Source organism: Amblyomma americanum, chromosome 1 (assembly GCF_052857255.1).
Source record: "Amblyomma americanum isolate KBUSLIRL-KWMA chromosome 1, ASM5285725v1, whole genome shotgun sequence".
Classification (NCBI taxonomy): domain Eukaryota; kingdom Metazoa; phylum Arthropoda; class Arachnida; order Ixodida; family Ixodidae; genus Amblyomma; species Amblyomma americanum.
This window is the reverse complement of record NC_135497.1, coordinates 359,093,423-359,237,601: the sequence shown is the minus strand read 5'-3', so window position 1 is coordinate 359,237,601 and position 144,179 is coordinate 359,093,423.

The following is a 144,179-nucleotide window of genomic DNA, read 5'->3' as shown; positions in this document are numbered from 1 at the left end:
AAACGAGCTCACCGTGCCCCTCCGTACTCTAAATAACAAAATACACCTTCACTTCGAAGCCTTCGCGTGCACGACGCTACCTTTTTGTAGTACTCACGAAAGTCCGGAGAAAGCTGCAAGGAGGGGTACCGTGGAAAACGAGTTTCGGCGAGCTTGGTCATCAAGCCAACCCCACCAAACCGGATGGATGGATGGATACGGCTGAACCCTTTAAATCGGGCGGTGGCTCACGCCACCTAGCCGTGTCTTGTGAAATTTTACTCCTGTCTTGCTTTTAGCCACCAATCGTATAACCTTCGCTTGGTTACTTCTAACCTCTTAAAATCCACTTTCCCTTTCCGATACCACCTGCTGGGAAGTGGGACTCGTTAAGAGCTTTTGCATGGCATGCATGCAAATTCGAGTGCCTATTGCAGCTAGTGCAGGAGGGCTAAATTACAGGTATTTTGTGCTTTAGAAGAAAGTTTTATATATAGCCTAGCATTTGTGTTTTCAAACCTGCTGTGAGCTCTATGTGCTGTTGTGATGCTTTTGGTAATATTCTGTTATGCTTTTATAAGTGTTGCATTTTTCTTTGGACAGTGTGTTTGTTACTGTGCCTTTTTTAAATAAATTGTGGTGTCATCTGGGCGCGCAAGTGCCCGAAACATTAGGCAAATGGACCACGGAGTAGGCACTCCTGGGAGTGTATGTGACCTAATTGGCTCTTGTATGGGTTCACACATGTGTAATACTAGGTGTTTGCATGAACCTGACAGTGTCGGGTGAAGTTGGCCGTTCATGCTTGTGTAAATGCTTAGTAATCGTTGGGTCGGGCTAAGTGAACCAAACTGCAAGCAGTTCGTTGCTCAGCCCCATCTCCTTGGCATTGTGTCACAAGCATTGTCAATTCATAGAGTCACATCACTAGGAAACTGTTTTGTAATGGCACTTCTGAGTCAGAGGGAGCATGCCACAGTTGTGGGTAGCACTTGGTCCTCCGTGTCCGTGGTCCTGAGTGCGCTTTATATAATTTTATAAGATGCAATACCAACTAGCTCAAATGTCGAGTCTGTTTATGTATTTTACTTTTGTAATACGCTAAGGTACAAAATTTAAGAGAGCCACCTGCCACAGCGAGATTCAGTGATAGGTGACATTTCGCTTTGCTACTACCTGCCACAGCTGGCAGGTGGCGCGTTACGCTGCTAGCCGCCCTTCGGGATCTTCCCGTAGCAGCCACCTTCTAGTTTTCCATTCATCTGCTCTTGCCGTGGCAGGTGGCGTGTTATGCCGACTACGACGTGGAATCCAGGAACAGTCGGCAAAGAGTGCCGCTCTAAAATAGATGAGAAAAGTGTAGAAATGAAAAGTGTGCACATACCTCCTGCTCCTTTCTGAAAAAAGCCGACAAAAACCATCCTAATAATACTTCAATGCTAAGCAGTATTTGGCTCACTTGTACGAAGTTACAGCACCTCACACTACCAGCATGAAAAAAAACCAGTCACAAAAGACAAGGAACAAGAGAAGGAGTGTTTATGCCACAATGACTGGTCCAGTCGTCATGGCCTGAACACCTCTTGTCCCTTGTCTTTTGTGACTGGTTTTTTTCAGGGTACAATGTACCAACTGGCCCGCATTTCAACCCTTCTGCATACCAGCATGACACAAAGGTGTTCTGTGATGCCTGAAAACTTCTAAAAGATTCTGCAAGGCACATCAGACTTGCCTACTAGACTTGCTGAGCTATTTCTGCCACAGCAGTGTCACAAAAAAGGTTACTGCACAAACATGACTACCAGTTTGTTGCTATCACTGAGAAATGCGATGGCGCTAATCACCGATCAAAACCTGCTACATTTAAGAACATGATTACTTATCGAGCAAAATGGCAAATGAGCTTGCATGCGATAAATTCAGAGCCGACATCTCATTGAAGCAGCCAATATAAAGCTAACATTACGTCCTTGTAAACAACAAACGTATCCTTAAGGTACACAAGTGAACTATATAGCAGTTGTTTCCACTAATGATGCATATGCCTATTTATGTCAGGAGTCTACTACTACAGCTTCGTTTACAGGAACCCAAGATAGGCCGGGAAAAGGCCTCAACAAGAACACCTGTACTTGATGGCGAATTTTCCTGAACTTAATCTTGGCGAGTAAGGACCGGCGTAGGTACAGTAATGCCCAGTGTTAAGCAAGACAGAACATGCAAAAGTGCCACCCACAACTGTGGCATGCTCCCTCTGTCTCAGAACTGCCATTAAAAAACAGTTTTCTAGTGATCTAATTCTATGACTTGACAATGCTTGTGTGCACATTGCCAAGACGATGGGGCTGAGCAACGAACGGCTTGCAGTTTGGTTGACTTAGCCCAACCCAAAGATTACTAAGCATTTACACAAGCATGAACGGCCAACTTCACCCGACACTGTCAGGTTCATGCAAACACCTCGTATTACACATGTGTGAACCCATACAAGAGCCAATTAGGTCCATACACTCCCAGGAGTGCCTACTCCGTGGTCCATTTGCCTAACGTTTCGGGCACTGCGCACCCAGATGACACCACAATTTATTTAAAAAAGGCACAGTAACAAACACACTGTCCAAAGAAAAATGCAACACTTATAAAAGCATAACAGAATATTAACAAAAGCATTACAGCAGCACATAGAGCTCACAACAGGTTTGAGAACACAAATTCTAGGCATTATATAACACTTTCTTCTAAAGCACGAAAATTCCAGTAAATTCGCCCTCCTGCACCCGCTGCAATAGGCTCTTGAATTTGCATGCATGCCATGCAAAACTCTTAACGAGTTCCACTGCCCAGCAGGTGGTTACGACATACCGCATCACCAGCAGCCTTCACATGCATTCGCACTTCACTGGCTTCCTTGAGAACTTCGCTCACAGCTATACTATCTGCAGACAAGTAGGGAGTTCAGAACAAAGCTTAAGGAACATCGCTCAAAATCACACAGCCCGCCACTTCAGCCACTGGTGCAAAACCAGCAGAGCACAGTGCGGCCCGTGGGGTTGATGTGCGCTTGGTGCAGTCTGGCACAGCTGTTTTCACCACGTGCAACTTACCGGAATTTACCCAGCATGCCTCCTGGCTTGCCTTACTAACGCTGAACACTAGTTAATTTCAGCACTACCTTCCCTCTTTCCCCTTTTCTCTAGTCGCAAAATTCACAGCGAAAACGGCTCCAGATTCTTTTTCCTCCTTACTCTGCTTGATTACAACTAAACCATAAGACGTGCGACCGTTTTTTGACAGTCTCCTAAATGAGGCTGCCAGGTGCGACCATGCCAGCACAACTCTATCTCACTTCCGGTCTTCCGGTTATGTTGATGTTTGCTGCATTCACCAAAAATAAAATGCGATTTACAAATTTTTCCGAGCACTCGATTCAAACTCGTGACATAAACATAGAGAAAGACTCCGTTGATTACTGCTGAAAGTGAATACCAGTGTTGTCTGGCTTTAGTGCACTGCGCTCAAAAACTTGACATAGGTTGCAGGTTGCTTGCAAAAACGGCCAGGATGATGACACTTCCATTTCACCTTTTGGCTTATTACAGCCTATAAAAGCTTCATCCTCAGCAAAAGCAGCCCCTTTTCATTAGAATGACGTAACCTATCATCGCTATGACCCAACTCTAGTGCGTCCTCCTCGGTATCCCGTGAGGTCTGACCTCACTGAGCTGCTCTGTAACACAGCAAGCATAGTGCGGGCAGAACGCAGGACGAAGATGAAACAGGACAAGCATAGCGCTTGTCCCCTCTTCTTCATCCTGCGTTCTCCCGCGCTATGCTCACTGTGTTATAATGAATTACCAACCTGCCCAAACCTATTTCATTCTGAGCTACTCTGCTTTGTCATTACCAGCTTTCTTTACATTAAGCAAAAAAGATGCAGGACACAAAGAATCACTCGCAGCTTAAGTTGTCTGACAAAATGCGAGACTTGTACACAGCATAAGAGTATGCATGGTCTCGGCACCTGGCTGTCGCCTACTTGATACAGCAGTTCTGTCCCCACTCACAAACGCCCAAACATTGGCTTCAGCCTCTTTAGCAATGAAGGCAAACACACTGGCTTACACAAACATAGAAATTACTTGCTATTACATCTTAACAAAAGTGTGCAGTGTCACATTGTTACTATGCTATATTAATTTATACATGCCACCACATCATCTTTGGCAGACGATAAAAATCTTGCTTTTCAAAAGTATGTGGGCACACTCATTGATTGCACAAATCAAATATGACTGTATACCAACAGAACGTGAACTCACAGGATTACCTTAGAATTTCTACGCCGCTGAAAGCATGCAGTGAACATGGAAACACTTTTCACTTTTTGAGGTGCGCCGCTCAGCGTGTGCACATGTGTTCAGTACACTCTGCCTGCGCTATGGCATAAAGGACGATGGGTCACTCGGCCCCAAGAGCAGAAGTACGGATTGGCAGTGCATTCCAGAATACTCAATTTCAATAGGTACTACACGAGACGTAAGCAAGGTTTTCGATTATCTAGCGTTCACACTGTGCAGCTTTATTTCTTCGCTCGGTCCCAAGCACTCGAACCGAGGCGGTTGCAGCAGTCGGGTAAGCCTTGCGATTGTTCTGCCGACAGTTGCTTCACTCTGTGATCTGGCAGATCAATGCCATCTCGCACACAAGCACCCACAACAGTCGTCGATTGGTACTATCGCCACATGGTGTCCAGATCAGTGCCTTCTCTGGTCGCTTCATTGTTTGGGGAGGGGGGGGGGTGGGGGGGGGGGGTGGTGAGGGCTCTAAACTGTTAGAAAGCGGGCTAGAAAAGACATGCTGCAACGTTCTCCAACCCTTGCTTCATGAGACAGTCAAGGCGATGACATATCACAGCCTACACACTGCATCGTGATGATTATATCAAAAGGTATATGTACAGATCTTTTCCGCAATGAGCTTGAAACACCCAGATCTGGGACGCCAGTACTGGACGGCACGGGCTTGCATCCTGCTCAATCACCTTTAGGGGCGCATGTGAGGTAAACACGCATTCCACGGGCGGTCTACTGGTCACAAACAAAAAGGGGCAAATTTAAATAACTACACAGGCCACAAAGACGCGACGCCGGCGAATACTTCACTTGCAACGAACGCCGACCACTATTCGAAGGCACGTAAACAACCGCCATGTTTTATTTTTCTTCTTAGCTCACTGACTGTAGGGGGCGCTTTAAGAGTGCTTAGACATCTTCACCGCGCTCTTCCTCAAAGAGGCGTAAATAAAAATAGCCGATATTGGAAATAAACCATAAAAAACAGAAAGAGTTAAAAATTACAGCATAAATAAGATAGCAACTTATGCAGCTGGCAATAATCAACACATTCATTGAAAGGAAACGCCAATAAAATTGATCCAGCAGTGTCATTCACGAAAAATAAACCAACACATTATAAATATGTACGCTTTCTCCTGCCTAGTTAGACTAAAGCTGAGACGTGCGACCATTTTTAGCAGATTTCTAAATCGGGTCGCCCTGTGCGACCATAAGAAAATTAAGCAAAAAAAAACTGCAATAGGAGCTGGAAACGTACGTCACCAAAGAGTCAATATTGCATGGTCAACAATATGCACGGTTTTTCTCTTGCTGCACTTCCAAAGCTTGAGCGCCTGTCTCCTTGCTGTTTCAAAGCAGCACAGCCTTCTATCATTGTAGCGGATAGAACCAAACGAAATGTAGTGTCATGAGCAAAGCGGTCACACAACTTTCACTTATACGGCTCAAAATCACATTATTTGTTATTTGAGTTTAGTTTTAACGACATGAAGCAAACACAAGTACCATTATAAAAGGTACTTTTCATCAGAGCACTTCGGATGGACTGGAAGCCTCACTCCCAACAGTGTACAATAAAACCATTCACACTAATCATGTTAATTGACAGTAATGGGTACTTACACTGCCACAGAGGCAAGTAAAAAAATTTGACCATTCAAAATCATACTGTGCTTATATATTGCTGCAATTTTGAACATAATAACGCTTGACATTACAATGAAAATGACTCATCAGCACATGCAAACATGATAATTTTTTGCTTTACACACATTTTGACACCATGCCTAGTTCACTACTTATAGGCTCCATACAGTCAAGCTCGGTCACGAGCCCTGCACCAACTATCGCAGCTTTCACGAAACTGTGGGGTGGGGGAGCGGAAGCGCCACATGCTGCAGCACGCTTTCAGATGCTTTCACGGCACTGCAACGATTGCGAGTACTAGCGCAAATGACCTAAGAAGTTTCAGGAAGCAAAATACACTTCTGCCGGTTATGCTGCGTCCAGAATTATCACAGCCGGGCAGGAAGCTTGGCATCAAAATGTGCAAGCTTTCGGGTAGGCTGCACGACCGAGATGTGGACTGTAGCAGTACGGAGAATCAGGTCAACAACCTCTGTCAAGTTCAACGTCAGTCGTACTGCATCGCATTTAAAGCTACATTTTCAAATTATGTGCAGGTTACAACGCCGGCAACATGCATTTAGAATTTTGATAGCGCTAGAGCTGCTTTCTAATTGCGGGCATCTAACCGCACTTTTGGCGTTTGTTCGGCTTCTCACCGCGCTTTAGTTTCTTTGATGTTAGCGATCATTTGAAACACGTACGTGCTGTCGGAATCAGAAGCTAATGTAATGCGAGCGAGGAGAGGGTGGAATTATTTCAGCACTGTCACGCAAGCATATCACATGAAATGTACGAATGCAGGACGGGGCGTTTTTTCCACTGGTAATACTACCTAGCGACTGAATAAGAGGTAGCGCTACAACTTTTTTTTAAATCCGAGAACTTGCATCCTGTAACCTTTGCTGCCAATAGCACGTACTGACGCCCACAAGCTTTCTGAATATCGAAATAACGAAAAAGCTCGATTTCCTCGCCTGTTGAAGGCGGGGCCAGGCATTGAGGGGTGCACTGTGCAGTTCGCACAGGAAAATGCAAAGAACATGTTCCAGTTTGTGGCTGCATGCTTAGATCGAGTGCCAAGCAATTGGGCTTTTTTTACGATCTCTATGTCCTATAAACGTTTGTGTTTGCCTGTGTTGCGCGGCTTGCACATACCGCGTCGTAGTGCAAATTAGATGTCGATTTATTTTATCTTATTTTATATTCAGAGCAATAGCTGCGAATTTATGTCGAATTAGTCAACAAGCATCTACACTAACCACCTTGTGAACGTATGTAAAAAAGTGCAATCGGAACGCATGCCAATTACTACAGTTAGCCGAGTCTATGCAACCAAGAGACCTTCAAGAGATGATAGGTATCTGACATGTTTCATACACCATAATCGTCCCTTAACAACCATGGTATGCACTACTCATTGGAGTCCTACATTCCACTGCTGCCAAAAAGTGAATTTCCGCAATAAAATAAAGCGCAACTGAATTAAGCCCTTCAGAGCGGTGGGAACAATGCATTGCTGAAAGTCTTTAATGGGCATAAAACCAGAAAAGGCCACTTGCGACACTGGAAAGCACTGCGCACGATGCAGCAAGAACACGGCCGATAGTTATGTACAAAACGCAGCATGGACTTCAGAGCAAGCAGTGCGGCCAGCGTGTTCGCCTTCCAATATCGTCATACCTGCCACGGCAGTGCTGAAAGCAGTGCTGCTCTGAAGCGTTCTATGGCCACTGTATAGGGCCTGTGCTACTTACATTTATTTACATGACAGGCAAGAATGCACACATGCATTCCAATCTTAGCATAGGTGGCATGCATACATAATTGTCAATATGCACCTCATCAACACCACATATTGTGCATTGTGCAATGTTATTTAATGTAGCAGTGCCGAAGCCACTTAGCTACCCTTCCACTAAAGTTATCCGTGGTTATAAGAGGGCAAATTTCCCTCTCATAAACGCCGAACTGGACAACTTCTTTCACACTTTCCAACAGCTTGCTTCTTCAAGAACTGTCAACCAAAATTGGTTATTATTCAAACAGAAACTTTTGACATTAATTGAAACTCATGTCCCAGTCATTTCCATTCGTGGCGATGCAGGTAAACCATGGTTCAGTTGTACCCTAAAGAGGCTTTCACGTAAGAAAAAACGTCTTTTTCGCATTGCTAATCAATCAAACTCAGCCGTCAGAGGGGGAAAAATATGTTACATGTCTCAAAGACTATACAAGCCTACTGAAGCAGTCCAAAAAGAAGTTCTTCCACGAGGATCTTCTACAGATAATGAACAAAAATCCCCAAAAGTTTTGAAATCTACTTTCTCCGGTTAGTCATCATACGCACAGCATATCACTTTCTAACTCGGATTGTTCACATGTGCTGCCAGACGAACGATCCGATGTAATGAACTCATACTTTTCTTCAGTTTTTACTCATAAGCCGAAAGATAATTTTTCCAACTTTCCTGGTACCAGTTTTTCACAGATGCTGCCCATTATAGTCACTGCGGAAGGTACAGAAAAGCTTATCGACAAGCTGAAATTATAAAATAGCCCCGGTCCTGATAGCATTTCTGCCAAAGTACTTAAAGCCACAAAAGTCCCAACAAGCCGTATATTGCAGATATTTGCCCAGTCCCTCGCTCAAAGCGCTCTTCCGACAGATTGGAAAATTAGCAAAGTAGTTCCGGTATTTAAAAGTGGCAACCGGTCTGATCCATCAAATTATCGCCCAATATCCTTAACTTGCATCGTCTGCAAACTAATGGAACACATCATTTATTCTCAAGTTGCCCTACACCTTGATAACAATGCATTCTTCGCTAATCAGCACGGTTTCCGCTCTGGTCTTTCTTATGAGTCGCAGGTTTTTGAATTCACAACTGATCTTCATTTAAACCTTGATTCATTTTTTCAAATTGATGTTATATTCTTAGACTTTTCTAAGGTTTTTGATCGTGTTCCTCACTTGCGACTCATCTGTAAACTTTCTTCTCTCAGCCTGGACCCATTAATCTTATCATGGATTAAATGCTTCCTCACCGACCGCTTTCAACGAACAAAGTTGTGACAATACTGCAGTCTTTGCATGCCTCACGTGACCTGAACGCACCTCTGACTTCAGACTCGTCGTTCGGTTGTTTAAGCCGAACAGAGCGAGAGAAAAATGCAATTATAAATATACTGCCTCTTGTTGGAGCAATCCATGCAGCGGTCTAGGTTTTCTAAGCTACTGCGAATCATTCTAACTGAAAGAAAACAATTAAAATTTTGGTGCCTCTGCTCCTTTAATACCTACTGGGCTTTAACAATATAAAACGCACCTACACATATCAGCAAACCGAGCTGTCTACCTTCAAAAATGTATCGATAAGCTCTTTTCTCATTGCGCTTTTAACCATGTTGCCTCATACTTGCGGTGTGCATATGTTATGACTGTGCATGTTACAAAACCAGTAATTCGGAAACCAGCAGACCCATTCATTCAGCAGCATGTAAAGTGAGGAATTAAAAATTGATTGCATATACAAAAGAAATGCACACAGCTTTTTCAGACCTTTCAAGTTGAAGACTTCATACTCACATGTGGCCAATTGTAACTGTTTCCTTATTGAAATTGCACTACACTTTAGACGTTTGCCTTAAACCATAGAAAAATTCGTCAACATGCTTCCCTCTGCAAGGAATATTCAAATATAAGTAGACAAGCCATGCTTACATTTTCATGAATTTTTAAGCTCTTCACTATATGCACAGAAGCATGCCACATGCATGATGTGTTGATGTTTGTTCATGGTGGTTCTTCACTTTATATTAAAAGATCATGGCTACTATTTTTTTAGCGTCCATTGCCACACAGAGCTGCCATCTAAGGTGCAAGCTCATTTGAAGTTAAAGGTAGCTTGCCTAGTCACTGCTGAGTACCCATTCCACAAAAAACAGATTTTTCCCTCAAAACTGGCAACATGCTGTAATTTCAGGCATGCAATTAATGTGACACCTCATGCACTTCGTAAAGATCCATTGACCTACATAAGGCCAAGCCAGCATGTTGTTTACGTACGTGCATAAATTATATTAACTTATACAGTGCTAACGTCAAAAAGAAACCCTTCTAGCATATGCTAGCACTAAGTTCATGCAGCAGATTGCAGCATGCATGGCATCCAACGTCCATGTACAGCATACTTTTACTAAGAAGGCTAAAACAGCGCACCTCCACAATAAAAAAGGGAGATAAGACAAGGCACAGTCTCGTCCTTGTGCAGGTGCGCTGCTTTATCCTTATTATGCCATACTAACTAGCCCATCAGTCTGCGTTTTTACTAACTGCAGCAGCAGAAACAACAGCTGTGAAATCTGGAATGCATTCATGGTTTCTAGGAATTTAAGCTCAGAAAATGTAACACACAGAAGGTGCAAGAGACTGCTCATCAAGAGTGTTTACTTTTCTCTATGTGTTATATTTTACTTACGATGCAATAACCGAACGTTTCCAAGTGAACCCTAAAGCCACATTGTACTGACTCTAGCTACGCAGATGCTGAAAGCCTCAGTCATGCCTCCCACATGATCACAAACCACTACAGGAATGACAGAGCCAGCAAAACAAGTTTTAGCCTTGTCTAGTTTCATTCCAATGCTGAACGTTGGAAAAAATACACCAAGAACAATGTTCCTTCCACAAGTTCAACTTAATGGATATAAAAACACTTCACAAAATAAATAAAAGAAAAACGGCTTTCACAGATATGACAAGGTTAGGTGGTGCGACCATACTAAAAAATTTGCTAAAGCCTATCAGTGAAGACAGCGGCGTAGGGACCACAGCTCATGTGGCACGATGCGTCCTGTTGCGTGAGGTCTCTCCGCGGGGAACGCTGCGGCGTCGTGCATTAAACAGTCATTACCGGACTAATATATGCCGATGATATAGTGCTAATGGCTGACAACAAGGAAGAATTGCAGAAGTTGATAGACATTTGTGGTACACAGGGAGATAGATTAGGTTTCAAGTTTAGTAAGGAAAAAACCTGTAGTCATGACATTTAATGATGAGGGAGGCGAGCTTAGAATACAGGAGTACACGCTAGAAGTAGTGGATGAGTACAAGTATCTTGGGGTGTGGATAAATAACGGTGCTGAGTATCTGACAGTGCATGAAAAATATAGAATGAATAAAGCTAGTAGAAATGCAGCTTTCATGAAAACTAGGGCACTGTGGAATTACAATAGGTATGAAGTGGTAAGGGGGATCTGAAAAGGGGTGATGGTTCCCAGTCTGACTTTTGCCAATGCGGTCCGGTGCATGAGACCGGATGTTCAAGCAAGGTTAGAAATCAAACAACGCGGCGTAGGGAGGCTAGCTTTGGGACCACATGGCAGTAGACCAAATCAGGGGGTGAAGGGTGATATGGGATAGGCGTCGTTTGAGAGCAGAGAAGGTAGCAGTAAGATAGCATTTGAGGAGCGATTGAGAAAAATGGAGGAAAAGCAGCGGGCTAGGAGTCTTCAGATACCTGTACATAAGGAATGTTGACACGAAATGGAGAAAGCGAACTAGAAAATTGACTAGCAAATATCTGGACAGCAGTCGGGGAGTAAATTAGCAGTTATCGATTAAGAAAAAGGTTGAAGAAACAGAGAGAGCTCTGTGCAAAACAGGGATGCTGACGAAATCGGCACTGGGAACATACAGGATCTTTAAACAGGAAATTGCCAAAGAAAATATCGATGATAATTGCAGGGGAAGCTCTTTGCTGTTTGAGGCCAGGACGGGAGTTTTGCGAACTAAGACATAGAGTCAGGTACCACGAGATAGACACGTTGTGCTGTGCTTGTGGAGAGGAGGAGGAAACGGCTGAACGTTTGATACTTTTCTTTAAAGGGCTTCACCCTACAGTGGAAAGCAGCGGCGCTGATTTGTTCAAGGCATTGGAGTTTAAGGATAGTGAAGGGAAAGTAGATTTTAAGCGAGTAGAAGTAACCAAGCGAAGGTTATCTGATTCGTGGCTAAAATCAAGACAAGAGACAAATTTCACTAATCGTGGCTAGGTGGTTGACCCAGCGCCCGATTTAAAGGGTTTAGCCTTATCCATCCATCCATCCATCCATCCATCCATCCATCCATCCATCCATCCATCCATCCATCCATCCATCCATCCATCCATCCATCCACCCACCCACCCACCCACCCACCCACCCACCCACTCACTTACCCATTCATCAATCCATCAATCCACCCACCCACCCACCCACCCACCCACCCACCCATCCATCCATCCATCCATCCATCCATCCATCCATCCATCCATCCATCCATCCATCCATCCATCCATCCATCCCTCCATCCGACCGACCGTCCGTCCGTCCGTCCGTCCGTCCGTCCGTCCGTCCGTCCGTCCGTCCGTCCGTCCGTCCGTCCGTCCGTCCGTCCGTCCATCCATCCATCCATCCATCCATCCATCCATCCATCCATCCATCCATCCATCCATCCATCCATCCATCCATCCATCCATCCATCCATCCATCCATCCATCCAGCTGTGGCCTACCGTGTGCTTTGCGCAACATGAAAGTCAAGGCGAAGTGATCCATTACAGCTTGGCTAGTTGGTGGCTAGACTTTGCAGGCATATCAAACATTTGAGACGGAAGATATGTTGTCGTTTCACAGGCTAGAGTAGTACTTCCTGTCCGCTTTCCTTCCGTACAAAAGTGAATTATTTGCGCATAGCTTGCCGCCGGTGGGCACATATGCAGGACTGTAGGAACATACTAAGTACCGTACTACAACTGATAAATGGGATGACGGAATACAGACATCGCACAGGACATAGAGATGACATTAGGCATGCGAGCTCGCCGTATCAGTACGTACCGGTCAGAATCAGTTACGCGGAACACTAGGAAAGCATAATTCTCGACACACATTCAATGCGAGCACCACCTGCAAAATGTAGTCTTTACGAGCTTCCCATATCATACCACTAGCTGGAACCGGTAGCACTGCAAGCTTACATTATAAAGACAGGAATAGGGCGCAAGTGCGGAGGTTAGAGCGGTCAATATCACTCTCCTTTGCGCTAACCTTTCATGCCTTTGAGACGACACCACTTGTTTCACACGTCAATAAACTGCGCGCTAAACAGCCATGTAAACAAACCACCGTGGCGATGGCAGCGATGGCCACCGTGGCAATAATGGAGACGCCAGCGACCTAGGAACTGCGGCTAAGGACGTTTCAATTTCTATCACGCTGCGACAGCCTCGGGAGCGCCCAATTTCAGCGGCACAGCTCTGACACGACTGAAAATTTCGCTCTTCGCGGTCGCTATTGCCGGTATGCATATCAATCCGGCAGGCGTTGCATAATTCTAGCATGCTTCCGATAGCCTCGGGGCCGCTCAATTTCAGGTGCACTGCTCTGACACGACTGAATCTCTCGCTCTTCGCGGTCGCTAATCCCGGCATGTATATGAATCCGGCAGGCGTTGCGTAATTCTAGCACGCTTCCGACAGCCTCTGGGGCGCACAATGTAAGGTGCATTGCTCTGACACGACTGAATCTCTCGCTCTTCGCGGTCGCTATTCCAGGTATGTATATGAATCCGGCAGGCGTTGCGTAATTCTAGCACGCTTCCGACAGCCTCCGGGGTGCACAATTAAAGCTGCACTGCTGTGACACGACGGAAACTTTCGCTCTTCGCCGTCGCTATAGCTGGCATACATACGAATCAGACAGGCGTTGCACAATTCTATCACGCCGCGACAGCCTCGGGAGCGCCCAATTTCAGCTGCACTGTTCTGACAGGACTGAAACTTTCGCTCTTCGCGTTCGCTATAGCCGGCATACATACAATTTCGGCAGGCGTTGCATAATGCTATCACGCTGCGACAGGCTCGGGAGCTCCCAATTTCAGGTGCACTGCTCTGACACGACTGAAAATTGCGTTTTTCGCGGTCGCTATAGCCGGCATACATACGAATCCGACAGGCGTTGCATAATTCTATCACGCCGCGACAGCCTCGGGAGCGCCCAATTTCAGCTGCACTGTTCTGACAGGACTGAAACTTTCGCTCTTCGCGTTCGCTATAGCCGGTATGCATTCGATTCCGGCAGGCGCTGCACAATGCTAGCAAGCTTCCGACAGTCTCGGGAGCGCCCAATTTCAGGTGCACTGCTCAGGCACGACTGAAAATTTCGCTCTTCGCGGTCGCTATAGCCGGCATGCATAAGAATACGGCAGGCGCTGCATAATTCTAGCAGGCTTCCGACAGCCTCGGTAGCGCTCAATTTTAGGTGCACTGCTCTAGCACGACAGAAAATTTCGCTCTTCGCAGTCGCTATAGCCGGTATGTATACGAAGCCGGCAGGCGTTGCATAATTCTAGCAGGCTTCCGACAGCTTCGGGGGCGCCAAATTTCAGGTGCACTGCTCTGACATGACTGTAAATTTCGCTCTTCGCGGTCGCTATAGCCGGCGTGCATACGAATCCGGCAGGCGTTGCATAATTCTAGCACGCTACCGACAGCCTCCGGGGTGCACAATTAAAGCTGCACTGCTGTGACACGACGGAAACTTTCGCTATTCGCCGTCGCTATAGCCGGCATACATACGAATCCGGCAGGCGTTGCATAATTCTATCACGCTACCGACAGCCTCCGGGGTGCACAATTAAAGCTGCACTGCTGTGACACGATGGAAACTTTCGCTATTCGCCGTCGCTATAGCCGGCATACATACGAATCCGGCAGGCGTTGCATAATTCTATCACGCTACCGACAGCCTCCGGGGTGCACAATTAAAGCTGCACTGCTGTGACACGACGGAAACTTTCGCTATTCGCCGTCGCTATAGCCGGCATACATACGAATCCGGCAGGCGTTGCATAATTCTATCACGCTACCGACAGCCTCCGGGGTGCACAATTAAAGCTGCACTGCTGTGACACGACGGAAACTTTCGCTATTCGCCGTCGCTATAGCCGGCATACATACGAATCCGGCAGGCGTTGCATAATTCTATCACGCTACCGACAGCCTCCGGGGTGCACAATTAAAGCTGCACTGCTGTGACACGACGGAAACTTTCGCTATTCGCCGTCGCTATAGCCGGCATACATACGAATCCGGCAGGCGTTGCATAATTCTATCACGCTACCGACAGCCTCCGAGGTGCACAATTAAAGCTGCACTGCTGTGACACGACGGAAACTTTCGCTATTCGCCGTCGCTATAGCCGGCATACATACGAATCCGGCAGGCGTTGCATAATTCTATCACGCTACCGACAGCCTCCGGGGTGCACAATTAAAGCTGCACTGCTGTGACACGACGGAAACTTTCGCTATTCGCCGTCGCTATAGCCGGCATACATACGAATCCGGCAGGCGTTGCATAATTCTATCACGCTACCGACAGCCTCCGGGGTGCACAATTAAAGCTGCACTGCTGTGACACGACGGAAACTTTCGCTATTCGCCGTCGCTATAGCCGGCATACATACGAATCCGGCAGGCGTTGCATAATTCTATCACGCTACCGACAGCCTCCGGGGTGCACAATTAAAGCTGCACTGCTGTGACACGACGGAAACTTTCGCTATTCGCCGTCGCTATAGCCGGCATACATACGAATCCGGCAGGCGTTGCATAATTCTATCACGCTACCGACAGCCTCCGGGGTGCACAATTAAAGCTGCACTGCTGTGACACGACGGAAACTTTCGCTATTCGCCGTCGCTATAGCCGGCATACATACGAATCCGGCAGGCGTTGCATAATTCTATCACGCTACCGACAGCCTCCGGGGTGCACAATTAAAGCTGCACTGCTGTGACACGACGGAAACTTTCGCTATTCGCCGTCGCTATAGCCGGCATACATACGAATCCGGCAGGCGTTGCATAATTCTATCACGCTACCGACAGCCTCCGGGGTGCACAATTAAAGCTGCACTGCTGTGACACGATGGAAACTTTCGCTATTCGCCGTCGCTATAGCCGGCATACATACGAATCCGGCAGGCGTTGCATAATTCTATCACGCTACCGACAGCCTCCGGGGTGCACAATTAAAGCTGCACTGCTGTGACACGACGGAAACTTTCGCTATTCGCCGTCGCTATAGCCGGCATACATACGAATCCGGCAGGCGTTGCATAATTCTATCACGCTACCGACAGCCTCCGGGGTGCACAATTAAAGCTGCACTGCTGTGACACGACGGAAACTTTCGCTATTCGCCGTCGCTATAGCCGGCATACATACGAATCCGGCAGGCGTTGCATAATTCTATCACGCTACCGACAGCCTCCGGGGTGCACAATTAAAGCTGCACTGCTGTGACACGACGGAAACTTTCGCTATTCGCCGTCGCTATAGCCGGCATACATACGAATCCGGCAGGCGTTGCATAATTCTATCACGCTACCGACAGCCTCCGGGGTGCACAATTAAAGCTGCACTGCTGTGACACGACGGAAACTTTCGCTATTCGCCGTCGCTATAGCCGGCATACATACGAATCCGGCAGGCGTTGCATATTTCTATCACGCTACCGACAGCCTCCGGGGTGCACAATTAAAGCTGCACTGCTGTGACTCGACGGAAACTTTCGCTATTCGCCGTCGCTATAGCCGGCATACATACGAATCCGGCAGGCGTTGCATATTTCTATCACGCTACCGACAGCCTCCGGGGTGCTCAATTAAAGCTGCACTGCTGTGACACGACGGAAACTTTCGCTCTTCGCCGTCGCTATAGCTGGCATACATACGAATCCGACAGGCGTTGCATAATTCTATCACGCCGCGACAGCCTCGGGAGCGCCCAATTTCAGCTGCACTGTTCTGACAGGACTGAAACTTTCGCTCTTCGCTTTCGCTATAGCCGGCATACATACAATTTCGGCAGGCGTTGCATAATGCTATCACGCTGCGACAGGCTCGGGAGCTCCCAATTTCAGGTGCACTGCTCTGACACGACTGAAAATTGCGTTTTTCGCGGTCGCTATAGCCGGCATACATACGAATCCGACAGGCGTTGCATAATTCTATCACGCCGCGACAGCCTCGGGAGCGCCCAATTTCAGCTGCACTGTTCTGACAGGACTGAAACTTTCGCTCTTCGCGTTCGCTATAGCCGGTATGCATTCGATTCCGGCAGGCGCTGCACAATGCTAGCAAGCTTCCGACAGTCTCGGGAGCGCCCAATTTCAGGTGCACTGCTCAGGCACGACTGAAAATTTCGCTCTTCGCGGTCGCTATAGCCGGCATGCATAAGAATACGGCAGGCGCTGCATAATTCTAGCAGGCTTCCGACAGCCTCGGTAGCGCTCAATTTTAGGTGCACTGCTCTAGCACGACAGAAAATTTCGCTCTTCGCAGTCGCTATAGCCGGTATGTATACGAAGCCGGCAGGCGTTGCATAATTCTAGCAGGCTTCCGACAGCTTCGGGGGCGCCAAATTTCAGGTGCACTGCTCTGACATGACTGTAAATTTCGCTCTTCGCGGTCGCTATAGCCGGCGTGCATACGAATCCGGCAGGCGTTGCATAATTCTAGCACGCTACCGACAGCCTCCGGGGTGCACAATTAAAGCTGCACTGCTGTGACACGACGGAAACTTTCGCTATTCGCCGTCGCTATAGCCGGCATACATACGAATCCGGCAGGCGTTGCATAATTCTATCACGCTACCGACAGCCTCCGGGGTGCACAATTAAAGCTGCACTGCTGTGACACGACGGAAACTTTCGCTATTCGCCGTCGCTATAGCCGGCATACATACGAATCCGGCAGGCGTTGCATAATTCTATCACGCTACCGACAGCCTCCGGGGTGCACAATTAAAGCTGCACTGCTGTGACACGACGGAAACTTTCGCTATTCGCCGTCGCTATAGCCGGCATACATACGAATCCGGCAGGCGTTGCATAATTCTATCACGCTACCGACAGCCTCCGGGGTGCACAATTAAAGCTGCACTGCTGTGACACGACGGAAACTTTCGCTATTCGCCGTCGCTATAGCCGGCATACATACGAATCCGGCAGGCGTTGCATAATTCTATCACGCTACCGACAGCCTCCGGGGTGCACAATTAAAGCTGCACTGCTGTGACACGACGGAAACTTTCGCTATTCGCCGTCGCTATAGCCGGCATACATACGAATCCGGCAGGCGTTGCATAATTCTATCACGCTACCGACAGCCTCCGGGGTGCACAATTAAAGCTGCACTGCTGTGACACGACGGAAACTTTCGCTATTCGCCGTCGCTATAGCCGGCATACATACGAATACGGCAGGCGTTGCATAATTCTATCACGCTACCGACAGCCTCCGGGGTGCACAATTAAAGCTGCACTGCTGTGACACGACGGAAACTTTCGCTATTCGCCGTCGCTATAGCCGGCATACATACGAATCCGGCAGGCGTTGCATAATTCTATCACGCTACCGACAGCCTCCGGGGTGCACAATTAAAGCTGCACTGCTGTGACACGACGGAAACTTTCGCTATTCGCCGTCGCTATAGCCGGCATACATACGAATCCGGCAGGCGTTGCATAATTCTATCACGCTACCGACAGCCTCCGGGGTGCACAATTAAAGCTGCACTGCTGTGACACGACGGAAACTTTCGCTATTCGCCGTCGCTATAGCCGGCATACATACGAATCCGGCAGGCGTTGCATAATTCTATCACGCTACCGACAGCCTCCGGGGTGCACAATTAAAGCTGCACTGCTGTGACACGACGGAAACTTTCGCTATTCGCCGTCGCTATAGCCGGCATACATACGAATCCGGCAGGCGTTGCATAATTCTATCACGCTACCGACAGCCTCCGGGGTGCACAATTAAAGCTGCACTGCTGTGACAGGACGGAAACTTTCGCTATTCGCCGTCGCTATAGCCGGCATACATACGAATCCGGCAGGCGTTGCATAATTCTATCACGCTACCGACAGCCTCCGGGGTGCACAATTAAAGCTGCACTGCTGTGACACGACGGAAACTTTCGCTATTCGCCGTCGCTATAGCCGGCATACATACGAATCCGGCAGGCGTTGCATAATTCTATCACGCTACCGACAGCCTCCGGGGTGCACAATTAAAGCTGCACTGCTGTGACACGACGGAAACTTTCGCTATTCGCCGTCGCTATAGCCGGCATACATACGAATCCGGCAGGCGTTGCATAATTCTATCACGCTACCGACAGCCTCCGGGGTGCACAATTAAAGCTGCACTGCTGTGACACGACGGAAACTTTCGCTATTCGCCGTCGCTAAAGCCGGCATACATACGAATCCGGCAGGCGTTGCATAATTCTATCACGCTACCGACAGCCTCCGGGGTGCACAATTAAAGCTGCACTGCTGTGACACGACGGAAACTTTCGCTATTCGCCGTCGCTATAGCCGGCATACATACGAATCCGGCAGGCGTTGCATAATTCTATCACGCTACCGACAGCCTCCGGGGTGCACAATTAAAGCTGCACTGCTGTGACACGACGGAAACTTTCGCTATTCGCCGTCGCTATAGCCGGCATACATACGAATCCGGCAGGCGTTGCATATTTCTATCACGCTACCGACAGCCTCCGGGGTGCAAAATTAAAGCTGCACTGCTGTGACTCGACGGAAACTTTCGCTATTCGCCGTCGCTATAGCCGGCATACATAGGAATCCGGCAGGCGTTGCATATTTCTATCACGCTACCGACAGCCTCCGGGGTGCTCAATTAAAGCTGCACTGCTGTGACACGACGGAAACTTTCGCTCTTCGCCGTCGCTATAGCTGGCATACATACGAATCCGACAGGCGTTGCATAATTCTATCACGCCGCGACAGCCTCGGGAGCGCCCAATTTCAGCTGCACTGTTCTGACAGGACTGAAACTTTCGCTCTTCGCGTTCGCTATAGCCGGCATACATACAATTTCGGCAGGCGTTGCATAATGCTATCACGCTGCGACAGGCTCGGGAGCTTCCAATTTCAGGTGCACTGCTCTGACACGACTGAAAATTGCGTTTTTCGCGGTCGCTATAGCCGGCATACATACGAATACGGCAGGCGTTGCATAATTCTAGCACGCTTCCGACAGCCTCGGGAGCGCCCAATTTCAGCGGCGCTGCTCTAACACGAATGTAAATTTTGCTCTTCGCAGTCGCTATAGCCGGTATGTATACGAAGCCGGCAGGCGTTGCATAATTCTAGCAGGCTTCCGACAGCTTCGGGGGCGCCAAATTTCAGGTGCACTGCTCTGACACGACTGTAAATTTCGCTCTTCGCGGTCGCTATAGCCGGCGTGCATACGAATCCGACAGGCGTTGCATAATTCTATCACGCCGCGACAGCCTCGGGAGCGCCCAATTTCAGCTGCACTGTTCTGACAGGACTGAAACTTTCGCTCTTCGCGTTCGCTATAGCCGGCATACATACAATTTCGGCAGGCGTTGCATAATGCTATCACGCTGCGACAGGCTCGGGAGCTCCCAATTTCAGGTGCACTGCTCTGACACGACTGAAAATTGCGTTTTTCGCGGTCGCTATAGCCGGCATACATACGAATACGGCAGGCGTTGCATATTTCTAGCACGCTTCCGACAGCCTCGGGAGCGCCCAATTTCAGCGGCGCTGCTCTAACACGAATGTAAATTTTGCTCCTCGCTGTCGCTACAGCCGGTATGCATTCAATTCCGGCAGGCGCTGCATAATTCTATCACGCTACCGACAGCCTCCGGGGTGCACAATTAAAGCTGCACTGCTGTGACACGACGGAAACTTTCGCTATTCGCCGAAGCTATAGCCGGCATACATACGAATCCGGCAGGCGTTGCATAATTCTATCACGCTACCGACAGCCTCCGGGGTGCACAATTAAAGCTGCACTGCTGTGACACGACGGAAACTTTCGCTATTCGCCGTCGCTATAGCCGGCATACATACGAATCCGGCAGGCGTTGCATAATTCTATCACGCTACCGACAGCCTCCGGGGTGCACAATTAAAGCTGCACTGCTGTGACACGACGGAAACTTTCGCTATTCGCCGTCGCTATAGCCGGCATACATACGAATCCGGCAGGCGTTGCATAATTCTATCACGCTACCGACAGCCTCCGAGGTGCACAATTAAAGCTGCACTGCTGTGACACGACGGAAACTTTCGCTATTCGCCGTCGCTATAGCCGGCATACATACGAATCCGGCAGGCGTTGCATAATTCTATCACGCTACCGACAGCCTCCGGGGTGCACAATTAAAGCTGCACTGCTGTGACACGACGGAAACTTTCGCTATTCGCCGTCGCTATAGCCGGCATACATACGAATCCGGCAGGCGTTGCATAATTCTATCACGCTACCGACAGCCTCCGGGGTGCACAATTAAAGCTGCACTGCTGTGACACGACGGAAACTTTCGCTATTCGCCGTCGCTATAGCCGGCATACATACGAATCCGGCAGGCGTTGCATAATTCTATCACGCTACCGACAGCCTCCGGGGTGCACAATTAAAGCTGCACTGCTGTGACACGACGGAAACTTTCGCTATTCGCCGTCGCTATAGCCGGCATACATACGAATCCGGCAGGCGTTGCATAATTCTATCACGCTACCGACAGCCTCCGGGGTGCACAATTAAAGCTGCACTGCTGTGACACGACGGAAACTTTCGCTATTCGCCGTCGCTATAGCCGGCATACATACGAATCCGGCAGGCGTTGCATAATTCTATCACGCTACCGACAGCCTCCGGGGTGCACAATTAAAGCTGCACTGCTGTGACACGACGGAAACTTTCGCTATTCGCCGTCGCTATAGCCGGCATACATACGAATCCGGCAGGCGTTGCATATTTCTATCACGCTACCGACAGCCTCCGGGGTGCACAATTAAAGCTGCACTGCTGTGACTCGACGGAAACTTTCGCTATTCGCCGTCGCTATAGCCGGCATACATAGGAATCCGGCAGGCGTTGCATATTTCTATCACGCTACCGACAGCCTACGGGGTGCTCAATTAAAGCTGCACTGCTGTGACACGACGGAAACTTTCGCTCTTCGCCGTCGCTATAGCTGGCATACATACGAATCCGACGGGCGTTGCATAATTCTATCACGCCGCGACAGCCTCGGGAGCGCCCAATTTCAGCTGCACTGTTCTGACAGGACTGAAACTTTCGCTCTTCGCGTTCGCTATAGCCGGCATACATACAATTTCGGCAGGCGTTGCATAATGCTATCACGCTGCGACAGGCTCGGGAGCTCCCAATTTCAGGTGCACTGCTCTGACACGACTGAAAATTGCGTTTTTCGCGGTCGCTATAGCCGGCATACATACGAATACGGCAGGCGTTGCATATTTCTAGTACGCTTCCGACAGCCTCGGGAGCGCCCAATTTCAGCGGCGCTGCTCTAACACGAATGTAAATTTTGCTCCTCGCTGTCGCTACAGCCGGTATGCATTCAATTCCGGCAGGCGCTGCATAATGCTAGCAAGCTTCCGACAGTCTCGGGAGCGCCCAATTTCAGGTGCACTGCTCTGGCACGACTGAAAATTTCGCTCTTCGCGGTCGCTATAGCCGGCGTGCATAAGAATACGGCAGGCGCTGCATAATTCTAGCAGGCTTCCGACAGCCTCGGTAGCGCTCAATTTTAGGTGCACTGCTCTAGCACGACAGAAAATTTCGCTCTTCGCAGTCGCTATAGCCGGTATGTATACGAAGCCGGCAGGCGTTGCATAATTCTAGCAGGCTTCCGACAGCTTCGGGGGCGCCAATTTTCAGGTGCACTGCTCTGACACGACTGTAAATTTCGCTCTTCGCGGTCGCTATAGCCGGCGTGCATACGACTCCGGCAGGCGTTGCATAATTCTAGCACGCTTCCGACAGCCTCCGGGGTGCACAATTAAAGCTGCACTGCTGTGACACGACGGAAACTTTCGCTATTCGCCGTCGCTATAGCCGGCATACATACGAATCCGGCAGGCGTTGCATAATTCTATCACGCTACCGACAGCCTCCGGGGTGCACAATTAAAGCTGCACTGCTGTGACACGACGGAAACTTTCGCTATTCGCCGTCGCTATAGCCGGCATAATAACGAATCCGGCAGGCGTTGCATAATTCTATCACGCTACCGACAGCCTCCGGGGTTCACAATTAAAGCTGCACTGCTGTGACTCGACGGAAACTTTCGCTATTCGCCGTCGCTATAGCCGGCATACATACGAATCCGGCAGGCGTTGCATATTTCTATCACGCTACCAACAGCCTCCGGGGTGCTCAATTAAAGCTGCACTGCTGTGACACGACGGAAACTTTCGCTCTTCGCCGTCGCTATAGCTGGCATACATACGAATCCGACAGGCGTTGCATAATTCTATCACGCCGCGACAGCCTCGGGAGCGCCCAATTTCAGCTGCACTGTTCTGACAGGACTGAAACTTTCGCTCTTCGCGTTCGCTATAGCCGGCATACATACAATTTCGGCAGGCGTTGCATAATGCTATCACGCTGCGACAGGCTCGGGAGCTCCCAATTTCAGGTGCACTGCTCTGACACGACTGAAAATTGCGTTTTTCGCGGTCGCTATAGCCGGCATACATACGAATACGGCAGGCGTTGCATAATTCTAGCACGCTTCTGACAGCCTCGGGAGCGCCCAATTTCAGCGGCGCTGCTCTAACACGAATGTAAATTTTGCTCCTCGCTGTCGCTACAGCCGGTATGCATTCGATTCCGGCAGGCGCTGCATAATGCTAGCAAGCTTCCGACAGTCTCGGGAGCGCCCAATTTCAGGTGCACTGCTCTGCCACGACTGAAAATTTCGCTCTTCGCGGTCGCTATAGCCGGCGTGCATAAGAATACGGCAGGCGCTGCATAAATCTAGCAGGCTTCCGACAGCCTCGGTAGCGCTCAATTTTAGGTGCACTGCTCTAGCACGACAGAAAATTTCGCTCTTCGCAGTCGCTATAGCCGGTATGCATACGAAGCCGGCAGGCGTTGCATAATTCTAGCAGGCTTCCGACAGCTTCGGGGGCGCCAAATTTCAGGTGCACTGCTCTGACACGACTGTAAATTTCGCTCTTCGCGGTCGCTATAGCCGGCGTGCATACGAATCCGGCAGGCGTTACATAATTCTAGCACGCTTCCGACAGCCTCCGGGGTGCACAATTAAAGCTGCACTGCTGTGACACGACGGAAACTTTCGCTATTCGCCGTCGCTATAGCCGGCATACATACGAATCCGGCAGGCGTTGCATAATTCTATCACGCTACAGACAGCCTCCGGGGTGCACAATTAAAGCTGCACTGCTGTGACAGGACGGAAACTTTCGCTATTCGCCGTCGCTATAGCCGGCATACATACGAATCCGGCAGGCGTTGCATAATTCTATCACGCTACCGACAGCCTCCGGGGTGCACAATTAAAGCTGCACTGCTGTGACACGACGGAAACTTTCGCTATTCGCCGTCGCTATAGCCGGCATACATACGAATCCGGCAGGCGTTGCATAATTCTATCACGCTACCGACAGCCTCCGGGGTGCACAATTAAAGCTGCACTGCTGTGACACGACGGAAACTTTCGCTATTCGCCGTCGCTATAGCCGGCATACATACGAATCCGGCAGGCGTTGCATAATTCTATCACGCTACCGACAGCCTCCGGGGTGCACAATTAAAGCTGCACTGCTGTGACTCGACGGAAACTTTCGCTATTCGCCGTCGCTATAGACGGCATACATACGAATCCGGCAGGCGTTGCATAATTCTATCACGCTACCGACAGCCTCCGGGGTGCACAAATAAAGCTGCACTGCTGTGACACGACGGAAACTTTCGCTATTTGCCGTCGCTATAGCCGGCATACATACGAATCCGGCAGGCGTTGCATAATTCTATCACGCTACCGACAGCCTCCGGGGTGCACAATTAAAGCTGCACTGCTGTGACACGACGGAAACTTTCGCTATTCGCCGTCGCTATAGCCGGCATACATACGAATCCGGCAGGCGTTGCATATTTCTATGACGCTACCGACAGCCTCCGGGGTGCACAATTAAAGCTGCACTGCTGTGACACGACGGGAACTTTCGCTATTCGCCGTCGCTATAGCCGGCATACATACGAATCCGGCAGGCGTTGCATAATTCTATCACGCTACCGACCGCCTCCGGGGTGCACAATTAAAGCTGCACTGCTGTGACACGAGGGAAACTTTCGCTATTCGCCGTCGCTATAGCCGGCATACATACGAATCCGGCAGGCGTTGCATAATTCTATCACGCTACCGACAGCCTCCGGGGTGCACAATTAAAGCTGCACTGCTGTGACACGACGGAAACTTTCGCTATTCGCCGTCGCTATAGCCGGCATACATACGAATCCGGCAGGCGTTGCATAATTCTATCACGCTACCGACAGCCTCCGGGGTTCACAATTAAAGCTGCACTGCTGTGACTCGACGGAAACTTTCGCTATTCGCCGTCGCTATAGCCGGCATACATACGAATCCGGCAGGCGTTGCATATTTCTATCACGCTACCAACAGCCTCCGGGGTGCTCAATTAAAGCTGCACTGCTGTGACACGACGGAAACTTTCGCTCTTCGCCGTCGCTATAGCTGGCATACATACGAATCCGACAGGCGTTGCATAATTCTATCACGCCGCGACAGCCTCGGGAGCGCCCAATTTCAGCTGCACTGTTCTGACAGGACTGAAACTTTCGCTCTTCGCGTTCGCTATAGCCGGCATACATACAATTTCGGCAGGCGTTGCATAATGCTATCACGCTGCGACAGGCTCGGGAGCTCCCAATTTCAGGTGCACTGCTCTGACACGACTGAAAATTGCGTTTTTCGCGGTCGCTATAGCCGGCATACATACGAATACGGCAGGCGTTGCATAATTCTAGCACGCTTCTGACAGCCTCGGGAGCGCCCAATTTCAGCGGCGCTGCTCTAACACGAATGTAAATTTTGCTCCTCGCTGTCGCTACAGCCGGTATGCATTCGATTCCGGCAGGCGCTGCATAATGCTAGCAAGCTTCCGACAGTCTCGGGAGCGCCCAATTTCAGGTGCACTGCTCTGCCACGACTGAAAATTTCGCTCTTCGCGGTCGCTATAGCCGGCGTGCATAAGAATACGGCAGGCGCTGCATATATCTAGCAGGCTTCCGACAGCCTCGGTAGCGCTCAATTTTAGGTGCACTGCTCTAGCACGACAGAAAATTTCGCTCTTCGCAGTCGCTATAGCCGGTATGCATACGAAGCCGGCAGGCGTTGCATAATTCTAGCAGGCTTCCGACAGCTTCGGGGGCGCCAAATTTCAGGTGCACTGCTCTGACACGACTGTAAATTTCGCTCTTCGCGGTCGCTATAGCCGGCGTGCATACGAATCCGGCAGGCGTTACATAATTCTAGCACGCTTCCGACAGCCTCCGGGGTGCACAATTAAAGCTGCACTGCTGTGACACGACGGAAACTTTCGCTATTCGCCGTCGCTATAGCCGGCATACATACGAATCCGGCAGGCGTTGCATAATTCTATCACGCTACAGACAGCCTCCGGGGTGCACAATTAAAGCTGCACTGCTGTGACACGACGGAAACTTTCGCTATTCGCGGTCGCTATAGCCGGCATACATACGAATCCGGCAGGCGTTGCATAATTCTATCACGCTACCGACAGCCTCCGGGGTGCACAAATAAAGCTGCACTGCTGTGACACGACGGAAACTTTCGCTATTTGCCGTCGCTATAGCCGGCATACATACGAATCCGGCAGGCGTTGCATAATTCTATCACGCTACCGACAGCCTCCGGGGTGCACAATTAAAGCTGCACTGCTGTGACACGACGGAAACTTTCGCTATTCGCCGTCGCTATAGCCGGCATACATACGAATCCGGCAGGCGTTGCATATTTCTATGACGCTACCGACAGCCTCCGGGGTGCACAATTAAAGCTGCACTGCTGTGACACGACGGGAACTTTCGCTATTCGCCGTCGCTATAGCCGGCATACATACGAATCCGGCAGGCGTTGCATAATTCTATCACGCTACCGACAGCCTCCGGGGTGCACAATTAAAGCTGCACTGCTGTGACACGACGGAAACTTTCGCTATTCGCCGTCGCTATAGCCGGCATACATACGAATCCGGCAGGCGTTGCATAATTCTATCACGCTACCGACAGCCTCCGGGGTGCACAATTAAAGCTGCACTGCTGTGACACGACGGAAACTTTCGCTATTCGCCGTCGCTATAGCCGGCATACATACGAATCCGGCAGGCGTTGCATATTTCTATCACGCTACCGACAGCCTCCGGGGTGCACAATTAAAGCTGCACTGCTGTGACTCGACGGAAACTTTCGCTATTCGCCGTCGCTATAGCCGGCATACATAGGAATCCGGCAGGCGTTGCATATTTCTATCACGCTACCGACAGCCTCCGGGGTGCTCAATTAAAGCTGCACTGCTGTGACACGACGGAAACTTTCGCTCTTCGCCGTCGCTATAGCTGGCATACATACGAATCCGACAGGCGTTGCATAATTCTATCACGCCGCGACAGCCTCGGGAGCGCCCAATTTCAGCTGCACTGTTCTGACAGGACTGAAACTTTCGCTCTTCGCGTTCGCTATAGCCGGCATACATACAATTTCGGCAGGCGTTGCATAATGCTATCACGCTGCGACAGGCTCGGGAGCTTCCAATTTCAGGTGCACTGCTCTGACACGACTGAAAATTGCGTTTTTCGCGGTCGCTATAGCCGGCATACATACGAATACGGCAGGCGTTGCATAATTCTAGCACGCTTCCGACAGCCTCGGGAGCGCCCAATTTCAGCGGCGCTGCTCTAACACGAATGTAAATTTTGGTCTTCGCAGTCGCTATAGCCGGTATGTATACGAAGCCGGCAGGCGTTGCATAATTCTAGCAGGCTTCCGACAGCTTCGGGGGCGCCAAATTTCAGGTGCACTGCTCTGACACGACTGTAAATTTCGCTCTTCGCGGTCGCTATAGCCGGCGTGCATACGAATCCGACAGGCGTTGCATAATTCTATCACGCCGCGACAGCCTCGGGAGCGCCCAATTTCAGCTGCACTGTTCTGACAGGACTGAAACTTTCGCTCTTCGCGTTCGCTATAGCCGGCATACATACAATTTCGGCAGGCGTTGCATAATGCTATCACGCTGCGACAGGCTCGGGAGCTCCCAATTTCAGGTGCACTGCTCTGACACGACTGAAAATTGCGTTTTTCGCGGTCGCTATAGCCGGCATACATACGAATACGGCAGGCGTTGCATATTTCTAGCACGCTTCCGACAGCCTCGGGAGCGCCCAATTTCAGCGGCGCTGCTCTAACACGAATGTAAATTTTGCTCCTCGCTGTCGCTACAGCCGGTATGCATTCAATTCCGGCAGGCGCTGCATAATGCTAGCAAGCTTCCGACAGTCTCGGGAGCGCCCAATTTCAGGTGCACTGCTCTGGCACGACTGAAAATTTCGCTCTTCGCGGTCGCTATAGCCGGCGTGCATAAGAATACGGCAGGCGCTGCATAATTCTAGCAGGCTTCCGACAGCCTCGGTAGCGCTCAATTTTAGGTGCACTGCTCTAGCACGACAGAAAATTTCGCTCTTCGCAGTCGCTATAGCCGGTATGTATACGAAGCCGGCAGGCGTTGCATAATTCTAGCAGGCTTCCGACAGCTTCGGGGGCGCCAATTTTCAGGTGCACTGCTCTGACACGACTGTAAATTTCGCTCTTCGCGGTCGCTATAGCCGGCGTGCATACGACTCCGGCAGGCGTTGCATAATTCTAGCACGCTTCCGACAGCCTCCGGGGTGCACAATTAAAGCTGCACTGCTGTGACACGACGGAAACTTTCGCTATTCGCCGTCGCTATAGCCGGCATACATACGAATCCGGCAGGCGTTGCATAATTCTATCACGCTACCGACAGCCTCCGGGGTGCACAATTAAAGCTGCACTGCTGTGACACGACGGAAACTTTCGCTATTCGCCGTCGCTATAGCCGGCATACATACGAATCCGGCAGGCGTTGCATAATTCTATCACGCTACCGACAGCCTCCGGGGTTCACAATTAAAGCTGCACTGCTGTGACTCGACGGAAACTTTCGCTATTCGCCGTCGCTATAGCCGGCATACATACGAATCCGGCAGGCGTTGCATATTTCTATCACGCTACCAACAGCCTCCGGGGTGCTCAATTAAAGCTGCACTGCTGTGACACGACGGAAACTTTCGCTCTTCGCCGTCGCTATAGCTGGCATACATACGAATCCGACAGGCGTTGCATAATTCTATCACGCCGCGACAGCCTCGGGAGCGCCCAATTTCAGCTGCACTGTTCTGACAGGACTGAAACTTTCGCTCTTCGCGTTCGCTATAGCCGGCATACATACAATTTCGGCAGGCGTTGCATAATGCTATCACGCTGCGACAGGCTCGGGAGCTCCCAATTTCAGGTGCACTGCTCTGACACGACTGAAAATTGCGTTTTTCGCGGTCGCTATAGCCGGCATACATACGAATACGGCAGGCGTTGCATAATTCTAGCACGCTTCTGACAGCCTCGGGAGCGCCCAATTTCAGCGGCGCTGCTCTAACACGAATGTAAATTTTGCTCCTCGCTGTCGCTACAGCCGGTATGCATTCGATTCCGGCAGGCGCTGCATAATGCTAGCAAGCTTCCGACAGTCTCGGGAGCGCCCAATTTCAGGTGCACTGCTCTGCCACGACTGAAAATTTCGCTCTTCGCGGTCGCTATAGCCGGCGTGCATAAGAATACGGCAGGCGCTGCATAAATCTAGCAGGCTTCCGACAGCCTCGGTAGCGCTCAATTTTAGGTGCACTGCTCTAGCACGACAGAAAATTTCGCTCTTCGCAGTCGCTATAGCCGGTATGCATACGAAGCCGGCAGGCGTTGCATAATTCTAGCAGGCTTCCGACAGCTTCGGGGGCGCCAAATTTCAGGTGCACTGCTCTGACACGACTGTAAATTTCGCTCTTCGCGGTCGCTATAGCCGGCGTGCATACGAATCCGGCAGGCGTTACATAATTCTAGCACGCTTCCGACAGCCTCCGGGGTGCACAATTAAAGCTGCACTGCTGTGACACGACGGAAACTTTCGCTATTCGCCGTCGCTATAGCCGGCATACATACGAATCCGGCAGGCGTTGCATAATTCTATCACGCTACAGACAGCCTCCGGGGTGCACAATTAAAGCTGCACTGCTGTGACACGACGGAAACTTTCGCTATTCGCGGTCGCTATAGCCGGCATACATACGAATCCGGCAGGCGTTGCATAATTCTATCACGCTACAGACAGCCTCCGGGGTGCACAATTAAAGCTGCACTGCTGTGACAGGACGGAAACTTTCGCTATTCGCCGTCGCTATAGCCGGCATACATACGAATCCGGCAGGCGTTGCATAATTCTATCACGCTACCGACAGCCTCCGGGGTGCACAATTAAAGCTGCACTGCTGTGACACGACGGAAACTTTCGCTATTCGCCGTCGCTATAGCCGGCATACATACGAATCCGGCAGGCGTTGCATAATTCTATCACGCTACCGACAGCCTCCGGGGTGCACAATTAAAGCTGCACTGCTGTGACACGACGGAAACTTTCGCTATTCGCCGTCGCTATAGCCGGCATACATACGAATCCGGCAGGCGTTGCATAATTCTATCACGCTACCGACAGCCTCCGGGGTGCACAATTAAAGCTGCACTGCTGTGACTCGACGGAAACTTTCGCTATTCGCCGTCGCTATAGACGGCATACATACGAATCCGGCAGGCGTTGCATAATTCTATCACGCTACCGACAGCCTCCGGGGTGCACAAATAAAGCTGCACTGCTGTGACACGACGGAAACTTTCGCTATTTGCCGTCGCTATAGCCGGCATACATACGAATCCGGCAGGCGTTGCATAATTCTATCACGCTACCGACAGCCTCCGGGGTGCACAATTAAAGCTGCACTGCTGTGACACGACGGAAACTTTCGCTATTCGCCGTCGCTATAGCCGGCATACATACGAATCCGGCAGGCGTTGCATATTTCTATGACGCTACCGACAGCCTCCGGGGTGCACAATTAAAGCTGCACTGCTGTGACACGACGGGAACTTTCGCTATTCGCCGTCGCTATAGCCGGCATACATACGAATCCGGCAGGCGTTGCATAATTCTATCACGCTACCGACCGCCTCCGGGGTGCACAATTAAAGCTGCACTGCTGTGACACGAGGGAAACTTTCGCTATTCGCCGTCGCTATAGCCGGCATACCTACGAATCCGGCAGGCGTTGCATAATTCTATCACGCTACCGACAGCCTCCGGGGTGCACAATTAAAGCTGCACTGCTGTGACACGACGGAAACTTTCGCTATTCGCCGTCGCTATAGCCGGCATACATACGAATCCGGCAGGCGTTGCATAATTCTATCACGCTACCGACAGCCTCCGGGGTTCACAATTAAAGCTGCACTGCTGTGACTCGACGGAAACTTTCGCTATTCGCCGTCGCTATAGCCGGCATACATACGAATCCGGCAGGCGTTGCATATTTCTATCACGCTACCAACAGCCTCCGGGGTGCTCAATTAAAGCTGCACTGCTGTGACACGACGGAAACTTTCGCTCTTCGCCGTCGCTATAGCTGGCATACATACGAATCCGACAGGCGTTGCATAATTCTATCACGCCGCGACAGCCTCGGGAGCGCCCAATTTCAGCTGCACTGTTCTGACAGGACTGAAACTTTCGCTCTTCGCGTTCGCTATAGCCGGCATACATACAATTTCGGCAGGCGTTGCATAATGCTATCACGCTGCGACAGGCTCGGGAGCTCCCAATTTCAGGTGCACTGCTCTGACACGACTGAAAATTGCGTTTTTCGCGGTCGCTATAGCCGGCATACATACGAATACGGCAGGCGTTGCATAATTCTAGCACGCTTCTGACAGCCTCGGGAGCGCCCAATTTCAGCGGCGCTGCTCTAACACGAATGTAAATTTTGCTCCTCGCTGTCGCTATAGCCGGTATGCATTCGATTCCGGCAGGCGCTGCATAATGCTAGCAAGCTTCCGACAGTCTCGGGAGCGCCCAATTTCAGGTGCACTGCTCTGCCACGACTGAAAATTTCGCTCTTCGCGGTCGCTATAGCCGGCGTGCATAAGAATACGGCAGGCGCTGCATAAATCTAGCAGGCTTCCGACAGCCTCGGTAGCGCTCAATTTTAGGTGCACTGCTCTAGCACGACAGAAAATTTCGCTCTTCGCAGTCGCTATAGCCGGTATGCATACGAAGCCGGCAGGCGTTGCATAATTCTAGCAGGCTTCCGACAGCTTCGGGGGCGCCAAATTTCAGGTGCACTGCTCTGACACGACTGTAAATTTCGCTCTTCGCGGTCGCTATAGCCGGCGTGCATACGAATCCGGCAGGCGTTACATAATTCTAGCACGCTTCCGACAGCCTCCGGGGTGCACAATTAAAGCTGCACTGCTGTGACACGACGGAAACTTTCGCTATTCGCCGTCGCTATAGCCGGCATACATACGAATCCGGCAGGCGTTGCATAATTCTATCACGCTACAGACAGCCTCCGGGGTGCACAATTAAAGCTGCACTGCTGTGACACGACGGAAACTTTCGCTATTCGCGGTCGCTATAGCCGGCATACATACGAATCCGGCAGGCGTTGCATAATTCTATCACGCTACAGACAGCCTCCGGGGTGCACAATTAAAGCTGCACTGCTGTGACAGGACGGAAACTTTCGCTATTCGCCGTCGCTATAGCCGGCATACATACGAATCCGGCAGGCGTTGCATAATTCTATCACGCTACCGACAGCCTCCGGGGTGCACAATTAAAGCTGCACTGCTGTGACACGACGGAAACTTTCGCTATTCGCCGTCGCTATAGCCGGCATACATACGAATCCGGCAGGCGTTGCATAATTCTATCACGCTACCGACAGCCTCCGGGGTGCACAATTAAAGCTGCACTGCTGTGACACGACGGAAACTTTCGCTATTCGCCGTCGCTATAGCCGGCATACATACGAATCCGGCAGGCGTTGCATAATTCTATCACGCTACCGACAGCCTCCGGGGTGCACAATTAAAGCTGCACTGCTGTGACTCGACGGAAACTTTCGCTATTCGCCGTCGCTATAGACGGCATACATACGAATCCGGCAGGCGTTGCATAATTCTATCACGCTACCGACAGCCTCCGGGGTGCACAAATAAAGCTGCACTGCTGTGACACGACGGAAACTTTCGCTATTTGCCGTCGCTATAGCCGGCATACATACGAATCCGGCAGGCGTTGCATAATTCTATCACGCTACCGACAGCCTCCGGGGTGCACAATTAAAGCTGCACTGCTGTGACACGACGGAAACTTTCGCTATTCGCCGTCGCTATAGCCGGCATACATACGAATCCGGCAGGCGTTGCATATTTCTATGACGCTACCGACAGCCTCCGGGGTGCACAATTAAAGCTGCACTGCTGTGACACGACGGGAACTTTCGCTATTCGCCGTCGCTATAGCCGGCATACATACGAATCCGGCAGGCGTTGCATAATTCTATCACGCTACCGACCGCCTCCGGGGTGCACAATTAAAGCTGCACTGCTGTGACACGAGGGAAACTTTCGCTATTCGCCGTCGCTATAGCCGGCATACATACGAATCCGGCAGGCGTTGCATAATTCTATCACGCTACCGACAGCCTCCGGGGTGCACAATTAAAGCTGCACTGCTGTGACACGACGGAAACTTTCGCTATTCGCCGTCGCTATAGCCGGCATACATACGAATCCGGCAGGCGTTGCATAATTCTATCACGCTACCGACAGCCTCCGGGGTTCACAATTAAAGCTGCACTGCTGTGACTCGACGGAAACTTTCGCTATTCGCCGTCGCTATAGCCGGCATACATACGAATCCGGCAGGCGTTGCATATTTCTATCACGCTACCAACAGCCTCCGGGGTGCTCAATTAAAGCTGCACTGCTGTGACACGACGGAAACTTTCGCTCTTCGCCGTCGCTATAGCTGGCATACATACGAATCCGACAGGCGTTGCATAATTCTATCACGCCGCGACAGCCTCGGGAGCGCCCAATTTCAGCTGCACTGTTCTGACAGGACTGAAACTTTCGCTCTTCGCGTTCGCTATAGCCGGCATACATACAATTTCGGCAGGCGTTGCATAATGCTATCACGCTGCGACAGGCTCGGGAGCTCCCAATTTCAGGTGCACTGCTCTGACACGACTGAAAATTGCGTTTTTCGCGGTCGCTATAGCCGGCATACATACGAATACGGCAGGCGTTGCATAATTCTAGCACGCTTCTGACAGCCTCGGGAGCGCCCAATTTCAGCGGCGCTGCTCTAACACGAATGTAAATTTTGCTCCTCGCTGTCGCTACAGCCGGTATGCATTCGATTCCGGCAGGCGCTGCATAATGCTAGCAAGCTTCCGACAGTCTCGGGAGCGCCCAATTTCAGGTGCACTGCTCTGCCACGACTGAAAATTTCGCTCTTCGCGGTCGCTATAGCCGGCGTGCATAAGAATACGGCAGGCGCTGCATAAATCTAGCAGGCTTCCGACAGCCTCGGTAGCGCTCAATTTTAGGTGCACTGCTCTAGCACGACAGAAAATTTCGCTCTTCGCAGTCGCTATAGCCGGTATGCATACGAAGCCGGCAGGCGTTGCATAATTCTAGCAGGCTTCCGACAGCTTCGGGGGCGCCAAATTTCAGGTGCACTGCTCTGACACGACTGTAAATTTCGCTCTTCGCGGTCGCTATAGCCGGCGTGCATACGAATCCGGCAGGCGTTACATAATTCTAGCACGCTTCCGACAGCCTCCGGGGTGCACAATTAAAGCTGCACTGCTGTGACACGACGGAAACTTTCGCTATTCGCCGTCGCTATAGCCGGCATACATACGAATCCGGCAGGCGTTGCATAATTCTATCACGCTACAGACAGCCTCCGGGGTGCACAATTAAAGCTGCACTGCTGTGACACGACGGAAACTTTCGCTATTCGCGGTCGCTATAGCCGGCATACATACGAATCCGGCAGGCGTTGCATAATTCTATCACGCTACAGACAGCCTCCGGGGTGCACAATTAAAGCTGCACTGCTGTGACAGGACGGAAACTTTCGCTATTCGCCGTCGCTATAGCCGGCATACATACGAATCCGGCAGGCGTTGCATAATTCTATCACGCTACCGACAGCCTCCGGGGTGCACAATTAAAGCTGCACTGCTGTGACACGACGGAAACTTTCGCTATTCGCCGTCGCTATAGCCGGCATACATACGAATCCGGCAGGCGTTGCATAATTCTATCACGCTACCGACAGCCTCCGGGGTGCACAATTAAAGCTGCACTGCTGTGACACGACGGAAACTTTCGCTATTCGCCGTCGCTATAGCCGGCATACATACGAATCCGGCAGGCGTTGCATAATTCTATCACGCTACCGACAGCCTCCGGGGTGCACAATTAAAGCTGCACTGCTGTGACTCGACGGAAACTTTCGCTATTCGCCGTCGCTATAGACGGCATACATACGAATCCGGCAGGCGTTGCATAATTCTATCACGCTACCGACAGCCTCCGGGGTGCACAAATAAAGCTGCACTGCTGTGACACGACGGAAACTTTCGCTATTTGCCGTCGCTATAGCCGGCATACATACGAATCCGGCAGGCGTTGCATAATTCTATCACGCTACCGACAGCCTCCGGGGTGCACAATTAAAGCTGCACTGCTGTGACACGACGGAAACTTTCGCTATTCGCCGTCGCTATAGCCGGCATACATACGAATCCGGCAGGCGTTGCATATTTCTATGACGCTACCGACAGCCTCCGGGGTGCACAATTAAAGCTGCACTGCTGTGACACGACGGGAACTTTCGCTATTCGCCGTCGCTATAGCCGGCATACATACGAATCCGGCAGGCGTTGCATAATTCTATCACGCTACCGACCGCCTCCGGGGTGCACAATTAAAGCTGCACTGCTGTGACACGAGGGAAACTTTCGCTATTCGCCGTCGCTATAGCCGGCATACATACGAATCCGGCAGGCGTTGCATAATTCTATCACGCTACCGACAGCCTCCGGGGTGCACAATTAAAGCTGCACTGCTGTGACACGACGGAAACTTTTGCTATTCACCGTCGCTATAGCCGGCATACATACGAATCCGGCAGGCGTTGCATAATTCTATCACGCTACCGACAGCCTCCGGGGTGCACAATTAAAGCTGCACTGCTGTGACTCGACGGAAACTTTCGCTATTCGCCGTCGCTATAGCCGGCATACATACGAATCCGGCAGGCGTTGCATATTTCTATCACGCTACCGACCGCCTCCGGGGTGCACAATTAAAGCTGCACTGCTGTGACACGACGGAAACTTTCGCTATTCGCCGTCGCTATAGCCGGCATACATACGAATCCGGCAGGCGTTGCATAATTCTATCACGCTACCGACAGCCTCCGGGGTGCACAATTAAAGCTGCACTGCTGTGACACGACGGAAACTTTCGCTATTCGCCGTCGCTATAGCCGGCATACATACGAATCCGGCAGGCGTTGCATAATTCTATAACGCTACCGACAGCCTCCGGGGTGCACAATTTAAGCTGCACTGCTGTGACTCGACGGAAACTTTCGCTATTCGCCTTCGCTATAGCCGGCATACATACGAATCCGACAGGCGTTGCATAATTCTATCACGCCGCGACAGCCTCGGGAGCGCCCAATTTCAGCTGCACTGTTCTGACAGGACTGAAACTTTCGCTCTTCGCGTTCGCTATAGCCGGCATACATACAATTTCGGCAGGCGTTGCATAATGCTATCACGCTGCGACAGGCTCGGGAGCTCCCAATTTCAGGTGCACTGCTCTGACACGACTGAAAATTGCATTTTTCGCGGTCGCTATAGCCGGCATACATACGAATCCGGCAGGCGTTGCATAATTCTAGCACGCTTCCGATAGCCTCGGGAGCGCCCAATTTCAGCGGCGCTGCTCTAACACGACAGAAAATTTCGCTCTTCGCAGTCGCTATAGCCGGTATGTATACGAAGCCGGCAGGCGTTGCATAATTCTAGCAGGCTTCCGACAGCTACGGGGGCGCCAAATTTCAGGTGCACTGCTCTGACATGACTGTAAATTTCGCTCTTCGCGGTCGCTATAGCCGGCGTGCATACGAATCCGGCAGGCGTTGCATAATTCTAGCACGCTACCGACAGCCTCCGGGGTGCACAATTAAAGCTGCACTGCTGTGACACGACGGAAACTTTCGCTATTCGCCGTCGCTATAGCCGGCATACATACGAATCCGGCAGGCGTTGCATAATTCTATCACGCTACCGACAGCCTCCGGGGTGCACAATTAAAGCTGCACTGCTGTGACACGACGGAAACTTTCGCTATTCGCCGTCGCTATAGCCGGCATACATACGAATCCGGCAGGCGTTGCATAATTCTATCACGCTACCGACAGCCTCCGGGGTGCACAATTAAAGCTGCACTGCTGTGACACGACGGAAACTTTCGCTATTCGCCGTCGCTATAGCCGGCATACATACGAATCCGGCAGGCGTTGCATAATTCTATCACGCTACCGACAGCCTCCGGGGTGCACAAATAAAGCTGCACTGCTGTGACACGACGGAAACTTTCGCTATTCGCCGTCGCTATAGCCGGCATACATACGAATCCGGCAGGCGTTGCATAATTCTATCACGCTACCGACAGCCTCCGGGGTGCACAATTAAAGCTGCACTGCTGTGACACGACGAAAACTTTCGCTATTCGCCGTCGCTATAGCCGGCATACATACGAATCCGGCAGGCGTTGCATAATTCTATCACGCTACCGACAGCCTCCGGGGTGCACAATTAAAGCTGCACTGCTGTGACACGACGGAAACTTTCGCTATTCGCCGTCGCTATAGCCGGCATACATACGAATACGGCAGGCGTTGCATAATTCTATCACGCTACCGACAGCCTCCGGGGTGCACAATTAAAGCTGCACTGCTGTGACACGACGGAAACTTTCGCTATTCGCCGTCGCTATAGCCGGCATACATACGAATCCGGCAGGCGTTGCATAATTCTATCACGCTACCGACAGCCTCCGGGGTGCACAATTAAAGCTGCACTGCTGTGACACGACGGAAACTTTCGCTATTCGCCGTCGCTATAGCCGGCATACATACGAATCCGGCAGGCGTTGCATAATTCTATCACGCTACCGACAGCCTCCGGGGTGCACAATTAAAGCTGCACTGCTGTGACACGACGGAAACTTTCGCTATTCGCCGTCGCTATAGCCGGCATACATACGAATCCGGCAGGCGTTGCATAATTCTATCACGCTACTGACAGCCTCCGGGGTGCACAATTAAAGCTGCACTGCTGTGACACGACGGAAACTTTCGCTATTCGCCGTCGCTATAGCCGGCATACATACGAATCCGGCAGGCGTTGCATAATTCTATCACGCTACCGACAGCCTCCGGGGTGCACAATTAAAGCTGCACTGCTGTGACACGACGGAAACTTTCGCTATTCGCGGTCGCTATAGCCGGCATACATACGAATCCGGCAGGCGTTGCATAATTCTATCACGCTACCGACAGCCTCCGGGGTGCACAATTAAAGCTGCACTGCTGTGACACGACGGAAACTTTCGCTATTCGCCGTCGCTATAGCCGGCATACATACGAATCCGGCAGGCGTTGCATAATTCTATCACGCTACCGACAGCCTCCGGGGTGCACAATTAAAGCTGCACTGCTGTGACACGACGGAAACTTTCGCTATTCGCCGTCGCTATAGCCGGCATACATACGAATCCGGCAGGCGTTGCATAATTCTATCACGCTACCGACAGCCTCCGGGGTGCACAATTAAAGCTGCACTGCTGTGACACGACGGAAACTTTCGCTATTCGCCGTCGCTATAGCCGGCATACATACGAATCCGGCAGGCGTTGCATAATTCTATCACGCTACCGACAGCCTCCGGGGTGCACAATTAAAGCTGCACTGCTGTGACACGACGGAAACTTTCGCTATTCGCCGTCGCTATAGCCGGCATACATACGAATCCGGCAGGCGTTGCATAATTCTATCACGCTACCGACAGCCTCCGGGGTGCACAATTAAAGCTGCACTGCTGTGACACGACGGAAACTTTCGCTATTCGCCGTCGCTATAGCCGGCATACATACGAATCCGGCAGGCGTTGCATATTTCTATCACGCTACCGACAGCCTCCGGGGTGCACAATTAAAGCTGCACTGCTGTGACTCGACGGAAACTTTCGCTATTCGCCGTCGCTATAGCCGGCATACATAGGAATCCGGCAGGCGTTGCATATTTCTATCACGCTACCGACAGCCTCCGGGGTGCTCAATTAAAGCTGCACTGCTGTGACACGACGGAAACTTTCGCTCTTCGCCGTCGCTATAGCTGGCATACATACGAATCCGACAGGCGTTGCATAATTCTATCACGCCGCGACAGCCTCGGGAGCGCCCAATTTCAGCTGCACTGTTCTGACAGGACTGAAACTTTCGCTCTTCGCGTTCGCTATAGCCGGCATACATACAATTTCGGCAGGCGTTGCATAATGCTATCACGCTGCGACAGGCTCGGGAGCTTCCAATTTCAGGTGCACTGCTCTGACACGACTGAAAATTGCGTTTTTCGCGGTCGCTATAGCCGGCATACATACGAATACGGCAGGCGTTGCATAATTCTAGCACGCTTCCGACAGCCTCGGGAGCGCCCAATTTCAGCGGCGCTGCTCTAACACGAATGTAAATTTTGCTCTTCGCAGTCGCTATAGCCGGTATGTATACGAAGCCGGCAGGCGTTGCATAATTCTAGCAGGCTTCCGACAGCTTCGGGGGCGCCAAATTTCAGGTGCACTGCTCTGACACGACTGTAAATTTCGCTCTTCGCGGTCGCTATAGCCGGCGTGCATACGAATCCGACAGGCGTTGCATAATTCTATCACGCCGCGACAGCCTCGGGAGCGCCCAATTTCAGCTGCACTGTTCTGACAGGACTGAAACTTTCGCTCTTCGCGTTCGCTATAGCCGGCATACATACAATTTCGGCAGGCGTTGCATAATGCTATCACGCTGCGACAGGCTCGGGAGCTCCCAATTTCAGGTGCACTGCTCTGACACGACTGAAAATTGCGTTTTTCGCGGTCGCTATAGCCGGCATACATACGAATACGGCAGGCGTTGCATATTTCTAGCACGCTTCCGACAGCCTCGGGAGCGCCCAATTTCAGCGGCGCTGCTCTAACACGAATGTAAATTTTGCTCCTCGCTGTCGCTACAGCCGGTATGCATTCAATTCCGGCAGGCGCTGCATAATGCTAGCAAGCTTCCGACAGTCTCGGGAGCGCCCAATTTCAGGTGCACTGCTCTGGCACGACTGAAAATTTCGCTCTTCGCGGTCGCTATAGCCGGCGTGCATAAGAATACGGCAGGCGCTGCATAATTCTAGCAGGCTTCCGACAGCCTCGGTAGCGCTCAATTTTAGGTGCACTGCTCTAGCACGACAGAAAATTTCGCTCTTCGCAGTCGCTATAGCCGGTATGTATACGAAGCCGGCAGGCGTTGCATAATTCTAGCAGGCTTCCGACAGCTTCGGGGGCGCCAATTTTCAGGTGCACTGCTCTGACACGACTGTAAATTTCGCTCTTCGCGGTCGCTATAGCCGGCGTGCATACGACTCCGGCAGGCGTTGCATAATTCTAGCACGCTTCCGACAGCCTCCGGGGTGCACAATTAAAGCTGCACTGCTGTGACACGACGGAAACTTTCGCTATTCGCCGTCGCTATAGCCGGCATACATACGAATCCGGCAGGCGTTGCATAATTCTATCACGCTGCCGACAGCCTCCGGGGTGCACAATTAAAGCTGCACTGCTGTGACACGACGGAAACTTTCGCTATTCGCCGTCGCTATAGCCGGCATACATACGAATCCGGCAGGCGTTGCATAATTCTATCACGCTACCGACAGCCTCCGGGGTTCACAATTAAAGCTGCACTGCTGTGACTCGACGGAAACTTTCGCTATTCGCCGTCGCTATAGCCGGCATACATACGAATCCGGCAGGCGTTGCATATTTCTATCACGCTACCAACAGCCTCCGGGGTGCTCAATTAAAGCTGCACTGCTGTGACACGACGGAAACTTTCGCTCTTCGCCGTCGCTATAGCTGGCATACATACGAATCCGTCAGGCGTTGCATAATTCTATCACGCCGCGACAGCCTCGGGAGCGCCCAATTTCAGCTGCACTGTTCTGACAGGACTGAAACTTTCGCTCTTCGCGTTCGCTATAGCCGGCATACATACAATTTCGGCAGGCGTTGCATAATGCTATCACGCTGCGACAGGCTCGGGAGCTCCCAATTTCAGGTGCACTGCTCTGACACGACTGAAAATTGCGTTTTTCGCGGTCGCTATAGCCGGCATACATACGAATACGGCAGGCGTTGCATAATTCTAGCACGCTTCTGACAGCCTCGGGAGCGCCCAATTTCAGCGGCGCTGCTCTAACACGAATGTAAATTTTGCTCCTCGCTGTCGCTACAGCCGGTATGCATTCGATTCCGGCAGGCGCTGCATAATGCTAGCAAGCTTCCGACAGTCTCGGGAGCGCCCAATTTCAGGTGCACTGCTCTGCCACGACTGAAAATTTCGCTCTTCGCGGTCGCTATAGCCGGCGTGCATAAGAATACGGCAGGCGCTGCATAAATCTAGCAGGCTTCCGACAGCCTCGGTAGCGCTCAATTTTAGGTGCACTGCTCTAGCACGACAGAAAATTTCGCTCTTCGCAGTCGCTATAGCCGGTATGCATACGAAGCCGGCAGGCGTTGCATAATTCTAGCAGGCTTCCGACAGCTTCGGGGGCGCCAAATTTCAGGTGCACTGCTCTGACACGACTGTAAATTTCGCTCTTCGCGGTCGCTATAGCCGGCGTGCATACGAATCCGGCAGGCGTTACATAATTCTAGCACGCTTCCGACAGCCTCCGGGGTGCACAATTAAAGCTGCACTGCTGTGACACGACGGAAACTTTCGCTATTCGCCGTCGCTATAGCCGGCATACATACGAATCCGGCAGGCGTTGCATAATTCTATCACGCTACAGACAGCCTCCGGGGTGCACAATTAAAGCTGCACTGCTGTGACACGACGGAAACTTTCGCTATTCGCGGTCGCTATAGCCGGCATACATACGAATCCGGCAGGCGTTGCATAATTCTATCACGCTACAGACAGCCTCCGGGGTGCACAATTAAAGCTGCACTGCTGTGACAGGACGGAAACTTTCGCTATTCGCCGTCGCTATAGCCGGCATACATACGAATCCGGCAGGCGTTGCATAATTCTATCACGCTACCGACAGCCTCCGGGGTGCACAATTAAAGCTGCACTGCTGTGACACGACGGAAACTTTCGCTATTCGCCGTCGCTATAGCCGGCATACATACGAATCCGGCAGGCGTTGCATAATTCTATCACGCTACCGACAGCCTCCGGGGTGCACAATTAAAGCTGCACTGCTGTGACACGACGGAAACTTTCGCTATTCGCCGTCGCTATAGCCGGCATACATACGAATCCGGCAGGCGTTGCATAATTCTATCACGCTACCGACAGCCTCCGGGGTGCACAATTAAAGCTGCACTGCTGTGACTCGACGGAAACTTTCGCTATTCGCCGTCGCTATAGACGGCATACATACGAATCCGGCAGGCGTTGCATAATTCTATCACGCTACCGACAGCCTCCGGGGTGCACAAATAAAGCTGCACTGCTGTGACACGACGGAAACTTTCGCTATTTGCCGTCGCTATAGCCGGCATACATACGAATCCGGCAGGCGTTGCATAATTCTATCACGCTACCGACAGCCTCCGGGGTGCACAATTAAAGCTGCACTGCTGTGACACGACGGAAACTTTCGCTATTCGCCGTCGCTATAGCCGGCATACATACGAATCCGGCAGGCGTTGCATATTTCTATGACGCTACCGACAGCCTCCGGGGTGCACAATTAAAGCTGCACTGCTGTGACACGACGGGAACTTTCGCTATTCGCCGTCGCTATAGCCGGCATACATACGAATCCGGCAGGCGTTGCATAATTCTATCACGCTACCGACCGCCTCCGGGGTGCACAATTAAAGCTGCACTGCTGTGACAAGAGGGAAACTTTCGCTATTCGCCGTCGCTATAGCCGGCATACATACGAATCCGGCAGGCGTTGCATAATTCTATCACGCTACCGACAGCCTCCGGGGTGCACAATTAAAGCTGCACTGCTGTGACACGACGGAAACTTTTGCTATTCGCCGTCGCTATAGCCGGCATACATACGAATCCGGCAGGCGTTGCATAATTCTATCACGCTACCGACAGCCTCCGGGGTGCACAATTAAAGCTGCACTGCTGTGACTCGACGGAAACTTTCGCTATTCGCCGTCGCTATAGCCGGCATACATACGAATCCGGCAGGCGTTGCATATTTCTATCACGCTACCGACCGCCTCCGGGGTGCACAATTAAAGCTGCACTGCTGTGACACGACGGAAACTTTCGCTATTCGCCGTCGCTATAGCCGGCATACATACGAATCCGGCAGGCGTTGCATAATTCTATCACGCTACCGACAGCCTCCGGGGTGCACAATTAAAGCTGCACTGCTGTGACACGACGGAAACTTTCGCTATTCGCCGTCGCTATAGCCGGCATACATACGAATCCGGCAGGCGTTGCATAATTCTATCACGCTACCGACAGCCTCCGGGGTGCACAATTTAAGCTGCACTGCTGTGACTCGACGGAAACTTTCGCTATTCGCCTTCGCTATAGCCGGCATACATACGAATCCGACAGGCGTTGCATAATTCTATCACGCCGCGACAGCCTCGGGAGCGCCCAATTTCAGCTGCACTGTTCTGACAGGACTGAAACTTTCGCTCTTCGCGTTCGCTATAGCCGGCATACATACAATTTCGGCAGGCGTTGCATAATGCTATCACGCTGCGACAGGCTCGGGAGCTCCCAATTTCAGGTGCACTGCTCTGACACGACTGAAAATTGCATTTTTCGCGGTCGCTATAGCCGGCATACATACGAATCCGGCAGGCGTTGCATAATTCTAGCACGCTTCCGATAGCCTCGGGAGCGCCCAATTTCAGCGGCGCTGCTCTAACACGAATGTAAATTTCGCTCTTCGCGGTCGCTATAGCCGGTATGTATACGAAGCCGGCAGGCGTTGCATAATTCTAGCAGGCTTCCGACAGCTTCGGGGGCGCCCAATTTCAGGTGCACTGCTCTGACACGACTGTAAATTTCGCTCTTCGCGGTCGCTATAGCCGGCGTGCATACGAATCCGGCAGGCGTTGTATAATTCTAACACGCTTCCGACAGCCTCCGGGGTGCACAATTAAAGCTGCACTGCTGAGACACGACGGAAACTTTCGCTATTCGCCGTCGCTATAGCCGGCATACATACGAATCCGGCAGGCGTTGCATAATTCTATCACGCTTCCGACAGCCTCCGGGGTGCACAATTAAAGCTGCACTGCTGTGACACGACGGAAACTTTCGCTATTCGCCGTCGCTATAGCCGGCATACATACGAATTCGGCAGGCTTTGCATAATTCTATCACGCTGCCACAGCCTCGGGAGCGCCCAATTTCAAATGCACAACTCTGACACGATTGAAACTCGCTCTTCGCGGTCGCTATTGCCGATATGCATTCGAATTCGGCAGGCGTTGCATAAATCTAGAACGCTTCCGACAGCCTCCGGGCTGCCCAATCAAAGCTACACTGCTGTGACACGACGGAAACTTTCGCTATTCGCCGCCGCTATAGCCGGCGCACATACGAATCCGGCAGGCGTTGCATAATTCTATCACGCTGCGATAGCCTCGAGAACGCCATATTTCAGGTGCACTGCTCTTGCACGACTGAAAATTTCGCTCTTCGCGTTCGCTATAGCCGGCATACATACAATTCCGGCAGGCGTTGCATAATGCTAGCATGCTGCGACAGGCACGGTAGCTCCCAATTTCAGGTGCACTGCTCTGATACGACTGATACTTTTGCTCTTCGCGGTCGCTATAGCCGGCATGCAGACAAATCCTTCCGGCATTGCATTATTCTGGAGCTATTCCGACAGCCTCGGTAGTGCCCAATTTCAGCATCACTGTTCTGACACGACTGAAACTTTTGCTCTTCGCGGTCGCTATAGTCGGTATGCATACGAGCCCGGCAGGCGTTGTATAATTCAGGACCGCTTCCGAGAGCCTCGGGAGTGCCAAAGTTCAGCTGCAATGCCCTGACACGATTGAAAAGTTGGTTCTTCGCGGTCGCTATAGCTGGCATGCAGACGAATCCGGCAGACGTTACATTATTGATGCACGTTCCCGACATCCTCGGGTAAGCCGAATTTCAGGTGCACTTCTCTCACACGAAAGAAACTTTCGCTCTCCGCGGTCGCTATAGACGGCATGTATACGATTCCGGCAGGCGCTGCATAATTCTAGCAAGCTTCCGACAGCTTCGGGAGCGCATAATTTCAACTGCACTGCTCTGACACGACTGAAACTTTCATTTTTCATGGTCGGTATAGCCGGCTTGCATACGAATTCGGCAGGCGTTGCATAATTCTAGCATGCTTCCGACAGCCTCGGGAGCGCCCAATTTCAGCTGCACTGCTCTGACACGACTGAAAATTTCACTCTTCGCGGTAGCTATAGCCGGTATGTATACGAATCTGGCAGGCGTTGCATAAATCTAGAACGCTTCCGACAGCCTCCGGGTGGGCACAATTAAAGCTGCACTGCTGTGACACGACTGAAAGTTTCGCTCTTCACGGTCGCTATAGCCGGTTTGTATACGAATCCGGCAGGCGTTGCATAATTCTAGCACGCTTCCGACAGCTTCGGGGGTGCCCAATTTCAGGTGCACTGCTCTGACACGACTGAAAATTTCGCTCTTCACGGTCGCTATAGCCGGTTTGTATACGAATCCGGCAGGTGTTGCATAATTCTAGCACGGATCCTTGAGCCTCGGAAGCACCCAATTTCTACTGCACTACTCTGACACGAAAGAAACTTTCATTTTTCATGGTCGGTATAGCCGGCATGCATACGAATCCGGCAGGCGTTGCATAATTCTAGCACGCTTCCGACAGTCTCGGGAGCGCCCAATTTCAGCTGCACTGCTCTGACAAGACTGAAAATTTCGCTCTTCGCGGTCGCTATAGCCGGAGTGCATACGAATCCGGCAGGCGTTGCATAATTCTAGCACGCTTCCGACAGCCTCGGGGGCGCCCAGTTTCAGGTGCACTACTCTGACACGACTGAAACTCTCGCTCATCGGGGTTGCAAATGCATACGAATCCGGCTGGCGTTGCATAGTTCTAGGACGCTTCCTAGAGCCTTGGGAGCGCCCAATTTCAGCTGCCCTGCTCTGACAAACAGAAAATTTCGCTTTTAGTGGTCGCTCTAGCTGGCATGCATAGCAATCCGGCAGGCGTTGCATAATTCTAGCACTCTTCCGATAGTCTCAGGAGCGCCCAATTTCAGCGGCGCTGCTCTAACACAAATGAAAATGTCGCTCTTCGCGTTGGCTATAGCCGGCGTGCATACGAATACGGCAGGCGTTGAATAATTCTAGCACGCTTCCGAAAGCCTCAGGGGCGCCCAATTTCAGGTGCACTGCTCTAGCACGACTGAAAATATCGCTCTTCGCGGTCGCTATAGCCGGCGTGCATACGAATACGGCAGGCGTTGCATAATTCTAGCAGGCTTCCGACAGCCTCGGTAGCGCCCAATTTCAGGTGCACTGCTCTAGCACGACTGAAAATTTCGCTCTTCGCGGTCGCTATTGCCGGCGTGCATACGAATCCGGCAGGCGTTGCATAATTATAGCAGGCTTCCGACAGCCTCGGTAGCGCCCAATTTCAGGTGCACTGCTCTAGCACGACTGAAAATTTCGCTCTTCGCGGTCGCTATAGCCGGCGTGCATACGATCCGGCAGGCGTTGCATAATTCTAGCACGCTTCCGACAGCCTCGGGGGCGCCCAATTTCAGGTGCACTGCTCTAGCACGACTGAAAATTTCGCTCTTCGCGGTCGCTATAGCCGACGTTTATACGAATACGGCAGGCGTTGCATAATTCTAGCAGGCTTCCGACAGCCTCGGTAGCGCCCAATTTCAGGTGCACTGCTCTAGCACGACTGAAAATTTCGCTTTTCGCGGTCGCTATAGCCGGCGTGCATACGAATCCGGCAGGCGTTGCATAATTCTAGCACGCTTCCGACAGCCTCTGGTGCGCCCAATTTCAGGTGCACTGCTCTGACACGACTGAAAATCTCGCTCTTCGCGGTCGCTATTGCCGGTATGTATACGAATCCGGCAGCCGTTGCATAATTCTAGCACGCTTCCGACAGCCTCGGGGGCGCCCAATTTCAGGTCCACTGCTCTGGCACGACTGAAAATTTCGCTCTTCGCGGTCGCTATTGGCGGTATGTATACGAATCCGGCAGGCGTTGCATAATTCTAGCACGCTTCCGACAGCCTCGGGGGCGCCCAATTTCTACTGGAATGCTCTGATACGACTGAAACTTTTGCTCTTCGCGGTCGCTATAGCCGGGAAGCAGACAAATCCTTCCGGCATTGCATTATTCTGGAGCTATTCCGACAGCCTCGGTAGTGCCCAATTTCAGCTGCAATGTTCTGACACGACTGAAACTTTTGCTCTTCGCGGTCGCTATAGTCGGTATGCATTCGAACCCGGCAGGCGTGGTATATTTCAGGCCCGCTTCCGAGAGCCTCGCGAGTGCCAAATTTCAGCTGCAATGCTCTGACACGATTGAAAAGTTGGCTCTTTACTTACGCTATAGCCGGTATGCATACGAATCCGGCAGGTGTTGCGTAATTCTAGCAAGCTTCCTCGAGCCTCGGGAGCACCCAATTTCAACTGCACTACTCTGACACGACTGAAACTTCAATTTTTCATGGTCGGTATAGCCGGCGTGCATACGAATCTGGCAGGCGTTGCATAATTCTAGCACGCTTAAGACAGCCTCGGGGGCGCCCAATTTCAGGTGTACTGCTCTGACAAGATTGAAACTCTCGCTCTTCGCGGTCGATATTGCTGGTATGTATAAGAATCCGGCAGGCGTTGCATAATTCTAGCACGCTTCCGACAGCCTCGGGGGCGCCCAATTTCAGGTGCACTACTCTGACACGATTGAAACTCTCGCTCTTCGCGGTCGCTATTGCTGGTATGTATACGAATCCGGCAGGCGTTGCATAATTCAAGCACGCTTCCGACACCCTCGGGGGCGCCCAATTTCTGCTGGACTGCTCTGATACGACTGAAACTTTTGCTCTTCGCGGTCGCTATAGCCGGGATGCAGACAAATCCTTCCGGCATTGCATTATTCTGGAGCTATTCCGACAGCCTCGGTAGTGCCCAATTTCAGCTGCACTGTTCTGCCACGACTAAAACTTTTGCTCTTCGCGGTCGCTATAGTCGGTATGCATTCGAACCCTGCAGGCGTTGCATAATTCAGGCCCGCTTCCGAGAGCCTCGGGAGTGCGAAATTTAAGCTGCAATGTTCTGACACGATTGAAAAGTTGGTTCTTCGCGGTCGCTATAGCTGGCATGCAGACGAATCCGGCAGACGTTGCAATATTGAAGCACGTTTCCGACGTCCTCGGGTGCGCCAAATTTCAGGTGTACTACTCTCACACGAAAGAATCTTTCGCTCTTCGCGGTCGCTAAAGACGGCATGCATACGATTCCGGCAGGCGCTGCATAATTCTAGCAAGCTTCCGACAGCTTCGGGAGCGCATAATTTCAACTGCACTGCTCTGACACGACTGAAACTTTCATTTTTCATGGTCGGTATAGCCGGCTTGCATACGAATTCGGCAGGCGTTGCATATTTCTAGCACGCTTCCGACAGCCTCGGGAGCGCCCAATTTCAGCTGCACTGCTCTGACACGACTGAAAATTTCACTCTTCGCGGTCGCTATAGCCGGTATGTATACGAATCCGGCAGGCGTTGCATAATTCTAGCGCGCTTCCGACAGCCTCGGGGGCGCCCAATTTCAGGTGCACTGCTCTGACACGACTAAAACTTTCGCTCTTCGCGGTCGCTATTGCCGATATTCATTCGAATCCAGTAGGCGTTGCATAAATCTAGAACGCTTCCGACAGCCTCCGGGTGGGCACAATAAAAGCTGCACTGCTGTGACACGACTGAAAAATTCGCTCTTCGCGGTCGCTATAGCCGGCATACATACGAATCGGGCAGCCGTTGCACAATGCTAGCACGCTGCGACAGGCTCGGGAGCTCGCAATTTCAGGTGCACTGCTCGGGCACGACAGAAAATTTCGCTCTTCATGGTCGCTATAGCCGGTAGGCATAAGAATCCGGCAGGTGTTGCATAATTCTAGCACGCTTCCGACAGCTTCGGGGGTGCCCAATTTCAGGTGCACTGCTCGGGCACGATTGAAAATTTTGCTCTTCACGGTCGCTATAGCCGGTATGTATACGAATCCGGCAGGCGTTGCATAATTCTAGCGCGCTTCCGACAGCCTCGGGGGCGCCCAATTTCAGGTGCACTGCTCTGACACGACTAAAACTTTCGCTCTTCGCGGTCGCTATTGCCGATATTCATTCGAATCCAGTAGGCGTTGCATAAATCTAGAACGCTTCCGACAGCCTCCGGGTGGGCACAATTAAAGCGGCACTGCTGTGACACGACTGAAAAATTCGCTCTTCGCGGTCGCTATAGCCGGCATACATACGAATCGGGCAGCTGTTGCACAATGCTAGCACGCTGCGACAGGCTCGGGAGCTCGCAATTTCAGGTGCACTGCTCGGGCACGACAGAAAATTTCGCTCTTCATGGTCGCTATAGCCGGTATGTATACGAATCCGGCAGGCGTTGCATAATTCTAGCACGCTTCCGACAGCTTCGGGGGTGCCCAATTTCAGGTGCACTGCTCTGACACTACTGAAAATTTCGCTCTTCGCGGTCGCTATAGCCGGCATACATACGAATCGGGCAGCTGTTGCACAATGCTAGCACGCTGCGACATCCTCGGGGGCACCCAATTTCAGGTGCACTACTCTGAGACGATTGAAACTCTCGCACTTCGCGGTCGCTATTGCCGGTATGTATACGAATCCGGCAGGCGTTGCATAATTCTAGCACGCTGCGACAGACTCGGGAGCGCCCAATTTCAGCGGCACAGCTCTAAGATGACTGAAACTTTCGCTCATCGGAATTGCAATACGCGGCATGCATACGAATCCGGCTGGCGTTGCATAATTCTAGGACGCTTGCTAGAGCCTTTGGAGCGCCCAATTTCAGCTGCACTGCTCTGACAAACAGAAACTTTCGCTTTTCGTGGTCGCTCTAGCCGGCATGCATAGGAATCCTGCATGCGTTGCATAATTCTAGCATGCGTCCGATAGTCTCAGGAGCGCCAAATTTCAGCGGCGCTCTCTAACACGAATGAAAATTTCGCTCTTCGTGGTGGCTATAGCCGGTATGCATACGATTCCGGCAGGCGTTGCATAATTCTAGCACGCTTCCGAGAGCCTCGGGAGCGCCCAATTTCAGCTGCACTGCTCTGACACGACTGAAACGTTCGCTCTTCGCGGACGCTACATTCGGCATGGATACGAATCCGGCAGGCGTTGCATAATTCTAGCACGCTGCGACAGACTCGGGAGCGCCCAATTTCAGCGGCACAGCTCTAGCATGACTGAAACTATCGCTCATCGGAATTGCAATACCCGGCATGCATACGAATCCGGCTGGCGTTGCATAATTCTAGGACGCTTGCTAGAGCCTTGGGAGCGCCCAATTTCAGCTGCACTGCTCTGACAAACAGAAACTTTCGCTTTTCGTGGTCGCTCTAGCCGGCATGCATAGGAATCCGGCAGGCGTTGCATAATTCTAGCACGCTTCCGATAGCCTCAGGAGAGCCAAAGTTCAGCGGCGTTGCTCTAACACGAATGAAAATTTCGCTCTTCGTGGTGGCTATAGCCGGTATGCAAACGAATCCGGCAGGCGTTGCTTAATTCTAGGACGCTTGCGAGAGCCTTGGGAGCGACCAATTTCAGCTGCACTGCTCTGACAAACAGAAACTTTCGCTTTTCGTGGTCGCTCCAGCCGGCATGCATAGGAATCCGGCAGGCGTTGCATAATTCTAGCACGCTTCCGATAGCCTCAGGAGCGCCAAATTTCAGCGGCGCTGCTCTAACACGAATGAAAATTTCGCTCTTCGTGGTGGCTATAGCCGGTATGCATACGAATCCGGCGGGCGTTGCATAATTCTAGCACGCTTCCGAGAGCCTCGGGTGTGCGAAATTTCAGTTGCAATGCTCTGACACGATTGCAAAGTTGGTTCTTCGCGGTCGCTATAGCCGGCGTGCATACGAATTCGGCAGGCGTTGCATAATTCTAGCACGCTTCCGACAGCTTCGGGGGTGCCCAATTTCAGGTGCACTGCTCTGACACGTCTGAAAATTTCGCTATTCGCGGTCGGTATAGCCGGCGTGGATACGAATCCGGCAGGCGTTGCATAATTCTAGCACGCTTCCGACAGCCTCGGGGGCGCCCAATTTCAGGTGCACTACTCTGACACGATTGAAACTCTCGCTCTTCGCGGTCGCTATTGCCGGTATGTATACGAATACGGCAGGCGTTGCATAATTCTAGCACGCTTCCGACAGCTTCGGGGGTGTGCAATTTCAGGTGTACTGCTCTGACACGATTGAAACTCTCGCTCTTCGCGGTCGCTATTGCCGGTTTGTATAAGAATCCGGCAGGCGTTGCATAATTCTAGCACGCTTCCTCGAGCCTCGGGAGCACTCAATTTCAACTGCACTACTCTGACACGACTGAAACTTCTATTTTTCATGGTCGGTATAGCCGGCATGCATACGAATCTGGCAGGCGTTGCATAATTGTAGCACGCTTCTGACAGCATCGGAGGCGTGCAATTTCAGCTGCACTGCTCTGACACGACTGAAATTTTCGCTTTTCGCTCTTCGCTCTTCGCGTTGAATAATTCTAGCACGCTTCCGAAAGCCTCGGGGGCGCCCAATTTCAGGTGCACTGCTCTAGCACGACTGAAAATATCGCTCTTCGCGGTCGGTATAGCCGGCGTGGATACGAATCCGGCAGGCGTTGCATAATTCTAGCACGCTTCCGACAGCCTCGGGGGCACCCAATTTCAGGTGCACTACTCTGAGACGATTGAAACTCTCGCACTTCGCGGTCGCTATTGCCGGTATGTATACGAATCCGGCAGGCGTTGCATAATTCTAGCACGCTGCGACAGACTCGGGAGCGCCCAATTTCAGCGGCACAGCTCTAACATGACTGAAACTTTCGCTCATCGGAATTGCAATACGCGGCATGCATACGAATCCGGCTGGCGTTGCATAATTCTAGGACGCTTGCTAGAGCCTTTGGAGCGCCCAATTTCAGCTGCACTGCTCTGACAAACAGAAACTTTCGCTTTTCGTGGTCGCTCTAGCCGGCATGCATAGGAATCCGGCATGCGTTGCATAATTCTAGCATGCGTTCGATAGCCTCAGGAGCGCCAAATTTCAGCGGCGCTCTCTAACACGAATGAAAATTTCGCTCTTCGTGGTGGCTATAGCCGGTATGCAAACGAATCCGGCAGGCGTTGCTTATTTCTAGAACGCTTCCGAGAGCCTCGGGAGCGCCCAATTTTAGCTGCACTGCTCTGACACGACTGAAACTTTCGCTCTTCGCGGACGCTACATTCGGCATTGATACGAATCCGGCACGCGTTGCATAATTCTAGCACGCTTCCGATAGCCTCAGGAGCGCCAAATTTCAGCGGCGCTCTCTAACACGAATGAAAATTTCGCTCTTCGTGGTGGCTATAGCCGGTATGCATACGATTCCGGCAGGCGTTGCATAATTCTAGCACGCTTCCGAGAGCCTCGGGAGCGCCCAATTTCAGCTGCACTGCTCTGACACGACTGAAACGTTCGCTCTTCGCGGACGCTACATTCGGCATGGATACGAATCCGCAGGCGTTGCATAATTCAAGCACGCTTCCGACAGCCTCGGGGGCGCCCAATTTCTGCTGGACTGCTCTGATACGACTGAAACTTTTGCTCTTCGCGGTCGCTATAGCCGGGATGCAGACAAATCCTTCCGGCATTGCATTATTCTGGAGCTATTCCGACAGCCTCGGTAGTGCCCAATTTCAGCTGCAATGTTCTGACACGACTGAAACTTTTGCTCTTCGCGGTCGCTATAGTCGGTATGCATACGAACCCGGCAGGCGTTGTATATTTCAGGCCCGCTTCCAAGAGCCTCGGGAGTGCCAAATTTCAGCTGCAAAGCTCTGACACGAACGAAGATTTCCCTCTTTGCGGTCGCTATAGCCGGTATGCATACGAATCCGGCAGGTGTTGCGTAATTCTAGCACGCTTCCTCGAGCCTCGGGAGCACCCAATTTACACTGCACTACTCTGACACTACTGAAACTTCCATTTTTCATGGTCGGTATAGCCGGCGTGCATACGAATCTGGCAGGCGTTGCATAATTCTAGCACGCTTCCGACAGCCTCGGGGGCGCCAAATTTCAGGTGCACTGCTCTGACACGACTGAAAATTTCGCTGTTCGCGGTCGCTATAGCCGGCGGGCATACCAATCCGGCAGGCGTTGCATAATTCTAGCACGCTTCTGACACCATCGGAGGCGCGTAATTTCAGCTGCACTGCTCTGACACGACTGAAACTTTCGCTCTCGCGGACGTTACAATCGGCATGGAAAAGAATACGGCAGGCGTTGCATAATTCTAGCACGCTGCGACCGCCTCGGGAGCCCTCAATTTCAGGTGCACTGCTCTGGCACGACTGAAAATTTCGCTCTTCGCCGTCGCTATAGCCAGCATACATACGAATCCGGCAGGCTTTGCATAATTATATCACGCTGCGACAGCCTCGGGAGCGCCCAATTTCAAATGCACAACTCTGACACGATTGAAACTCTCGCTCTTCGCGATCGCTATTGCCGATATGCATTCGAAACCGGCAGGCGTTGCATAAATCTAGAACGCTTCCGACAGCCTCCGGGCTGCCCAATCAAAGCTGCACTGCTGTGACACGACGGAAACTTTCGCTATTCGCCGCCACTATAGCCGGCATACATACGAATCCGGCAGGCGTTGCATAATTCTATCACGCTGCGACAGCCTAGGGAGCGCCATATTTCAGGTGCACTGCTCTTGCACGACTGAAATTTTCGCTCTTCGCGTTCGCTATAGCCGGCATACATACAATTCCGGCAGGCGTTGCATAATGCTAGCATGCTGCGACAGGCACGGGAGCTCCCAATTTCAGGTGCACTGCTCTGATACGGCTGATACTTTTGCTCTTCGCGGTCGCTATTGCCGGTATGTATACGAATCCGGCAGGCGTTGCATAATTCTAGCACGCTTCCGACAGCCTCGGGGGCGCCCAATTTCTACTGGACTGCTCTGATACGACTGAAACTTTTGCTCTTCGCGGTCGCTACAGCCGGGAAGAAGACAAATCCTTCCGGCATTGCTTTATTCTGGAGCTATTCCGACAGCCTCGGTAGTGCCCAATTTCAGCTGCAATCTTCTGACACGACTGAAACTTTTGCTCTTCGCGGTCGCTATAGTCGGTATGCATACGAACCCGGCAGGCGTTGTATATTTCAGGCCCGCTTCCAAGAGCCTCGGGAGTGCCAAATTTCAGCTGCAATGCTCTGACACGATTGAAAAGTTGGCTCTTTACTTACGCTATAGCCGGTATGCATACGAATCCGGCAGGTGTTGCGTAATTCTAGCACGCTTCCTCGAGCCTCGGGAGCACCCAATTTACACTGCACTACTCTGACACGACTGAAACTTCCATTTTTCATGGTCGGTATAGCCGGCGTGCATACGAATCTGGCAGGCGTTGCATAATTCTAGCACGCTTCCGACAGTCTCGGGGGCGCCCAATTTCAGGTGCACTGCTCTGACACGACTGAAAATTTCGCTGTTCGCGGTCGCTATAGCCGGCGTGCATACGAATACGGCAGGCGCTGCGTAATTCTAGCAGGATTCCGACAGCCTCAGTAGCGCCCAATTTCAGGTGCACTTCTCTAGCACGACAAAAAATTTCGCTCTTCGCGGTCGCTATTGCCGTGTGCTTACGAATACAGCAGGCGCGTCATAATTCTAGCAGGCTTCCGACAGCCTCGAGAGCACCCAATTTCAGGTGCACTGCTCGGGCACGACTGAAAATTTCGCTCTTCACGGTCGCTATAGCCGGTTTGTATACGAATCCGGCAGGCGTTGCATAATTCTAGCACGCTTCCGACAGCTTCGGGGGTGCCCAATTTCAGGTGCACTGCTCTGACACGACTGAAAATTTCGCTCTTCACGGTCGCTATAGCCGGTTTGTATACGAAACCGGCAGGTGTTGCATAATTCTAGCACGCATCCTTGAGCCTCGGAAGCACCCAATTTCAACTGCACTACTCTGACACGAAAGAAACTTTCATTTTTCATGGTCAGTATAGCCGGCATGCATACGAATCCGGCAGGCGTTGCATAATTCTAGCATGCTTCCGACAGCCTCGGGGGCGCCCAATTTCAGGTGCACTACTCTGACACGACTGAAACTCTCGCTCTTTGCAGTCGCTATTGCCGGTATGTATACGAATCCGGCAGGCGTTGCATAATTCTAGCACGCTTCCGACAGCCTCGGGGGCGCCCAATTTCAGGTGCACTACTCTGACACGATTGAAACTCTCGCTCTTCGCGGTCGCTATTGCCGGTATGTATACGAATCCGGCAGGCGTTGCATAATTCTAGCACGCTTCCGACAGCCTCGGGGGCGCCCAATTTCAGGTGCACTGCTCTCACACGACTGAAACTTTCGCTCTTCGCGGTCGCTACTGCCGATATGCATTCGAATCCGGCAGGCGTTGCATAATTCTAGCACGCAGCGACAGCCTCGGGAGCGCCCAATTTCAGGTGCACTGCTCTGACACGGCTGAAAATTTCGCTCTTCGCGTTCGCTATAGCCGGTATACACACGATTTTGGCAGGCATTGCATAATGCTAGCGCGCTGCGACAGGCTCGGGAGCTCCCAATTTCAGGTGCACTGCTCTGACACGACTAAAAATTTCGCTCTTCGCGTTAGCTATTGCCGGTATGTATACGAATCCGGCAGGCGTTGCATATTTCTAGCACGCTTCTGACAGCCTCAGGGGCGCCCAATTTCAGCTGCACTGCTCTGACACGACTGAAACTTTCGCTCTTCGCGGACGCTACAGTCGGCATGGATACGAACATGGCAGGCGTTGCATAATTCTAGCACGCTTCTGACACCATCGGAGGCGCGTAATTTCAGCTGCACTGCTCTGACACGACTGAAACTTTCGCTCTCGCGGACGTTACAATCGGCATGGAAAAGAATACGGCAGGCGTTGCATAATTCTAGCACGCTGCGACCGCCTCGGGAGCACTCAATTTCAGGTGCACTGCTCTGGCACGACTGAAAATTTCGCTCTTCGCCGTCGCTATAGCCAGCATACATACGAATCCGGCAGGCTTTGCATAATTATATCACGCTGCGACAGCCTCGGGAGCGCCCAATTTCAAATGCACAACTCTGACACGATTGAAACTCTCGCTCTTCGCGATCGCTATTGCCGATATGCATTCGAATCCGGCAGGCGTTGCATAAATCTAGAACGCTTCCGACAGCCTCCGGGCTGCCCAATTAAAGCTGCACTGCTGTGACACGACGGAAACTTTCGCTATTCGCCGCCACTATAGCCGGCATACATACGAATCCGGCAGGCGTTGCATAATTCTATCACGCTGCGACAGCCTCGGGAGCGCCATATTTCAGGTGCACTGCTCTTGCACGACTGAAAATTTCGCTCTTCGCGTTCGCTATAGCCGGCATGCAGACAAATCCTTCCGGCATTGCATTATTCTGGAGCTATTTCGACAGCCTCGGTAGTGCCCAATTTCAGCATCACTGTTCTGACACGACTGAAACTTTTGCTCTTCGCGGACGCTATAGCCGGTATGCATACGAATCCGGCAGGTGTTGCACAATTCTAGCACGCTTCCTGGAGCCTCGGGAGCACCCAATTTCAACTGCACTGCTCTGACAAGACTGAAAATTTCGCTCTTCGCGGTCGCTATAGCCGGAGTGCATACGAATCCGGCAGGCGTTGCATAATTCTAGCACGCTTCCGACATCCTCGGGGGCGCCCAATTTCAGGTGCACTACTCTGACACGACTGAAACTCTCGCTCTTCGCGGTCGCTATTGCCGGTATGTATACGAATCCGGCAGGCGTTGCATAAATCTAGAACGTTTCCGACAGCCTCCGGGGTGCACAATTAAAGCCGCACTGCTGTGACATGACGGAAACTTTCGCTCTTCGCCGTCGCTATAGCCGGCATACATACGAATCCGGCAGGCGTTGCAGAATTCTAGCACGCAGCGACAGCCTCGGGAGCTCCCAATTTCAGGTGCACTGCTCTGACACGGCTGAAAATTTCGCTCTTCGCGGTCGCTATAGCCGGCATACATAGGAATCCGGCAGGCGTTACATAATTCTAGCACGCTGCGACAGCCTCGGGAGCACCCAATTTCAGGTGCACTGCTCTGACACGACTAAAAATTTCGCTCTTCGCGGTCGCTATAGCCGGCATGCATAGTAATGCGGCAGGCATTGCATAATTCTAGCACGCTTCCGAGAGCCTCAGGAGCGCCTAATTTCAGCGGCACTGCTCTAACACGAATGGAAATTTCGCTCCTCGCTGTCACTACAGCCGGTATGCATTCGATTCCGGCAGGCACTGCATAATGCTAGCAAGCTTCCGACAGCCTTGGGAGCGCCAAATTTCAGGTGCACTGCTCTGGCACGACTGAAAATTTCGCTCTTCGCGGTCGCTATAGCCGGCGTGCATACGAATACGGCAGGCGCTGCGTAATTCTAGCAGGATTCCGACAGCCTCTGTAGCGCCCAATTTCAGGTGCACTTCTCTAGCACGACAGAAAATTTCGCTCTTCGCGGTCGCTATAGCCGTGTGCTTACGAATACAGCAGGCGCGTCATAATTCTAGCAGGCTTCGGACAGCCTCGAGAGCACCCAATTTCAGGTGCACTGCTCGGGCACGACTGAAAATTTCGCTCTTCACGGTCGCTATAGCCGGTTTGTATACGAATCCGGCAGGCGTTGCATAATTCTAGCACGCTTCCGCAGATTCGGGGGTGCCCAATTTCAGGTGCACTGCTCTGGCACGACTGAAAATTTCGCTCTTCGCGGTCGCTATAGCCGGCGTGCATACGAATACGGCAGGCGCTGCGTAATTCTAGCAGGATTCCGACAGCCTCTGTAGCGCCCAATTTCAGGTGGACTTCTCTAGCACGACAGAAAATTTCGCTCTTCGCGGTCGCTATAGCCGTGTGCTTACGAATACAGCAGGCGCGTCATAATTCTAGCAGGCTTCGGACAGCCTCGAGAGCACCCAATTTCAGGTGCACTGCTCGGGCACGACTGAAAATTTCGCTCTTCACGGTCGCTATAGCCGGTTTGTATACGAATCCGGCAGGCGTTGCATAATTCTAGCACGCTTCCAACAGCTTCGGGGGTGCCCAATTTCAGGTGCACTGCTCTGACACGACTGAAAATTTCGCTGTTCGAGGTCGCTATAGCCGGCGTGCATACGAATCCGGCAGGCGCTGCATAATTCTAGCAAGCTTCCGACAGCTTCGGGAGCGCATAATTTCAACTGCACTGCTCTGACACGACTGAAACTTTCATTTTTCATGGTCGGTATAGGCGGCATGCATACGAATTTTGCAGGCGTTGCATGATTCTAGCACGCTTCCGACAGCCTCGGGAGCGCCCAATTTCAGCTGCACTGCTCTGACAAGACTGAAAATTTTGCTCTTCGCGGTCGCTATAGCCGGAGTGCATACGAATCCGGCAGGCGTTGCATAATTCTAGCACGCTTCCGACAGCTTCGGGGGCGTCAAATTTCAGATGCACTACTCTGACACGACTGAAACTCTCGCTCTTTGCGGTCGCTATTGCCGGTATGTATACGAATCCTGCAGGCGTTGCATAATTCTAGCACGCTTTCGACAGCCTCAGGGGCGCCCAATTTCAGGTGCACTACTCTGACACGATTGAAACTCTCGCTCTTCGCGGTCGCTATTGCCGGTATGTATACGAATCCGGCAGGCGTTGCATAATTCTTGCACGCTTCCGACAGCCTCGGGGGCGCCCAATTTCAGGTGCACTGCTCTCACACGACTGAAACTTTCGCTCTACGCGGTCGCTACTGCCGATATGCATTCGAATCCGGCAGGCGTTGCATAATTCTAGCACGCAGCGACAGCCTCGGGAGCGCCCAATTTCAGGTGCACTGCTCTGACACGACTGAAAATTTCGCTCTTCGCGTTCGCTATAGCCGGCATACACACGATTTCGGCAGGCGTTGCATAATGCTAGCGCGCTGCGACTGGCTCGGGAGCTCCCAATTTCAGATGCACTGCTCTGACACGGCTGCAAATTTCGCTCTTCGCGGTCGCTATAGCCGGCATACATAGGAATCCGGCAGGCGTTACTTGATTCTAGCACGCTGCGACAGCCTTGGGAGCGCCCAATTTCAGGTGCACTGCTCTGACACGACTAAAAATTTCGCTCTTCGCGGTAGCTATTGCCGGTATGCATACGAATCCGGCAGGTGTTGCACAATTCTAGCACGCTTCCTGGAGCCTCGGGAGCACCCAATTTCAACTGCACTACTCTGACACGACTGAAACTTTCGCTCTTCGCGGACGCTACATTCGGCATGGATACGAATCCGGCAGGCTTTGCATAATTCTAGCACGCTGCGACAGACTCGGGAGCGCCCAATTTCAGCGGCACAGCTCTAACATGACTGAAACTTTCGCTCATCGGAATTGCAATACCCGGCATGCATACGAATCCGGCTGGCGTTGCATAATTCTAGGACGCTTGCTAGAGCCTTGGGAGCGCCCAATTTCAGCTGCACTGCTCTGACAAACAGAAACTTTCGCTTTTCTTGGTCGCTCTAGCCGACATGCATAGGAATCCGGCAGGCGTTGCATAATTCTAGCACGCTTTCCGATAGCCTCAGGAGCGCCAAATTTCAGCGGCGCTGCTCTAACACGAATGAAAATTTCGCTCTTCGTGGTGGCTATAGCCGGTATGCATACGAATCCGGCAGGCGTTACATAATTCTAGCACGCTTCCGAGAGCCTCGGGAGTGCGAAATTTCAGCTGCAATGCTCTGACACGATTGAAAAGTTGGTTATTCGCGGTCGCTATAGCCGGCGTGCATACGAATTCGGCAGGCGCTGCATAATTCTAGCAGGCTTCCGACAGCCTCGAAAGCGCCCAATTTCAGGTGCACTGCTCTGATACTACCGAAACTTTCGCTCTTCGCGGTCGCTTTAGCCGGTATGCATGCGAATCCGGCAGGCGTTGCATAATTCTAGCACGCTTCCGAGAGCCTCGGGAGTGCAAAATTTCAGGTGCACTGCTCTGGCACGATTGAAAATTTTGCTCTTCGCGTTCGCTATAGCCGGTATGCATACGAATCCGGCAGGCGTTGCATAATTCTAGCACGCGTCCGATAGCCTCGAGAGCGCCCAATTTCAGGTGCACTGCTCTGACACTACTGAAAATTTCGCTCTTCGCGGTCGCTTTAGCCGGTATGCATACGAATCCGGCAGGCGTTGCATAATTCTAGCACGCTTCCAACAGCTTCGGGGGTGCCCAATTTCAGGTGCACTGCTCTGACACGACTGAAAATTTCGCTGTTCGAGGTCGCTATAGCCGGCGTGCATACGAATCCGGCAGGCGCTGCATAATTCTAGCAAGCTTCCGACAGCTTCGGGAGCGCATAATTTCAACTGCACTGCTCTGACACGACTGAAACTTTCATTTTTCATGGTCGGTATAGGCGGCATGCATACGAATTTTGCAGGCGTTGCATGATTCTAGCACGCTTCCGACAGCCTCGGGAGCGCCCAATTTCAGCTGCACTGCTCTGACAAGACTGAAAATTTTGCTCTTCGCGGTCGCTATAGCCGGAGTGCATACGAATCCGGCAGGCGTTGCATAATTCTAGCACGCTTCCGACAGCCTCGGGGGCGCCAAATTTCAGATGCACTACTCTGACACGACTGAAACTCTCGCTCTTTGCGGTCGCTATTGCCGGTATGTATACGAATCCTGCAGGCGTTGCATAATTCTAGCACGCTTTCGACAGCCTCAGGGGCGCCCAATTTCAGGTGCACTACTCTGACACGATTGAAACTCTCGCTCTTCGCGAACGCTATTGCCGGTATGTATACGAATCCGGCAGGCGTTGCATAATTCTTGCACGCTTCCGACAGCCTCGGGGGCGCCCAATTTCAGGTGCACTGCTCTCACACGACTGAAACTTTCGCTCTACGCGGTCGCTACTGCCGATATGCATTCGAATCCGGCAGGCGTTGCATAATTCTAGCACGCAGCGACAGCCTCGGGAGCGCCCAATTTCAGGTGCACTGCTCTGACACGACTGAAAATTTCGCTCTTCGCGTTCGCTATAGCCGGCATACACACGATTTCGGCAGGCGTTACTTGATTCTAGCACGCTGCGACAGCCTTGGGAGCGCCCAATTTCAGGTGCACTGCTCTGACACGACTAAAAATTTCGCTCTTCGCGGTAGCTATTGCCGGTATGCATACGAATCCGGCAGGTGTTGCACAATTCTAGCACGCTTCCTGGAGCCTCGGGAGCACCCAATTTCAACTGCACTACTCTGACACGACTGAAACTTTCGCTCTTCGCGGACGCTACATTCGGCATGGATACGAATCCGGCAGGCTTTGCATAATTCTAGCACGCTGCGACAGACTCGGGAGCGCCCAATTTCAGCGGCACAGCTCTAACATGACTGAAACTTTCGCTCATCGGAATTGCAATACCCGGCATGCATACGAATCCGGCTGGCGTTGCATAATTCTAGGACGCTTGCTAGAGCCTTGGGAGCGCCCAATTTCAGCTGCACTGCTCTGACAAACAGAAACTTTCGCTTTTCTTGGTCGCTCTAGCCGACATGCATAGGAATCCGGCAGGCGTTGCATAATTCTAGCACGCTTTCCGATAGCCTCAGGAGCGCCAAATTTCAGCGGCGCTGCTCTAACACGAATGAAAATTTCGCTCTTCGTGGTGGCTATAGCCGGTATGCATACGAATCCGGCAGGCGTTACATAATTCTAGCACGCTTCCGAGAGCCTCGGGAGTGCGAAATTTCAGCTGCAATGCTCTGACACGATTGAAAAGTTGGTTATTCGCGGTCGCTATAGCCGGCGTGCATACGAATTCGGCAGGCGCTGCATAATTCTAGCAGGCTTCCGACAGCCTCGAAAGCGCCCAATTTCAGGTGCACTGCTCTGATACTACCGAAACTTTCGCTCTTCGCGGTCGCTTTAGCCGGTATGCATGCGAATCCGGCAGGCGTTGCATAATTCTAGCACGCTTCCGAGAGCCTCGGGAGTGCAAAATTTCAGGTGCACTGCTCTGGCACGATTGAAAATTTTGCTCTTCGCGTTCGCTATAGCCGGTATGCATACGAATCCGGCAGGCGTTGCATATTTCTAGCACGCGTCCGATAGCCTCGAGAGCGCCCAATTTCAGGTGCACTGCTCTGACACTACTGAAAATTTCGCTCTTCGCGGTCTCTTTAGCCGGTATGCATACGAATCCGGCAGGCGTTGCATTATTCTAGCACGCTTCCGAGAGCCTCGGGAGTGAGAAATTTCTGCTGCAATGCTCTGGCACTATTGAAAAGTTGGTTCTTCGCGGTCGCTATAGCTGGTATGCAGACGAATCCGGCAGACGTTGCATTATTGAAGCACGTTCCCGACATCCTCGGGTGCGCCGAATTTCAGGTGCACTACTCTCACACGAAAGAATCTTTCGCTCTTCGCGGTCGCTATAGACGGCATGTATACGATTCCGGCAGGCGCTGCATAATTCTAGCAAGCTTCCGACAGATTCGGGCGCGCATAATTTCAACTGCACTGCTCTGACACGACTGAAACTTTCATTTTTCATGGTCGGTATAGCCGGCTTGCATACGAATTCGGCAGGCGTGTCATAATTCTAGCACGCTTCCGACATCCTCGGGGGCGCCCAATTTCAGGTGCACTGCTCTGACACGACTAAAACTTTCGCTCTTCGCGGTCGCTATTGCCGATATTCATTCGAATCCAGTAGGCGTTGCATAAATCTAGAACGCTTCCGACAGCCTCCGGGTGGGCACAATTAAAGCTGCACTGCTGTGACACGACTGAAAAATTCGCTCTTCACGGTCGCTATAGCCGGCATACATACGAAACGGGCAGCCGTTGCACAATGCTAGCACGCTGCGACAGGCTCGGGAGCTCGCAATTTCAGGTGCACTGCTCGGGCACGACAGAAAATTTCGCTCTTCATGGTCGTTATTGCCGGTAGGCATAAGAATCCGGCAGGTGTTGCATAATTCTAGCACGCTTCCTCGAGCCTCGGGAGCACCCAATTTCAGGTGCACTGCTCGGGCACGAGTGAAAATTTTGCTCTTCACGGTCGCTATAGCCGGCATGTATACGAATCCGGCAGGCGTTGCATAATTCTAGCACGCTTCCGACAGCTTCGGGGGTGCCCAATTTCAGGTGCACTGCTCTGACACTACTGAAAATTTCGCTATTCGCGGTCGGTATAACCGGCGTGGATACGAATCCGGCAGGCGTTGCATAATTCTAGCACGCTTCCGACAGCCTCGGGGGCGCCCAATTTCAGGTGCACTACTCTGACACGATTGAAACTCTCGCACTTCGCGGTCGCTATTGCCGGTATGTATACGAATCCGGCAGGCGTTGCATATTTCTAGCACGCTTCCGACAGCTTCGGGGGCGCCCAATTTCAGCTGCACTGCCCTGACACGACTGAAAATTTCGCTATTCGCGGTCGCTATTGCCGGCAGGCGCTGCATAATTCTAGCACGCTTCCGACAGCTTCGGGGGCGTGCAATTTCAGGTGCACTGCTCTGACACGATTGAAACTCTCGCTCTTCGCGGTCGCTATTGCCGGTTTGTATACGAATCCGGCAGGCGTTGCATAATTCTAGCACGCTTCCTCGAGCCTCGGGAGCACCCAATTTCAACTGCACTACTCTGACACGACTGAAACTTCCATTTTTCATGGTCGGTATTGCCGGCATGCATACGAATCTGGCAGGCGTTGCATAATTCTAGCACGCTTCCGACAGCCTCGGGAGTGCCCAATTTCAGGTGCACTGCTCTGACACGACTGAAAATTTCGCTCTTCGCGGCCGCTATAGTCGGCATACATACGAGTCCGGCAGGCGTTGCATAATTGCAGCACGCTTCTGACAGCATCGGAGGCGTGCAATTTCAGCTGCACTGCTCTGACACGACTGAAAATTTCGCTCTTCGCTGACGCTACAGTCAGCATGGACACGAATCCGGCAGGCGTTGCATAATTCTAGCACGCTGCGACCGCCTCGGGAGCGCCCAATTTCAGCGGCGCAGCTCTCACACGACTGAAACTTTTGCTCATCGGGGTTGCAATACCCGGCATGCATACGAATCCGGCTGGCGTTGCATAGTTCTAGGACGCTTCCTAGAGCCTTGGTAGCGCCCAATTTCAGCTGCCCTGCTCTGACAAACAGAAAATTTCGCGTTTCGTGGTCGCTCTAGCTGGCATGCATAGCAATTCGGCAGGCGTTGCATAATCCTAGCACGCTTCCGATAGTCTCAGGAGCGCCCAATTTCAGCGGCGCTGCTCTAACACGAATGAAAATTTCGCTCTTCGCTGTGGCTATAGCCGGCGTGCATACGAATACGGCAGGCGTTGAATAATTCTAGCACGCTTGCGACAGCCTCGGGGGCGCCCAATTTCAGGTGCACTGCTCTAGCACGACTGAAAATATCGCTCTTCGCGGTCGCTATAGCCGGCGTGCATACGAATACGGCAGGCGTTGCATAATTCTAGCAGGGTTCCGACAGCCTCGGTAGCGCCCAATTTCAGGTGCACTGCTCTAGCACGACTGAAAATTTCGCTCTTCGCGGTCGCTATAGCCGGCGTGCATACGAATCCGGCAGGCGTTGCATAATTATAGCAGGCTTCCGACAGCCTCGGTAGCACCCAATTTCAGGTGCACTGCTCGGGCACGACTGAAAATTTTGCTCTTCACGGTCGCTATAGCCGGCATGTATACGAATCCGGCAGGCGTTGCATAATTCTAGCACGCTTCCGACAGCTTCGGGGGTGCCCAATTTCAGGTGCACTGCTCTGACACTACTGAAAATTTCGCTATTCGCGGTCGGTATAGCCGGCGTGGATACGAATCCGGCAGGCGTTGCATAATTCTAGCACGCTTCCGACAGCCTCGGGGGCGCCCAATTTCAGATGCACTGCTCTGACACGACTGAAACTTTCGCTCTTCGCGGACGCTACATTCGGCATGGATACGAATCCGGCAGGCGTTCCATAATTCTAGCACGCTGCGACAGACTCGGGAGCGCCCAATTTCAGGTGCACTGCTCTGACACGACTAAAACTTTCGCTGTTCGCGGTCGCTATTGCCGATATTCATTCGAATCCAGTAGGCGTTGCATAAATCTAGAACGCTTCCGACAGCCTCCGGGTGGGCACAATTAAAGCTGCACTGCTGTGACACGACTGAAAAATTCGCTCTTCGCGGTCGCTATAGCCGGCATATATACGAATCGGGCAGCCGTTCCATAATGCTAGCACGCTGCGACAGGCTCGGGAGCTCGCAACTTCAGGTGCACTGCTCGGGCACGACTGAAATTTTCGCTCTTCATGGTCGCTATAGCCGGTAGGCATAAGAATCCGGCAGGTGTTGCATAATTCTAGCACGCTTCCTCGAGCCTCGGGAGCACTCAATTTCAAGTGCGCTGCTCGGGCACGACTGAAAATTTTGCTGTTCACGGTCGCTATAGCCGGTATTGTATACGAATCCGGCAGGCGTTGCATAATTCTATTACGCTTCCGACAGCTTCAGGGGTGCCCAATTTCAGGTGCACTGCTCTGACACGACGGATAATTTCGCTATTCGCGGTCGGTATAGCCGGCGTGGATACGAATCCGGCAGGCGTTGCATAATTCTAGCAGGCTTCCGACAGCCTCGGTAGCGCCCAATTTCAGGTGCACTGCTCTAGCACGACTGAAAATTTCGCTCTTCGCGGTCGCTATAGCCGGCGTGCATACGAATCCGGCAGGCGTTGCATAATTATAGCAGGCTTCCGACAGCCTCGGTAGCGCCCAATTTCAGGTGCACTGCTCTAGCACGACTGAAAATTTTGCTCTTCGCGTTCGCTATAGCCGGTATGCATACGAATCCGGCAGGCGTTGCATAATTCTAGCACGCGTCCGATAGCCTCGAGAGCGCCCAATTTCAGGTGCACTGCTCTGACACTACTGAAAATTTCGCTCTTCGCGGTCGCGTTAGCCGGTATGCATACGAATCCGGCAGGCGTTGCATTATTCTAGCACGCTTCCGAGAGCCTCGGGAGTGAGAAATTTCAGCTGCAATGCTCTGACACGATTGAAAAGTTGGTTCTTCGCGGTCGCTATAGCTGGCATGCAGACGAATCCGGCAGACGTTGCATTATTGAAGCACGTTCCCGACATCCTCGGGTGCGCCGAATTTCAGGTGCACTACTCTCACACGAAAGAATCTTTCGCTCTTCGCGGTCGCTATAGACGGCATGTATACGATTCCGGCAGGCGCTGGATAATTCTAGCAAGCTTCTGACAGCTTCGGGAGCGCATAATTTCAACTGCACTGCTCTGACACGACTGAAACTTTCATTTTTCATGGTCGGTATAGTCGGCTTGCATACGAATTCGGCAGGCGTTGCATAATTCTAGCACGCTTCCGACAGCCTCGGGAGCGCCCAATTTCAGCTGCACTGCTCTGACACGACTGAAAATTTCACTCTTCGCGGTCGCTATAGCCGGTATGTATACGAATCCGGCAGGCGTAGCATAATTCTAGCACGCTTCCGACAGCCTCGGGGGCGCCCAATTTCAGGTGCACTGCTCTGACACGACTAAAACTTTCGCTCTTCGCGGTCGCTATTGCCGATATTCATTCGAATCCAGTAGGCGTTGCAATAATCTAGAACGCTTCCGACAGTCTCCGGGTGGGCACAATTAAAGCGGCACTGCTGTGACACGACTGAAAAATTCGCTCTTCGCGGTCGCTATAGCCGGCATACATACGAATCGGGCAGCCGTTCCATAATGCTAGCACGCTGCGACAGGCTCGGGAGCTCGCAACTTCAGGTGCACTGCTCGGGCACGACTGAAAATTTCGCTCTTCATGGTCGCTATAGCCGGTAGGCATAAGAATCCGGCAGGTGTTGCATGATTCTAGCACGCTTCCTCGAGCCTCGGGAGCACTCAATTTCAGGTGCACTGCTCGGGCACGACTGAAAATTTTGCTCTTCACGGTCGCTATAGCCGGTATGTATACGAATCCGGCAGGCGTTGCATAATTCTATTATGCTTCCGACAGCTTCGGGGGTGCCCAATTTCAGGTGCACTGCTCTGACACGACGGATAATTTCGCTATTCGCGGTCGGTATAGCCGGCGTGGATACGAATCCGGCAGGCGTTGCATAGTTCTAGGACGCTTCCTAGAGCCTTGGGAGCGCCCAATTTCAGCTGCCCTGCTCTGACAAACAGAAAATTTCGCTTTTCGTGGCCGCTCTAGCTGGCATGCATAGCAATCCGGCAGGCGTTGCATAATTCTAGCATGCTTCCGATAGTCTCAGGAGCGCCCAATTTCAGCGGCGCTGCTCTAACACGAATGAAAATTTCGCTCTTCGCGGTGGCTATAGCCGGCGTGAATATGAATACGGCCGGCGTTGAATAATTCTAGCACGCTTCCGACAGCCTCGGGTGCGCCCAATTTCAGGTGCACTGCTCTAGCACGACTGAAAATATCGCTCTTCGCGGTCGCTATAGCCGGCGTGCATACGAATCCGGCAGGCGTTGCATAATTCTAGCACGCTTCCGACAGCCTCGGGGGCGCCCAATTTCAGATGCACTACTCTGACACGACTGAAACTCTCGCTCTTTGCGGTCGCTATTGCCGGTATGTATAAAATCCGGCAGGCGTTGCATAATTCTAGCACGCTTCCGACAGTCTCAGAGGCGCCCAATTTCAGGTGCACTACTCTGACACGATTGAAACTCTCGCTCTTCGCGGTCGCTATTGCCGGTATGTATACGAATCCGGCAGGCGTTGCATAATTCTTGCACGCTTCCGACAGCCTCCGGGGCGCCCAATTTCAGGTGCACTGCTCTCACACGACTGAAACTTTCGCTCTTCGCGGTCGCTACTGCCGATATGCATTCGAATCCGGCAGGCGTTGCATAATTCTAGCACGCAGCGACAGCCTCGGGAGCGCCCAATTTCAGGTGCACTGCTCTGACACGACTGAAAATTTCGCTCTTCGCGTTCGCTATAGCCGGCATACACACGATTTCGGCAGTCGTTGCATAATGCTAGCGCGCTGCGACAGGCTCGGGAGCTCCCAATTTCAGGTGCACTGCTCTGACACGACTAAAAATTTCGCTCTTCGCGGTAGCTATTGCCGGTATGCATACGAATCCGGCAGGTGTTGCACAATTCTAGCACGCTTCCTGGAGCCTCGGGAGCACCCAATTTCAACTGCACTACTCTGACACGACTGAAACTTTCGCTCTTCGCGGACGCTACATTCGGCATGGATACGAATCCGGCAGGCTTTGCATAATTCTAGCACGCTGCGACAGACTCGGGAGCGCCCAATTTCAGCGGCACAGCTCTAACATGACTGAAACTTTCGCTCATCGGAATTGCAATACCCGGCATGCATACGAATCCGGCTGGCGTTGCATAATTCTAGGACGCTTGCTAGAGCCTTGGGAGCGCCCAATTTCAGCTGCACTGCTCTAACACGAATGAAAATTTCGCTCTTCGTGGTGGCTATAGGCGGTATGCATACGAATCCGGCAGGCGTTACATAATTCTAGCACGCTTCCGAGAGCCTCGGGAGTGCGAAATTTCAGCTGCAATGCTCTGACACGATTGAAAAGTTGGTTATTCGCGGTCGCTATAGCCGGCGTGCATACGAATTCGGCAGGCGCTGCATAATTCTAGCAGGCTTCCGACAGCCTCGAGAGCGCCCAATTTCAGGTGCACCGCTCTGATACTACCGAAACTTTCGCTCTTCGCGGTCGCTTTAGCCGGTATGCATGCGAATCCGGCAGGCGTTGCATAATTCTAGCACGCGTCCGATAGCCTCGAGAGCGCCCAATTTCAGGTGCACTGCTCTGACACTACTGAAAATTTCGCTCTTCGCGGTCGCTTTAGCCGGTATGCATACGAATCCGGCAGGCGTTGCATTATTCTAGCACGCTTCCGAGAGCCTCGGGAGTGAGAAATTTCTGCTGCAATGCTCTGGCACGATTGAAAAGTTGGTTCTTCGCGGTCGCTATAGCTGGTATGCAGACGAATCCGGCAGACATTGCATTAATGAAGCACGTTCCCGACATCCTCGGGCGCGCCGAATTTCAGGTGCACTACTCTCACACGAAAGAATCTTTCGCTCTTCGCGGTCGCTATAGACGGCATGTATACGATTCCGGCAGGCGCTGCATAATTCTAGCAAGCTTCCGACAGCTTCGGGAGCGCGTAATTTCAACTGCACTGCTCTGACACGACTGAAACTTTCATTTTTCATGGTCGGTATAGCCGGCTTGCATACGAATTCGGCAGGCGTTGCATAATTCTAGCACGCTTCCGACAGCCTCGGGAGCGCCCAATTTCAGCTGCACTGCTCTGACACGACTGAAAATTTCACTCTTCGCGGTCGCTATAGCCGGTATGTATACGAATCCGGCAGGCGTTGCATAATTCTAGCACGCTTCCTCGAGCCTCGGGAGCACCCAATTTCAACTGCACTACTCTGACACGACTGAAACTTCCATTTTTCATGGTCGGTATAGCCGGCATGCATACGAATCTGGCAGGCGTTGCATAATTCTAGCACGCTTCCGACAGCCTCGGGGGCGCCCAATTTCAGGTGCACTGCTCTGACACGACTAAAACTTTCGCTCTTCGCGGTCGCTATTGCCGATATTCATTCGAATCCAGTAGGCGCTGCATAAATCTAGAACGCTTCCGACAGCCTCCGGGTGGGCACAATTAAAGCTGCACTGCTGTGACACGACTGAAAAATTCGCTCTTCGCGGTCGCTATAGCCGGCATACATACGAATCGGGCAGCCGTTGCACAATGCTAGCACGCTGCGACAGGCTCGGGAGCTCGCAATTTCAGGTGCACTGCTCGGGCACGACAGAAAATTTCGCTCTTCATGGTCGCTATAGCCGGTAGGCATAAGAATCCGGCAGGTGTTGCATAATTCTAGCACGCTTCCTCGAGCCTCGGGAGCACCCAATTTCAGGTGCACTGCTCGGGCACGACTGAAAATTTTGCTCTTCACGGTCGCTATAGCCGGCATGTATACGAATCCGGCAGGCGTTGCATAATTCTAGCACGCTTCCGACAGCTTCGGGGGTGCCCAATTTCAGGTGCACTGCTCTGACACCACTGAAAATTTCGCTATTCGCGGTCGGTATAGCCGGCGTGGATACGAATCCGGCAGGCGTTGCATAATTCTAGCACGCTTCCGACAGCCTCGGGGGCGCCCAATTTCAGGTGCACTACTCTGACACGATTGAAACTCTCGCACTTCGCGGTCGCTATTGCCGGTATGTATACGAATCCGGCAGGCGTTGCATAATTCTAGCACGCTTCCGACAGCTTCGGGGGCGCCCAATTTCAGCTGCACTGCCCTGACACGACTGAAAATTTCGCTATTCGCGGTCGTTATTGCCGGCAGGCGCTGCATAATTCTAGCACGCTTCCGACAGCTTCGGGGGCGTGCAATTTCAGGTGCACTGCTCTGACACGATTGAAACTCTCGCTCTTCGCGGTCGCTATTGCCGGTTTGTATACGAATCCGGCAGGCGTTGCATAATTCTAGCACGCTTCCTCGAGCCTCGGGAGCACCCAATTTCAACTGCACTACTCTGACACGACTGAAACTTCCATTTTTCATGGTCGGTATAGCCGGCATGCATACGAATCTGGCAGGCGTTGCATAATTCTAGCACGCTTCCGACAGCCTCGGGAGTGCCCAATTTCAGCTGCACTGCTCTGACACGACTGAAAATTTCGCTCTTCGCGGTCGCTATAGACGGCATACATACGAGTCCGGCAGGCGTTGCATAATTGCAGCACGCTTCTGACAGCATCGGAGGCGTGCAATTTCAGCTGCACTGCTCTGACACGACTGAAACTTTCGCTCTTCGCTGACGCTACAGTCAGCATGGATACGAATCCGGCAGGCGTTGCATAATTCTAGCACGCTGCGACCGCCTCGGGAGCGCCCAATTTCAGCGGCGCAGCTCTGACACGACTGAAACTTTCGCTATTCGCGGTCGGTATAGCCGGCGTGGATACGAATCCGGCAGGCGTTGCATAGTTCTAGGACGCTTCCTAGAGCCTTGGGAGCGCCCAATTTCAGCTGCCCTGCTCTGACAAACAGAAAATTTCGCTTTTCGTGGCCGCTCTAGCTGGCATGCATAGCAATCCGGCAGGCGTTGCATAATTCTAGCACGCTTCCGATAGTCTCAGGAGCGCCCAATTTCAGCGGCGCTGCTCTAAAACGAATGAAAATTTCGCTCTTCGCTGTGGCTATAGCCGGCGTGCATACGAATACGGCAGGCGTTGAATAATTCTAGCACGCTTGCGACAACCTCGGGGGCGCCCAATTTCAGGTGCACTGCTCTAGCACGACTGAAAATATCGCTCTTCGCGGTCGCTATAGCCGGCGTGCATACGAATACGGCAGGCGTTGCATAATTCTAGCAGGGTTCCGACAGCCTCGGCAGCGCCCAATTTCAGGTGCACTGCTCTAGCACGACTGAAAATTTCGCTCTTCGCGGTCGCTATAGCCGGCGTGCATACGAATCCGGCAGGCGTTGCATAATTATAGCAGGCTTCCGACAGCCTCGGTAGCGCCCAATTTCAGGTGCACTGCTCTAGCACGACTGAAAATTTCGCTCTTCGCGGTCGCTATAGCCGGCGTGCATACGAATCCGGCAGGCGTTGCATAATTATAGCACGCTTCCGACAGCCTCGGGGGCGCCCAATTTCAGGTGCAATGCTCTGACACGATTGAAACTCTCGCTCTTCGTTGTCGCTATTGCCGGTATGTATACGAATCCGGCAGGCGTTGCATAATACTAGCACGCTTCCGACAGCCTCGGGGGCGCCCAATTTCAGCTGCACTGCTCTGACACGACTGAAACTTTCGCTCTTCGCGGACGCTACATTCGGCATGGATGCGAATCCGGCAGGCGTTGCATAATTCTAGCACGCTGCGACAGACTCGGGAGCGCCCAATTTCAGGTGCACTGCTCTGACACGACTAAAACTTTCGCTGTTCGCGGTCGCTATTGCCGATATTCATTCGAATCCAGTAGGCGTTGCATAAATCTAGAACGCTTCCGACAGCCTCCGGGTGGGCACAATTAAAGCTGCACTGCTGTGACACGACTGAAAAATTCGCTCTTCGCGGTCGCTATAGCCGGCATATATACGAATCGGGCAGCCGTTCCATAATGCTAGCACGCTGCGACAGGCTCGGGAGCTCGCAACTTCAGGTGCACTGCTCGGGCACGACTGAAATTTTCGCTCTTCATGGTCGCTATAGCCGGTAGGCATAAGAATCCGGCAGGTGTTGCATAATTCTAGCACGCTTCCTCGAGCCTCGGGAGCACTCAATTTCATGTGCACTGCTCGGGCACGACTGAAAATTTTGCTCTTCAGGGTCGCTATAGCCGGTATGTATACGAATCCGGCAGGCGTTGCATAATTCTATTACGCTTCCGACAGCTTCGGGGGTGCCCAATTTCAGGTGCACTGCTCTGACACGACGGATAATTTCGCTATTCGCGGTCGGTATAGCCGGCGTGGATACGAATCCGGCAGGCGTTGCATAATTCTAGCACGCTTCCGACAGCCTCGCGGGCGCCCAATTTCAGGTGCACTATTCTGACACGATTGAAAATATCGCTCTTCGCGGTCGCTATAGCCGGCGTGCATACTAATACGGCAGGCGTTGCATAATTCTAGGAGGCTTCCGACAGCCTCGGTAGCGCCCAATTTCAGGTGCACTGTTTTAGCACGACTGAAAATTTCGCTATTCGCGTTCGCTATAGCCGGCGTGCATACGAATCCGGCAGGCGTTGCATAATTATAGCACGCTTCCTACAGCCTCGGTAGCGCCCAATTTCAGGTGCACTGCTCTAGCACGACTGAAAATTTCGCTCTTCGCGGTCGCTATAGCCGGCGTGCATGCGAATCCGGCAGGCGTTGCATAATTCTAGCACGCTTCCGAGAGCCTCGGGAGTGCAAAATTTCAGGTGCACTGCTCTGACACTACCGAAACGTTCGCTCTTCGCGGTCGCTTTAGCCGGTATGCATGCGAATCCTGCAGGCGTTGCATAATTCTAGCACGCTTCCGAGAGCCTCGGGAGTGCAAAATTTCAGGTGCACTGCTCTGGCACGACTGAAAATTTTGCTCTTCGCGTTCGCTATAGCCGGTATGCATACGAATCCGGCAGGCGTTGCATAATTCTAGCACGCGTCCGATAGCCTCGAGAGCGCCCAAATTCAGGTGCACTGCTCTGACACTACTGAAAATTTCGCTCTTCGCGGTCGCGTTAGCCGGTATGCATACGAATATGGCAGGCGTTGCATTATTGTAGCACGCTTCCGAGAGCCTCGGGAGTGAGAAATTTCAGCTGCAATGCTCTGACACGATTGAAAAGTTGGTTCTTCGCGGTCGCTATAGCTGGCATGCAGACGAACCTGGCAGACGTTGCATTATTGAAGCACGTTCCTGACATCCTCGGGTGCGCCGAATTTCAGGTGCACTACTCTCACACGAAAGAATCTTTCGCTCTTCGCGGTCGCTATAGACGGCATGTATACGATTCCGGCAGGCGCTGCATAATCCTAGCAAGCTTCCGACAGCTTCGGGAGCGCATAATTTCAACTGCACTGCTCTGACACGACTGAAACTTTCATTTTTCATGGTCGGTATAGCCGGCTTGCATACGAATTCGGCAGGCGTTGCATAATTCTGGCACGCTTCCGACAGCCTCGGGGGCGCCCAATTTCAGGTGCACTGCTCTGACACGACTAAAACTTTCGCTCTTCGCGGTCGCTATGGCCGATATTCATTCGAATCCAGTAGGCGTTGCAATAATCTAGAACGCTTCCGACAGCCTCCGGGTGGGCACAATTAAAGCTGCACTGCTGTGACACGACTGAAAAATTCGCTCTTCGCGGTCGCTATAGCCGGCATACATACGAATCGGGCAGCCGTTCCATAATGCTAGCACGCTGCGACAGGCTCGGGAGCTCGCAACTTCAGGTGCACTGCTCGGGCACGACTGAAAATTTCGCTCTTCATGGTCGCTATAGCCGGTATGTATACGAATCCGGCAGGCGTTGCATAATTCTATTACGCTTCCGACAGCTTCGGGGGTGCCCAATTTCAGGTGCACTGCTCTGACACGACGGATAATTTCGCTATTCGCGGTCGGTATAGCCGGCGTGGATACGAATCCGGCAGGCGTTGCATAGTTCTAGGACGCTTCCTAGAGCTTTGGGAGCGCCCAATTTCAGCTGCCCTGCTCTGACAAACAGAAAATTTCGCTTTTCGTGGCCGCTCTAGCTGGCATGCATAGCAATCCGGCAGGCGTTGCATAATTCTAGCACGCTTCCGATAGTCTCAGGAGCGCCCAATTTCAGCGGCGCTGCTCTAACACGAATGAAAATTTCGCTCTTCGCGGTGGCTATAGCCGGCGTGAATATGAATACGGCCGGCGTTGAATAATTCTAGCACGCTTCCGACAGCCTTGGGGGCGCCCAATTTCAGGTGCACTGCTCTAGCACGACTGAAAATATCGCTCTTCGCGGTCGCTATAGCCGGCGTGCATACGAATACGGCAGGCGTTGCATAATTCTAGCAGGCTTCCGACAGCCTCGGTAGCGCCCAATTTCAGGTGCACTGCTCTAGCACGACTGAAAATTTCGCTCTTCGCGGTCGCTATAGCCGGCGTGCATACGAATCCGGCAGGCGTTGCATAATTCTAGAACGCTTCCGACAGCTTCTGGGGCGCCCAATTTCAGGTGCACTGCTCTGACACGATTGAAACTCTCGCTCTTCGCGGTCGCTATTGCCGGTATGTATACGAATCCGGCAAGCGTTGCATAATTATAGCAGGCTTCCGACAGCCTCGGTAGCGCCCAATTTCAGGTGCACTGCTCTAGCACGACTGAAAATTTCGCTCTTCGCGGTCGCTATAGCCGGCGTGCATACGAATACGGCAGGCGTTGCATAATTCTAGCACGCTTCCTCGAGCCTCGGGAGCACCCAATTTCAACTGCACTACTCTGACACGACAGAAACTTCCATTTTTCATGGTCGGTATAGCCGACATGCATACGAATCTTGCAGGCGTTGCATATTTCTAGCACGCTTCCGACAGCCTCGGGAGCGCCCAGTTTCAGCTGCGCTGCTCTGACAAGACTGAAAATTTCGCTCTTCGCGGTCGCTATAGCCGGAGTGCATACGAATCCGGCAGGCGTTGCATAATTCTAGCACGCTTCCGACATCCTCGGGGGCGCCCAATTTCAGGTGCACTACTCTGACACGACTGAAACTCTCGCTCTTCGCGGTCGCTATTGCCGGTATGTATACGAATCCGGAAGGCGTTGCATAATTCTAGCAAGCTTCCGACAGCCTCGGGGGCGCCCAATTTCAGGTCCACTACTCTGACATGATTGAAACTCTCGCTCTTCGCGGTCGCTATTGCCGGTATCTATACGAATCCGGCAGGCGTTGCATAATGCTAGCACGCTTCCGACAGCCTCGGGGGCGCCTAATTTCAGGTGCACTGCTCTCACACGACTGAAACTTTCGCTCTTCGCGGTCGCTACTGCCGATATGCATTCGAATCCGGCAGGCGTTGCATAAATCTAGAACGTTTCCGACAGCCTCCGGGGTGCACAATTAAAGCTGCACTGCTGTGACACGACGGAAACTTTCGCTCTTCGCCGTCGCTATAGCCGGCATACATACGAATCCGGCAGGCGTTGCAGAATTCTAGCACGCAGCGACAGCCCCAGGAGCGCCCAATTGCAGGTGCACTGCTCTGACACGACTGAAAATTTCGCTCTTCGCGTTCGCTATAGCCGGCATACACACGATTTCGGCAGGCGTTGCATAATGCTAGCGCGCTGCGACAGGCTCGGGAGCTCCCAATTTCAGGTGCACTGCTCTGACACGGCTGAAAATTTCGCTCTTCGCGGTCGCTATAGCCGGCATACATAGGAATCCGGCAGGCGTTACATAATTCTAGCAAGCTGCGACAGCCTCGGGAGCGCCCAGTTTCAGGTGCACTGCTCTGACACGACTAAAAATTTCGCTCTTCGCGGTCGCTATAGCCGGCATGCATACAAATCCGGCAGGCGTTGCATAATTCTAGCACGCTGCGACAGCATCGGGAGCGCCCAATTTCAGCGGACAAGCTCTGACACGACTGAAACTTTCGCTCATCGAGGCTGCAATACCCGCATGCATACGAATCTGGCTGGCGTTGCATAATTCTAGGACGCTTTCTAGAGCCTTGGGAGCGCCCAATTTCAGCTTCTCTGCTCTGACAAACAGAAAAGTTCACATTTCGAGGTCGCTCTAGCTGGCATGCATAGTAATCCGGCAGGCGTTGCGTAATTCTAGCACGCTTCCGACAGCAACAGGAGCGCCCAATTTCAGCGGCACTGCTCTAACACGAATGGAAATTTCGCTCCTCGCTGTCACTACAGCCGGTATGCATTCGATTCCAGCAGGCGATGCATAATGCTAGCAAGCTTCCGACAGCCTCGGGAGCGCCAAATTTCAGGTGCACTGCTCTGGCACGACTGAAAATTTCGCTCTTCGCGGTCGCTATAGCCGGCGTGCATACGAATACGGCAGGCGCTGCGTAATTCTAGCAGGATTCCGACAGCCTCGAGAGCGCCCAATTTCAGGTGCGCTGCTCTAGCACGACAGAAAATTTCGCTCTTCACGGTCGCTATAGCCGGTTTTATACGAATCCGGCAGGCGTTGCATACTTCTAGCACGCTTCCGACAGCTTCGGGGGTGCCCAATTTCAGGTGCACTGCTCTGACACGACTGAAACTTTCGCTCTTCGCGGACGCTACAGTCGGCATGGATACGAATACGGCAGGTGTTGTATAATTCTTGCACGCTGCGACCGCCTCGGGAGCACTCAATTTCAGGTGCACTGCTCTGGCACGACTGGAAATTTTGCTCTTCGCGGTCGCTATTGCCGGTATGTATACGAATCCGGCAGGCGTTGCATAATTCTAGCACGCTGCCGACAGCCTCGGGGGCGCCCTATTTCTGCTGGACTGCTCTGATACGACTGAAACTTTTGCTCTTCGCGGTCGCTATAGCCGGGATGCAGACAAAACCTTCCGGCATTGCATTATTCTGGAGCTATTCCGACAGCCTCGGTAGTGCCCAATTTCAGCTGCACTGTTCTGACACGACTGAAACTTGCTCTTCGCGGTCGCTACATTCGGCATGGATACGAATCCGGCAGGAGTTGCATAATTCTAGCACGGTGCGACAGACTCGGGAGCGCCCAATTTCAGCGGCACAGCTCTAACATGACTGAAACTTTCGCTCATCGGAATTGCAATACCCGGCATGCATACGAATCCGGCTGGCGTTGCATAATTTTAGGACGCTTGCTAGAGCCTTGGGAGCGCCCAATTTCAGCTGCACTGCTCTGACAAACAGAAACTTTCGCTTTTCGTGGTCGCTCTAGCCGGCATGCATAGGAATCCGGCAGGCGTTGCATAATTCTACCACGCTTCCGATAGCCTCAGGAGCGCCAAATTTCAGCGGCGCTGCTCTAACACGAATGAAAATTTCGCTCTTCGTGGTGGCTATAGCCGGTATGCATACGAATCCGGCAGGCGTTGCATAATTCTAGCACGCTTCCGAGAGCCTCGGGAGTGCGAAATTTCAGCTGCAATGCTCTGACACGATTGAAAAGTTGGTTCTTCGCGGTCGCTATAGCCGGCGTGCATACGAATTCGGCAGGCGCTGCATAATTCTAGCAGGCTTCCGACAGCCTCGGGAATGCAAAATTTCAGGTGCACTGCTCTGGCACGACTGAAAATTTTGCTCTTCGCGTTCGCTATAGCCGGTATGCATACGAATCCGGCAGGCGTTGCATAATTCTAGCACGCGTCCGATAGCTTCGAGAGCGCCCAATTTCAGGTGCACTGCTCTGACACTACTGAAAATTTCGCTCTTCGCGGTCGCTTTAGCGGGTATGAATACGAATCTGGCAGGCGTTGCATAATTCTAGCACGCTTCCGAGAGCCTCGGGAGTGAGAAATTTCAGCTGCAATGCTCTGACACGATTGAAAAGTTGGTTCTTCGCGGTCGCTATAGCTGGCATGCAGACGAATCCGGCAGACGTTGCATTATTGAAGCACGTTCCTGACATCCTCGGGTGCGCCGAATTTCAGGTGCACTACTCTCACACGAAAGAATCTTTCGCTCTTCGCGGTCGCTATAGACGGCATGTATACGATTCCGGCAGGCGCTGCATAATTCTAGCAAGCTTCCGACAGCTTCGGGAGCGCATAATTTCAACTGCACTGCTCTGACACGACTGAAACATTCATTTTTCATGGTCGGTATAGCCGGCTTGCATACGAATTCGGCAGGCGCTGCATAATTCTATCACGCTTCCGACAACCTCGGGAGCGCCCAATTTCAGCTGCACTGCTCTGACACGACTGAAAATTTCACTCTTCGCGGTCGCTATAGCCGGTATGTATACGAATCCGGCAGGCGTTGCATAATTCTAGCACGCTTCTGACAGCCTCGGGGGCGCCCAATTTCAGGTGCACTGCTCTGACACGACTAAAACTTTCGCTCTTCGCGGTCGCTATTGCCGATATTCATTCGAATCCAGTAGGCGTTGCATAAATCTAGAACGCTTCCGACAGCCTCCGGGTGGGCACAATTAAAGCTGCACTGCTTGACACGACTGAAAAATTCGCTCTTCGCGGTCGCTAAAGCCGGCATACATACGAATCGGGTAGCCGTTGCATAATGCTAGCACGCTGCGACAGGCTCGGGAGCTCGCAATTTTAGGTGCACTGCTCTAACACGAATGAAAATTTCGCTCTTCGTGGTGGCTATAGCCGGTATGCATACGAATCCGGCAGGCGTTGCATAATTCTAGCACGCTTCCGAGAGCCTCGGGAGTGCGAAATTTCAGCTGCAATGCTCTGACACGATTGAAAAGTTGGTTCTTCGCGGTCGCTATAGCCGGCGTGCATACGAATTCGGCAGGCGCTGCATAAGTCTAGCAGGCTTCCGACAGCCTCGGGAATGCAAAATTTCAGGTGCACTGCTCTGGCACGACTGAAAATTTTGCTCTTCGCGTTCGCTATAGCCGGTATGCATACGAATCCGGCAGGCGTTGCATAATGCTAGCACGCGTCCGATAGCTTCGAGAGCGCCCAATTTCAGGTGCACTGCTCTGACACTACTGAAAATTTCGCTCTTCGCGGTCGCTTTAGCCGGTATGCATACGAATCCGGAAGGCGTTGCATAATTCTAGCACGCTTCCGACAGCTTCGGGGGTGCCCAATTTCAGATGCACTGCTCTGACACGACGGATAATTTCGCTATTCGCGGTCGGTATAGCCGGCGTGGATACTAATCCGGCAGGCGTTGCATAATTCTAGCACGTTTCCGACAGCCTCGGGGGCGCCCAATTTCAGGAGCACTACTCTGACACGATTGAAACTCTCGCTCTTCGCGGTCGCTATTGCCGGTATGTACACGAATCCGGCAGGCGTTGCATATTTCTAGCACGTTTCCGACAGCCTCGGGGGCGCAATATTTCAGGTGCACTACTCTTACACGATTGAAACTCTCGCTATTCGCGGTCGCTATAGCCGGCGTGCATACGAATCCGGCAGGCGTTGCATAATTCTAGCACGCTGTGACCGCCTCGGGAGCACTCAATTTCAGGTGCACTGCTCTGGCACGACTGGAAATTTTGCTCTTCGCGGTCGCTATTGCCGGTATGTATACGAATCCGGCAGGCGTTGCATAATTCTAGCACGCTTCCGACAGCCTCGGGGGCGCCCAATTTCTGCTGGACTGCTCTGATACGACTGTAACTTTTGCTCTTCGCGGTCGCTATAGCCGGGATGCAGACAAATCCTTCCGGCATTGCATTATTCTGGAGCTATTCCGACAGCCTCGGTAGTGCCCAATTTCAGCATCACTGTTCTGACACGACTGAAACTTTTGCTCTTCGCGGTCGCTATAGTCGGTATGCATTCGAACCCTGCAGGCGTTGTATAATTCAATCCCGCTTCCGAGAGCCTCGGGAGTGCGAAATTTCAGCTGCAATGCTCTGACACGATTGAAAAGTTGGCTCTTCGCGGTCGCTATAGCTGGCATGCAGACGAATCCGGCAGTCGTTGCATTATTGAAGCACGTTTCCGACATCCTCGGGTGCGCCAAATTTCAGGTGTACTACTCTCACACGAAAGAATCTTTCGCTCTTCGCGGTCGCTAAAGACGGCATGCATACGAATTTTGCAGGCGTTGCATGATTCTAGCACGCTTCCGACAGCCTGGGAGCGCCCAATTTGAGGTGCTCTGCTCTAACACGACTGAGAATTTCGCTCTTTACGGACGCTATAGCTGGTGTGCATACGAATCCGGCAGGTGTTGCATAATTCTAGCACGCTTCTTCGAGCCTCGGAAGCACCCAATTTCAACTGCACTACTCTGACACGACAGAAACTTTCATTTTTCATGGTCGGTATAGCCGGCATGCATACGAATCCGGGAGGCGTTGCATAATTCTAGCACGCTTCCGACAGCCTCGGGGGCTCCCAATTTCAGGTGCACTACTCTGACACGATTGAAACTCTCGCTCTTCGCGGTCGCTATTGCCGGTATGTATACGAATCCGGCAGGCGTTGCATAATTCTAGCACGCTTCCGACAGCCTCGGGGCCGCCCAATTTCAGGTGCACTGCTCTCACACGAAAGAATCTTTCGCTCTTCGCGGTCGCTAAAGACGGCATGCATACGATTCCGGCAGGCGCTGCATAATTCTAGCAAGCTTCCCACAGCTTCGGGAGCGCATAATTTCAACTGCACTGCTCTGACACGACTGAAACTTTCATTTTTCATGGTCGGTATAGGCGGCATGCATACGAATTTTGCAGGCGTTGCATGATTCTAGCACGCTTCCGACAGCCTGGGAGCGCCCTATTTGAGGTGCTCTGCTCTAACACGACTGAAAATTTCGCTCTTTACGGACGCTATAGCTGGTGTGCATACGAATCCGGCAGGTGTTGCATAATTCTAGCACGCTTCCTCGAGCCTCGGAAGCACCCAATTTCAACTGCACTACTCTGACACGACAGAAACTTTCATTTTTCATGGTCGGTATAGCCGGCATGCATACGAATCCGGCAGGCGTTGCATAATTCTAGCACGCTTCCGACAGCCTCGGGAGCGCCCAATTTCGGCTGCATTGCTCTGACAAGACTGAAAATTTCGCTCTTCGCGGTCGCTATAGCCGGAGTGCATACGAATCCGGCAGGCGTTGCATAATTCTAGCACGCTTCGGACAGCCTCGGGGGGCCCAATTTCAGGTGCACTACTCTGACACGATTGAAACTCTCGCTCTTCGCGGTCGCTATTTCCGGTATGTATACGAATCCGGCAGGCGTTGCATAATTCTAGCACGCTTCCGACAGCCTCGGGGCCGCCCAATTTCAGGTTTACTGCTCTCACACGACTGAAACTTTCGCTCTTCGCGGTCGCTACTGCCGATATGCATTCGAATTCGGCAGGCGTTGCATAATGCTAGCGCGCTGCGACAGGCTCGGGAGCTCCCAATTTCAGGTGCACTGCTCTGACATGGCTGAAAATTTCGCTCTTCGCGGTCGCTATAGCCGGCATACATAGGAATTCGGCAGGCGTTACATGATTCTAGCACGCTGCGACAGCCTCGGGAGCGCCCAATTTCAGGTGCACTGCTCTGACACGACTAAAAATTTCGCTCTTCGCGGTAGCTATTGCCGGTATGTATACGAATCTGGCAGGCGTTGCATAATTCTAGCACGCTTCCGACCGCTTCGGGGGTGCCCAATTTCAGGTGCACTGCTCTGACACGGCTGAAAATTTCGCTCTTCGCGGTCGCTATAGCCGGCATACATAGGAATCCGGCAGGCGTTACATGATTCTAGCACGCTGCGACAGCCTCAGGAGCGCCCAATTTCAGGTGCACTGCTCTGACACGACTAAAAATTTCGCTCTTCGCGGTAGCTATTGCCGGTATGTATACGAATCTGGCAGGCGTTGCATAATTCTAGCAAGCTTCCGACCGCTTCGGGGGTGCCCAATTTCAGGTGCACTGCTCTGACACGGCTGAAAATTTCGCTCTTCGCGGTCGCTATAGCCGGCATACATAGGAATCCGGCAGGCGTTACATGATTCTAGCACGCTGCGACAGCCTCAGGAGCGCCCAATTTCAGGTGCACTGCTCTGACACGAATAAAAATTTCGCTCTTCGCGGTAGCTATTGCCGGTATGTATACGAATCCGGCAGGCGCTGCATAATGCTAGCAAGCTTCCGACAGCCTCAGGAGCACTCAATTTCAGGTGTACTGCTCTGGCACGACTGGAAATTTTGCTCTTCGCGGTCGCTATTGCCGGTATGTATACGAATCCGGCAGGCGTTGCATAATTCTAGCACGCTTCCGACAGCCTCGGGGGCTCCCAATTTCTGCTGGACTGCTCTGACACGACTGAAACTTTCGCTCTTGGCGGACGCTACAGTCGGCATGGATACGAATACGGCAGGCGTTGCATAATTCTAGCACGCTGCGACCGCCTCGGGAGCACTCAATTTCAGGTGTACTGCTCTGGCACGACTGAAAATTTTGCTCTTCGCGGTCGCTATTGCCGGTATGTATACGAATCCGGCAGGCGTTGCATAATTCTAGCACGCTTCCGACAGCCTCGGGGGCTCCCAATTTCTGCTGGACTGCTCTGATACGACTGAAACTTTCGCTCTTGGCGGACGCTACAGTCGGCATGGATACGAATACGGCAGGCGTTGCATAATTCTAGCACGCTGCGACCGCCTCGGGAGCACTCAATTTCAGGTGTACTGCTCTGGCACGACTGGAAATTTTGCTCTTCGCGGTCGCTATTGCCGGTATGTATACGAATCCGGCAGGCGTTGCATAATTCTAGCACGCTTCCGACAGCCTCGGGGGCTCCCAATTTCTGCTGGACTGCTCTGATACGACTGAAACTTTTGCTCTTGGCGGACGCTACAGTCGGCATGGATACGAATACGGCAGGCGTTGCATAATTCTAGCACGCTGCGACCGCCTCGGGAGCACTCAATTTCAGGTGCACTGCTCTGGCACGACTGAAAATTTTGCTATTCGCGGTCGCTATAGCCGGCATACATAGAAATCCGGCAGGCGTTACATGATTCTAGCACGCTGCGACAGCCTCGGGAGCGCCCAATTTCAGGTGCACTGCTCTGACACGACTAAAAATTTCGCTCTTCGCGGTAGCTATTGCCGGTATGTATACGAATCCGGCAGGCGCTGCGTAATTCTAGCAGGATTCCGACAGCCTCAGTAGCGCCCAATTTCAGGTGCACGGCTCTAGCACGACAGAAAATTTCGCTATTCGCGGTCGCTATATCCGGCGTGCATACGAATTCGGCAGGCGTTGCATAATGCTAGCGCGCTGCGACAGGCTCGGGAGCTCCCAATTTTAGGTGCACTGCTCTGACACGGCTGAAAATTTCGCTCTTCGCGGTCGCTCTAGCCGGCATACATAGAAATCCGGCAGGCGTTACATGATTCTAGCACGCTGCGACAGCCTCGGGAGCGCCCAATTTCAGGTGCACTTCTCTGACACGACTAAAAATTTCGCTCTTCGCGGTAGCTATTGCCGGTATGTATACGAATCCGGCAGGCGCTGCGTAATTCTAGCAGGATTCCGACAGCCTCAGTAGCGCCCAATTTCAGGTGCACGGCTCTAGCACTACAGAAAATTTCGCTCTTCGCGGTCGCTATAGCCGGTTTGTATACGAATCCGGCAGGCGTTGCATAATTCTAACACGCTTCCGACAGCTCCGGGGGTGCCCAATTTCAGGTGCATGGCTCTGACACGACTGAAAATTGCGCTATTCGCGGTCGCTATAGCCGTGTGCTTACGAATACAGCAGGCGCTGCATAATTCTAGCAGGCTTCCGACAGCTTCGGTAGCACACATTTTCAGGTGCACTGCTCTGGCACGACTGAAAATTTCTCTCTTCGCGGTCGCTATAGCCGGTAAGTATACGAATCCGGCAGGCGTTGCATAATTATAGCACGCTTCCGACAGCTTCGGGGATGCCCAATTTCAGGTGCACTCCTCTGACACGACTGAAACTTTCGCACTTGGCGGACGCTACAGTCGGCATGGATACGATTACGGCAGGCGTTGCATAATTCTAGCACGCTTCTGACACCATCGCAGGCGCGTAATTTCAGCTGCACTGCTCTGACACGACTGAAACTTTCGCTCTCGCGGACGTTACAGTCGGCATGGATACGAATACGGCATGCGTTGCATAATTCTAGCAAGCTGCGACCGCCTCGGGAGCACTCAATTTCAGGTGCACTGCTCTAGCACGACTGAAAATTTCGCTCTACGCGGTCGCTATTGCCGGTATGTATACGAATCCGGCAGGCGTTGCATAATTCTAGCACGCTTCCGACAGCTTCGGGGTGCCCAATTTCAGGTGCATGGCTCTGACACGACTGAAAATTTCGCTATTCGCGGTCGCTATATCCGGCGTGCATACGAATCCGGCAGGCGTTGCATAATTCTAGCACGCTTCCGTCAGCCTCGGTAGCTCACATTTTCAGGTGCACTGCTCTGGCACGACTGAAAATTTCTCTCTTCGCGGTCGCTATAGCCGGTAAATATACGAATCAGGCAGGCGTTGCATAATTCTAGCACGCTTCCGACAGCTTCGGGGATGCCCAATTTCAGGTGCACTGCTCTGACACGACTGAAAATTTCGCTATTCGCGGTCGCTATAGGCGGCGTGCATACGAATTCGGCAGCGCTGCAAAATTCTAGCTGGCTTCCGACAGCCTCATGGGAGCCCAATTTCTGCTGGACTGCTCTGATACGACTGAAACTTTTGTTGTTCGCGGTCGCTATATCCGGGATGCAGACAAATCCTTCCGGCATTGCATTATTCTGGAACTATTCCGACAGCCTCGGTAGTGCCCAATTTCAGCTGCACTGTTCTGACACGACTGAAACTTTTGCTCTTCGCGGTCGCTATAGTCGGTATGCATACGAACCGTGCAGGCGTTGTACAATTCAGGGCCGCTTCCGAGAGCCTCGGGAGTGCGAAATTTCAGCTGCAATGCTCTGACACGATTGAAAAGTTGGCTCTTCGCGGTCGCTATAGCTGACATGCAGACGAATCCGCCAGACGTTGCATTATTGAAGCACGTTTCTGACATCCTCGGGTGCGCAGAGTTTCAAGTGCACTACCTCACACGAAAGAATCTTTCGCACTTCGCGGTCGCTATAGACGGCATGCATACGAATCTGGCAGGCGTTGCATAATTCTAGCACGCTTACGACAGCCTCTCTGACACGACTAAAAATGTCGCTCTTTACGTACACTATAGCCGATATGCATACGAATCTGGCAGATGTTGCATAATTCTAGCAAGCTTCCTCGAGCCTTGGGAGCACCCAATTTCACTGCTCTGACACAACTGAAACTCTCGCTCTTCGCGGTCGCTACAGCTGGCTTGTATACGAATCCGTCAGGTGTTGCATAATTTTAGCACGCTTCCGACAGCCCCGCGATGGCCCAAATAAAGCTGCACTGCTGTGACACGACGGAAACTTTCACTCTTCGCCGTTGCTATAGCCGGCATGCATACGAATCCGGCAGGCGTTGCATAATTCTAGCACGCTGCGAAAGCCTCGGGAGCGACCAATTTCAGCTGCACTGCTCGGATGCCACTGAAACTTTCGCTCTTCATGTTCGCTAGAGCCGAAATGCATGCGAATCCGTCAGGCGATGCACAATTCTAGCACGCTGCGACAGCCTCTGAAGCGCCCAATTTCAGTTGCACTGCTCTGACAGGACTGATACTTTAGCTCTTCGTTTTCGCTATAGCCTTTATGCATACGTATCCGGCAGGCGTTGCATAATTCTAGCACGCTGCGACAGCCTCGGGAGCGCCCAATTTCAGGTGCACTGCTCTGACACGACTGAAAATTTCCCTCTTCCCGTTCGCTATAGCCGCGAGGCATACGAATCCGGCTGGCTTTGCATAATTCTGGAGCTTTTCCGACAGCCTCGGGAGCGCCCAATTTCAGCGCACTGCTCTGACAGGACTGAAAATTTCGCTTTTCGCGGTGGCTATAGCCGGCATACTTACGAATCCGGCAGGTGTTGCATAATTTTAGCACACTTCCGACAGCCTGAAAATTGCCCAATTTAAGCCGCACTGCTCTGACACGACTGAAAATATCGCTCTTCCCTGTCGGTATTGCTGGCTTGCTTGCATACGAATCTGTCAGGCGCTGCATAATTCTAGGATGCTTCCGACAGCCTCGGGAGCGCCCAATTTCAGGTGCACTGCTGTGACACGACTGAAGATTTCTCTCTTCGCGGTCGCTTTAGCCGGTATGCATACGAATCCGGCATGTGTTGCATAATTCTGGCACGCTTCCTAGAGCCTCGGAAGCGCCGAATTTCAACTGCACTGCGCTGACACGGCCGAAATTTTCATTTTTCTTGGTCGGTATAGCCGGCATGTATACGAACTCGGCAGGGGTTGCATAATTATAGCACGCTTCCGACAGCCTCCGGAGCGCCAAATTTCAGCTGCACTGCTCTGACACGAATGAAGATTTCGCTATTTGCGGTCGCTATAACCGGTATGCATACGAATCCGGCAGGCGTTGCATAATTCTAGCATGCTGCGACAGCCTCGGGAGCGCCCAATTTCAGCTGCACTGCTCTGACACGAATGAAGATTTCGCTCTTTGCGGTCGCTATAACCGGTATGCATACGAATCCGGCAGGCGTTGCATAATTCTAGCACGCTGCGACACCCTCGGGAGCGCCCAATTTCAGCTGCACTGCTCTGACACGAATGAAGATTTCGCTCTTTGTGGTCGCTATAACCGGTATGCATACGAATCCGGCAGGCGTTGCATAATTCTAGCACGCTGCGACAGCCCCGGGAGCGCCCAATTTCAGCTGCACTGCTCTGACACGAATGAAGATTTCGCTATTTGCGGTCGCTATAACCGGTATGCATACGAATCCGGCTGGCGTTGCATAATTCTAGCACGCTGCGACAGCCTCGTGAGCGCCCAATTTCAGCTGCACTGCTCTGGCACGAATGAAGATTTCGCTCGTTGGGGTCGCTATAACCGGTATGCATACGAATCCGGCAGGCGTTGCATAATTCTAGCACGCTGCGACAGCCTCTGGAGCGCCCAATTTCAGCTGCACTGCTCTGACACGAACGAAGATTTCCCTCTTTGCGGTTGCTATAACCGGTATGCATACGAATCCGGCAGGCGTTGCATAATTCTAGCACGTTGCGACAGCGTCGGGAGCGCCCAATTTCAGCTGCACTGCTCTGACACGAATGAAGATTTCGCTCTTTGCGGTCGCTATAACCGGTATGCATACGAATCCGGCAGGCGTTGCATAATTCTAGCACGCTGCGACACCCTCGGGAGCGCCCAATTTCAGCTGCACTGCACTGAAACGAATGAAGATTTCGCTATTTGCGGTCGCTATAACCGGTATGCATACGAATCCGGCAGTCGTTGCATAATTTTAGCACGCTGCGACAGCCTCGGGAGCGCCCAATTTCAGCTGCACTGCTCTGACACGAATGAAGATTTCGCTCTTTGCGGTCGCTATAAACGGTATGCATACGAATCCGGCAGGTGTTGCATAGTGCTAGCACGCTGCGAAAGCCTCTGCAGCAGCCAATTTCAGCTGCACTGCTCTGACACGAACGAAGATTTCCCTCGTTGCGGTCGCTATAACCGGTATGCATACGAATCCGGCAGGCGTTGCATTATTCTAGCACGCTGCGACAGCCTCGGGAGCGCCCAATTTCAGCTGCACTGCTCTGACACGAATGAAGATTTCGCTCTTTGCGGTCGCTATAACCGGTATGCATACGAATCCGGCAGGCGTTGCATAATTCTAGCACACTGCGACAGCCTCGGGAGCGCCCAATTTCAGCTGCACTGCTCTGACACGAACGAAGATTTCCCTCTTTGCGGTCGCTATAACCGGTATGCATACGAATCCGGCAGGCGTTGCATAATTCTAGCACGCTGCGACAGCCTCGGGAGCGCCCAATTTCAGCTGCACTGCTCTGACACGAATGAAGATTTCGCTCTTTGCGGTCGCTATAACCGGTATGCATACGAATCCGGCAGGCGTTGCATAGTTCTAGCACGCTGCGACAGCCTCTGGAGCGCCCAATTTCAGCTGCACTGCTCTGACACGAACGAAGATTTCCCTCGTTGCGGTCGCTATAACCGGTATGCATACGAATCCGGCAGGCGTTGCATAATTCTAGCACGCTGCGACAGCCTCGCGAGCGCCCAATTTCAGCTGCACTGCTCTGACACGAATGAAGATTTCGCTCTTTGCGGTCGCTATAACCGGTATGCATACGAATCCGGCAGGCGTTGCATAGTTCTAGCACGCTGCGACAGCCTCGGGAGCGCCCAATTTCAGCTGCACTGCTCTGACACGAATGAAGATTTCGCTATTTGCGGTCGCTATAACCGGTATGCATACGAATCCGGCAGGCGTTGCATAATTCTAGCACGCTGCGACAGCCTCGGGAGCGCCCAATTTCAGCTGCACTGCTCTGACACGAATGAAGATTTCGTTCGTTGCGGTCGCTATAACCGGTATGCATACGAATCCGGCAGGCGTTGCATAATTCTAGCACGCTGCGACAGCCTCGGGAGCGCCCAATTTCAGCTGCACTGCTCTGACACGACTGAAGATTTCTCTCTTCGCGGTCGCTTTAGCCGGTATGCATACGAATCCTGCAGGTGTTGCATAATTCTGGCACGCTTCCTAGAGCCTCGGAAGCGCCGAATATCAACTGCACTGCGCTGACACGGCCGAAATTTTCATTTTTCTTGGTCGGTATAGCCGGCATGCATACGAATCCGGCAGGCGTTGCATAATTCTAGCACGCTGCGACAGCCTCGGGAGCGCCCAATTTCAGCTGCACTGCTCTGACACGAATGAAGATTTCGCTCTGTGCGGTCGCTATAACCGGTATGCATACGAATCCGGCAGGCGTTGCATAATTCTAGCACGCTGCGACAGCCTCGGGAGCGCCCAATTTCAGCTGCACTGCTCTGACACGAATGAAGATTTCGCTATTTGCGGTCGCTATAACCGGTATGCATACGAATCCGGCAGGCGTTGCATAGTTCTAGCACGCTGCGACAGCCTCGGGAGCGCCCAATTTCAGCTGCACTGCTCTGACACGAATGAAGATTTCGTTCTTTGCGGTCGCTATAACCGGTATGCATACGAATCCGGCAGGCGTTGCATAATTCTAGCACGCTGCGACAGCCTCGGGAGCGCCCAATTTCAGCTGCACTGCTCTGACACGAACGAAGATTTCCCTCTTTGCGGTCGCTATGACGGGTGTGCATACGAATCCGGCAGGTGTTGCATAATTCTAGCACGCTGCGACAGCCTCGGGAGCGCCCAATTTCAGCTGCAGTGCTCTGACACGAACGAAGATTTTCCTCTTTGCGGTCGCTATAACCAGTATGCATACGAATCCGGCAGGCGTTGCATAATTCTAGCACACTGCGACAGCCTCGGGAGCGCCCAATTTCAGCTGCACTGCTCTGACACAAACGAAGATTTCCCTCTTTGCGGTCGCTATGACCGGTATGCATACGAATCCGGCAGACGTTGCATAATTCTAGCACGCTTCCGACAGCCTCGGGGGCGCCCAATTTCAGGTGCACTACTCTGACACGAGTGAAACTCTCGCTCTTCGCGGTCGCTATTGCCGGTGTGTATACGAATCCGGCAGGCGTTGCATAATTGGAGCACACTTCCGACAGCCTGAGGATTGCCCAATTTATGCTGCACTGCTCTGACACGAGCGAAACTCCCGCTCTTCGCGGTCGCTATTGCCGGTATGTATACGAATCCGGCAGGCGTTGAATTATTCTAGCACGCTTCCGACAGCCTCGGGGGTGCCTAATTTTAGCTGCACTGTTCTGACACGACTGAAACTTTCGCTTTTTGCGGTCGTTATAGCCTGCTTGCATACGAATCCGTCAGGCGTTGCATAATTCTAGCACGCTTTCGACAGCCTCGGGATTGCCCCAATTAAAGCTTCACTGCTGTGACACGACAGAAACTTTGGCTCTTCGCATTCGTAATAGCCGGTATGCATACGAATCCGGCAGGGGTTGCATAATTCTAGCACGCTGCGACACCCTCGGGAGCGCCCAATTTCAGCTGCACTGCTCTGACACGAACGAAGATTTCCCTCTTTGCGGTTGCTATAACCGGTATGCATACGAATCCGGCAGGCGTTGCATATTTCTAGCACGTTGCGACAGCGTCGGGAGCGCCCAATTTCAGCTGCACTGCTCTGACACGAATGAAGATTTCGCTCTTTGCGGTCGTGTTAACCGGTATGCATACGAATCCGGCAGGCGTTGCATAATTCTAGCACGCTGCGACACCCTCGGGAGCGCCCAATTTCAGCTGCACTGCACTGAAACGAATGAAGATTTCGCTATTTGCGGTCGCTATAACCGGTATGCATACGAATCCGGCAGTCGTTGCATAATTCTAGCACGCTGCGACAGCCTCGGGAGCGCCCAATTTCAGCTGCACTGCTCTGACACGAATGAAGATTTCGCTCTTTGCGGTCGCTATAAACGGTATGCATACGAATCCGGCAGGTGTTGCATAGTTCTAGCACGCTGCGAAAGCCTCTGCAGCAGCCAATTTCAGCTGCACTGCTCTGACACGAACGAAGATTTCCCTCGTTGCGGTCGCTATAACCGGTATGCATACGAATCCGGCAGGCGTTGCATTATTCTAGCACGCTGCGACAGCCTCGGGAGCGCCCAATTTCAGCTGCACTGCTCTGACACGAATGAAGATTTCGCTCTTTGCGGTCGCTATAACCGGTATGCATACGAATCCGGCAGGCGTTGCATAATTCTAGCACACTGCGACAGCCTCGGGAGCGCCCAATTTCAGCTGCACTGCTCTGACACGAACGAAGATTTCCCTCTTTGCGGTCGCTATAACCGGTATGCATACGAATCCGGCAGGCGTTGCATAATTCTAGCACGCTGCGACAGCCTCGGGAGCGCCCAATTTCAGCTGCACTGCTCTGACACGAATGAAGATTTCGCTCTTTGCGGTCGCTATAACCGGTATGCATACGAATCCGGCAGGCGTTGCATAGTTCTAGCACGCTGCGACAGCCTCTGGAGCGCCCAATTTCAGCTGCACTGCTCTGACACGAACGAAGATTTCCCTCGTTGCGGTCGCTATAACCGGTATGCATACGAATCCGGCAGGCGTTGCATAATTCTAGCACGCTGCGACAGCCTCGCGAGCGCCCAATTTCAGCTGCACTGCTCTGACACGAATGAAGATTTCGCTCTTTGCGGTCGCTATAACCGGTATGCATACGAATCCGGCAGGCGTTGCATAGTTCTAGCACGCTGCGACAGCCTCGGGAGCGCCCAATTTCAGCTGCACTGCTCTGACACGAATGAAGATTTCGCTATTTGCGGTCGCTATAACCGGTATGCATACGAATCCGGCAGGCGTTGCATAATTCTAGCACGCTGCGACAGCCTCGGGAGCGCCCAATTTCAGCTGCACTGCTCTGACACGAATGAAGATTTCGTTCGTTGCGGTCGCTATAACCGGTATGCATACGAATCCGGCAGGCGTTGCATAATTCTAGCACGCTGCGACAGCCTCGGGAGCGCCCAATTTCAGCTGCACTGCTCTGACACGACTGAAGATTTCTCTCTTCGCGGTCGCTTTAGCCGGTATGCATACGAATCCTGCAGGTGTTGCATAATTCTGGCACGCTTCCTAGAGCCTCGGAAGCGCCGAATATCAACTGCACTGCGCTGACACGGCCGAAATTTTCATTTTTCTTGGTCGGTATAGCCGGCATGCATACGAATCCGGCAGGCGTTGCATAATTCTAGCACGCTGCGACAGCCTCGGGAGCGCCCAATTTCAGCTGCACTGCTCTGACACGAATGAAGATTTCGCTCTGTGCGGTCGCTATAACCGGTATGCATACGAATCCGGCAGGCGTTGCATAATTCTAGCACGCTGCGACAGCCTCGGGAGCGCCCAATTTCAGCTGCACTGCTCTGACACGAATGAAGATTTCGCTATTTGCGGTCGCTATAACCGGTATGCATACGAATCCGGCAGGCGTTGCATAGTTCTAGCACGCTGCGACAGCCTCGGGAGCGCCCAATTTCAGCTGCACTGCTCTGACACGAATGAAGATTTCGTTTTTTGCGGTCGCTATAACCGGTATGCATACGAATCCGGCAGGCGTTGCATAATTCTAGCACGCTGCGACAGCCTCGGGAGCGCCCAATTTCAGCTGCACTGCTCTGACACGAACGAAGATTTCCCTCTTTGCGGTCGCTATGACGGGTGTGCATACGAATCCGGCAGGTGTTGCATAATTCTAGCACGCTGCGACAGCCTCGGGAGCGCCCAATTTCAGCTGCAGTGCTCTGACACGAACGAAGATTTTCCTCTTTGCGGTCGCTATAACCAGTATGCATACGAATCCGGCAGGCGTTGCATAATTCTAGCACACTGCGACAGCCTCGGGAGCGCCCAATTTCAGCTGCACTGCTCTGACACGAACGAAGATTTCCCTCTTTGCGGTCGCTATGACCGGTATGCATACGAATCCGGCAGACGTTGCATAATTCTAGCACGCTTCCGACAGCCTCGGGGGCGCCCAATTTCAGGTGCACTACTCTGACACGAGTGAAACTCTCGCTCTTCGCGGTCGCTATTGCCGGTGTGTATACGAATCCGGCAGGCGTTGCATAATTGGAGCACACTTCCGACAGCCTGAGGATTGCCCAATTTATGCTGCACTGCTCTGACACGAGCGAAACTCCCGCTCTTCGCGGTCGCTATTGCCGGTATGTATACGAATCCGGCAGGCGTTGAATTATTCTAGCACGCTTCCGACAGCCTCGGGGGTGCCTAATTTTAGCTGCACTGTTCTGACACGACTGAAACTTTCGCTTTTTGCGGTCGTTATAGCCTGCTTGCATACGAATCCGTCAGGCGTTGCATAATTCTAGCACGCTTTCGACAGCCTCGGGATTGCCCCAATTAAAGCTTCACTGCTGTGACACGACAGAAACTTTGGCTCTTCGCATTCGTAATAGCCGGTATGCATACGAATCCGGCAGGGGTTGCATAATTCTAGCACGCTGCGACATCTTCGAGAGCGCCCAATTTCAATTGCACTGCTCTTATTCGACAGAAAATTTCGCTCTTCGTGGTCGCTATAGCCGGTATGCATACAAATCTGGAATTCGTTGTATAATTCTAGCACGCTTCCTAGAGCTTCGGGAGCGCCCAATTTCAGCTGCACTGCTTTGGCACGACTGAAACTCTCTCTCTTCGCGGTCGCTACAGCCTGTATGTATACGAATCCGGCAGGCGTTGCATGATTCTAGCACGCTTCCGACAGCCTCAGGAGCGCCCGATTTCAGCGGCGCTGCTCTAACACGAGTGAAACTTTCGCTCTTCGCGGTTTCTATAGCCGGCATGTTTACGAATCCGGCAGGCGTTGCACAATTCTAGCACGCTTACTAGAACCTCGGGAGTGCCTAATTTCAGCTGCACTTTTCTGACACGACTGAAACTTTCGCTTTTTGCGGTCGTTATAGCCGGCATGCAGCTGAATCTGTCATGCGTTGCATAATTCTAGCACGCTTCCCAAAGCCTCGGGAGCGCCCAATTTCAACTGCACTGCCCTGACGCGACTTAAACTTTCGCTCTTCGCGGTTGCTATAGCCGCCGTGCAGACGAATACGGCAGGCGCTGCATAATTCTAGCTCGCTTCAGACAGCCTCGGGAGCGCCAATTTCAGGTGCACTGCTCTGTCAAGACTGAAAATTTCGCTCTTCGCGTTCGCTATAGCCGGGAGGCATACGAATCCGGCAGGCGTGACATAATTCTGGAGCTATTCCGACAGCCTCGGGAGCACCCAATTCCCGCTCGACTGTTAAGACACGACTGAAATTTTTGCTCTTTGCGGTCGTTACAACCGGTATGCAAACGAATCCGACAGGTGTTGCATAATTCAGGCTCGCTTCCGAGAGCCTCGGGAGCGCCCAATTTCAGCTGTTCTGCTCTGACACGAAAGAAGCTTTCGCTCTTCGCGGGCGTTATAGCCGGCTTGGATACTAATCCGTCAGGCGTGGCATAATTCTAGCACGCTTCCGACAGCCTCGGGAGCACCCAATTTCAGGTGCACTGCTCTGACACGGCTGAAAATTTCGTTCTTCGTGGTCGCTATAGCCGGCATACTTACGAATCCGGCAGGCGTTGCATCATGCTAGCACACTTCCGACAGCGTGAGGATTGCGCAATTTATGCTGCACTGCTCTGACACGAGTGAAAATGTCGCTCTTCGCGTTCGCTATAGCCAGGAGGCATACGAATCCGGCAGGCGTTGCATAATTATGAAGCTATTCCGACAGCCTCGGGGGCGCCCAATTTCAGCTGCGCTGCTCTGACACGACTGAAACTTTCGCTCTTCGCTGTCGCTATAGTCGGCATGTGTAAGAATCCGGCACGCGTTGCATATTTCTTGCACGCTTCCGACAGCCTCGGGAGCGACCAGTTTCAGGTGCATTGCTCTGACACGACTGAAACATTTGTACTTCGCGTTCGCTATAGCCGAGAGGCATACGAATCCGGCAGGCGTTACATAATTCTGGAGCTATTCCGACATCCTCGGGAGCGGCCAATTTCAGCGCACTGTTCTGACACGACTGAAAATTTTGATCTTCGGGGCCGCTATAGCCTACATACAAACAAATCCTGCACGCGTTGTATATTTGTTGCACGCTTCCGACAGCCTCGGGAGCGACCAGTTTCAGGTGCACTGCTCTGACACGACTGAAACATTTGTTCTTCGCGGTCGCTATAGTCTGTATGCATACGAATCCGGCAGCGGTTGCATAATTCAAGCACGCTTCCGAAAGCCTCGGGAGTGTCCAATTTCAGCTCCAATGCTCTGACACGATTGAAAAGTTCGCTCTTCGCAGTCGCTATAACCGGCATGCAGACAAATCCGGCAGGCGTTGCATAATTGTAGCACACTTCCGACAGCCTCGGGACCCAATTTCAGCTGCACTGCCCTGACGAGACCAAAATTTTCGCTCTTCGCAGTCGCTATAGCCGCCGTGCATACGAATATGGCAAGCGCTGCATAATTCAGGCTCGCTTCCGAGAGCTTCGGGAGCGCCCAATTTCAGCTGTTCTGCTCTGACCCGAATGAAACCTTCGCTCTTTGCGGTCGCTATAGCAGGTATGCATACGAATCCGGCAGGTGTTGCATAATTCTAGCACGCTTCCTTGAGCCTCGAGAGCGCTCAATTTCAACTGCACTGCTGTGACACGACAGAAAGTGTAATTTTTTATGGTTGGTGTATCCGGCATGCATACGAATACGGCAGGAGTTGCATAATTCCAGCAAGCGTCCGACAGCCTCGGAAGCGCCCAATTTCAGCTGCACTACTCTAACACGACTGAAAATTTCGCTCTTCGCGTCCGCTATAGCCGGGAGGCAAACGAATCCGGCAGGCGTTGCATAATTCTGGAGCTATTCCGACAGCCTCGGCAGCGCCCTATTTCAACGCACTGTTCTGACACTACTGAAAATTTCGCTTTTCGCCGTCGCTATAGCCGGTATGCATACGAATCCTGCAGGCGTTGCATAATTCTAACACGCTTCCGACAGCCACGGGAGCGTCCAATTTCAGGTGCAATGCTCTGACACGACTGAAACTCTCGCCAATCGCGGTCGCTTTAGTCGTTATGGATACGAATCAGGCACGCGTTTGCATAATTCTAGCACGCTTCCGACAGCCTCGGGAGCGCCCAATTTCAGGTGCACTGCTCTGACACGACTGAAACTTTCGGTCTTCGCGGTCGCTATAGCCGGCATACATACGAATCCGGCAGGCGTTGCATCATGCTAGCACACTTCCGACAGCGTGAGGATTGCGCAATTTATGCTGCACTGCTCTGACACGAGTGAAAATTTCGCTCTTCGCGTTCGCTATAGCCAGGAGGCATACGAATCCGGCAGGCGTTGCATAATTATGAAGCTATTCCGACAGCCTCGGGAGCGCCCCATTTCAGGTGCACTGCTCTGACACGACTGAAACTTTCGGTCTTCGCGGTCGCTATAGTCGGCATGGATACGACTCCGGCAGGCATTGCATGATTCTAGCACGCGTCCGACAGCCTCGAAAGCGTCCAATTTCAGGTGCACTGCTCTGGCACGAATGAAAATTTCGCTCTTCGCGGTCGCTATAGCCGGTATCCATACGAATCCGGCAGGCGTTGCATAATTGTAGCACGCTGCGACAGCCTCGGGAGCGCCAAATTTCAGCTGCAGTGCTCTGACACGAATGAAGATTTCGCTCTTTGGGGTCGCTATAACCGGTTTGCAAACGAATCCGGCAGGCGTTGCATAATTCTAGCACGCTGCGACAGGCTCGGGAGCGCCCAATTTCAGCTGCACTGCTCTGACACGAATGAAGATTTCGATCTTTGCGGTCGCTATAACCGGTATGCATACGAATCCGACAGGCGTTGCATAATTCTAGCACGCTGCGACAGCCTCGGGAGCGCCCAATTTCAGCTCCACTGCTCTGACACGAACGAAGATTTCCCTCTTTGCGGTCGCTATAACCGGTATTCATACGAATCCGGCAGGCGTTGCATAATTCTAGCACGCTGCGACAGCCTCGGGAGCGCCCAATTTCATCTGCACTGCTCTGACACGAACGAAGATTTCCCTCTTTGCGGTCGCTATAACCGGTATGCATACGAATCCGGCAGGCGTTGCATAATTCTAGCACGCTGCGACAGCCTCGGGAGCGCCCAATTTCAGCTGCACTGCTCTGACACGAACGAAGATTTCCCTCTTTGCGTTCGCTATAACCGGTATGATTACGAATCCGGCAGGCGTTGCATAATTCTAGCACGCTGCGACAGCCTCGGGAGCGCCCAATTTCAGCTGCACTGCTCTGACACGAACGAAGATTTCCCTCTTTGCGGTCGCTATAACCGGTATGCATACGAATCCGGCAGGCGTTGCATAATTCTAGCACGCTGCGACAGCCTCGGGAGCGCCCAATTTCAGCTGCACTGCTCTGACACGAACGAAGATTTCCCTCTTTGCGGTCGCTATAACCGGTATGCATACGAATCCGGCAGGCGTTGCATAATTCTAGCACGCTGCGACAGCCTCGGGAGCGCCCAATTTCAGCTGCACTTCTCTGACACGAATGAAGATTTCGCTCTTTGCGGTCGCTATAACCGGTATGCATACGAATCCGGCAGGCGTTGCATACTTCTAGCACGCTGCGACAGCCTCGGGAGCGCCCAATTTCAGCTGCACTGCTCTGACACGAATGAAGATTTCGCTATTTTCGGTCGCTTTAACCGGTATGCATACGAATCCGGGAGGCGTTGCATAATTCTAGCACGCTGCGACAGCCTTGGGAGCGCCCAATTTCAGCTGCCTTGCTCTGACAGGAATGAAGATTTCGATCTTTGCGGTCGCTATAACCGGTATGCATACGAATCCGACAGGCGTTGCATAATTCTAGCACGCTGCGACAGCCTCGGGAGCGTCCAATTTCAGCTCCACTGCTCTGACACGAACGAAGATTTCCCTCTTTGCGGTCGCTATAACCGGTATGCATACGAATCCGGCAGGCGTTGCATAATTCTAGCACGCTGCGACAGCCTCGGGAGCGCCCAATTTCATCTGCACTGCTCTGACACGAACGAAGATTTCCCTCTTTGCGGTCGCTATAACCGGTATGCATACGAATCCGGTAGGCGTTGCATAATTCTAGCACGGTGCGACAGCCTCGGGAGCGCCCAATTTCAGCTGCACTGCTCTGACACGAACGAAGATTTCCCTCTTTGCGGTCGCTATAACCGGTATGCTTACGAATCCGGCAGGCGTTGCATAATTCTAGCACGCTGCGACAGCCTCGGGAGCGCCCAATTTCAGCTGCACTGCTCTGACACGAATGAAGATTTCGCTATTTGCGGTCGCTATAACCGGTATGCCTACGAATCCGGCAGGCGTTGCATAATTCTAGCACGCTGCGACAGCCTCGGGAGCGCCCAATTTCAGCTGCACTGCTCTGACACGAATGAAGATTTCGCTCTTTGCGGTCGCTATAACCGGTATGCATACGAATCCGGCAGGCGTTGCATAATTCTAGCACGCTGCGACAGCCTCGGGAGCGCCCGATTTCAGCTGCACTGCTCTGACACGAATGAAGATTTCGCTATTTGCGGTCGCTATAACCGGTATGCATACGAATCCGGCAGGCGTTGCATAGTTCTAGCACGCTGCGACAGCCTCGGGAGCGCCCAATTTCAGCTGCACTGCTCTGACACGAATGAAGATTTCGTTCTTTGCGGTCGCTATAACCGGTATGCATACGAATCCGGCAGGCGTTGCATAATTCTAGCACGCTGCGACAACCTCGGGAGCGCCCAATTTCAGCTGCACTGCTCTGACACGAACGAAGATTTCCCTCTTTGCGGTCGCTATGACCGGTATGCATACGAATCCGGCAGGTGTTGCATAATTCTAGCACGCTGCGACAGCCTCGGGAGCGCCCAATTTCAGCTGCAGTGCTCTGACACGAACGAAGATTTTCCTCTTTGCGGTCGCTATAACCAATATGCATACGAATCCGGCAGGCGTTGCATAATTCTAGCACACTGCGACAGCCTCGGGAGCGCCCAATTTCAGCTGCACTGCTCTGACACGAACGAAGGTTTCCCTCTTTGCGGTCGCTATAACCGGTATGCATACGAATCCGGCAGACGTTGCATAATTCTAGCACGCTTCCGACAGCCTCGGGGGCGCCCAATTTCAGGTGCACTACTCTGACACGAGTGAAACTCTCGCTCTTCGCGGTCGCTATTGCCGGTGTGTATACGAATCCGGCAGGCGTTGCATAATTGGAGCACACTTCCGACAGCCTGAGGATTGCCCAATTTATGCTGCACTGCTCTGACACGAGCGAAACTCCCGCTCTTCGCGGTCGCTATTGCCGGTATGTATACGAATCCGGCAGGCGTTGAATTATTCTAGCACGCTTCCGACAGCCTCGGGGGTGCCTAATTTTAGCTGCACTGTTCTGACACGACTGAAACTTTCGCTTTTTGCGGTCGTTATAGCCTGCTTGCATACGAATCCGTCAGGCGTTGCATAATTCTAGCACGCTTTCGACAGCCTCGGGATTGCCCCAATTAAAGCTTCACTGCTGTGACACGACAGAAACTTTGGCTCTTCGCATTCGTAATAGCCGGTATGCATACGAATCCGGCAGGGGTTGCATAATTCTAGCACGCTGCGACATCTTCGAGAGCGCCCAATTTCAATTGCACTGCTCTTATTCGACAGAAAATTTCGCTCTTCGTGGTCGCTATAGCCGGTATGCATACAAATCTGGAATTCGTTGTATAATTCTAGCACGCTTCCTAGAGCTTCGGGAGCGCCCAATTTCAGCTGCACTGCTTTGACACGACTGAAACTCTCTCTCTTCGCGGTCGCTACAGCCTGTATGTATACGAATCCGGCAGGCGTTGCATGATTCTAGCACGCTTCCGACAGCCTCAGGAGCGCCCGATTTCAGCGGCGCTGCTCTAACACGTGTGAAACTTTCGCTCTTCGCGGTTTCTATAGCAGGCATGTTTACGAATCCGGCAGGCGTTGCACAATTCTAGCACGCTTACTAGAGCCTCGGGAGTGCCTAATTTCAGCTGCACTTTTCTGACACGACTGAAACTTTCGCTTTTTGCGGTCGTTATAGCCGGCATGCAGCTGAATCTGACATGCGTTGCATAATTCTAGCACGCTTCCCAAAGCCTCGGGAGCGCCCAATTTCAACTGCACTGCCCTGACGCGACTTAAACTTTCGCTCTTCGCGGTTGCTATAGCCGCCGTGCAGACGAATACGGCAGGCGCTGCATAATTCTAGCTCGCTTCAGACAGCCTCGGGAGCGCCAATTTCAGGTGCACTGCTCTGTCAAGACTGAAAATTTCGCTCTTCGCGTTCGCTATAGCCGGGAGGCATACGAATCCGGCAGGCGTGACATAATTCTGGAGCTATTCCGACAGCCTCGGGAGCACCCAATTCCCGCTCGACTGTTAAGACACGACTGAAATTTTTGCTCTTTGCGGTCGTTACAACCGGTATGCAAACGAATCCGACAGGTGTTGCATAATTCAGGCTCGCTTCCGAGAGCCTCGGGAGCGCCCAATTTCAGCTGTTCTGCTCTGACACGAAAGAAGCTTTCGCTCTTCGCGGGCGTTATAGCCGGCTTGGATACTAATCCGTCAGGCGTGGCATAATTCTAGCACGCTTCCGACAGCCTCGGGAGCACCCAATTTCAGGTGCACTGCTCTGACACGGCTGAAAATTTCGTTCTTCGTGGTCGCTATAGCCGGCATACTTACGAATCCGGCAGGCGTTGCATCATGCTAGCACACTTCCGACAGCGTGAGGATTGCGCAATTTATGCTGCACTGCTCTGACACGAGTGAAAATGTCGCTCTTCGCGTTCGCTATAGCCAGGAGGCATACGAATCCGGCAGGCGTTGCATAATTATGAAGCTATTCCGACAGCCTCGGGGGCGCCCAATTTCAGCTGCGCTGCTCTGACACGACTGAAACTTTCGCTCTTCGCTGTCGCTATAGTCGGCATGTGTAAGAATCCGGCACGCGTTGCATATTTCTTGCACGCTTCCGACAGCCTCGGGAGCGACCAGTTTCAGGTGCATTGCTCTGACACGACTGAAACATTTGTACTTCGCGTTCGCTATAGCCGAGAGGCATACGAATCCGGCAGGCGTTACATAATTCTGGAGCTATTCCGACATCCTCGGGAGCGGCCAATTTCAGCGCACTGTTCTGACACGACTGAAAATTTTGATCTTCGGGGCCGCTATAGCCTACATACAAACAAATCCTGCACGCGTTGTATATTTGTTGCACGCTTCCGACAGCCTCGGGAGCGACCAGTTTCAGGTGCACTGCTCTGACACGACTGAAACATTTGTTCTTCGCGGTCGCTATAGTCTGTATGCATACGAATCCGGCAGCGGTTGCATAATTCAAGCACGCTTCCGAAAGCCTCGGGAGTGTCCAATTTCAGCTCCAATGCTCTGACACGATTGAAAAGTTCGCTCTTCGCAGTCGCTATAACCGGCATGCAGACAAATCCGGCAGGCGTTGCATAATTGTAGCACACTTCCGACAGCCTCGGGAGCGCCCAATTTCAGCTGCACTGCCCTGACGAGACCAAAATTTTCGCTCTTCGCAGTCGCTATAGCCGCCGTGCATACGAATATGGCAAGCGCTGCATAATTCAGGCTCGCTTCCGAGAGCTTCGGGAGCGCCCAATTTCAGCTGTTCTGCTCTGACCCGAATGAAACCTTCGCTCTTTGCGGTCGCTATAGCAGGTATGCATACGAATCCGGCAGGTGTTGCATAATTCTAGCACGCTTCCTTGAGCCTCGAGAGCGCTCAATTTCAACTGCACTGCTGTGACACGACAGAAAGTGTAATTTTTTATGGTTGGTGTATCCGGCATGCATACGAATACGGCAGGAGTTGCATAATTCCAGCAAGCGTCCGACAGCCTCGGAAGCGCCCAATTTCAGCTGCACTACTCTAACACGACTGAAAATTTCGCTCTTCGCGTCCGCTATAGCCGGGAGGCAAACGAATCCGGCAGGCGTTGCATAATTCTGGAGCTATTCCGACAGCCTCGGCAGCGCCCTATTTCAACGCACTGTTCTGACACTACTGAAAATTTCGCTTTTCGCCGTCGCTATAGCCGGTATGCATACGAATCCTGCAGGCGTTGCATAATTCTAACACGCTTCCGACAGCCACGGGAGCGTCCAATTTCAGGTGCAATGCTCTGACACGACTGAAACTCTCGCCAATCGCGGTCGCTTTAGTCGTTATGGATACGAATCAGGCACGCGTTTGCATAATTCTAGCACGCTTCCGACAGCCTCGGGAGCGCCCAATTTCAGGTGCACTGCTCTGACACGACTGAAACTTTCGGTCTTCGCGGTCGCTATAGCCGGCATACATACGAATCCGGCAGGCGTTGCATCATGCTAGCACACTTCCGACAGCGTGAGGATTGCGCAATTTATGCTGCACTGCTCTGACACGAGTGAAAATTTCGCTCTTCGCGTTCGCTATAGCCAGGAGGCATACGAATCCGGCAGGCGTTGCATAATTATGAAGCTATTCCGACAGCCTCGGGAGCGCCCCATTTCAGGTGCACTGCTCTGACACGACTGAAACTTTCGGTCTTCGCGGTCGCTATAGTCGGCATGGATACGACTCCGGCAGGCATTGCATGATTCTAGCACGCGTCCGACAGCCTCGAAAGCGTCCAATTTCAGGTGCACTGCTCTGGCACGAATGAAAATTTCGCTCTTCGCGGTCGCTATAGCCGGTATCCATACGAATCCGGCAGGCGTTGCATAATTGTAGCACGCTGCGACAGCCTCGGGAGCGCCAAATTTCAGCTGCAGTGCTCTGACACGAATGAAGATTTCGCTCTTTGGGGTCGCTATAACCGGTTTGCAAACGAATCCGGCAGGCGTTGCATAATTCTAGCACGCTGCGACAGGCTCGGGAGCGCCCAATTTCAGCTGCACTGCTCTGACACGAATGAAGATTTCGATCTTTGCGGTCGCTATAACCGGTATGCATACGAATCCGACAGGCGTTGCATAATTCTAGCACGCTGCGACAGCCTCGGGAGCGCCCAATTTCAGCTCCACTGCTCTGACACGAACGAAGATTTCCCTCTTTGCGGTCGCTATAACCGGTATGCATACGAATCCGGCAGGCGTTGCATAATTCTAGCACGCTGCGACAGCCTCGGGAGCGCCCAATTTCATCTGCACTGCTCTGACACGAACGAAGATTTCCCTCTTTGCGGTCGCTATAACCGGTATGCATACGAATCCGGCAGGCGTTGCATAATTCTAGCACGCTGCGACAGCCTCGGGAGCGCCCAATTTCAGCTGCACTGCTCTGACACGAACGAAGATTTCCCTCTTTGCGTTCGCTATAACCGGTATGATTACGAATCCGGCAGGCGTTGCATAATTCTAGCACGCTGCGACAGCCTCGGGAGCGCCCAATTTCAGCTGCACTGCTCTGACACGAACGAAGATTTCCCTCTTTGCGGTCGCTATAACCGGTATGCATACGAATCCGGCAGGCGTTGCATAATTCTAGCACGCTGCGACAGCCTCGGGAGCGCCCAATTTCAGCTGCACTGCTCTGACACGAACGAAGATTTCCCTCTTTGCGGTCGCTATAACCGGTATGCATACGAATCCGGCAGGCGTTGCATAATTCTAGCACGCTGCGACAGCCTCGGGAGCGCCCAATTTAAGCTCCACTGCTCTGACACGAACGATGATTTCCCTCTTTGCGGTCGCTATAACCGGTATGCATACGAATCCGGCAGGCGTTGCATAATTCTAGCACGCTGCGACAGCCTCGGGAGCGCCCAATTTCAGCTGCACTTCTCTGACACGAATGAAGATTTCGCTCTTTGCGGTCGCTATAACCGGTATGCATACGAATCCGGCAGGCGTTGCATACTTCTAGCACGCTGCGACAGCCTCGGGAGCGCCCAATTTCAGCTGCACTGCTCTGACACGAATGAAGATTTCGCTATTTTCGGTCGCTTTAACCGGTATGCATACGAATCCGGGAGGCGTTGCATAATTCTAGCACGCTGCGACAGCCTTGGGAGCGCCCAATTTCAGCTGCCTTGCTCTGACAGGAATGAAGATTTCGATCTTTGCGGTCGCTATAACCGGTATGCATACGAATCCGACAGGCGTTGCATAATTCTAGCACGCTGCGACAGCCTCGGGAGCGTCCAATTTCAGCTCCACTGCTCTGACACGAACGAAGATTTCCCTCTTTGCGGTCGCTATAACCGGTATGCATACGAATCCGGCAGGCGTTGCATAATTCTAGCACGCTGCGACAGCCTCGGGAGCGCCCAATTTCATCTGCACTGCTCTGACACGAACGAAGATTTCCCTCTTTGCGGTCGCTATAACCGGTATGCATACGAATCCGGTAGGCGTTGCATAATTCTAGCACGGTGCGACAGCCTCGGGAGCGCCCAATTTCAGCTGCACTGCTCTGACACGAACGAAGATTTCCCTCTTTGCGGTCGCTATAACCGGTATGCTTACGAATCCGGCAGGCGTTGCATAATTCTAGCACGCTGCGACAGCCTCGGGAGCGCCCAATTTCAGCTGCACTGCTCTGACACGAATGAAGATTTCGCTATTTGCGGTCGCTATAACCGGTATGCCTACGAATCCGGCAGGCGTTGCATAATTCTAGCACGCTGCGACAGCCTCGGGAGCGCCCAATTTCAGCTGCACTGCTCTGACACGAATGAAGATTTCGCTCTTTGCGGTCGCTATAACCGGTATGCATACGAATCCGGCAGGCGTTGCATAATTCTAGCACGCTGCGACAGCCTCGGGAGCGCCCGATTTCAGCTGCACTGCTCTGACACGAATGAAGATTTCGCTATTTGCGGTCGCTATAACCGGTATGCATACGAATCCGGCAGGCGTTGCATAGTTCTAGCACGCTGCGACAGCCTCGGGAGCGCCCAATTTCAGCTGCACTGCTCTGACACGAATGAAGATTTCGTTCTTTGCGGTCGCTATAACCGGTATGCATACGAATCCGGCAGGCGTTGCATAATTCTAGCACGCTGCGACAACCTCGGGAGCGCCCAATTTCAGCTGCACTGCTCTGACACGAACGAAGATTTCCCTCTTTGCGGTCGCTATGACCGGTATGCATACGAATCCGGCAGGTGTTGCATAATTCTAGCACGCTGCGACAGCCTCGGGAGCGCCCAATTTCAGCTGCAGTGCTCTGACACGAACGAAGATTTTCCTCTTTGCGGTCGCTATAACCAATATGCATACGAATCCGGCAGGCGTTGCATAATTCTAGCACACTGCGACAGCCTCGGGAGCGCCCAATTTCAGCTGCACTGCTCTGACACGAACGAAGGTTTCCCTCTTTGCGGTCGCTATAACCGGTATGCATACGAATCCGGCAGGCGTTGCATAATTCTAGCACGCTGCGACAGCCTCGAGAGCGCCCAATTTCAGCTGCACTGCTCTGACACGAATGAAGATTTCGCTCTTTGCGGTCACTATAACCGGTATGCATACGAATCCGGCAGGCGTTGCATAGTTCTAGCACGCTGCGACAGCCTCTGGAGCGCCCAATTTCAGCTGCACTGCTCTGACACGAACGAAGATTTCCCTCGTTGCGGTCGCTATAACCGGTATGCATACGAATCCGGCAGACGTTGCATAATTCTAGCACGCTGCGACATCCTCGGGAGCGCCCAATTTCAGCTGCACTGCTCTGACACGAATGAAGATTTCGTTCTTTGCGGTCGCTATAACCGGTATGCATACGAATCCGGCAGGCGTTGCATAATTCTAGCACGCTGCGACAGCCTCGGGAGCGCCCAATTTCAGCTGCACTGCTCTGACACGGACGAAGATTTCCCTCTTTGCGGTCGCTATGACCGGTACGCATACGAATCCGGCAGGCGTTGCATAATTCTAGCACGCTTCCGACAGCCTCGGGGGCGCCCAATTTCAGGTGCACTACTCTGACACGAGTGAAACTCTCGCTCTTCGCGGTCGCTATTGCCGGTGTGTATACGAATCCGGCAGGCGTTGCATAATTGGAGCACACTTCCGACAGCCTGAGGATTGCCCAATTTATGCTGCACTGCTCTGACACGAGTGAAACTCCCGCTCTTCGCGGTCGCTATTGCCGGTATGTATACGAATCCGGCAGGCGTTGCATAATTGTAGCACTCTTCTGACAGCCTGAGAATTGCCCAATTTCAGGTGCACTGCTGTGACAGGTCTTAAATTCTCTCTTTTCGCGGTCGCTATTGCCGGTATGGATACGAATCCGGCAGGCGTTGAATTATTCTAGCACGCTTCCGACAGCCTCGGGGGTGCCTAATTTCAGCTGCACTGTTCTGACACGACTGAAACTTTCGCTTTTTGCGGTCGTTATAGCCTGCTTGCATACGAATCCGTCAGGCGTTGCATAATTCTAGCACGCTTTCGACAGCCTCGGGATTGCCCCAATTAAAGCTTCACTGCTGTGACACGACAGAAACTTTGGCTCTTCGCATTCGTAATAGCCGGTATGCATACGAATCCGGCAGGGGTTGCATAATTCTAGCACGCTGCGACATCTTCGAGAGCGCCCAATTTCAATTGCACTGCTCTTATTCGACAGAAAATTTCGCTCTTCGTGGTCGCTATAGCCGGTATGCATACAAATCTGGAATTCGTTCTATAATTCTAGCACGCTTCCTAGAGCTTCGGGAGCGCCCAATTTCAGCTGCACTGCTTTGACACGACTGAAACTCTCTCTCTTCGCGATCGCTACAGCCTGTATGTATACGAATCCGGCAGGCGTTGCATGATTCTAGCACGCTTCCGACAGCCTCAGGAGCGCCCGATTTCAGCGGCGCTGCTCTAACACGAGTGAAACTTTCGCTCTTCGCGGTTTCTATAGCCGGCATGTTTACGAATCCGGCAGGCGTTGCATAATTCTAGCACGCTTACTAGAGGCTCGGGAGTGCCTAATTTCAGCTGCACTTTTCTGACACGACTGAAACGTTCGCTTTTTGCGGTCGTTATAGCCGGCATGCAGCTGAATCTGTCATGCGTTGCATAATTCTAGCACGCTTCCCAAAGCCTCGGGAGCGCCCAATTTCAACTGCACTGCCCTGACGCGACTTAAACTTTCGCTCTTCGCGGTTGCTATAGCCGCCGTGCAGACGAATACGGCAGGCGCTGCATAATTCTAGCTCGCTTCAGACAGCCTCGGGAGCGCCAATTTCAGGTGCACTGCTCTGTCAAGACTGAAAAGTTCGCTCTTCGCGTTCGCTATAGCCGGGAGGCATACGAATCCGGCAGGCGTGACATAATTCTGGAGCTATTCCGACAGCCTCGGGAGCGCCCAATTCCCGCTCGACTGTTAAGACACGACTGAAATTTTTGCTCTTTGCGGTCGTTACAACCGGTATGCAAACGAATCCGACAGGTGTTGCATAATTCAGGCTCGCTTCCGAGAGCCTCGGGAGCGCCCAATTTCAGCTGTTCTGCTCTGACACGAAAGAAGCTTTCGCTCTTCGCGGGCGTTATAGCCGGCTTGGATACTAATCCGTCAGGCGTTGCATAATTCTAGCACGCTTCCGACAGCCTCGCGAGCACCCAATTTCAGGTGCACTGCTCTGACACGGCTGAAAATTTCGTTCTTCGTGGTCGCTATAGCCGGCATACTTACGAATCCGGCAGGCGTTGCATCATGCTAGCACACTTCCGACAGCGTGAGGATTGCGCAATTTATGCTGCACTGCTCTGACACGAGTGAAAATGTCGCTCTTCGCGTTCGCTATAGCCAGGAGGCATACGAATCCGGCAGGCGTTGCATAATTATGAAGCTATTCCGACAGCCTCGGGGGCGCCCAATTTCAGCTGCGCTGCTCTGACACGACTGAAACTTTCGCTCTTCGCTGTCGCTATAGTCGGCATGTGTAAGAATCCGGCACGCGTTGCATATTTCTTGCACGCTTCCGACAGCCTCGGGAGCGACCAGTTTCAGGTGCATTGCTCTGACACGACTGAAACATTTGTACTTCGCGTTCGCTATAGCCGAGAGGCATACGAATCCGGCAGGCGTTACATAATTCTGGAGCTATTCCGACATCCTCGGGAGCGGCCAATTTCAGCGCACTGTTCTGACACGACTGAAAATTTTGATCTTCGGGGCCGCTATAGCCTACATACAAACAAATCCTGCACGCGTTGTATATTTGTTGCACGCTTCCGACAGCCTCGGGAGCGACCAGTTTCAGGTGCACTGCTCTGACACGACTGAAACATTTGTTCTTCGCGGTCGCTATAGTCTGTATGCATACGAATCCGGCAGGGGTTGCATAATTCAAGCACGCTTCCGAAAGCCTCGGGAGTGTCCAATTTCAGCTCCAATGCTCTGACACGATTGAAAAGTTCGCTCTTCGCAGTCGCTATAACCGGCATGCAGACAAATCCGGCAGGCGTTGCATAATTGTAGCACACTTCCGACAGCCTCGGGAGCGCCCAATTTCAGCTGCACTGCCCTGACGAGACCAAAATTTTCGCTCTTCGCAGTCGCTATAGCCGCCGTGCATACGAATATGGCAAGCGCTGCATAATTCAGGCTCGCTTCCGAGAGCTTCGGGAGCGCCCAATTTCAGCTGTTCTGCTCTGACCCGAATGAAACCTTCGCTCTTTGCGGTCGCTATAGCAGGTATGCATACGAATCCGGCAGGTGTTGCATAATTCTAGCACGCTTCCTTGAGCCTCGAGAGCGCTTAATTTCAACTGCACTGCTGTGACACGACAGAAAGTGTAATTTTTTATGGTTGGTGTATCCGGCATGCATACGAATACGGCAGGAGTTGCATAATTCCAGCAAGCGTTCGACAGCCTCGGAAGCGCCCAATTTCAGCTGCACTACTCTAACACGACTGAAAATTTCGCTCTTTGCGGTCGCTATAACCGGTATGCATACGAATTCAGCAGGCGTTGCATAATTCTAGCCCACTTGCGACAGCGTCGGGAGCGCCCAATTTCAGGTGAACTTCTGTTACACGACAGAAATTTTCGCTCTTCGCGTTCGCTATAGCCGGGAGGCAAACGAATCCGGCAGGCGTTGCATAATTCTGGAGCTATTCCGACAGCCTCGGCAGCGCCCTATTTCAACGCACTGTTCTGACACTACTGAAAATTTCGCTCTTCGCCGTCGCTATAGCCGGTGTGCATACGAATCCTGCAGGCGTTGCATAATTCTAACACGCTTCCGACAGCCACGGGAGCGTCCAATTTCAGGTGCAATGCTCTGACACGACTGAAACTCTCGCCAATCGCGGTCGCTTTAGTCGTTATGGATACGAATCAGGCACGCGTTTGCATAATTCTAGCACGCTTCCGACAGCCTCGGGAGCGCCCAATTTCAGGTGCACTGCTCTGACACGACTGAAACTTTCGGTCTTCGCGGTCGCTATAGCCGGTATGCATACGAATCCTGCAGGCATTGCATAATTCTAACACGCTTCCGACAGCCTCGGGAGCGCCCAATTTCAGGTGCACTGCTCTGACACGACTGAAACTTTCGGTCTTCGCTGTCGCTATAGCCGGCATACATACGAATCCGGCAGGCGTTGCATCATGCTAGCACACTTCCGACAGCGTGAGGATTGCGCAATTTATGCTGCACTGCTCTGACACGAGTGAAAATTTCGCTCTTCGCGTTCGCTATAGCCAGGAGGCATACGAATCCGGCAGGCGTTGCATAATTATGAAGCTATTCCGACAGCCTCGGGAGCGCCCCATTTCAGGTGCACTGCTCTGACACGACTGAAACTTTCGGTCTTCGCGGTCGCTATAGTCGGCATGGATACGACTCCGGCAGGCATTGCATGATTCTAGCACCCGTCCGACAGCCTCGAAAGCGTCCAATTTCAGGTGCACTGCTCTGGCACGAATGAAAATTTCGCTCTTCGCGGTCGCTATAGCCGGTATCCATACGAATCCGGCAGGCGTTGCATAATTGTAGCACGCTGCGACAGCCTCGGGAGCGCCCAATTTCAGCTGCCTTGCTCTGACAGGAATGAAGATTTCGATCTTTGCGGTCGCTATAACCGGTATGCATACGAATCCGACAGGCGTTGCATAATTCTAGCACGCTGCGACAGCCTCGGGAGCGTCCAATTTCAGCTCCACTGCTCTGACACGAACGAAGATTTCCCTCTTTGCGGTCGCTATAACCGGTATGCATACGAATCCGGCAGGCGTTGCATAATTCTAGCACGCTGCGACAGCCTCGGGAGCGCCCAATTTCATCTGCACTGCTCTGACACGAACGAAGATTTCCCTCTTTGCGGTCGCTATAACCGGTATGCATACGAATCCGGCAGGCGTTGCATAATTCTAGCACGCTGCGACAGCCTCGGGAGCGCCCAATTTCAGCTGCACTGCTCTGACACGAACGAAGATTTCCCTCTTTGCGTTCGCTATAACCGGTATGATTACGAATCCGGTAGGCGTTGCATAATTCTAGCACGCTGCGACAGCCTCGGGAGCGCCCAATTTCAGCTGCACTGCTCTGACACGAACGAAGATTTCCCTCTTTGCGGTCGCTATAACCGGTATGCATACGAATCCGGCAGGCGTTGCATAATTCTAGCACGCTGCGACAGCCTCGGGAGCGCCCAATTTCAGCTGCACTGCTCTGACACGAACGAAGATTTCCCTCTTTGCGGTCGCTATAACCGGTATGCATACGAATCCGGCAGGCGTTGCATAATTCTAGCACGCTGCGACAGCCTCGGGAGCGCCCAATTTCAGCTCCACTGCTCTGACACGAACGATGATTTCCCTCTTTGCGGTCGCTATAACCGGTATGCATACGAATCCGGCAGGCGTTGCATAATTCTAGCACGCTGCGACAGCCTCGGGAGCGCAAAATTTCAGCTGCACTGCTCTGACACGAACGAAGATTTCCCTCTTTGCGGTCGCTATAACCGGTATGCATACGAATCCGGCAGGCGTTGCATAATTCTAGCACGCTGCGACAGCCTCGGGAGCGCCCAATTTCAGCTCCACTGCTCTGACACGAAGGAAGATTTCGCTATTTGCGGTCGCTATAACCGGTATGAATACGAATTCGGCAGGCGTTGCAGAATTCTAGTACGCTGCGACAGCCTCGGGAGCGCCCAATTTCAGCTGCACTGCTCTGACACGAATGAAGATTTCGCTCTTTGCGGTCGCCATAACCGGTATGCATACGAATTCGGCAGGTGTTGCATAATTCTAGCACGCTGCGACAGCCTCGGGAGCCCCCAATTTCAGCTGCACTGCTCTGACACGAAGATTTCCCTCTTTGCGGTCGCTATGACCGGTATGCATACGAATCCGGCAGGCGTAGCATAATTCTAGCACGCTGCGACAGCCTCGGGAGCGCCCAATTTCAGCTGCACTGCTCTGACACGAACGAAGATTTCCCTCTTTGCGTTCGCTATAACCGGTATGATTACGAATCCGGTAGGCGTTGCATAATTCTAGCACGCTGCGACAGCCTCGGGAGCGCCCAATTTCAGCTGCCTTGCTCTGACAGGAATGAAGATTTCGATCTTTGCGGTCGCTATAACCGGTATGCATACGAATCCGACAGGCGCTGCATAATTCTAGCACGCTGCGACAGCCTCGGGAGCGTCCAATTTCAGCTCCACTGCTCTGACACGAACGAAGATTTCCCTCTTTGCGGTCGCTATAACCGGTATGCATACGAATCCGGCAGGCGTTGCATAATTCTAGCACGCTGCGACAGCCTCGGGAGCGCCCAATTTCATCTGCACTGCTCTGACACGAACGAAGATTTCCCTCTTTGCGGTCGCTATAACCGGTATGCATACGAATCCGGCAGGCGTTGCATAATTCTAGCACGCTGCGACAGCCTCGGGAGCGCCCAATTTCAGCTGCACTGCTCTGACACGAACGAAGATTTCCCTCTTTGCGTTCGCTATAACCGGTATGATTACGAATCCGGTAGGCGTTGCATAATTCTAGCACGCTGCGACAGCCTCGGGAGCGCCCAATTTCAGCTGCACTGCTCTGACACGAACGAAGATTTCCCTCTTTGCGGTCGCTATAACCGGTATGCATACGAATCCGGCAGGCGTTGCATAATTCTAGCACGCTGCGACAGCCTCGGGAGCGCCCAATTTCAGCTGCACTGCTCTGACACGAACGAAGATTTCCCTCTTTGCGGTCGCTATAACCGGTATGCATACGAATCCGGCAGGCGTTGCATAATTCTAGCACGCTGCGACAGCCTCGGGAGCGCCCAATTTCAGCTGCACTGCTCTGACACGAACGAAGATTTTCCTCTTTGCGGTCGCTATAACCGGTATGCATACGAATCCGGCAGGCGTTGCATAATTCTAGCACGCTGCGACAGCCTCGGGAGCGCCCAATTTCAGCTCCACTGCTCTGACACGAACGAAGATTTCCCTCTTTGCGGTCGCTATAACCGGTATGCATACGAATCCGGCAGGCGTTGCATAATTCTAGCACGCTGCGACAGCCTCGGGAGCGCCCAATTTCAGCTGCACTTCTCTGACACGAATGAAGATTTCGCTCTTTGCGGTCGCTATAACCGGTATGCATACGAATCCGGCAGGCGTTGCATAATTCTAGCACGCTGCGACAGCCTCGGGAGCGCCCAATTTCAGCTGTACTGCTCTAACACGAATGAAGATTTCGCTATTTGCGGTCGCTATAACCGGTATGAATACGAATTCGGCAGGCGTTGCAGAATTCTAGTACGCTGCGACAGCCTCGGGAGCGCTCAATTTCAGCTGCACTGCTCTGACACGAAGATTTCCCTCTTTGCGGTCGCTATGACCGGTATGCATACGAATCCGGCAGGCGTAGCATAATTCTAGCACGCTGCGACAGCCCCGGGAGCGCCCAATTTCAGCTGCACTGCTCTGACACGAATGAAGGTTTCGCTATTTGCGGTCGCTATAACCGGTATGCATACGAATCCGGCAGGCGTTGCATAATTATAGCACGCTGCGACAGCCTCGGGAGCGCCCAATTTCAGCTGCACTGCTCTGACACGAATGAAGATTTCGCTCTTCGCGGTCGCTATAACCGGTATGCATACGAATCCGGCAGGCGTTGCATAATTCTAGCACGCTGCGACACCCTCGGGAGCGCCCAATTTCAGCTGCACTGCTATGACACGAATGAAGATTTCGCTCTTTGCGGTCGCTATAACCGGTATGCATACGAATCCGGCAGGCGTTGCATAATTCTAGCACGCTGCGACAGCCTCGGGAGCGCCCAATTTCAGCTGCACTGCTCTGACACGAACGAAGATTTCCCTCTTTGCGTTCGCTATAACCGGTATGCATACGAATCCGGCAGGCGTTGCATAATTCTAGCACACTGCGACAGCCTCGGGAGCGCCCAATTTCAGCTGCACTGCTCTGACACGAACGAAGATTTCCCTCTTTGCGGTCGCTATAACCGGTATGCATACGAATCCGGCAGGCGTTGCATAATTCTAGCACGCTGCGACAGCCTCGGGAGCGCCCAATTTCAGCTGCACTGCTCTGACACGAACGAAGGTTTCCCTCTTTGCGGTCGCTATAACCGGTATGCATACGAATCCGGCAGGCGTTGCATAATTCTAGCACGCTGCGACAGCCTCAGGAGCGCCCAATTTCAGCTGCACTGCTCTGACACGAATGAAGATTTCGCTCTTTGCGGTCGCTATAACCGGTATGCATACGAATACGGCAGGCGTTGCATAATTATAGCACGCTGCGACACCCTCGGGAGCGCCCAATTTCAGCTGCACTGCTCTGACACGAATGAAGATTTCGCTCTTTGCGGTCGCTATAACCGGTATGCATACGAATCCGGCAGGCGTTGCATAACTCTAGCACGCTTCGACAGCCCCGGGAGCGCCCAATTTCAGCTGCACTGCTCTGACACGAATGAAGATTTCCCTCTTTGTGGTCGCTATAACCGGTATGCATACGAATCCGGCTGGCGTTGCATAATTCTAGCACGCTGCGACAGCCTCGGGAGCGCCCAATTTCAGCTCCACTGCTCTGACACGAACGATGATTTCCCTATTTGCGGTCGCTATAACCGGTATGCATACGAATCCGGCAGGCGTTGCATAATTCTAGCACGCTGCGACAGCCTCGGGAGCGCCCAATTTCAGCTGCACTTCTCTGACACGAATGAAGATTTCGCTCTTTGCGGTCGCTATAACCGGTATGCATACGAATCCCGCAGGCGTTGCATAATTCTAGCACTCTGCGACAGCCTCGGGAGCGCCCAATTTCAGCTGCACTGCTCTGACACGAATGAAGATTTCGCTCTTGGCGGTCGCTATAACCGGTATGTGATGCGAATCCGGCAGGCGTTGCAAAATTCTAGCACGCTGCGACAGCCTCGGGAGCGCCCAATTTCAGCTGCACTGCTCTGACACGAAGATTTCCCTCTTTGCGGTCGCTATGACCGGTATGCATACGAATCCGGCAGGCGTAGAATAATTCTAGCACGCTGCGACAGCCTCGGGAGCGCCCAATTTCAGCTGCACTGCTCTGACACGAATGAAGATTTCGCTATTTGCGGTCGCTATAACCGGTATGCATACGAATCCGGCAGGCGTTGCATAATTCTAGCACGCTGCGACAGCCTCGGGAGCGCCCAATTTCAGCTGCACTGCTCTGACACGAATGAAGATTTCGCTCTTCGCGGTCGCTATAACCGGTATGCATACGAATCCGGCAGGCGTTGCATAATTCTAGCACGCTGCGACACCCTCGGGAGCGCCCAATTTCAGCTGCACTGCTATGACACGAATGAAGATTTCGCTCTTTGCGGTCGCTATAACCGGTATGCATACGAATCCGGCAGGCGTTGCATAATTCTAGCACGCTGCGACAGCCTCGGGAGCGCCCAATTTCAGCTGCACTGCTCTGACACGAACGAAGATTTCCCTCTTTGCGTTCGCTATAACCGATATGCATACGAATCCGGCAGGCGTTGCATAATTCTAGCACGCTGCGACAGCCTCGGGAGCGCCCAATTTCAGCTGCACTGCTCTGACACGAACGAAGATTTCCCTCTTTGCGGTCGCTATAACCGGTATGCATACGAATCCGGCAGGCGTTGCATAATTCTAGCACGCTGCGACAGCCTCGGGAGCGCCCAATTTCAGCTGCACTGCTCTGACACGAACGAAGATTTCCCTCTTTGCGGTCGCTATAACCGGTATGCATACGAATCCGGCAGGCGTTGCATAATTCTAGCACGCTGCGACAGCCTCGGGAGCGCCCAATTTCAGCTGCACTGCTCTGACACGAACGAAGATTTCTCTCTTTGCGGTCGCTATAACCGGTATGCATACGAATCCGGCAGGCGTTGCATAATTCTAGCACGCTGCGACAGCCTCGGGAGCGCCCAATTTCAGCTGCACTGCTCTGACACGAATGAAGATTTCCCTCTTTGCGGTCGCTATAACCGGTATGCATACGAATCCGGCAGGCGTTGCATAATTCTAGCACGCTGCGACAGCCTCGGGAGCGCCCAATTTCAGCTGCACTGCTCTGACACGAACGAAGATTTCCCTCTTTGCGGTCGCTATAACCGGTATGCATACGAATCCGGCAGGCGTTGCATAATTCTAGCACGCTGCGACAGCCTCGGGAGCGCCCAATTTCAGCTGCACTGCTCTGACACGAATGAAGATTTCGCTCTTTGCGGTCGCTATAACCGGTATGCATACGAATCCGGCAGGCGTTGCATAATTCTAGCACGCTGCGACACCGTCGGGAGCGCCCAATTTCAGCTGCACTGCTCTGACACGAATGAAGATTTCCCTCTTTGTGGTCGCTATAACCGGTATGCATACGAATCCGGCTGGCGTTGCATAATTATAGCACGCTGCGACAGCCTCGGGAGCGCCCAATTTCAGCTCCACTTCTCTGACACGAACGATGATTTCCCTCTTTGCGGTCGCTATAACCGGTATGCATACGAATCCGGCAGGCGTTGCATAATTCTAGCACGCTGCGACAGCCTCGGGAACGCCCAATTTCAGCTGCACTTCTCTGACACGAATGAAGATTTCCCTCTTTGTGGTCGCTATAACCGGTATGCATACGAATCCGGCAGGCGTTGCATAATTCTAGCACGCTGCGACACCGTCGGGAGCGCCCAATTTCAGCTGCACTGCTCTGACACGAATGAAGATTTCGCTCTTTGCGGTCGCTATAACCGGTATGCATACGAATCCGGCAGGCGTTGCATAATTCTAGCACGCTGCGACAGCCCCGGGAGCGCCCAATTTCAGCTGCACTGCACTGACACGAATGAAGATTTCGCTATTTGCGGTCGCTATAACCGGTATGCATACGAATCCGGCAGGCGTTGCATAATTCTAGCACGCTGCGACAGCCTCGGGAGCGCCCAATTTCAGCTGCACTGCTCCGACACGAATGAAGATTTCGCTCTTTGCGGTCGCTATAACCGGTATGCATACAAATCCGGCAGGTGTTGTATAATTCTAGCACGCTGCGACAGCCTCTGGAGCTCCCAATTTCAGCTGCACTGCCCTGACACGAACGAAGATTTCCCTCTTTGCGATCGCTATAACCGGTATGCATACGAATCCGGCAGGCGTTGCATAATTCTAGCACGCTGCGACAGCCTCGGGAGCGCCCAATTTCAGCTGCACTGCTCTGACACGAACGAAGATTTCCCTCTTTGCGGTCGCTATAACCGGTATGAATACGAATTCGGCAGGCGTTGCAGAATTCTAGCACGCTGCGACAGCCTCGGGAGCGCCCAATTTCAGCTGCACTGCTCTGACACGAGTGAAGATTTCGCTCTTTGCGGTCGCTATAACCGGTATGCATACGAATCCGGCAGGCGTTGCATAATTCTAGCACGCTGCGACAGCCCCGGGAGCGCCCAATTTCAGCTGCACTGCACTGACACGAATGAAGATTTCGCTATTTGCGGTCGCTATAACTGGTATGCATACGAATCCGGCAGGCGTTGCATAATTCTAGCACGCTGCGACAGCCTCGGGAGCGCCCAATTTCAGCTGCACTGCTCTAACACGAATGAAGATTTCGCTCTTTGCGGTCGCTATAACCGGTATGCATACAAATCCGGCAGGTGTTGCATAATTCTAGCACGCTGCGACAGCCTCTGGAGCTCCCAATTTCAGCTGCACTGCCCTGACACGAACGAAGATTTCCCTCTTTGCGATCGCTATAACCGGTATGCATACGAATCCGGCAGGCGTTGCATAATTCTAGCACGCTGCGACAGCCTCGGGAGCGCCCAATTTCGGCTGCACTGCTCTGACACGAACGAAGATTTCCCTCTTTGCGGTCGCTATAACTGGTATGCATACGAATCTGGCAGGCGTTGCATAATTCTAGCACGCTGCGACAGCCTCGGGAGCGCCCAATTTCAGCTGCACTGCTCTGACACGAACGAAGATTTCCCTCTTTGCGGTCGCTATAACCGGTATGCATACGAATCCGGCAGGCGTTGCATAATTCTAGCACGCTGCGACAGCCTCGGGAGCGCCCAATTTCAGCTGCACTTCTCTGACACGAATGAAGATTTCGCTCTTTGCGGTCGCTATAACCGGTATGCATACGAATCCGGCAGGCGTTGCATAATTCTAGCACTCTGCGACAGCCTCGGAAGCGCCCAATTTCAGCTGCACTGCTCTGACACGAATGAAGATTTCGCTCTTGGAGGTCGCTACAACCGGTATGCATACGAATCCGGCAGGCGTTGCATAATTCTAGCACGCTGCGACAGCCTCGGGAGCGCCCAATTTCAGCTGCACTGCTCTAACACGATTGAAGATTTCGCTATTTGCGGTCGCTATAACCAGTATGAATACGAATTCGGCAGGCGTTGCAGAATTCTAGCACGCTGCGACAGCCACGGGAGCGCCCAATTTCAGCTGCACTGCTCTGACACGAATGAAGATTTCCCTCTTTGCGGTCGCTATAACCGGTATGCATACGAATCCGGCAGGCGTTGCATAATTCTAGCACGCTGCGACAGTCTCGGGAGCACACAATTTCAGCTGCACTGCTCTGACACGAATGAAGATTTCGCTCTTTGCGGTCGCTATAACCGGTATGCATACGAATCCGGCAGGCGTTGCATAATTCTAGCACGCTGCGACAGCCTCGGGTGCGCCCAATTTCAGCTGCACTGCTCTGACACGAACGAAGATTTCCCGCTTTGCGGTCGCATTAACCGATATGCATACGAATCCGGCAGGCGTTGCATAATTCTAGCACGCTGCGACAGCCTCGGGAGCGCCCAATTTCAGCTGCACTGCTCTGACACGAACGAAGATTTCCCCCTTTGCGGTCGCTATAACGGGTATGCATACGAATCCGGCAGGCGTTGCAAAATTCTAGCACGCTGCGACAGCCTCGGGAGCGCCCAATTTCAGCTGCACTGCTCTGACACGAATGAAGATTTCGCTCTTTGCGGTCGCTATAACCGGTATGCATACGAATCCGGCAGGCGTTGCATAATTCTAGCACGCTGCGACAGGCTCGGGAGCGCCCAATTTCAGCTGCACTGCTCTGACACGAATGAAGATTTCGCTCTTTGCGGTAGCTATAACCGGTATGCATACGAATCCGGCAGGTGTAGCATAATTCTAGCACGCTGCGACAGCCTCGGGAGCGCCCAATTTCAGCTGCACTGCTCTTGCACGAACGAAGATTTCCCTCTTTGCGGTCGCTATAACCGGTAAGCATACGAATCCGGCAGGCGTTGAATAATTCTAGCACGCTGCGACAGCCTCGGGAGCGCCCAATTTCAGCTGCACTGCTCTGACACGAACGAAGATTTCCCTCTTTGCGGTCGCTATATCCGGTATGCATACGAATCCGGCAGGCGTTGCATAATTATAGCACGCTGCGACAGCCTCGAAAGCGCCCAATTTCAGGTGCACTGCTCTGGCACGAATGAAAATTTCGCTCTTCGCGGTCGCTATAGCCGGTATCCATACGAATCCGGCAGGCGTTGCATAATTCTAGCACGCTGCGACAGCCTCGGGAGCGCCCAATTCCAGCTAAATTGCTGTGACAAGACGGAAACCTTCGCTCTTCGCGGTCGCTATAATCGGCATGCATACGAATACAGCAGGCGTTGCGTAATTGTAGCATGCTTCCGAAAGCCTAGGGGGCGGGCAATTTCAGCTGCACTGCTCTGACACGACTGAAAATATCGCTCTTCCCTGTCGCTATAGCCGGTATTATACGAATCTGTCAGGAGTTGCATAATTCTAGCACGCTGCGACAGCCCCGGGAGCGCCCAATTTCATCTGCACTGCTCTGACACGAATGGAGATTTCGCTATTTGCGGTCGCTATAACCGGTATGCATACGAATCCGGCTGGCGTTGCATAATTCTAGCACGCTGCGACAGCCTCGGGAGCGCCCAATTTCAGCTGCACTGCTCTGACACGAATGAAGATTTCGCTCTTTGCGGTCGCTATAACCGGTATGCATACGAATCCGGCAGGCGTTGCATAATTCTAGCACGCTGCGACAGCCTCGGTAGCGCCCAATTTCAGGTGCACTGCTCTAGCACGACTGAAAATTTCGCTCTTCGCGGTCGCTATTGCCGGCGTGCATACGAATCCGGCAGGCGTTGCATTATTATAGCACGCTGCGACAGCCTCGGGAGCGCCCAATTTCAGCTAAATTGCTGTGACAAGACGGAAACCTTCGCTCTTCGCGGTCGCTATAATCGGCATGCATACGAATACAGCAGGCGTTGCGTAATTGTAGCATGCTTCCGAAAGCCTAGGGGGCGGGCAATTTCAGCTGCACTGCTCTGACACGACTGAAAATATCGCTCTTCCCTGTCGCTAAAGCCGGTATTATACGAATCTGTCAGGAGTTGCATAATTCTTGCACGCTTCCGACAGCCTCGGGAGCCCCCAATTTCAGCTGCACTGCTCTGACACGAGTGAAGATTTCCCTCTTTGCGGTCGCTATAAGCGGTATGCATACGAATCCGGCAGGCGTTGCATAATTCTAGCACGCTGCGACAGCCTCGGGAGCGCCCAATTTCAGCTGCACTGCTCTGACACGAACGAAGATTTCCCTCTTTGCGGTCGCTATAACCAGTATGCGTACGAATCCGGCAGGCGTTGCATAATTCTAGCACGCTGCGACATCCTCGGGAGCGCCCAATTTCAGCTGCACTGCTCTGACACGAACGAAGATTTCCCTCTTTGCGGTCGCTATAACCGGTATGCATACGAATCCGGCAGGCGTTGCATAATTCTAGCACGCTGCGACAGCCTCGGGAGCGCCCAATTTCAGCTGCACTGCTCTGACACGAATGAAGATTTCGCTCTTTGCGGTCGCTATAACCGGTATGCATACGAATCCGGCAGGCGTTGCATAATTCTAGCACGCTGCGACAGCCTCGGGAGCGCCCAATTTCAGCTGCACTGCTCTGACACGAATGAAGATTTCGCTCTTTGCGGTCGCTATAACCGGTATGCATACGAATCCGGCAGGCGTTGCATAATTCTAGCACGCTGCGACAGCCTCGGGAGCGCCCAATTTCAGCTGCACTGCTCTGACACGAATGAAGATTTCCCTCTGTGCGGTCGCTATAACCGGTATGCATACGAATCCGGCAGGCGTTGAATAATTCTAGCACGCTGCGACAGCCTCGGGAGCGCCCAATTTCAGCTGCACTGCTCTGGCACGAACGAAGATTTCCCTCTTTGCGGTCGCCATAACCGGTATGCATACGAATTCGGCAGGTGTTGCATAATTCTAGCACGCTGCGACAGCCTCGGGAGCGCCCAATTTCAGCTGCACTGCTCTGACACGAATGAAGATTTCGCTCTTTGCGGTCGCTATAACCGGTATGCATACGAATCCGGCAGGCGTTGCATAATTCTAGCACGCTGTGACAGCCTCGGGAGCGCCCAATTTCAGCTGCACTGCTCTGACACGAATGAAGATTTCGCTCTTCGCGGTCGCTATAACCGGTATGCATACGAATCCGGCAGGCGTTGCATAATTCTAGCACGCTGCGACACCCTCGGGAGCGCCCAATTTCAGCTGCACTGCTATGACACGAATGAAGATTTCGCTCTTTGCGGTCGCTAGAACCGGTATGCATACAAATCCGGCAGGCGTTGCATAATTCTAGCACGCTGCGACAGCCTCGGGAGCGCCCAATTTCAGCTGCACTGCTCTGACACGAACGAAGATTTCCCTCTTTGCGTTCGCTATAACCGGTATGCATACGAATCCGGCAGGCGTTGCATAATTCTAGCACGCTGCGATAGCCTCGGGAGCGCCCAATTTCAGCTGCACTGCTCTGACACGAACGAAGATTTCCCTCTTGGCGGTCGCTATAACCGGTATGCATACGAATCCGGCAGGCGTTGCATAATTCTAGCACGCTGCGACAGCCTCGGGAGCGCCCTATTTCAGCTGCACTGCTCTGACACGAACGAAGGTTTCCCTCTTTGCGGTCGCTATAACCGGTATGCATACGAATCCGGCAGGCGTTGCATAATTCTAGCACGCTGCGACAGCCTCGGGAGCGCCCAATTTCAGCTGCACTGCTCTGACACGAATGAAGATTTCGCTCTTTGCGGTCGCTATAACTGGTATGCATACGAATACGGCAGGCGTTGCATAATTATAGCACGCTGCGACACCCTCGGGAGCGCCCAATTTCAGCTGCACTGCTCTGACACGAATGAAGATTTCGCTCTTTGCGGTCGCTATAACCGGTATGCATACGAATCCGGCAGGCGTTGCATAACTCTAGCACGCTTCGACAGCCCCGGGAGCGCCCAATTTCAGCTGCACTGCTCTGACACGAATGAAGATTTCCCTCTTTGTGGTCGCTATAACCGGTATGCATACGAATCCGGCTGGCGTTGCATAATTCTAGCACGCTGCGACAGCCTCGGGAGCGCCCAATTTCAACTGCACTGCTGTGACACGAATGAAGATTTCGCTCTTTGCGGTCGCTATAACCGGTATGCATACGAATCCGGCAGGCGTTGCATAATTCTAGCACGCTGCGACACCGTCGGGAGCGCCCAATTTCAGCTGCACTGCTCTGACACGAATGAAGATTTCGCTCTTTGCGGTCGCTATAACCGGTATGCATACGAATCCGGCAGGCGTTGCATAATTCTAGCACGCTGCGACAGCCCCGGGAGCGCCCAATTTCAGCTGCACTGCACTGACACGAATGAAGATTTCGCTATTTGCGGTCGCTATAACCGGTATGCATACGAATCCGGCAGGCGTTGCATAATTCTAGCACGCTGCGACAGCCTCGGGAGCGCCCAATTTCAGCTGCACTGCTCCGACACGAATGAAGATTTCGCTCTTTGCGGTCGCTATAACCGGTATGCATACAAATCCGGCAGGTGTTGTATAATTCTAGCACGCTGCGACAGCCTCTGGAGCTCCCAATTTCAGCTGCACTGCCCTGACACGAACGAAGATTTCCCTCTTTGCGATCGCTATAACCGGTATGCATACGAATCCGGCAGGCGTTGCATAATTCTAGCACGCTGCGACAGCCTCGGGAGCGCCCAATTTCAGCTGCACTGCTCTGACACGAACGAAGATTTCCCTCTTTGCGGTCGCTATAACCGGTATGAATACGAATTCGGCAGGCGTTGCAGAATTCTAGCACGCTGCGACAGCCTCGGGAGCGCCCAATTTCAGCTGCACTGCTCTGACACGAGTGAAGATTTCGCTCTTTGCGGTCGCTATAACCGGTATGCATACGAATCCGGCAGGCGTTGCATAATTCTAGCACGCTGCGACAGCCCCGGGAGCGCCCAATTTCAGCTGCACTGCACTGACACGAATGAAGATTTCGCTATTTGCGGTCGCTATAACTGGTATGCATACGAATCCGGCAGGCGTTGCATAATTCTAGCACGCTGCGACAGCCTCGGGAGCGCCCAATTTCAGCTGCACTGCTCTAACACGAATGAAGATTTCGCTCTTTGCGGTCGCTATAACCGGTATGCATACAAATCCGGCAGGTGTTGCATAATTCTAGCACGCTGCGACAGCCTCTGGAGCTCCCAATTTCAGCTGCACTGCCCTGACACGAACGAAGATTTCCCTCTTTGCGATCGCTATAACCGGTATGCATACGAATCCGGCAGGCGTTGCATAATTCTAGCACGCTGCGACAGCCTCGGGAGCGCCCAATTTCAGCTGCACTGCTCTGACACGAACGAAGATTTCCCTCTTTGCGGTCGCTATAACTGGTATGCATACGAATCTGGCAGGCGTTGCATAATTCTAGCACGCTGCGACAGCCTCGGGAGCGCCCAATTTCAGCTGCACTGCTCTGACACGAACGAAGATTTCCCTCTTTGCGGTCGCTATAACCGGTATGCATACGAATCCGGCAGGCGTTGCATAATTCTAGCACGCTGCGACAGCCTCGGGAGCGCCCAATTTCAGCTGCACTTCTCTGACACGAATGAAGATTTCGCTCTTTGCGGTCGCTATAACCGGTATGCATACGAATCCGGCAGGCGTTGCATAATTCTAGCACTCTGCGACAGCCTCGGGAGCGCCCAATTTCAGCTGCACTGCTCTGACACGAATGAAGATTTCGCTCTTGGAGGTCGCTACAACCGGTATGCATACGAATCCGGCAGGCGTTGCATAATTCTAGCACGCTGCGACAGCCTCGGGAGCGCCCAATTTCAGCTGCACTGCTCTAACACGATTGAAGATTTCGCTATTTGCGGTCGCTATAACCAGTATGAATACGAATTCGGCAGGCGTTGCAGAATTCTAGCACGCTGCGACAGCCACGGGAGCGCCCAATTTCAGCTGCACTGCTCTGACACGAATGAAGATTTCCCTCTTTGCGGTCGCTATAACCGGTATGCATACGAATCCGGCAGGCGTTGCATAATTCTAGCACGCTGCGACAGTCTCGGGAGCACACAATTTCAGCTGCACTGCTCTGACACGAATGAAGATTTCGCTCTTTGCGGTCGCTATAACCGGTATGCATACGAATCCGGCAGGCGTTGCATAATTCTAGCACGCTGCGACAGCCTCGGGTGCGCCCAATTTCAGCTGCACTGCTCTGACACGAACGAAGATTTCCCGCTTTGCGGTCGCATTAACCGATATGCATACGAATCCGGCAGGCGTTGCATAATTCTAGCACGCTGCGACAGCCTCGGGAGCGCCCAATTTCAGCTGCACTGCTCTGACACGAACGAAGATTTCCCCCTTTGCGGTCGCTATAACGGGTATGCATACGAATCCGGCAGGCGTTGCAAAATTCTAGCACGCTGCGACAGCCTCGGGAGCGCCCAATTTCAGCTGCACTGCTCTGACACGAATGAAGATTTCGCTCTTTGCGGTCGCTATAACCGGTATGCATACGAATCCGGCAGGCGTTGCATAATTCTAGCACGCTGCGACAGGCTCGGGAGCGCCCAATTTCAGCTGCACTGCTCTGACACGAATGAAGATTTCGCTCTTTGCGGTAGCTATAACCGGTATGCATACGAATCCGGCAGGTGTAGCATAATTCTAGCACGCTGCGACAGCCTCGGGAGCGCCCAATTTCAGCTGCACTGCTCTTGCACGAACGAAGATTTCCCTCTTTGCGGTCGCTATAACCGGTAAGCATACGAATCCGGCAGGCGTTGAATAATTCTAGCACGCTGCGACAGCCTCGGGAGCGCCCAATTTCAGCTGCACTGCTCTGACACGAACGAAGATTTCCCTCTTTGCGGTCGCTATATCCGGTATGCATACGAATCCGGCAGGCGTTGCATAATTATAGCACGCTGCGACAGCCTCGAAAGCGCCCAATTTCAGGTGCACTGCTCTGGCACGAATGAAAATTTCGCTCTTCGCGGTCGCTATAGCCGGTATCCATACGAATCCGGCAGGCGTTGCATAATTCTAGCACGCTGCGACAGCCTCGGGAGCGCCCAATTCCAGCTAAATTGCTGTGACAAGACGGAAACCTTCGCTCTTCGCGGTCGCTATAATCGGCATGCATACGAATACAGCAGGCGTTGCGTAATTGTAGCATGCTTCCGAAAGCCTAGGGGGCGGGCAATTTCAGCTGCACTGCTCTGACACGACTGAAAATATCGCTCTTCCCTGTCGCTATAGCCGGTATTATACGAATCTGTCAGGAGTTGCATAATTCTAGCACGCTGCGACAGCCCCGGGAGCGCCCAATTTCATCTGCACTGCTCTGACACGAATGGAGATTTCGCTATTTGCGGTCGCTATAACCGGTATGCATACGAATCCGGCTGGCGTTGCATAATTCTAGCACGCTGCGACAGCCTCGGGAGCGCCCAATTTCAGCTGCACTGCTCTGACACGAATGAAGATTTCGCTCTTTGCGGTCGCTATAACCGGTATGCATACGAATCCGGCAGGCGTTGCATAATTCTAGCACGCTGCGACAGCCTCGGTAGCGCCCAATTTCAGGTGCACTGCTCTAGCACGACTGAAAATTTCGCTCTTCGCGGTCGCTATTGCCGGCGTGCATACGAATCCGGCAGGCGTTGCATAATTATAGCACGCTGCGACAGCCTCGGGAGCGCCCAATTTCAGCTAAATTGCTGTGACAAGACGGAAACCTTCGCTCTTCGCGGTCGCTATAATCGGCATGCATACGAATACAGCAGGCGTTGCGTAATTGTAGCATGCTTCCGAAAGCCTAGGGGGCGGGCAATTTCAGCTGCACTGCTCTGACACGACTGAAAATATCGCTCTTCCCTGTCGCTAAAGCCGGTATTATACGAATCTGTCAGGAGTTGCATAATTCTTGCACGCTTCCGACAGCCTCGGGAGCCCCCAATTTCAGCTGCACTGCTCTGACACGAGTGAAGATTTCCCTCTTTGCGGTCGCTATAAGCGGTATGCATACGAATCCGGCAGGCGTTGCATAATTCTAGCACGCTGCGACAGCCTCGGGAGCGCCCAATTTCAGCTGCACTGCTCTGACACGAACGAAGATTTCCCTCTTTGCGGTCGCTATAACCAGTATGCGTACGAATCCGGCAGGCGTTGCATAATTCTAGCACGCTGCGACATCCTCGGGAGCGCCCAATTTCAGCTGCACTGCTCTGACACGAACGAAGATTTCCCTCTTTGCGGTCGCTATAACCGGTATGCATACGAATCCGGCAGGCGTTGCATAATTCTAGCACGCTGCGACAGCCTCGGGAGCGCCCAATTTCAGCTGCACTGCTCTGACACGAATGAAGATTTCGCTCTTTGCGGTCGCTATAACCGGTATGCATACGAATCCGGCAGGCGTTGCATAATTCTAGCACGCTGCGACAGCCTCGGGAGCGCCCAATTTCAGCTGCACTGCTCTGACACGAATGAAGATTTCGCTCTTTGCGGTCGCTATAACCGGTATGCATACGAATCCGGCAGGCGTTGCATAATTCTAGCACGCTGCGACAGCCTCGGGAGCGCCCAATTTCAGCTGCACTGCTCTGACACGAATGAAGATTTCCCTCTGTGCGGTCGCTATAACCGGTATGCATACGAATCCGGCAGGCGTTGAATAATTCTAGCACGCTGCGACAGCCTCGGGAGCGCCCAATTTCAGCTGCACTGCTCTGGCACGAACGAAGATTTCCCTCTTTGCGGTCGCCATAACCGGTATGCATACGAATTCGGCAGGTGTTGCATAATTCTAGCACGCTGCGACAGCCTCGGGAGCGCCCAATTTCAGCTGCACTGCTCTGACACGAATGAAGATTTCGCTCTTTGCGGTCGCTATAACCGGTATGCATACGAATCCGGCAGGCGTTGCATAATTCTAGCACGCTGCGACAGCCTCGGTAGCGCCCAATTTCAGGTGCACTGCTCTAGCACGACTGAAAATTTCGATCTTCGCGGTCGCTATTGCCGGCGTGCATACGAATCCGGCAGGCGTTGCATAATTATAGCACGCTGCGACAGCCTCGGGAGCGCCCAATTTCAGCTAAATTGCTGTGACAAGACGGAAACCTTCGCTCTTCGCGGTCGCTATAATCGGCATGCATACGAATACAGCAGGCGTTGCGTAATTGTAGCATGCTTCCGAAAGCCTAGGGGGCGGGCAATTTCAGCTGCACTGCTCTGACACGACTGAAAATATCGCTCTTCCCTGTCGCTAAAGCCGGTATTATACGAATCTGTCAGGAGTTGCATAATTCTTGCACGCTTCCGACAGCCTCGGGAGCCCCCAATTTCAGCTGCACTGCTCTGACACGAATGAAGATTTCGCTCTTTGCGGTCGCTATAAGCGGTATGCATACGAATCCGGCAGGCGTTGCATAATTCTAGCACGCTGCGACAGCCTCGGGAGCGCCCAATTTCAGCTGCACTGCTCTGACACGAACGAAGATTTCCCTCTTTGCGGTCGCTATAACCAGTATGCGTACGAATCCGGCAGGCGTTGCATAATTCTAGCACGCTGCGACATCCTCGGGAGCGCCCAATTTCAGCTGCACTGCTCTGACACGAACGATGATTTCCCTCTTTGCGGTCGCTATAACCGGTATGCATACGAATCCGGCAGGCGTTGCATAATTCTAGCACGCTGCGACAGCCTCGGGAACGCCCAATTTCAGCTGCACTTCTCTGACACGAATGAAGATTTCGCTCTTTGCGGTCGCTATAACCGGTATGCATACGAATCCGGCAGGCGTTGCATAATTCTAGCACGCTGCGACAGCCTCGGGAGCGCCCAATTTCAGCTGCACTGCTCTGACACGAATGAAGATTTCGCTCTTGGCGGTCGCTATAACCGGTATGTGATGCGAATCCGGCAGGCGTTGCAAAATTCTAGCACGCTGCGACAGCCTCGGGTGCGCCCAATTTCAGCTGCACTGCTCTGACACGAATGAAGATTTCGCTCTTTGCGGTCGCCATAACCGGTATGCATACGAATTCGGCAGGTGTTGCATAATTCTAGCACGCTGCGACAGCCTCGGGAGCGCCCAATTTCAGCTGCACTGCTCTGACACGAAGATTTCCCTCTTTGCGGTCGCTATGACCGGTATGCATACGAATCCGGCAGGCGTAGCATAATTCTAGCACGCTGCGACAGCCTCGGGAGCGCCCAATTTCAGCTGCACTGCTCTGACACGAATGAAGATTTCGCTATTTGCGGTCGCTATAACCGGTATGCATACGAATCCGGCAGGCGTTGCATAATTCTAGCACGCTGTGACAGCCTCGGGAGCGCCCAATTTCAGCTGCACTGCTCTGACACGAATGAAGATTTCGCTCTTCGCGGTCGCTATAACCGGTATGCATACGAATCCGGCAGGCGTTGCATAATTCTAGCACGCTGCGACACCCTCGGGAGCGCCCAATTTCAGCTGCACTGCTATGACACGAATGAAGATTTCGCTCTTTGCGGTCGCTAGAACCGGTATGCATACAAATCCGGCAGGCGTTGCATAATTCTAGCACGCTGCGACAGCCTTGGGAGCGCCCAATTTCAGCTGCACTGCTCTGACACGAACGAAGATTTCCCTCTTTGCGTTCGCTATAACCGGTATGCATACGAATCCGGCAGGCGTTGCATAATTCTAGCACGCTGCGATAGCCTCGGGAGCGCCCAATTTCAGCTGCACTGCTCTGACACGAACGAAGATTTCCCTCTTTGCGGTCGCTATAACCGGTATGCATACGAATCCGGCAGGCGTTGCATAATTCTAGCACGCTGCGACAGCCTCGGGAGCGCCCTATTTCAGCTGCACTGCTCTGACACGAACGAAGGTTTCCCTCTTTGCGGTCGCTATAACCGGTATGCATACGAATCCGGCAGGCGTTGCATAATTCTAGCACGCTGCGACAGCCTCGGGAGCGCCCAATTTCAGCTGCACTGCTCTGACACGAATGAAGATTTCGCTCTTTGCGGTCGCTATAACCGGTATGCATACGAATACGGCAGGCGTTGCATAATTATAGCACGCTGCGACACCCTCGGGAGCGCCCAATTTCAGCTGCACTGCTCTGACACGAATGAAGATTTCGCTCTTTGCGGTCGCTATAACCGGTATGCATACGAATCCGGCAGGCGTTGCATAACTCTAGCACGCTTCGACAGCCCCGGGAGCGCCCAATTTCAGCTGCACTGCTCTGACACGAATGAAGATTTCCCTCTTTGTGGTCGCTATAACCGGTATGCATACGAATCCGGCTGGCGTTGCATAATTCTAGCACGCTGCGACAGCCTCGGGAGCGCCCAATTTCAACTGCACTGCTGTGACACGAATGAAGATTTCGCTCTTTGCGGTCGCTATAACCGGTATGCATACGAATCCGGCAGGCGTTGCATAATTCTAGCACGCTGCGACACCGTCGGGAGCGCCCAATTTCAGCTGCACTGCTCTGACACGAATGAAGATTTCGCTCTTTGCGGTCGCTATAACCGGTATGCATACGAATCCGGCAGGCGTTGCATAATTCTAGCACGCTGCGACAGCCCCGGGAGCGCCCAATTTCAGCTGCACTGCACTGACACGAATGAAGATTTCGCTATTTGCGGTCGCTATAACCGGTATGCATACGAATCCGGCAGGCGTTGCATAATTCTAGCACGCTGCGACAGCCTCGGGAGCGCCCAATTTCAGCTGCACTGCTCCGACACGAATGAAGATTTCGCTCTTTGCGGTCGCTATAACCGGTATGCATACAAATCCGGCAGGTGTTGTATAATTCTAGCACGCTGCGACAGCCTCTGGAGCTCCCAATTTCAGCTGCACTGCCCTGACACGAACGAAGATTTCCCTCTTTGCGATCGCTATAACCGGTATGCATACGAATCCGGCAGGCGTTGCATAATTCTAGCACGCTGCGACAGCCTCGGGAGCGCCCAATTTCAGCTGCACTGCTCTGACACGAACGAAGATTTCCCTCTTTGCGGTCGCTATAACCGGTATGAATACGAATTCGGCAGGCGTTGCAGAATTCTAGCACGCTGCGACAGCCTCGGGAGCGCCCAATTTCAGCTGCACTGCTCTGACACGAGTGAAGATTTCGCTCTTTGCGGTCGCTATAACCGGTATGCATACGAATCCGGCAGGCGTTGCATAATTCTAGCACGCTGCGACAGCCCCGGGAGCGCCCAATTTCAGCTGCACTGCACTGACACGAATGAAGATTTCGCTATTTGCGGTCGCTATAACTGGTATGCATACGAATCCGGCAGGCGTTGCATCATTCTAGCACGCTGCGACAGCCTCGGGAGCGCCCAATTTCAGCTGCACTGCTCTAACACGAATGAAGATTTCGCTCTTTGCGGTCGCTATAACCGGTATGCATACAAATCCGGCAGGTGTTGCATAATTCTAGCACGCTGCGACAGCCTCTGGAGCTCCCAATTTCAGCTGCACTGCCCTGACACGAACGAAGATTTCCCTCTTTGCGATCGCTATAACCGGTATGCATACGAATCCGGCAGGCGTTGCATAATTCTAGCACGCTGCGACAGCCTCGGGAGCGCCCAATTTCAGCTGCACTGCTCTGACACGAACGAAGATTTCCCTCTTTGCGGTCGCTATAACTGGTATGCATACGAATCTGGCAGGCGTTGCATAATTCTAGCACGCTGCGACAGCCTCGGGAGCGCCCAATTTCAGCTGCACTGCTCTGACACGAACGAAGATTTCCCTCTTTGCGGTCGCTATAACCGGTATGCATACGAATCCGGCAGGCGTTGCATAATTCTAGCACGCTGCGACAGCCTCGGGAGCGCCCAATTTCAGCTGCACTTCTCTGACACGAATGAAGATTTCGCTCTTTGCGGTCGCTATAACCGGTATGCATACGAATCCGGCAGGCGTTGCATAATTCTAGCACTCTGCGACAGCCTCGGGAGCGCCCAATTTCAGCTGCACTGCTCTGACACGAATGAAGATTTCGCTCTTGGAGGTCGCTACAACCGGTATGCATACGAATCCGGCAGGCGTTGCATAATTCTAGCACGCTGCGACAGCCTCGGGAGCGCCCAATTTCAGCTGCACTGCTCTAACACGATTGAAGATTTCGCTATTTGCGGTCGCTATAACCGGTATGAATACGAATTCGGCAGGCGTTGCAGAATTCTAGCACGCTGCGACAGCCACGGGAGCGCCCAATTTCAGCTGCACTGCTCTGACACGAATGAAGATTTCCCTCTTTGCGGTCGCTATAACCGGTATGCATATGAATCCGGCAGGCGTTGCATAATTCTAGCACGCTGCGACAGTCTCGGGAGCACACAATTTCAGCTGCACTGCTCTGACACGAATGAAGATTTCGCTCTTTGCGGTCGCTATAACCGGTATGCATACGAATCCGGCAGGCGTTGCATAATTCTAGCACGCTGCGACAGCCTCGGGTGCGCCCAATTTCAGCTGCACTGCTCTGACACGAACGAAGATTTCCCTCTTTGCGGTCGCTATAACCGATATGCATACGAATCCGGCAGGCGTTGCATAATTCTAGCACGCTGCGACAGCCTCGGGAGCGCCCAATTTCAGCTGCACTGCTCTGACACGAACGAAGATTTCCCCCTTTGCGGTCGCTATAACGGGTATGCATACGAATCCGGCAGGCGTTGCAAAATTCTAGCACGCTGCGACAGCCTCGGGAGCGCCCAATTTCAGCTGCACTGCTCTGACACGAATGAAGATTTCGCTCTTTGCGGTCGCTATAACCGGTATGCATACGAATCCGGCAGGCGTTGCATAATTCTAGCACGCTGCGACAGGCTCGGGAGCGCCCAATTTCAGCTGCACTGCTCTGACACGAATGAAGATTTCGCTCTTTGCGGTAGCTATAACCGGTATGCATACGAATCCGGCAGGTGTAGCATAATTCTAGCACGCGGCGACCGCCTCGGGAGCGCCCAATTTCAGCTGCACTGCTCTTGCACGAACGAAGATTTCCCTCTTTGCGGTCGCTATAACCGGTAAGCATACGAATCCGGCAGGCGTTGAATAATTCTAGCACGCTGCGACAGCCTCGGGAGCGCCCAATTTCAGCTGCACTGCTCTGACACGAACGAAGATTTCCCTCTTTGCGGTCGCTATATCCGGTATGCATACGAATCCGGCAGGCGTTGCATAATTATAGCACGCTGCGACAGCCTCGAAAGCGCCCAATTTCAGGTGCACTGCTCTGGCACGAATGAAAATTTCGCTCTTCGCGGTCGCTATAGCCGGTATCCATACGAATCCGGCAGGCGTTGCATAATTCTAGCACGCTGCGACAGCCTCGGGAGCGCCCAATTCCAGCTAAATTGCTGTGACAAGACGGAAACCTTCGCTCTTCGCGGTCGCTATAATCGGCATGCATACGAATACAGCAGGCGTTGCGTAATTGTAGCATGCTTCCGAAAGCCTAGGGGGCGGGCAATTTCAGCTGCACTGCTCTGACACGACTGAAAATATCGCTCTTCCCTGTCGCTATAGCCGGTATTATACGAATCTGTCAGGAGTTGCATAATTCTTGCACGCTTCCGACAGCCTCGGGAGCGCCCAATTTCAGCTGCACTGCTCTGACACGAGTGAAGATTTCCCTCTTTGCGGTCGCTATAACCGGTATGCATACGAATCCGGCAGGCGTTGCATAATTCTAGCACGCTGCGACACCCTCGGGAGCGCCCAATTTCAGCTGCACTGCTCTGACACGAATGAAGATTTCGCTCTTTGCGGTCGCTCTAACCGGTATGCATACGAATCCGGCAGGCGTTGCATAATTCTAGCACGCTGCGACAGCCCCGGGAGCGCCCAATTTCATCTGCACTGCTCTGACACGAATGGAGATTTCGCTATTTGCGGTCGCTATAACCGGTATGCATACGAATCCGGCTGGCGTTGCATAATTCTAGCACGCTGCGACAGCCTCGGGAGCGCCCAATTTCAGCTGCACTGCTCTGACACGAATGAAGATTTCGCTCTTTGCGGTCGCTATAACCGGTATGCATACGAATCCGGCAGGCGTTGCATAATTCTAGCACGCTGCGACAGCCTCGGTAGCGCCCAATTTCAGGTGCACTGCTCTAGCACGACTGAAAATTTCGCTCTTCGCGGTCGCTATTGCCGGCGTGCATACGAATCCGGCAGGCGTTGCATAATTATAGCACGCTGCGACAGCCTCGGGAGCGCCCAATTTCAGCTAAATTGCTGTGACAAGACGGAAACCTTCGCTCTTCGCGGTCGCTATAATCGGCATGCATACGAATACAGCAGGCGTTGCGTAATTGTAGCATGCTTCCGAAAGCCTAGGGGGCGGGCAATTTCAGCTGCACTGCTCTGACACGACTGAAAATATCGCTCTTCCCTGTCGCTAAAGCCGGTATTATACGAATCTGTCAGGAGTTGCATAATTCTTGCACGCTTCCGACAGCCTCGGGAGCCCCCAATTTCAGCTGCACTGCTCTGACACGAGTGAAGATTTCCCTCTTTGCGGTCGCTATAAGCGGTATGCATACGAATCCGGCAGGCGTTGCATAATTCTAGCACGCTGCGACAGCCTCGGGAGCGCCCAATTTCAGCTGCACTGCTCTGACACGAACGAAGATTTCCCTCTTTGCGGTCGCTATAACCAGTATGCGTACGAATCCGGCAGGCGTTGCATAATTCTAGCACGCTGCGACATCCTCGGGAGCGCCCAATTTCAGCTGCACTGCTCTGACACGAACGAAGATTTCCCTCTTTGCGGTCGCTATAACCGGTATGCATACGAATCCGGCAGGCGTTGCATAATTCTAGCACGCTGCGACAGCCTCGGGAGCGCCCAATTTCAGCTGCACTGCTCTGACACGAATGAAGATTTCGCTCTTTGCGGTCGCTATAACCGGTATGCATACGAATCCGGCAGGCGTTGCATAATTCTAGCACGCTGCGACAGCCTCGGGAGCGCCCAATTTCAGCTGCACTGCTCTGACACGAATGAAGATTTCGCTCTTTGCGGTCGCTATAACCGGTATGCATACGAATCCGGCAGGCGTTGCATAATTCTAGCACGCTGCGACAGCCTCGGGAGCGCCCAATTTCAGCTGCACTGCTCTGACACGAATGAAGATTTCCCTCTGTGCGGTCGCTATAACCGGTATGCATACGAATCCGGCAGGCGTTGAATAATTCTAGCACGCTGCGACAGCCTCGGGAGCGCCCAATTTCAGCTGCACTGCTCTGACACGAACGAAGATTTCCCTCTTTGCGGTCGCTATAACCGGTATGCATACGAATCCGGCAGGAGTTGCATAATTCTAGCACGCTGCGACAGCCTCGGGAGCGCCCAATTTCAGCTGCACTGCTCTGACACGAACGAAGATCTCCCTCTTTGCGGTCGCTATAACCGGTATGCATACGAATCCGGCAGGCATTGCATAATTCTAGCACGCTGCGACAGGCTCGGGAGCGCCCAATTTCAGCTGCACTGCTCTAACACGAATGAAGATTTCGCTCTTTGCGGTCGCTCTAACCGGTATGCATACGAATCCGGCAGGCGTTGCATAATTCTAGCACGCTGCGACAGCTTCGGGAGCGCCCAATTTCAGCTGCACTGCTTTGGCACAAACGAAGATTTCCCTCTTTGCGGTCGCTATAACCGGTATGCATACGAATCCGGCAGGCGTTGAATAATTCTAGCACGCTGCGACAGCCTCGGGAGCGCCCAATTTCAGCTGCACTGCTCTGACACGAACGAAGCTTTCCCTATTTGCGGTCGCTATAACCGGTATGCATACGAATCTGGCAGGCGTTGCATAATTATAGCACGCTGCGACAGCCTCGAAAGCGCCCAATTTCAGGTGCACTGCTCTGGCACGGATGAAAATTTCGCTCTTCGCGGTCGCTATAGCCGGTATCCATACGAATCTGGCAGGCGTTGCATAATTCTAGCACGCTGCGACAGCCTCGGGAGTGCCCAATTTCAGCTAAATTGCTGTGACAAGACGGAAACTTTCGCTCTTCGCGGTCGCTATAATCGGCATACATACGAATACAGCAGGCGTTGCGTAAGTGTAGCATGCTTCCGAAAGCCTAGGGGGCGGGCAATTTCAGCTGCACTGCTGTGACACGACTGAAAATATCGCTCTTCCCTGTCGCTATAGCCGGTATTATACGAATCTGTCAGGAGTTGCATAATTCTTGCACGCTTCCGATAGCCTCGGGAGCGCCCAATTTCAGCTGCACTGCTCTGACACGAATGAAGATTTCGCTCTTTGCGGTCGCTATAACCGGTATGCATACGAATCCGGCAGGCGTTGCATAATTCTAGCACTCTGCGACAGCCTCGGGAGCGCCCAATTTCAGCTGCACTGCTCTGACACGAATGAAGATTTCGCTCTTTGCGGTCGCTATAACCGGTATGCATACGAATCCGGCAGGTGTTGCATAATTCTAGCACGCTGCGACAGCCTCTGAAGCGCCCAATTTCAGCTGCACTGCCGTGACACGAACGAAGATTTCCCTCTTTGCGGTCGCTATAACCAGTATGCATACGAATCCGGCAGGCGTTGCATAATTCTAGCACGCTGCGACAGCCTCGGGAGCGCCCAATTTCAACTGCACTGCTCTGACACGAATGAAGATTTCGCTCTTTGCGGTCGCTATAACCGGTATGCATACGAATCCGGCAGGTGTTGCATAATTCTAGCACGCTGCGACAGCCTCTGGAGCGCCCAATTTCAGCTGCACTGCTCTGACACGAACGAAGATTTCCCTCTTTGCGGTCGCTATAACCGGTATGCATACGAATCCGGCAGGCGTTGCATAATTCTAGCACGCTGCGACAGCCTCGGGAGCGCCCAATTTCAGCTGCACTGCTCTGACACGAACGAAGATTTCCCTCTTTGCGGTCGCTATAACCAGTATGCATACGAATCCGGCAGGCGTCGCATAATTCTAGCACACTGCGACAGCCTCGGGAGCGCCCAATTTCAGCTGCACTGCTCTGACACGAACGAAGATTTCCCTCTTTGCTGTCGCTATAACCAGTATGCATACGAATCCGGCAGGCGTTGAAAATTTTCTAGCACGCTGCGACAGCCTCGGGAGCGCCCAATTTCAGCTGCACTGCTCTGACACGAACGAATATTTCCCTCTTTGCGGTCGCTATAACCAGTATGCATACGAATCCGGCAGGCGTTGCATAATTCTAGCACGCTGCGACAGCCTCGGGAGCGCCCAATTTCAGCTGCACTGCTCTGACACGAACGAAGATTTCCCTCTTTGCGGTCGCTATAACCGGTATGCATACGAATCCGGCAGGCGTTGCATAATTCTAGCACGCTGCGACAGCCTCGGGAGCGCCCAATTTCAGCTGCACTGCTCTGACACGAATGGAGATTTCACTGTTTGCGGTCGCTATAACCGGTATGCATACGAATCCGGCAGGCGTTGCATAATTCTAGCACGCTGCGACAGGCTCGGGAGCGCCAAATTTCAGCTGCACTGCTCTGACACGAATGAAGATTTCGCTCTTTGCGGTCGCTATAACCGCTATGCATACGAATCCGGCAGGCGTTGCATAATTCTAGCACTCTGCGAGAGCCTCGGGAGTGCCGAATTTCAGCTGCACTGCTCTGACACGAACGAAGATTTCGCTATTTGCGGTCGCTATAACCGGTATGCATACGAATCCGGCAGGCGTTGCGTAATTCTAGCACGCTGCGACAGCCTCGGGAGCGCACAATTTCAGCTGCACTGCTCTGACACGAATGAAGATTTCGCTCTTTGTGGTCGCTATAACCGGTTTGCAAACGAATCCGGCAGGCGTTGCATAATTTTAGCACGCTGCGACAGCCTCGGGAGCGCCCATTTTCAGCTGCACTGCTCTGACACGAATGAAGATTTCGCTATTTGCGGTCGCTATAACCGGTATGCATACGAATCCGGCAGGCATTGCATAATTCTAGCACGCTGCGACAGCCTCGGGAGCGCCCAATTTCAGCTGCCTTGCTCTGACACGAATGAAGATTTCGCTCTTTGCGGTCGCTATAACCGGTATGCATACGAATCCGGCAGGCGTTGCATAATTCTAGCACGCTGCGACAGCCTCGGGAGCGCCCAATTTCAGCTCCACTGCTCTGACACGAACGAAGATTTCCCTCTTTGCGGTCGCTATAACCGGTATGCATACGAATCCGGCAGGCGTTTCATAATTCTAGCACGCTGCGACAGCCTCGGGAGCGCCCAATTTCAGCTGCACTGCTCTGACACGAATGAAGATTTCGCTCTTTGCGGTCGCTATAACCGGTATGCATACGAATCCGGCAGGCGTTGCATAATTCTAGCACGCTGCGACAGCCTCGGGAGCGCCCAATTTCAGCTGCACTGCTCTGACACGAACGAAGATTTCCCTCTTTGCGGTCGCTATAACCGGTATGCATACGAATCCGGCAGGCGTTGCATAATTCTAGCACGCTGCGACAGCCTCGGGAGCGTCCAATTTCAGCTGCACTGCTCTGACACGAACGAAGATTTCCCTCTTTGCGGTCGCTATAACCGGTATGCATACGAATCCGACAGGCGTTGCATAATTCTAGCACGCTGCGACAGCCTCGGGAGCGCCCAATTTCAGCTGCACTGCTCTGACACGAATGAAGATTTCGCTCTTTGCGGTCGCTATAACCGGTATGCATACGAATCCGGCAGGCGTTGCATAATTCTAGCACGCTGCGACAGCCTCGGGAGCGCCCATTTTCAGCTGCACTGCTCTGACACGAATGAAGATTTCGCTCTTGGCGGTCGCTATAACCGGTATGCATACGAATCCGGCAGGCGTTGCATAATTCTAGCACGCTGCGACAGCCTCGGGAGCGCCCAATTTCAGCTGCACTGCTCTAACACGAATGAAGATTTCGCTATTTGCGGTCGCTATAACCGGTATGAATACGAATTCGGCGGGCGTTGCAGAATTCTAGCAAGCAGCGACAGCCTCGGGAGCGCCCAATTTCAGCTGCACTGCTCTGACACGAATGAAGATTTCGCTCTTTGCGGTCGCCATAACCGGTATGCATACGAATCCGGCAGGCGTTGCATAATTCTAGCACGCTGCGACAGCCTCGGGAGCGCCCAATTTCAGCTGCACTGCTCTGACACGAACGAAGATTTCCCTCTTTGCGGTCGCTATAACCGGTATGCATACGAATCCGGCAGGCGTTGCATAATTCTAGCACGCTGCGACAGCCTCGGGAGCGCCCAATTTCAGCTGCACTGCTCTGACACGAACGAAGATTTCCCTCTTTGCGGTCGCTATAACCGGTATGCATACGAATCCCGCAGGCGTTGCATATTTCTAGCACGCTGCGACAGCCTCGGGAGCGCCCAATTTCAGCTGCACTTCTATGACACGAACGAAGATTTCCCTCTTTGCGGTCGCTATAACCGGTATGCATACGAATCCGGCAGGCGTTGCATAATTCTAGGACGCTGCGACAGCCTCGGGAGCGCCCAATTTCAGCTGCACTGCTCTGACACGAACGAAGATTTCCCTCTTTGCGGTCGCTATAACCGGTATGCATACGAATCCGGCAGGCGTTGCATAATTCTAGCACGCTGCGACAGCCTCGCGAGCGCCCAATTTCAGCTGCACTGCTCTGACACGAACGAAGATTTCCCTCTTTGCGGTCGCTATAACCGGTATGCATACGAATCCGGCAGGCGTTGCATAATTCTAGCACGCTGCGACAGCCTCGGGAGCGCCCAATTTCAGCTGCACTGCTCTGACACGAACGAAGATTTCCCTCTTTGCGGTCGCTATAACCAGTATGCATACGAATCCGGCAGGCGTCGCATAATTCTAGCACACTGCGACAGCCTCGGGAGCGCCCAATTTCAGCTGCACTGCTCTGACACGAACGAAGATTTCCCTCTTTGCGGTCGCTATAACCAGTATGCATACGAATCCGGCAGGCGTTGCAAATTTTCTAGCACGCTGCGACAGCCTCGGGAGCGCCCAATTTCAGCTGCACTGCTCTGACACGAACGAATATTTCCCTCTTTGCGGTCGCTATAAGCGGTATGCATACGAATCCGGCAGGCGTTGCATAATTCTAGCACGCTGCGACAGCCTCGGGAGCGCCCAATTTCAGCTGCACTGCTCTGACACGAACGAAGATTTCCCTCTTTGCGGTCGCTATAACCGGTATGCATACGAATCCGGCAGGCGTTGCATAATTCTAGCACGCTGCGACAGCCTCGGGAGCGCCCAATTTCAGCTGCACTGCTCTGACACGAATGGAGATTTCGCTGTTTGCGGTCGCTATAACCGGTATGCATACGAATCCGGCAGGCGTTGCATAATTCTAGCACGCTGCGACAGCCTCGGGAGCGCCCAATTTCAGCTGCACTGCTCTGACACGAATGAAGGTTTCGCTCTTTGCGGTCGCTATAACCGGTATGCATACGAATCCGGCAGGCGTTGCATAATTCTAGCACGCTGCGACAGCCTCGGGAGCGCCCAATTTCAGCTTCACTGCTCTGACACGAATGAAGATTTCGCTCTTTGCGGTCGCTATAACCGGTATGCATACGAATCCGGCAGGCGTTGCATAATTCTAGCACGCTGCGACAGCCTCGGGAGCGCCCAATTTCAGCTGCACTGCTCTGACACGAACGAAGATTTCCCTCTTTGCGGTCGCTATAACCGGTATGCATACGAATCCGGCAGGCATTGCATAATTCTAGCACGCTGCGACAGGCTCGGGAGCGCCCAATTTCAGCTGCACTGCTCTAACACGAATGAAGATTTCGCTCTTTGCGGTCGCTCTAGCCGGTATGCATACGAATCCGGCAGGCGTTGCATAATTCTAGCACGCTGCGACAGCCTCGGGAGCGCCCAATTTCAGCTGCACTGCTTTGGCACGAACGAAGATTTCCCTCTTTGCGGTCGCTATAACCGGTATACATACGAATCCGGCAGGCGTTGAATAATTCTAGCACGCTGCGACAGCCTCGGGAGCGCCCAATTTCAGCTGCACTGCTCTGACACGAACGAAGCTTTCCCTATTTGCGGTCGCTATAACCGGTATGCATACGAATCTGGCAGGCGTTGCATAATTATAGCACGCTGCGACAGCCTCGAAAGCGCCCAATTTCAGGTGCACTGCTCTGGCACGGATGAAAATTTCGCTCTTCGCGGTCGCTATAGCCGGTATCCATACGAATCTGGCAGGCGTTGCATAATTCTAGCACGCTGCGACAGCCTCGGGAGTGCCCAATTTCAGCTAAATTGCTGTGACAAGACGGAAACTTTCGCTCTTCGCGGTCGCTATAATCGGCATACATACGAATACAGCAGGCGTTGCGTAAGTGTAGCATGCTTCCGAAAGCCTAGGGGGCGGGCAATTTCAGCTGCACTGCTGTGACACGACTGAAAATATCGCTCTTCCCTGTCGCTATAGCCGGTATTATACGAATCTGTCAGGAGTTGCATAATTCTTGCACGCTTCCGATAGCCTCGGGAGCGCCCAATTTCAGCTGCACTGCTCTGACACGAATGAAGATTTCGCTCTTTGCGGTCGCTATAACCGGTATGCATACGAATCCGGCAGGCGTTGCATAATTCTAGCACTCTGCGACAGCCTCGGGAGCGCCCAATTTCAGCTGCACTGCTCTGACACGAATGAAGATTTCGCTCTTTGCGGTCGCTATAACCGGTATGCATACGAATCCGGCAGGTGTTGCATAATTCTAGCACGCTGCGACAGCCTCTGGAGCGCCCAATTTCAGCTGCACTGCCGTGACACGAACGAAGATTTCCCTCTTTGCGGTCGCTATAACCAGTATGCATACGAATCCGGCAGGCGTTGCATAATTCTAGCACGCTGCGACAGCCTCGGGAGCGCCCAATTTCAACTGCACTGCTCTGACACGAATGAAGATTTCGCTCTTTGCGGTCGCTATAACCGGTATGCATACGAATCCGGCAGGTGTTGCATAATTCTAGCACGCTGCGACAGCCTCTGGAGCGCCCAATTTCAGCTGCACTGCTCTGACACGAACGAAGATTTCCCTCTTTGCGGTCGCTATAACCGGTATGCATACGAATCCGGCAGGCGTTGCATAATTCTAGCATGCTGCGACAGCCTCGGGAGCGCCCAATTTCAGCTGCACTGCTCTGACACGAACGAAGATTTCCCTCTTTGCGGTCGCTATAACCAGTATGCATACGAATCCGGCAGGCGTCGCATAATTCTAGCACACTGCGACAGCCTCGGGAGCGCCCAATTTCAGCTGCACTGCTCTGACACGAACGAAGATTTCCCTCTTTGCGGTCGCTATAACCAGTATGCATACGAATCCGGCAGGCGTTGCAAATTTTCTAGCACGCTGCGACAGCCTCGGGAGCGCCCAATTTCAGCTGCACTGCTCTGACACGAACGAATATTTCCCTCTTTGCGGTCGCTATAACCAGTATGCATACGAATCCGGCAGGCGTTGCATAATTCTAGCACGCTGCGACAGCCTCGGGAGCGCCCAATTTCAGCTGCACTGCTCTGACACGAACGAAGATTTCCCTCTTTGCGGTCGCTATAACCGGTATGCATACGAATCCGGCAGGCGTTGCATAATTCTAGCACGCTGCGACAGCCTCGGGAGCGCCCAATTTCAGCTGCAGTGCTCTGACACGAATGGAGATTTCGCTGTTTGCGGTCGCTATAACCGGTATGCATACGAATCCGGCAGGCGTTGCATAATTCTAGCACGCTGCGACAGGCTCGGGAGCGCCAAATTTCAGCTGCACTGCTCTGACACGAATGAAGATTTCGCTCTTTGCGGTCGCTATAACCGCTATGCATACGAATCCGGCAGGCGTTGCATAATTCTAGCACTCTGCGAGAGCCTCGGGAGTGCCGAATTTCAGCTGCAGTGCTCTGACACGAACGAAGATTTCGCTATTTGCGGTCGCTATAACCGGTATGCATACGAATCCGGCAGGCGTTGCATAATTCTAGCACGCTGCGACAGCCTCGGGAGCGCACAATTTCAGCTGCACTGCTCTGACACGAATGAAGATTTCGCTCTTTGTGGTCGCTATAACCGGTTTGCAAACGAATCCGGCAGGCGTTGCATAATTTTAGCACGCTGCGACAGCCTCGGGAGCGCCCATTTTCAGGTGCACTGCTCAGACACGAATGAAGATTTCGCTATTTGCGGTCGCTATAACCGGTATGCATACGAATCCGGCAGGCATTGCATAATTCTAGCACGCTGCGACAGCCTCGGGAGCGCCCAATTTCAGCTGCCTTGCTCTGACACGAATGAAGATTTCGCTCTTTGCGGTCGCTATAACCGGTATGCATACGAATCCGGCAGGCGTTGCATAATTCTAGCACGCTGCGACAGCTTCGGGAGCGCCCAATTTCAGCTCCACTGCTCTGACACGAACGAATATTTCCCTCTTTGCGGTCGCTATAACCGGTATGCATACGAATCCGGCAGGCGTTTCATAATTCTAGCACGCTGCGACAGCCTCGGGAGCGCCCAATTTCAGCTGCACTGCTCTGACACGAATGAAGATTTCGCTCTTTGCGGTCGCTATAACCGGTATGCATACGAATCCGGCAGGCGTTGCATAATTCTAGCACGCTGCGACAGCCTCGGGAGCGTCCAATTTCAGCTGCACTGCTCTGACACGAACGAAGATTTTCCTCTTTGCGGTCGCTATAACCGGTATGCATACGAATCCGGCAGGCGTTGCATAATTCTAGCACGCTGCGACAGCCTCGGGAGCGCCCAATTTCAGCTGCACTGCTCTGACACGAATGAAGATTTCGCTCTTTGCGGTCGCTATAACCGGTATGCATACGAATCCGGCAGGCGTTGCATAATTCTAGCACGCTGCGACAGCCTCGGGAGCGCCCATTTTCAGCTGCACTGCTCTGACACGAATGAAGATTTCGCTCTTGGCGGTCGCTATAACCGGTATGCATACGAATCCGGCAGGCGTTGCATAATTCTAGCACGCTGCGACAGCCTCGGGAGCGCCCAATTTCAGCTGCACTGCTCTAACACGAATGAAGATTTCGCTATTTGCGGTCGCTATAACCGGTATGAATACGAATTCGGCAGGCGTTGCAGAATTCTAGCAAGCAGCGACAGCCTCGGGAGCGCCCAATTTCAGCTGCACTGCTCTGACACGAATGAAGATTTCGCTCTTTGCGGTCGCCATAACCGGTATGCATACGAATCCGGCAGGCGTTGCATAATTCTAGCACGCTGCGACAGCCTCGGGAGCGCCCAATTTCAGCTGCACTGCTCTGACACGAACGAAGATTTCCCTCTTTGCGGTCGCTATAACCGGTATGCATACGAATCCGGCAGGCGTTGCATAATTCTAGCACGCTGCGACAGCCTCGGGAGCGCCCAATTTCAGCTGCACTGCTCTGACACGAACGAAGATTTCCCTCTTTGCGGTCGCTATAACCGGTATGCATACGAA